Here is a 121,896-nt window from a genome sequence, read left to right on the forward strand (position 1 = left end):
TGGATCATGCAGAAAAAACCTTGTTGGCCCTATGTCAGGGTCAGGAAGCGGCAGAATTATACTGCCAGAAATTTAGAAAATGGTCTGTGCTCACTAAATGGAATGAGGATGCTCTGGCAGCAATTTTCAGAAAGGGTCTTTCTGAAGCCCTTAAAGATGTTATGGTGGGGTTCCCCACACCCGCTGGTTTGAGCGAATCTATGTCTCTAGCCATTCAGATTGATTGGCGCCTGCGCGAGTGCAAAGTTGTGCACCATATGGCAGTGTCCTCTGAGTGGAGTCCTGAGCCTATGCAATGTGATAGGATTTTGACTAGAGCAGAACGGCAGGGATTCAGACGTCAGAATAAGCTGTGTTTTTACTGTGGTGATTCTGCTCATGTTATTTCTGATTGCCCTAAGCGTACTAAGAGGGTCGCTAGGTATGTTACCATCAGTACTGTACAGCCTAAATTTCTCTTATCTGTGACCCTGATTTGCTCATTATCGTCCTTTTCTGTCATGGCATTTGTGGATTCAGGCGCTGCCCTGAACTTAATGGACTTGGAATTCGCCAGGCGCTGTGGTTTTTCCTTGCAGCCTTTGCAGAGCCCTATTCCTTTGAGGGGCATTGATGCTACACCGTTGGCCAAGAATAAACCTCAGTATTGGACTCAGCTGACCATGTCCATGGCTCCAGCACATCAGGAAGATTGCTGTTTTCTGGTGTTGCATAACTTGCATGATGTTGCTGCAGTGGCGTAGGAAGGGGGGGCGGGGGAGGCGGGCCACCCCGGGCGGCACAATGCAGGGGGCGGCACAATGCCGGGGGCGGGTCCGACCCAGAGAGGAGGAGGAAGAAAAAAAAAAGAGAGACGCGGGCCCTTTAAATCTTCGGGCGGCGCCGACCGCCGCCACGATCAGGGCCCCCCCCCCCGATACCAGCGCTGGCATTGGGCCCCCGTTCTAATACTCACCTCTCCTGGTTCCTGCAGCAGCTGCAGCATCTTCGGCGCCCTCTGACGCTGCGACGTCTCAGGGCAGAGGGTGCGATGACGTCATAACTGCGCGCTCAGCCTCTCTGTCCTGAGCGTTGCAGAGCCAGAGAGACGCTGAGTGCACCGGACCTGCGCTGGGAACGGGAGAGGTGAGGATTTTACTTTTTTTTTTTTTTTCTTTATGTCTGACTCAGACACACTGGGGGCAATGCTGGACACTGGGGCAGATTGCTAGACACACTGGGGGCAATGCTGGACACTGGGGCAGATTGCTAGACACACTGGGGGCAATGCTGGACACTGGGGCAGATTGCTAGACACACTGGGGGCAATGCTGGACACTGGGGCAGATTGCTAGACACACTGGGGGCAATGCTAGACACTGGGGCAGATTGCTGGACACACTGGAGGCAATGCTGGACACTGGGGCAGATTGCTGGACACACTGGGGGCAATGCTGGACACTGGGGCAGATTGCTGGACACGCTGGGGGCAATGCTGGACACTGGGGCAGATTTCTGGACAAACTGGGCAATGCTGAACACTGGGGCAGATTGCTGGACACACTGGGGGCAATGCTGGACACTGGGGCAGATTGCTGGACACACTGGGGGCAATGCTGGACACTGGGGCAGATTGCTGGACACACTGGGGGCAATGCTGGACACTGGGGCAGATTGCTGGACACACTGGGGGCAATGCTGGACACTGGGGCAGATTGCTGGACACACTGGGGCAATGCTGAACACTGGGGCAGATTGCTGGACACACTGGGGCAATGCTGAACACTGCGCCTGTGCGGCCGCCCGGCTTGTGAATCCCAGCCCCGCACTCTGCATAATGCATAACACACTGCGGGGCTGGGATTACCAAGGTGGGTGGCCGCACAGGCACAGTCTGCAAGCCTGGCTGTGACGTCAGACGGCCAGAGCACTCTGCGCCTGCACCAAACAGCAATACACAGCGCAGGCGCCGGATTTCATGGGTAAACAGCGCTGAGGGGGCGGCGCCCTGCGTTGAGTGACAGCAATGGGGGGGGCGCCAAACTCGGGAACAGCCCCGGGTGGCAAAAGCTCTAGCTACGCCAGTGTGTTGTTGTACTGGGTTTTCCATGGTTACAGGAACATAATCCGGTGCTGGATTGGAAATCTATGTCTGTGACTAGTTGGGGTTGTCAAGGGGTACATTGTGACGTTCTTTTGATGTCAATTTCCTCTTCCCCCTCTTCTGAAGTCCCTGAGTTTTTGTCAGATTTCCAGGATGTATTTGATGAGCCCAAGTCCAGTTCCCTTCCTCCACATAGGGACTGTGATTGTGCTATTAACTTGATTCCTGGCTGTAAGTTCCTAAGGGCCAACTTTTCAATCTGTCTGTGCCAGAGCATACCGCCATGCGGAGTTATGTCAAGGAGTCTTTGGAAAAGGGGCATATTCGGCTGTCTTCATCACCATTGGGAGCGGGATTCTTTTTTGTTGCCAAGAAGGATGGCTCCTTGAGACCCTGTATTGATTATCGCCTTCTTAATAAGATCATGGTCAAATTCCAATACCCTTTACCTTTGCTTTCTGATTTGTTTGCTCGGATTAAGGGGGCTAGTTGGTTTACTAAGATTGACCTTCGAGGGGCATATAATCTTGTTCGTATTAAACAGGGTGACGAATGGAAAACTGCATTTAATACGCCCGAAGGCCATTTTGAATACCTTGTGATGCCTTTCGGGCTTTCTAATGCTCCTTCTGTATTTCAGTCCTTCATGCATGATATTTTCCGCAATTATCTTGACAAATTCATGATTGTGTATTTGGATGATATTTTGATTTTTTCCGATGATTGGGAGTCTCATGTGAAGCAGGTCAGGATGGTACTCCAGATCCTTCGTGATAATGCTTTGTTTGTGAAGGGGTCTAAGTGCCTATTTGGAGTTCAGAAGGTCTCTTTTTTGGGTTTTATTTTTTCTCCCTCATCTATAGAAATGCATCCTGTTAAGGTCCAAGCCATTCATGACTGGATTCAACCCACATCGGTGAAGAGCCTTCAGAAATATTTGGGCTTTGCTAATTTTTATTGCCGTTTCATTGCCAACTTTTCCAGTGTCGTTAAGCCCCTGACCGATTTGACGAAGAAAGGCGCTGATGTGACGAATTGGTCCTCTGCGGCTGTTTCTGCCTTTCAGGAGCTTAAACGCCGATTTACTTCGGCCCCTGTGTTGCGTCAGCCGGATGTTTCTCTTCCTTTTCAGGTTGAGGTTGACGCTTCTGAGATTGGGGCAGGGGCCGTTTTGTCTCAGAGGAATTCTGATGGTTCTTTGATGAAACCGTGTGCCTTTTTTTCCAGAAAGTTTTCGCCTGCGGAGCGCAATTATGACGTTGGCAATCGGGAGTTGTTGGCTATGAAGTGGGCATTTGAGGAGTGGCGACATTGGCTTGAGGGAGCCAAGCACCGCGTTGTGGTCTTGACCGATCATAAGAATCTGATTTACCTCGAGTCGGCCAAGCGGCTGAACCCTAGACAGGCTCGATGGTCCCTGTTTTTCTCCCGTTTTGATTTTGTGGTCTCGTATCTTCCGGGATCTAAGAATGTTAAGGCTGATGCCCTCTCTAGGAGTTTTTTGCCTGATTCTCCTGGAGTCCTTGAGCCGGTTGGCATTCTTAAGGAAGGGGTGATTCTTTCTGCCATCTCCCCTGATTTGCGGCGGGTGCTTCAGAATTTCAGGCTGATAAACCTGACCGCTGTCCAGTGGGGAAGCTGTTTGTTCCTGATAGATGGACTAGTAAGGTAATTTCTGAGGTTCATTCTTCAGTGTTGGCTGGTCATCCTGGGATTTTTGGTACCAGAGATTTGGTTGCTAGGTCCTTTTGGTGGCCTTCCTTGTCGCGGGATGTGCGTTCTTTTGTGCAGTCCTGTGGGACTTGTGCCCGGGCCAAGCCTTGCTGTTCCCGCGCTAGTGGGTTGCTTTTGCCTTTGCCGGTCCCTGAGAGGCCCTGGACGCATATTTCCATGGATTTTATTTCGGATCTTCCTGTTTCCCAGAAGATGTCTGTTATCTGGGTGGTTTGTGACCGGTTCTCTCAAATGGTCCATTTGGTACCTTTGCCTAAACTGCCTTCCTCCTCTGATTTGGTTCCATTGTTTTTTCAGCATGTGGTTCGTTTGCATGGCATTCCGGAGAATATTGTGTCTGACAGAGGTTCCCAGTTTGTTTCTAGGTTTTGGCGGGCCTTTTGTGCTAGGATGGGCATTGATTTGTCTTTTTCTTTGGCGTTCCATCCTCAGACAAATGGCCAAACTGAGCGAACTAATCAGACCTTGGAAACCTATTTGAGATGCTTTGTGTCTGCTGATCAGGATGATTGGGTGGCTTTCTTGCCGTTGGCCGAGTTTGCCCTTAATAATCGGGCTAGTTCGGCTACTTTGGTTTCGCCTTTCTTTTGTAATTTTGGTTTTCATCCTCGTTTTTCTTCGGGGCAGGTTGAGCCTTCTGATTGTCCTGGTGTGGATTCTGTGGTGGACAGGTTACAGCAGATTTGGACTCAAGTGGTAGACAATTTGACGTTGTCTCAGGAAAAGGCTCAACGTTTTGCTAACCGCCGTCGGTGTGTTAGTCCCCGGCTTCGGGTGGGGGATTTAGTCTGGTTATCTTCTAGTCATGTTCCTATGAAGGTTTCTTCCCCTAAGTTCAAGCCTCGGTTTATTGGTCCTTATAAGATTTCTGAGATTATCAATCCGGTGTCTTTTCGTTTGGCCCTTCCAGCCTCTTTTGCCATCCATAATGTTTTCCATAGATTTTTGTTGCGGAGATATGTGGTGCCCATTGTTCCCTCGGTTGATCCTCCTGCCCCGGTATTGGTTGAGGGGGAGTTGGAATATGTGGTGGAGAAAATTTTGGATTCTCGTTTTTCGAGGTGGAGGCTTCAGTATCTTGTCAAGTGGAAGGGTTATGGCCAGGAGGATAATTCTTGGGTTGTTGCCTCCGATGTCCATGCCGCCGATTTGGTTCGTGCCTTTCACTTGGCTCGCCCTGATCGGCCTGGGGGCTCTGGTGAGGGTTCGGTGACCCCTCCTCAAGGGGGGGTACTGTTGTGAATTCCGCTCTTGGGCTCCCTCCGATGGTTGTAAGTGGCACTTTTGTGAGTTTTGCTCTTGGGCTCCCTCCGGTGGTTTTGAGTGGAACTGCTGCTCCTTGGATTTAGCAGTCAGCAGCTGCTTCCACTGATCGTCTTTCTGGCTCGGCTATTTATCCTGGCTCTATCCTTCAGCCTGGGCCAGTTGTCAATGGTTCCTGGTTGGATTCACATCTCTGCTTGGATTTCCCTGATATTCTGACCAGTTCAGCAAAGATAAGTCCTTGCTTGTTCTTTTGCTGTCCACATATTGTGGACTTAATCGTTCAGCTCTTTCTATGTTTTTTCTTGTCCAGCTTGTCAATATGGATTATTTCAGTTAAGCTGGAAGCTCTGGGAAGCAGATTTACCCTCCACACCTTTAGTCAGGTGTGGAGATTTTTGTAAACTCTGTGGTGGATTTTCCTAGTTTTTTTTTATACTGACTGCACAGTATTCTGTCCTGTTCTATCTATCTAGCTAGACTGGCCTCCTTTGCTACATTCTGATTTCATTCTGTGTATGTCATTTCCCTCTCCACTCACAGTCAATATTTGTGGGGGGCTGCCTTTCCTTTGGGGATTTTCTCTGAGGCAAGATAGCTTTCCTGTTTCCATCTTTAGGGGTCGTTAGTCCTCCGGCTGTGACGAGGTGTCTAGGAAGTGACAGGAACATCCCACGGCTACTTCTAGTGTTGTGATAAGCTCAGGAACTGCGGTTAGTACAGATACCACCTCCTCCAGAGCTCGTCCCATGTTGCTCCTAAACCACCAGTTCATAACAGATACCCATCTGTCCCAGGTACAAGCAGTGCTGGAGTCTCTTAGAGCCGCAGGGTTAACAGCAAACCCAAAGAAATGCGCAATAGGTTTCACGGAAGCCCGGTACTTAGGATATGTGATCGGCCGAGGGGTGATGAAACCTCAAGTGAACAAAATTGAGGCCATTCAAAACTGGCCCAAGCCCTTAAGTACCAAACAAGTGAGGGCATTCCTTGGCATCATTGGGTATTACCGTCGATTTATACCCAATTTTGCTGGTAAATCTGCTTCCCTAATGGACCTGTTAAAAGGGAAGAAAACGGTGATGGTCAAGTGGAATCCTCAAGCAGAGGAAGCTTTCCAGTCTCTGAAGTCGGCGTTGTGTGGACAGCCGGTCCTCATCAGCCCCGACTTCAAGAAAACCTTTATTGTGCAAACCGATGCCTCAGAGGTAGGCTTAGGAGCGGTGCTGTCGCAAGAGGTGAATGGGGATGAGCATCCAGTCACCTATTTAAGCAGGAAACTGACCCCGGCAGAGAAAAATTATAGCGTAGTGGAGGAGTGCTTGGCGATTAAATGGGCCTTGGAGTCCCTATGCTACTATTTGCTCGGGCGTCAGTTTCGGTTGGTAACAGACCATTCACCCCTTGTCTGGATGAGAAATGCAAAAGAGAGGAATGCCAGAGTCACCAGATGGTTCTTGTCCCTACAAAACTTCAGCTTCTCTGTGGAACTTTGGGCTGGGAAATCACAGGGAAATGCGGATGCCCTGTCACGGGCACCATGTATGCTGACAAATGTACAACCCCACAAGTCTGAACAGAGGGGGGGTATGTAAGGCAGTGACTGGTGTCATATGCGAGGGTCGCTATGTATCCCCCAGGATGTGCTTAGAAGCATATTAGATCCGCTGGAGTGCCCTGTGCTCACAGCAGGTTTGCCTGTGAGACACAGGGAAGAATAAAAGTGAGTGTGAACTGGATCAAGTTATTTGACCCAGAAATTATTCAGGAAAACCTGGTATGGGCTTTTATTTTTGAAACGGACTGCAGGAAGGTAGTGGGGCCGGTCCGTTTCCTCCAGCCCAGATCTTATAGTGGCCCATGGCCATAGAATCTGGAGGTAAAAAAAAACCCTGCAAGAGAGTTTGGGTGTGTCAGTATTGGTCTGAGAGTCAGACCTAGCAGGAGCTTGATGAGGAGCTCTGTCCGTGTGGTGCAACACGGGCCAGGCAAAGCCTAAAAAGCCTGACACCCCAGCTTACACGGTGGTGTAATACGTTCACGGCAACGGATTGTGGACTGTTGTTACTTTTTCCCGGCTGCATACCGAAGGACTTGTTTGCTTACTTTTTCCAGTTTGTGAGTATGCTGTGAAATAAACAAGACTTTATTTGAACTTTATATGGGTCACTGCCTATTCACTGCACAGCAAGGACATCGCTACATCACAGTATGCATATAGCAGCCACATAGTATATAGCACAGGCCACGTACTGTTTGTCTGCTATATACTACATGGCTCCTATATACTACATGGCCTGTGCTATATACTATGTGGCTACATACATACATATTCTAGAATACCCAATGCGTTAGAATCGGGCCACCATCTAGTATATATATATATATATATATATATATATATATATATACTGTACAAAAAAAATAAAGGGAACACTAAAAACACTAAAATCCCACATCCTAGATATCACTGAATGAAATATTCCAGCTGTAAGGGTACCGTCACACAGTACCATTTACATCGCTACGACGGCACGATTCGTGACGTCGCAGCGTCGTATGATTATCGCTCCAGCGTCGTAGACTGCGGTCACACGTTGCAATCACGGCGCTGGAGCGATGCCGAAGTCCCCAGGTAACCAGGGTAAACATCGGGTTACTAAGCGCAGGGCCGCGCTTAGTAACCCGATGTTTACCGTGGTTACCAGCGTAAAAGTAAAAAAAAACAAACAGTACATACTCACCATCTGATGTCTGTCAGGTCCCTTGCCGTCTGCTTCCTGCTCTGACTGAGATCCGGCCGTACAGTGAGAGCAGAGCGCAGCGGCGACGTCACCGCTGTGATCTGCTCTCACTTTCCGGCCGGCAGACAGTCAGAGCGGAAAGCAGACTGCAAGGGACCTGACGGACATCAGATGGTGTATGTACTGTTTGTTTGTTTTTTACTTTTACGCTGGTAACCACGGTAAACATCGGGTTACTAAGCGCGGCCCTGCGCTTAGTTACCCGATGTTTACCCTGGTTACCAGCGAACGCATCGCTGGATCGCTGTCACACACAACTATCCAGCGATGACAGCGGGAGATCCAGCGACGAAAGAAAGTTTCAAACGATGTGCTACGACGTACGATTCTCAGCTGGGTGCCTGATCGCAGTAGCGTGTCAGACACTGCGAGATCGTAACGATATCGCTAGAACGTCACGAATCGTGCCGTCGTAGCGATAAAAATGCCACTGTGTGACGGTACCCTAAGTCTTTATTCATTACATAGTGGAATGTGTTGAGAACAATAAAACTTTATCAACGTAAATCACAACTAATATGTATGACCTCCCTACAACCCCTGGGCATGCTCCTGATGAGGCGGCGGATGGTCTCCTGAGGGATCTCCTCCCAGACCTGGACTAAAGCATCCGCCAACTCCTGGACAGTCTGTGGTGCAACGTGACGCTGGTGGATGGTGCGAGACATGATGTCCCAGATGTGTTCAATTGGATTCAAGTCTGGGGAACAGCCGGGCCAGTCCATAGCTTCAATGCCTTCATCTTGTGCAGGAACTGCTGACACACTTCAGCCACATAAGGTCTGGCATTGTCCTGCATTAGGAGAAACCCAGGGCCAACCGCACCAGCATATGGTCTCACAAGGGGTCTGAGGATCTCATCTCGGTACCTATTGGCAGTCAGGCTACCTCTGACGAGCACATGGAGGGCTGTGCGGCCCTCCAAAGAAATGCCACCCCACACCATTACTGACCCACTGCCAAACCGGTCATGCTGAAGGATGTTGCAGGCAGCAGATCGCTCTCCATGGCGTCTCCAGACTCTGTCACGTCACATGTGCTCAGTATGAATCTGCTTTCATCTGTGAAGCGCACAGGGCGCCAGTGGCGAATTTGACAATCCTGGTGTTCTGTGGCAAATGCCAAGCGTCCTGCACGGTGTTGGGCTGTGAGCACAACCCCCATCTGTGGACGTCGGGCACTCAGACCATCCTCATGGAGTCAGTTTCTAACCGTTTGTGCAGACACATTCACATTTGTGGCCTGCTGGAGGTCATTTTGCAGGGCTCTGGCAGTGCTCCTCCTTCTCCTTGCACAAAGGCTGAGGTAGCGGTCCTGCTGCTGGGTTATTGCCCTCCTACGGCCCTCTCCACATCTTCTGGTGTACTTGCCTGTCTCCTGGTAGTGCCTCCAGCCTCTGGACACTACGCTAACAGACACAGCAAACCTTCTTGCCACAGCTCGCATTGATGTGCCATCCTGGATGAGCTGCACTACCTGAGCCACTTGTTTGGGTTGTAGAGTCCATCTCATGCTACCACGAGTGTGAAAGCACAACCAACATTCATTTGAAAGTGACCAGAACATCAGCCAGAAAGCATTGGTACTGAGATGTGGTCTGTGGTCCCCACCTGCAGAACCACTCCTTTATTGGGTGTGTCTTGATAATTGCCAACAATTTCCATCTGCTATCTATTCCATTTGCATAACAGCATGTGAAATTGATGGTCAAACAGTGTTGCTTCCTAAGTGGACAGATTGATTTCACAGAAGTTTGATTTACTTGGAGTTACATTCTGTTTGAGCAGTATATATATATATATATATATATATATATATATATATATATATATATATATATATTATCTTGCAGAGGGGCTGTGTATGTGTGTATATGTGTTTCACTGAGGGGCAGTGTGTGTATATATACACTATATAAATAAGAGAAAAACTGGAGTAACCAATAAATAAGTAAGAAAGTACAAAATTTATTTCAAAAAATCAAAGAAAAACACATATAATAAAATTGTCAATCAGGACAAGGACACGGAAGTACATACAGTAGTGAGGTGCACATGGGAGTTCAGAGGTAGTACATCTATCTGATTTACATTTGAATGCTTGTCCATGTGCTAGGTAATTAGAGCCAAAAAATAAGGCACAATAAATAAAGCCCAAGTATTGTATAACAATGCGGGGATCCACAGAAGCAGCGGGAGCTCTATAGCAAGGTTTAAAGCCAAAAGTAAAGGTGCCTTCACACTAAACAACTTTCCAACGAGAACGACAACGATCCGTGACGTTGCAGCGTCCTGGATAGCGATCTCGTTGTGTTTGACACGCAGCAGCGATCTGGATCCCGCTGTGATATCGCTGGTCGGAGCTAGAAGTCTGGAACTTTATTTGGTCGCTAGATCGGCGTGTATCGTCATGTTTGACAGCAAAAGCAACGATGTCAGCAATGTTTTTACATGGAGCGTGAACGATAAGTGAGTCGCCGTTACGTCACTGGATCGCTCCTGCATCGTTCTGGAGCTGCTGTGTTTGACGTCTCTACAGCGACCTAACAGCAACGCTCCAGCGATCTAGTTTAGGTCGGATCGTTGTCTATATCGCTGGAGCGTCGCTTAGTGTAAAGGCCCCGTCTCACATAGCGAGATCGCTAGCGAGATCGCTGCTGAGTCACAAGTTTTGTGACGCAACAGCGATCTCAGTAGCGATCTCGCTATGTGTGACACGTACCAGCGATCAGGCCCCTGCTGTGAGATCGCTGGTCGTGTCGGAATGGCCTGGACCTTTTTTTGGTCGTTGAGGCCCCGCTGACATCGCTGAATCGGTGTGTGTGACACCGATCCAGCGATGTCTTCACTGGTAGCCAGGGTAAACATCGGGTTACTAAGCGCAGGGCCGCGCTTAGTAACCCGATGTTTACCCTGGTTACCAAAAAAACAAACAGTACATACTCGCCTTTCGGTGTCCAGGTCCCTTGCCGTCCGCTTCCTGCTCTGACTGCCGGCCGGAAAGTGAGAGCAGATCACAGCAGTGACGTCACCGCTGCGCTCTGCTCTCAGTGTACAGCGGCACTGTCAGAGCAGGAAGCAGACGGCAAGGGACCTGGACACCGAAAGGCGAGTATGTACTGTTTGTTTTTTTTGGTAACCAGGGTAAACATCGGGTTACTAAGCGCGGCCCTGCGCTTAGTAACCCGATGTTTACCCTGGTTACCGGGTGCTGCAGGGGGACTTCGGCATCGTTGATGACAGTTTCAACGATGCCGAAGTCGTTCCCCTGATCGTTGGTCGCTGGAGAGAGCTGTCTGTGTGACAGCTCCCCAGCGACCACACAGCGACAAAACAGCGACGCTGCAGCGATCAGCATCGTTGTCTGTATCGCTGCAGCGTCGCTGTGTGAGACGGGGCCTTAACGGTACCTTAAGGCAAAAAAAAAAAAAAAAGGGTCAGGGTAAATCAACATAGATCAAGCCCAGCTGGAGATCCGCAGAGTAAAGGGACTGTATCATAAATTAAGGGCAAAACTTACCAAGCCCAGTGCACAACACTACTCAGATGGTAATGAGCCCCAAATGATGGCGGGTGACCCCGACGTACGTTTCGTGTCTATACCAGACACTTCCTCAGGGGGTGTGATGTAAGTGTGAATAGAAGGACCTTATATTGCCATGACAATGGGTCACAGGGTGTATCACATGGTTGTGATCACCCAATGAAAAGCGGCGCTGTCGGCGCGTGTGCAGTGCATCCCCGCAGGTCCTAGCATCCAGACAGAGCGTCAGGCATCACTGCGCATGAGCCGGTGAAAAATTCACCTAGGTCACACACAGGAGGCTGATAAAGATGCCCGACTGAATGCCGGAAGCGGGGGACAACAGCGCGCACGCGCACGGCCGCATATACACAAAGGGGAGGTATCTGAACTTACAAGATGTGCCAGAATATCAAATCATGTTGGTACACATAAATGCATACATATTATCAATATAATAAGGTGGCATACAAATTCTGATATAAAGAGAGGACAGTATACTATATAAATATAATAAAATGATGGCACAATATATTTCTCCGCTTGTTTTTCAGTGATGGGTTGCACGGCAGAATGTTCATAATAGGGTCCAAAACAGAGACGAATAACCACATAAAAATATAACTAAAAATAAAGAGAATACATAGAAAGAGTTAAAACAATAATAATAAAACCACACACAAAAAAACCATAAATGGGTGAATATATGAGCATAAATCAGGAAAAGAAGAGAGACTAATTATTCATAGAAATGAAGCAAAGCTCAAAGACTCATTAAGGCCCTTGGGGGCCACAGTATCCAGCTTAACAATCCACTTTGCCTCGCTTTGGGCCAGGATTTTCTTGTAGTTACCCCCTCTAATACCTAGATGAATAATGTCTATCCCCCTAATTTTCAATGTTTAGGCATCACAATTGTGATATGCCCTAAAGTGGCGGGGGATAGTTTTTAATTGGAGGGGGTCGACCACTGTCTTGGCCGCGCAAATGTCCCGCACGTGCTCACGTACGCGGATGCGTAATTCTCTGGAGGTCAAACCTATATATATTTTAGAACATCCGCAAGTAGCGTAGTATATAACATTACTGCTACCGCAGGATATTCGTTGTCTTATCTGAAATTGTTGTGACCCATCTGAAGATTGAAAAGAAGAGCAGCGCAGGACATTTGCGCAGGCAAGACAGTGGCCACAGGGAAAGCAGCCCGGAATAGGGCCCTTAGTACCAAAAGGATTAGCCATTTTAGGTACATAATGGCTATTAACGAGGAGATCATTCAAATTTTTAGATCTCCTTGATGTCATCAGTGGGAAGTCGCCAATGGCGGGACCCAGGGAGGACTCAGCCCCAAGAATGGCCCAATGTTTGGCTAGAATGTCTCTCATTTTATACCATTCGTGGTTAAATGTAGAGATAAAACGAATTTTCTGACAGTCACTGCCGGTTAATGTTTCCTTTTTACGTGGATATAACAAATCACCTCGGGGGGTCTTCCTTGCTCTGTCGTATCCTTTCTTTATACACCTGTTACTGTACCCTCTATCTTGAAAGCGAGTTTTCAGGTCGAGGGCTTGTTTCTCAAATCGGTCATTGGTGGAGCAGTGTTGTGAATTAGACTTTTTGGCTCCCTCTTGTGGTTACTAGTGATATGGCTCTGGGATTTTCTTCCCTCAGTTTGCACCCACCTGGGTCGTTAGTCCAGGGGTGTTGCTATATAAACTCCCTGGATCCTTAGTCCAGTGCCTGGCATCGTTGTAATCAGATCCTTTCTGTTTGCTCCTATCTGCTGGTCCTGGTTCGTGCAAAATTAAGCTAAGTCTTGTTTCTTTGTTTTTTGGGTTATTGGCTTGCTCTCATTTTTGTCCAGCTTGTACTAAATGTGATTCCTGACCTTGCTGGAAGCTCTAGGGGGCTGGTGTTCTCCCCCCGGGCCGTTAGACGGTTCGGGGGTTCTTGAATTTCCAGCGTGGATATTTTTGATAGGGTTTTTGCTGACCATATAAGTTATCTTACTATATTCTGCTATTAGCTAGTGGGCCTCTCTTTGCTAAATACCTAGCTCATTCTTACGTTTGTCTTTTCCTCTTACCTCACCGTTATTATTTGTTGGGGGCTTGTATCCAACTTTTGGGGTCTTTTCTCTGGAGGCAAGAAAGGTCTTTCTTTTCCCTTCTAGGGTTAGTTAGTTCTCCGGCTGGCGCGAGACGTCTAGAATCAACGTAGGCACGTTCCCCGGCTGCTGTTATTTGTGGTGCTAGGTTTAGATATATGGTCAGCCCAGTTACCACTGCCCTATGAGCTGGTTTTTGTGTTTGCAGACTTAGTAATTATTTCTGAGACCCTCTGCCATTGGGGTCATAACAGTATGCCAGGCCAACATTGAATGTTTAATGCATTGCAGAAGTGGGATAATAAGAAAGGAAATTCTGAGTTTTTTTTTTTTCCTCTCTTTCTCCCCTTTACCTTTGAGTGGCTTGTGCTTGCTGCAGACATGAATGTCCAGACCTTGATTACAAGTGTAGACCAGCTGGCTGCTCATGTGCAGGGCATACAAGATTTTGTTACCAGCAGTCCTATGTCTGAACCTAAAATACCTATTCCTGAACTGTTTTCTGGAGACCGATTTAGGTTTAGGAATTTCAAGAATAATTGTAAATTGTTTCTTTCTCTGAGACCCCGTTCATCTGGAGATTCAGCTCAGCAAGTTAAAATTGTTATTTCTTTTTTACGGGGCGACCCTCAGGATTGGGCTTTCTCGCTAGCGCCAGGAGATCCGGCATTGGCAAATATTGATGCGTTTTTTCTGGCGCTCGGATTGCTTTACGAGGAACCCAATCTTGAAGTTCAGGCAGAAAAAGCCTTGCTGGCTATTTCTCAGGGCCAGGATGAAGCTGAAGTGTATTGCCAAAAATTTCGGAAATGGTCCGTGCTTACTCAGTGGAATGAGTGTGCTCTGGCCGCAAATTTCAGAAATGGCCTTTCTGAAGCCATTAAGAATGTGATGGTGGGTTTCCCCATTCCTACAAGTCTGAATGATTCCATGGCGCTGGCTATTCAAATTGACCGGCGTTTGCGGGAGCGCAAAACCGCTAATCCTCTGGTGGTGTTGTCTGAACAAACACCTGATTTAATGCAATGTGATAGAATTCAGACTAGAAATGAGCGGAAAAATCATAGACGTCAGAATGGATTGTGTTTTTACTGTGGTGATTCTACACATGTTATATCAGCATGCTCTAAACGCCTAACAAGGGTTGTTAGTCCTGTCGCCATTGGTAATTTACAACCTAAATTTATTTTGTCTGTGACTTTAATTTGCTCATTGTCTTCTTACCCTGTTATGGCGTTTGTGGATTCAGGTGCTGCCCTGAGTCTTATGGATCTGTCATTTGCCAAGCGCTGTGGTTTTGTTCTTGAACCGTTGGTAAATCCTATTCCTCTTAGAGGTATTGATGCTACGCCATTGGCGGAAAATAAACCGCAGTTTTGGACGCAGGTAACCATGTGCATGACTCCTGAACATCGGGAGGTGATTCGTTTTCTTGTTCTGCATAAAATGCATGATTTGGTCGTTTTGGGTCTGCCATGGTTACAGACCCACAATCCAGTCTTGGATTGGAAGGCTATGTCTGTGTCAAGTTGGGGCTGTCAGGGAATTCATGCTGATTCCCCGCCGGTGTCTATTGCTTCCTCTACTCCTTCGGAAGTTCCTGAGTATTTGTCTGATTATCAGGATGTGTTCAGCGAGTCCAGATCCGGTGCTCTGCCTCCTCATAGGGACTGTGACTGCGCCATAGATTTGATTCCAGGTAGTAAATTTCCTAAGGGAAGATTATTTAATCTGTCGGTACCTGAGCATGCCGCAATGCGTTCGTATATCAAGGAGTCTCTGGAGAAGGGGCATATCCGTCCATCCTCTTCCCCTCTTGGTGCGGGATTCTTTTTTGTGGCCAAGAAGGACGGATCTTTGAGACCTTGTATTGACTATCGGCTTCTGAATAAAATCACTGTTAAATTTCAGTATCCTTTGCCTCTGTTGTCGGACTTGTTTGCCCGGATTAAAGGTGCCAAGTGGTTCACCAAGATAGATCTTCGTGGTGCGTACAACCTTGTGCGCATTAAGCAAGGAGATGAATGGAAGACTGCGTTTAATACGCCCGAAGGTCATTTTGAGTACTTGGTGTTGCCTTTCGGGCTCTCTAATGCTCCCTCAGTGTTTCAGTCCTTTATGCATGATATTTTCCGGAAGTATCTGGATAAATTTATGATTGTTTATCTGGATGATATTCTGGTTTTTTCTGAAGATTGGGACTCACATGTGGAGCAGGTCAGGATGGTGTTTCAGGTTTTGCGTGAGAATGCTTTGTTTGTTAAGGGCTCAAAGTGTCTCTTTGGAGTACAGAAGGTTCCCTTTTTGGGGTTTATTTTTTCCCCTTCTGCTGTGGAGATGGACCCAGTCAAGGTCCGAGCTATTCATGAGTGGACTCAACCCACGTCAGTTAAGAGTCTTCAGAAGTTCTTGGGTTTTGCTAACTTCTACCGTTGTTTTATCGCTAATTTTTCTAGCGTTGTTAAACCTTTGACGGATATGACCAAGAAAGGTTCTGATGTTGCTAACTGGGCTCCTGCAGCCGTGGAGGCGTTCCAGGAGTTGAAACGCCGGTTTACTTCGGCGCCTGTTTTGTGCCAGCCTGATGTCTCACTTCCCTTTCAGGTCGAAGTGGATGCTTCTGAGATTGGGGTAGGGGCCGTTTTGTCACAGAGAGGCCCTGGTTGTTCGGTAATGAGACCATGTGCTTTCTTCTCTAGGAAGTTTTCGCCTGCTGAGCGGAATTATGATGTTGGCAATCGGGAGTTGCTGGCCATGAAGTGGGCATTTGAGGAGTGGCGTCATTGGCTCGAGGGTGCTAAGCATCATGTGGTGGTCTTGACTGATCACAAAAATTTGATGTATCTCGAGTCTGCTAAACGCCTGAATCCTAGACAGGCCCGCTGGTCATTGTTTTTCTCCCGTTTTGACTTTGTGGTCTCGTATTTACCAGGTTCAAAGAATGTGAAGGCTGATGCTCTTTCAAGGAGCTTTGTGCCTGACTCTCCTGGAGTCGCAGAACCAGTTGGTATTCTTAAAGAGGGAGTTATCTTGTCAGCCATTTCTCCTGATTTGCGATGCGTGTTGCAGAGATTTCAGGCTGGTAGACCTGACTCTTGTCCACCTGACAGACTGTTTGTTCCTGATAAGTGGACCAGCAGAGTCATTTCCGAGGTTCATTCCTCGGTGTTGGCAGGTCATCCGGGAATTTTTGGCACCAGAGATCTGGTGGCTAGGTCCTTTTGGTGGCCTTCCTTGTCACGGGATGTGCGGTCATTTGTGCAGTCCTGTGGGACTTGTGCTCGAGCTTGCTGTTCTCGTGCCAGCGGGTTGCTCTTGCCCTTGCCTGTCCCGAAGAGGCCTTGGACACACATTTCCATGGATTTCATTTCTGATCTCCCGGAGTCTCAGGGTATGTCTGTCATCTGGGTGGTATGTGATCGCTTTTCGAAAATGGTCCATTTGGTGCCTTTGCCTAAGTTGCCTTCCTCTTCCGATCTGGTTCCTGTGTTCTTTCAGAATGTGGTTCGTTTGCACGGCATTCCTGAGAATATTGTGTCTGACAGAGGATCCCAGTTTGTTTCCAGGTTCTGGCGATCCTTTTGTGCTAGGATGGGCATTGATTTATCGTTCTCGTCTGCCTTTCATCCTCAGACTAATGGACAAACGGAGCGAACTAATCAGACTCTGGAGGCTTATTTGAGGTGTTTTGTTTCGGTAGATCAGGATGATTGGGTGACCTTCTTGCCGTTGGCTGAGTTTGCCCTTAATAATCGGGCTAGTTCCGCTACTTTGGTTTCACCATTTTCTGCAACTCTGGTTTCCATCCTCGTTTTTCCTCGGGACATGTGGAGCCTTCTGACTGTCCTGGGGTAGATTCTGTGGTGGATAGGTTGCAGCAGATCTGGAATCATGTGGTGGACAACTTAAAATTGTCACAGGAGAAGGCTCAGCGTTTTGCCAACCGCCGCCGCGGTGTGGGTCCCCGACTTCGTGTTGGGGATTTGGTGTGGCTGTCTTCTCGATTTGTTCCTATGAAGGTCTCCTCTCCTAAATTTAAGCCTCGCTTCATCGGTCCTTACAAGATATTGGAAATCCTTAATCCAGTCCAATCCTTTCGCTTGGATCTTCCGGTGTCGTTTGCCATTCACAACGTGTTCCATAGGTCTTTGTTGCGACGCTACGTTGTGCCTGTGGTTCCTTCTGCTGAGCCTCCTGCTCCGGTGTTGGTTGAGGGCGAGTTGGAGTACGTGGTGGAGAAGATCTTGGATTCTCGTCTCTCCAGACGGAGGCTTCAGTATCTGGTCAAGTGGAAGGGCTATGGTCAGGAGGATAATTCCTGGGTGGTTGCCTCTGATGTGCATGCGGCCGATTTAGTTCGTGCCTTTCACGCTGCTCATCCTGATCGCCCTGGTGGTCTTGGTGAGGGTTCGGTGACCCCTCCTTAAGGGGGGGGGTACTGTTGTGAATTAGACTTTTTGGCTCCCTCTTGTGGTTACTAGTGATATGACTCTGGGATTTTCTTCCCTCAGTTTGCACCCACCTGGGTCGTTAGTCCAGGGGTGTTGCTATATAAACTCCCTGGATCCTTAGTCCAGTGCCTGGCATCGTTGTAATCAGATCCTTTCTGTTTGCTCCTATCTGCTGGTCCTGGTTCGTGCAAAATTAAGCTAAGTCTTGCTTCTTTGTTTTTTGGGTTATTTGCTTGCTCTCATTTTTGTCCAGCTTGTACTAAATGTGATTCCTGACCTTGCTGGAAGCTCTAGGGGGCTGGTGTTCTCCCCCCGGGCCGTTAGACGGTTCGGGGGTTCTTGAATTTCCAGCGTGGATATTTTTGATAGGGTTTTTGCTGACCATATAAGTTATCTTACTATATTCTGCTATTAGCTAGTGGGCCTCCCTTTGCTAAATACCTAGCTCATTCTTACGTTTGTCTTTTCCTCTTACCTCACCGTTATTATTTGTTGGGGGCTTGTATCCAACTTTTGGGGTCTTTTCTCTGGAGGCAAGAAAGGTCTTTCTTTTCCCTTCTAGGGTTAGTTAGTTCTCCGGCTGGCGCGAGACGTCTAGAATCAACGTAGGCACGTTCCCCGGCTGCTGTTATTTGTGGTGCTAGGTTTAGATATATGGTCAGCCCAGTTACCACTGCCCTATGAGCTGGTTTTTGTGTTTGCAGACTTAGTAATTATTTCTGAGACCCTCTGCCATTGGGGTCATAACAGAGCAGATCCGCCTCATCCTCAGAAACTGTCCGACCGGGACAGCCCGAATAGTAACAGGGTTATGTGATGAGTCGGCATGTATAAGAGAGTTTACTGATGTTGGCTTTCTGTAGACATCTGTCTGAACCGATCGATTAGTATCGATCAGTAGAGAGATGTCCAGAAAGTCAATAGTAGCCGAACTATATTTATAACTTAATTTAATATTTTAATTAAGTGTATTGTTGTTCAAAGATGTCATATATTCCTCGAGCTGATCCACCGTCCCGTCCCACAACAACAGTACATCATCTATAAATCGTAGCCAGCACAGCACATGGGAGGCGGCCTGTGCGCCTTCGCCGCCAAATAAAGATCTCTCCCAGGCTCCCAGGAAGAGATTAGCATACGAAGGCGCACAGGCCGCGCCCATGGCCGTGCCACGCCTCTGTAGATAGTAGTTGTCCTTAAATACGAAGAAGTTGTGGGTTAGGACAAAGTGCATCAGCTCGATGATCAAGTTGCACATCGGGCCGTCCAGGTCGGAGGTCCCGAGGAAAAGGCGGACCGCATCCAGACCGTGCTTATGATCAATACAGGTGTACAAGGACTCGACGTCTGCAGTGACTAGAAGAACATTATCGTCCACAAGGACGCCGTCAACCCGTGCCAGGACGTCCGTTGTGTCACGGATATATGATGGTAAGGACTCAACTAATGGTTTCAGGTAGAAGTCAATAAACTTACAGATTGGATCACAGAGACCCTCTATTCCGGACACAATGGGACGTCCGGGTGGGTTGATGGCGTCCTTGTGGACTTTCGGCAAAAGATAGAAGGTAGGTATTTTTGGTGATCTGACTGTTAAACCCTCAAGAACTTCCTTTGTAATTACGTCGTTTTCTAAGGCAGAAATTAATATACGTTGTAGTTCACACGAGAAGGAGGTAACAGGGTTATAAGATAATTTTGAATATGTGAGAGGATCTCTCAATTGGCGAAAGGCCTCACGTTCATATAAAGTGGTAGGCCAGACGACAATGTTCCCTCCCTTGTCCGCCCGTTTGAATACCACATCAGATAACTATTGTAATTCGGCAATAGCCCGACGCTGTACAGCTGTTAAATTATCAAATCTGCGTCTTGTAGACAATTTCTTGAAATCCTCAGCAACAAGTTTAGTGAAAATTTCAATAGCTGGGCTAATGGACAAGGGAGGGAACCTTGTCGATCTGGGTAGAATAGCACGTGGAAACCAACCTTGACACGAAGAGGCCTGTTTGTCAAGGAGGCTCTCTAGATTGTGAAGTACCTCCCTCTCGGTGTCATCCAACGGTTCGGTTGACTGATTTTTGTTGTGAAGTTTTCTTAATAGGAGCTTACGGGAAAATAAATGAAGATCTCTTAAGGCTGAAAAATAATCAAAGGAGTTAGTGGGGGAAAACGTCAGACCCTTTTCCAAAACCTGCAGTTGTATGTCAGAAAGAACGTGTGTTGACAAGTTAAGTACCTGAAGTCCTCCCCGGGAGCCGCCAGCGGCAGACCCCCCGCCAATGCCTTTGTTCTTATTTTTAGTAGATTGTCGTGTGATTATCCTCTTATTTGACAGGTCAGGAGGAAGAGAATTGTTTGGTTGAGGGGTTTGAGGTGGAATTTCCTCGTCATATGAAAAATTTGACTTAGTTGAGGCTGACCTTGATCTGGACCGCGAGTAGTTCCTTTGTTGTTGGCGAGAACGATTGTTCGGATTACGCCACCTATATACTTTACATGATATTTTATCTTGAACATCTCTCTTGAATTTTTTTGTTTTCGTTGTTTGAATTTCATTAGCTAATTTCTGCAGTTCAGCATCAACCTCCTCGTTAAGTTTTTTCAAAGTGTCACCGGTCATATCTTTTTGGAGTGCAGTCTGGAGGGCTTCAATTTCCACTTCTAATGAGTCTAATGAGCATTGATTCATATTCTTAAGGAGATCTAAAAATCCTTTAGAGCAGGTATTTGCCAGTTCCTCCCATTTGTCTTTAAAGACGTCATCTTGTATGGGAAAGGCTGGGAAAACCTGAATACGCAATACAAGGGGAATCAGCTCCTTCTGAATATATTTGTCTAGGAAAGCATGATTCCACCAGATACGAGTTCTCTTTTTAAGTAAATCTTTTAACTGATATATGCTCTCTTCTAAATCCTTATTACACCCATTGGTACCCGTGCCAAAGCTGTCCTGAAAGGCATCATTTTTCTGGGTACGCCAGGTATGATCGCGCGCCCTGAAATCCATGTATGGACTGGGGTAAACTGTAAAAAATACAGAATAGTTAAATAGACACAGAAGAAAAAACCCCATTGCATATTTAATATGCCAAAAGTGGGGATACTAAGTAGTATCAACCCACATTCCATTGAATGAGGGTTGATACTACTTAGTATCCCCACTTTTGGCATATTAAATATGCAATGGGGTTTTTTTCTTCTGTGTGTATATATACTGTATATACACTCACTGGCCACTTTATTAGGTACACCTGTCCAACTTCTTGTTAACACTTAATTTCTAATCAGCCAATCACATGGCGGCAACTCAGTGCATTTAGGCATGTAGACATGGTCAAGACAATCTCCTGCAGTTCAAACCGAGCATCAGTATGGGGAAGAAAGGTGATTTGAGTGCCTTTGAACGTGGCATGGTTGTTGGTGCCAGAAGGGCTGGTCTGAGTATTTCAGAAACTGCTGATCTACTGGGATTTTCACGCACAACCATCTCTAGGGTTTACAGAGAATGGTCCGAAAAAGAAAAAAAATCCAGTGAGCGGCAGTTCTGTGGGCGGAAATGCCTTGTTGATGCCAGAGGTCAGAGGAGAATGGGCAGACTGGTTCGAGCTGATAGAAAGGCAACAGTGACTCAAATCGCCACCCGTTACAACCAAGGTAGGCCTAAGAGCATCTCTGAACGCACAGTGCGTCGAACTTTGAGGCAGATGGGCTACAGCAGCAGAAGACCACACCGGGTACCACTCCTTTCAGCTAAGAACAGGAAACTGAGGCTACAATTTGTACAAGCTCATCGAAATTGGACAGTAGAAGATTGGAAAAACGTTGCTTGGTCTGATGAGTCTCGATTTCTGCTGCGACATTCGGATGGTAGGGTCAGAATTTGGCGTAAACAACATGAAAGCATGGATCCATCCTGCCTTGTATGGAGCATCTTTGGGATGTGCAGCCGACAAATCTGCGGCAACTGTGTGATGCCATCATGTCAATATGGACCAAAATCTCTGAGGAATGCTTCCAGCACCTTGTTGAATCTATGCCACGAAGAATTGAGGCAGTTCTGAAGGCAAAAGGGGGTCCAACCCGTTACTAGCATGGTGTACCTAATAAAGTGGCCGGTGAGTGTATATATATATATATATATATATATATATATTTTTGCAGATGGGCTGTGTGTGTATGTGTGTGTGTTTATATTTTGCAGAGGGCAGTATGTGTTTGTATATATAATATTTGTGTATATAATATTTTGCTGTGTGTGTATTTTGCAAAGGGGCAGTGTGTGTATAATTAGCAGAGGGACAGTGTGTGTGCGTGTATATTTTGCAGAGGGGCAGTGTGTGTGTTTTACTGAGGGAAAGTGTGTATATATATATTTTTTTGCAAAGGGGCTGTGTGTGTATATATATTTTGCAGAGGGCAGTATGTGTTTGTGTATATAATATTTTGCAGATGGGCTGTGTGAGTATTTTGCAAAGGGGCAGTGTATGTATATTTTGCAGAGGGGCAGTGTGTGTGTGTGTGTGTGTGTGTGTGTGTGTGTGTGTGTGTGTGTGTTTTACTGAGAGGCAGTGTGTGCAAATATATATTTTTGCAGAGGGGCTGTGTTGTGTGTGTATTTTGCAGAGGGGCAGTGTGAGTATGTATATTGTGGTGCAGCGATCCCTGTTACAGGTAGGGGGCACTGTATGGTCTCCACAGAATATGCATGGAGGCTTATTGAGGCCATAGGAATGCATGGCAGTCACAGGCATAACTGTGGTGATAAGACAAAGTCTGGGGTTATTGTGAATGGCCGGTATGTGTGTCGCAGAGGAAGACACTCTGAACTGTCAGCCTGAAGTAAGGATGTTCTGGGACTTGTAGTCCTACAAGTAAATTGTGTTGCTTAACAAGGGAGGATGACAGGGCTAGTTATGAGAGATGGGCGGGTCAAACTAGCCACACACACACAACTCCCACAAATGGGAGTGGTTACAAGTATGTAATGTGACCAGGGTGTGGGTCACATGGTTGAGTGTTTGGACCTGAATGGTCTGTGCTGTAGGTCCTGGAAAGGCCTATGTGTTGGGAGTGCCGTCTCCCTGAATAGCACGTGGTGGGGCTTTGGACCTGGTGGCCTGGGTGTTGGACGAGTGTCCTGAATAGCACCTGAACAGGCCACATATCTGAATAGAGCCTGGGATGGCCCTACGCTGAAAAGACACCGTTGAGGACCTTGGACTGACGAGGAGTCAGCCTTTGGAGCAGGAGCTCCTGGAAGGTAACCCTGGACAAGGGGATTGTAATATGCCTAAGTGAAGTTTATCCGCTACATGAACAGACTGGGGTCATGACATGTTCATGGATGTATTGAAATGAACTTTATGTTATGTGGTTTATGATGGTTAATAAACCTAAGAGACTGATTTATATGAGGAAACCGTGCCTGAGGGCTTGAATCCTGTGCCAAGCGAGTGTCCCCCAAGACACGTAGGCGAAACGCTACAATATGTTTTACAGAGGGACAGTGTGTGTAAGGCTATGTGCACACATTGCAGATTTGTTGCGGATCCGCAGTGCTTTTTCTGTTCAGAATTGCACCATATCCGCAAATGATTGCTCAAGCAATGTTAATCAATGGGAATCCAGAATTGGTGTGCACATGCTGTGTAAAATTGTGTCCTGATTCTCAGCGTTTTATTTTCCGCAGTATGTCAGTTCTTTTTGTGGATCTGCAGCGTTTCTGCACACATTGAGCCAGTCAAATCCGCAGGCAAACCGCAGGTGTAAAAAGGTTTGCGGATTTGCTGCGGATTTTCATGCCAAAAACATTGCAGAAAGGAAATTATGTCAGAAGGAGGAAGAGTGTGTGGGCAGATAATCTGTGTGGTTTGAGAATGTGTATGGGCGGAGAATACGTGTTGGCGGAGAATACGTGTTGGCGGAGAATTCGTGCATGTCTGTGTGTCTGTGGGTGTGTGTGTCTGCGGGTGTCTATATGTGTGTGTGTGTGTGTGTGTACCAAGGCATCGTCTGATGGGACTACTACTCCCATCCGGCTACATCTGCTGTCACATATAACAGTGACAGCATGAGCCGATGATGGGACAGTAGTGCCATCATCAGGCGATTGAGTTCAATTGTAAAAAAAATAAAAACATTTTTTACATAATTACATACAATGTATAACAAAACCAGAACACATATTTGAAAGCGAGGGGCTGTCAACACTAAATAGTGAGGAGAGACCCAAAGCCTGAAACAAAGGCAACCCACTCCATATTTGAGAGTAATACAAAGAGAAAAAGGAGTAAATTGGGTTAAAAGGATAATATTTTATTTGAGTACACAAGACATTAGTACATAATATAATAAATACAAAAGTTCAAAAGATGTAAGGTGCAAAAAGGATGATTAAAAGACAGGTATCCCCAGGTGTGCAAACAGCCCTATCTATAAGCAAATTAGAGAACATGAGGCTGCTAGTGCACAGTAGTTCATAATGGCAGCTGCTGCAAACTACCAACAATCCTAAGTAGGATGTTAGAAAATATATATTAGGCAGTGCTTACCAATTGAAAGACGGGCAGCAACACAAACTGGGCTGGAACCGTGGCAATAAGAAACCCCCGACGCGCGTTTCGCTTCCAAAATATGTGCTTTCTCAAGGGGAAGTGCAGGTAAAGTGCCGAAAAGGACCTTCATATACAGTTGGTGGAAATACATGTGACCGGTCACGTGGTGTGTGCAGGCCAATGAAAACCCGGCAAAAAGCGGTGCATGCGCCGATGGATCCGCAGGTCCTGCATCGGAAGCCGGCGTCACGCATAATTACATACAATATACATGAAAGGCCCGAACCAGTCTGGGCGCATGGACGTCCGAAGCTGGAACCCACATTCTCTCCTCAGGACCGTACCCCTTTAAATGCACCATGTATTGAAGTGACTGATGAACAAGACGAGAGTCTAAGACCTTTGCTATCTGGAACTCCAGATTACCATCGCTAACGACAGGAGAAAGTGGCAGGGGTGAAGGTCCTGCAGATGCCACGCACTTCTTGAGAAGTGAACGGTGAAAAACATTATGGATTTTAAAAGTAGGTGGCAGAGCAAGGCTGATTGACGACGGCTAAGATCTTATAAGGACCAATAAACCTGGGACCCAATTTCCAAGATGGAACCTTTAGCTTAATGTTCCTTGAGGACAGCCATACCAAGTCACCAACACACAGGTCCGGACCCACCAAACATCTCCGATCAGTCACATTCTTATATTTGGAACCCATCTTTCGCAAATTATTAATCACCCCCTGCCATATAGTAGAAAGAAAAAGAGAACCATTCCTCCCCCGGTAAACCAGAAGGGCGATCACCATTGAACAAACTAAACTGCGGATGGAATCCATATGCCCCGAAAAATGGGGACTTATCGGATGATTCATGACAGCAATTATTAACTGCAAATTCAACGGTAAGTAGCTCACACAGTCCTCCTGATTCTCAGACACAAAACATCTAAGATATGTCTCTAAATTCTGATTAACCCATTCAGCCTGCCCGTTAGACTGTGGGTGAAAAGCCGAAGAAAAAGACAAATGGATCCCCAGATGGATGCAAAACGCCCTTCAGAATTTGGAGATAAACTGCACCCCCCTGATCCAAAACAATACAGGTAGGAATCCCATGCAGTCTGATTATTTCCCTGATGAAGATTTGTGCCAGAGTTTTGGCGTTAGGCAAAGCAATAAAATGAGACATTTTACTGAACCTGTCCACCACCACCAGGATTACAGTGTTCCCTGCAGACAAAGGTAGATTCATAATAAAATCGACCGACAAATGAGTCCAAGGTCTGCTGGGAATCTCCAATGGTTGGAGAGCCCCTGATGAACGAGTGAGGTCTTGAACGCGCACAAATATTGCAGGCGGCCACATACTCCCGAACATCCTTATAAGCACCTGGCCACCAAAAACGCCAAGTAAGTTGATCCGCGGTGGCCTTATTCCTCGGATGTCCAGCCAGCACCGTATCATGATGTTCACTGGGGATTCTAAGGCGGAGATTCACCTGTACAAACTTGTTTACCAAGTGGACAGGTAGCAGGGGCATCCCCCTGAGTGTCAGCAACCTCTTTTTCAAGATTGGAGCATATAGATGCCATCACTACCCCTTTTTGTAAAATAGATACCGGTTTGCACTTATCGCCTCCCCCAGGAAAGCAACGGGACAAAGAATCTGCCTGAACATTTTTGCTCCCTGGCCTAAAAGTAAAAAAGAAGTTGAACCTGGTAAAGAATAATGCCCATCTTGCCTGACGAGGTGTAAGACGTTTTGCCGACTCCAAGTAAACCAGATTCTTATGGTCAGTGATCATCATCAATGTGTGAACTGCTCCCTCCAAAAAATGACGCCACTCCTCAAATGCCCATTTGATAGCTAAGGCTGGTTTCACATTTGCGGTTGTGTACGCAGCGTTTCTACCTCATATATCCGCATGCATTGTGTATTCCTATATTTAACATTAGTGATGCATGCGTTTTTAATTTTTCGCGTTTTGCAGCGTTTGACGACGCATGCGTCGTTTCGTCGTTTGCGGCTTGGCGCGGAAATGCAACATGTAGTAATTTTTAGAGGTGTAAATTTGCCGCCTGGAAACGCATGCGGTTGATTGCGCAAGGACTGCAGCAAAAAAACGCATTGCTGTCTATATGAACGCATGCGTTTGCTTGCGTTCGTGAACGCATGCGTTTCAATAGAGAAAAACATGTCTAGACACTGATAAGCCACCCCCCACATACAAGGTGATAAAGGGAGGGAGTGGACATTTGCAGGTCACTACTCAGCAGACACTGAAGCAGACGAGACACAGGCTACATCTTGGAGGAAAACAAGACCCTGAACAATGTGAGTATATCCTAGCCAATGCCTTTATTTTCTATTTTCTGTCTCTACATGTCCTAATTTCTTGCATTTCTTTCTTTCTGCATGCATCAGAATGTCTTCTGCTTGACACTGAGGAGTTTCGTCCTGGGCAGTCGGAAGTCGAGCATGTCAGTGAGGTGAGTACTTGCCTCGTCAGATTGGTAAGTATTCACTGTCACATCTACACATGTGACAATTTGAATTTATAATTTTTTTAGAGCTCTTCTTCAACTGCGGTACAAACTGGGCAGGAGCAACGGACTCAAGGTCGGGTGGAAAGATGGCAGCGGGTATGTATACAAGGCTGACTGTTTACTGTATCCTCAGTCTAATATTCTTGAATCTTCTTTTCTTTCCATTCCTATTTCTTAACTTTTTTCTTCTGGAATCCTTTTGTATGTTGACTATCCTATTCATGCCATTTCTCAGCATCTTTTTTTTTCCTTATGTTAATTCACTAAACTTTAATGACTTTATTTAATTTTTAGGTTCCACAACGGGAGGATGACCTAATTGAAAATGACCTCCTCATCTCCCTGGTCCAGGAGCGAGTCCTGTTGTGGGTCACCCGGGATCCACTGCACTCAAACAACGTCACGATCCGGCGCCTATGGAATGAGGTGGCCAAAGAGATGTGGGATGGCTGGGACAACGCCCCGACTCGGGTCAGAAATGCATTTGGTAAGTATTGCACTGCCGTGTGAAGCAGCAGAGACCTTGGCCGTGCTCACACAACTGTGTGTGATGAGAGAAACTCTCAGGAGTTTCTCTCATCACACACAGTTGTGTGAGCATGGCCAAAAGTCCATTTTCTGACCATTTTTTTTTTTTTAACAGTGGCCAAAGTCAAAACACGTTAGCGTTCGATGAAGGACCGCTTCAACAAGGACCTGCGTCAAGAGAGCCGTGTTCCCAGTGGTTCAGGAGCAAGGATCAGAAGATACAAATACCATTGCGTTCTGGCATTTTTAAGACCGGTCCTTGCCCAGAGAGCGTAAGTATTTTTCCCTTGCATTAGGTTGTATTGTATTGCCATAATCTGTATATTTCTATTCCACAGGATTTTGCATCTGGTTAATTTTTGGTATTAATTTTCTTTTTCCTTTTTTCACAGCACAAGCAGCACAACAGTTGGCCCAGGTTCTGGAGCGGTCCTTCATCCGACAGTCACGGACCCGTCCCAGCCATCCAGCAGCGCTGCAGCAAGTGGGCCTTCCACACTAACTGGAGACCAGGGAGCTGGTCCATCAGGTCTTCCCCTTTCGCAGTCCTCTTCCACTGCCCCTTTTTTTTTTGGGCTCCTCCCGGCAGCGGCAGAGGGTATTGGACAGGTCACTCATGCCCGAGTTTTTGCACTTGAGCTCGGTTTTACACGACCCAATCAAGGCTTTGAGTGACCGAATGGATATTTCACATAACCTCTTGAATGCACGTATCCAGGAGGTCACCAAAAGCCTTGACCAAGTGAAAGCCGACCTCCAGAGGCAAGCACATCATTTTTTTAACCAAATTGAGCAGGGCATATCGGAACACCTTACTCCTGATCTCCAGCTGAGTGTGTCATACAGGCCTGCAATGCTGCTTACGTGCAGGCTATGCAGCAGAGTCGGTATTTCCAGCAGACAGTGTCGGCATATCCACCTGTGCCTTCACTGTCACGATTAACCTCAATGCCGACCTCTGCTGCATACGGGTGCACGCCCACCTCAATTCTTAGAGCACCACCACCATGCCGAGTGCAGTTGGACATCCCACCACCACCACCATGACAACCGCTGCTCCTGCTTGGACCTCCTCCACTGACACCACGATGCAGCAGGACCCTGGCCTTCCGTACCGCCACCACCACGATGCAGCAGGACCCTGGCATGGCCTTCCATACCGCCACCACCACGATGCAGCAGGACCCTGGCCTGGCCTTCCGTACCACCACCACCACAATGCAGCGGGACCCTGGCATGGCCTTCCGTACCGCCACCACCACGATGCAGCAGGACCCTGGCATGGCCTTCCGTACCGCCACCACCATGATGCAGCAGGACCCTGGCATGGCCTTCCGTACCGCCACCACCACGATGCAGCAGGACCCTGGCATGGCCTTACGCTCTACAAGCGCTATGGACTCTGGCATGGCTGCAAGTTCTACGAGCACTATGGACTCTGGCATTGCTTTACGCTCTACGAGCACTATGGACTCTGGCATGGCTGCAAGTTCTACGAGCACTATGGACTCTGGCATGGCCTTAAGCTCTACGAGCACTATGGACTCTGGCATGGCTGCATGCTCTACGAGCACTTTGGACTCTGGCATGGCTGCACGCTCTGCGAGCACTGTGGCATGGTGCAGCCGGACCCAGACAGGTCACCCACTACTACGCCACGCCATATGAGCCCACCAAGGCTTCCCAGAACCCGGCAAACCCCCCCAAAAAAAACAAAAAACCAGAGGACTCTTAGTATTCCTCCCTCTTCACCTCCCAATGTGTCTGTAATGTCAGGTTTGTCTCACCCTTCCAGTGCGTCTCAAGCCTCTCATGTGTCAAGCCCCATCCCCGAACTTCCAGACCCTACTAGTTTCATTGCCCCTTCTCCTGCCACCTCTGCTTTGTCCACTGTTAGCCAGGCCTCAGTGCTTCACACCCCCCGTTTACATCACTCTATCCCAAGCCGGCGCAGTTAAAGGGCCACTGTCACCCCCTCCAGCCGTTATAAACTAAAAGAGCCACCTTGTGCAGCAGTAATGCTGCAGTCTAACAAGGTGGCTCTTTTAGTTTTTGATTAAGTTATTACCTCAATAAAGCGATTTGAAAATTGTCCACAAAGACCAGCTATTGTACCGGGAGGCGGTCCGAAGCGTCCTGTATGAATCTCCCAACGGCCGTCACTCTTCTCTTCAGGGGCGCTGGTTTCCGCCCCCTGAGCGCTGTTATCTTCTGAAATCCGGCGCTTGCGCTGTTCTTTCCTGCCTGGGGCCTGCGCAGTGTTTACTGTGAGTCACAGCACAGACGCAGGGTGCCTGACTGCGCCTGTGCCGGCAGTGCGGCCGCCCTGTTACTGAATCCCCGCCCCGCACTGTGTTATTCATTATGCACAGTGCGGGGCGGGGATTCAGTAACAGGGCGGCCGCACTGCCGGCACAGGTGCAGTCAGGCACCCTGCGTCTGTGCTATGACTCACAGTAAACACTGCGCAGGCCCCAGGCAGGAAAGAACAGCGCAAGCGCCGGATTTCAGAAGATAACAGCGCTCAGGGGGCGGAAACCAGCGCCCCTGAAGAGAAGAGTGACGGCCGTTGGGGGATTCATACAGGACGCTTCGGACCGCCTCCCGGTACAATAGCTGGTCTTTGTGGACAATTTTCAAATCGCTTTATTGAGGTAATAACTTAATCAAAAACTAAAAGAGCCACCTTGTTAGACTGCAGCATTACTGCTGCACAAGGTGGCTCTTTTAGTTTATAACGGCTGGAGGGGGTGACAGTGGCCCTTTAAATAAATTTTTTTGTTGTTAAAAAATAAAAAAATTTGATTTGCTACAATTATGTTTGGTTTATTGTGTCTTCCGCCGCCGGCAACACACACCGTGCGCCAAATAAGAAACTTCGCCACACACTTTATTTTTTGGCCACATATCTCCAGTAGTTATAAAAAAAAAAGACTGCAGCTTTGTGTGTCTTTAGTATAGAGATATGAGGTGGGCCCAAAAATATTAGATGTATTATCTCCATAATCTCTTCTTTCTGCTTAGTCTGTGACTAGTGTTGCAGTCAAAAGAGAAAATGGCGGACATACAGTGCAGTACTCTACTGAACAGGTCAGGTGTCAAAAAACTCATTAGTTAGGACACCTGACCTGGTGAGTAGAGAACTGCCTTGTATAACCTCCATTTTCTCTTCTGTGTACATAATCTATTACACACAAATTGAAGTGACGATGGTGATCACACACGGCATATCTATGCTCACCTGCACAGGTGTCAGAAATAGTGAATTCATGAAGCTGTTATATGTGCATCATGAATTTATTATTTCTGACACCTGACTTGATGAGTATAGATCTCTTTAGTGTGACAGTCATTGTCTCTTCAGTCTGTGTCCAATGGATACAGCAGACCAGAATCAGGACGCAATGACGTCAACAAGCTTACCAATAAAGCAACATGGCTGCCATAACACTAGCAGTATGTGGCCAGTGTTTTATATCAGTATTTGTTAGCCAAAACAAGGAGTGGAAAAATTAGAAGTAAATTATGATATTAACATAATAACTAGCACCTCTGCCTTTATCACCCACTCCTGGTTTTGGATTACAAATACTGATATTAAATACAGATCAAATACTGCTAATTTTAGGACAGCCTTGGTTTGTAGAGGAAATACATAGGAGACACGGTCAACACAACCAAAAATAAAGCTTATTAATGAGAAATATTATTATCATTGCAGAAAATTACTGGTACAGATCGAATTACAACAGGACATTTACACAACATTGTCCTGCCATGACACACGTCCAATATCTGAATCAAAAAAGGCAGCAAATTGGTCTCGCATGTGACCAACTACTGTAGTTGACCGCAGCGGGTGATGCTGGAAATCGGGCAGTAGGTGTGCAACTGGTTCATCCAGTTCAATGTTGGGTTGCTCCTTAGCCATTATATAATTGTGTAGAACCACACAGGCTTTGACCACCTCGTCGACTGTTTCCACTTTTAGATTTATGGCTGATGCAAGAATGCGCCATTTAGAGACCAGAATGCCAAAGGTACACTCTACTGTTCTTTGGGCCCTGGTCAGTCTGTAGTTAAAGATCCTTCTAGTGTGGTTCAAGTCCCGACTGGAATAGGGCTTCAGTAGGTTTTCACACATCTGAAAGGCCTCATCCCCAACCATAACAAATGGCATCGGTGGACCTTGAGTGTTGGGGAGAGGTTGTGGCGGGGGAAAATTGAAATTTTTGCCATACACACGGCGGCCCATATCCGAGTTCTTTAAAGTCTGGGAATCGTTGCCACGGCCAAAAGCTCCAATGTCCACAGCGATGAAGTGACAGTTCGCATCAGCTATTGCCATGAGCACAACAGAAAAATACTTTTTATAGTTGAAATACTCCGATCCTGTTCTGGCAGGTTTGATAATGTGGATGTGCTTTCCATCCACCGCTCCTAAACAGTTGGGGAAATCACACACACTCCAGAATTTTTCTGAAATTTCAAGCCACATGTCGACGGTGGGTAGGGGTATAAACTCATCCCGGAGTACATTCCACAAAGCCCGGCAGGTGTCTGCAACTATTCCGGACAGGGTGGATATTCCAAGCCGGTATTGGAAGTGGAGGGATGATAAACTCTCTCCGGTTGCCAGAAATCTGTAAGAAAAAGAAACCCCCAAAAAATTACAAACTATCCTATTTATGGTGTGGTTACGCTAAAGAAAGAAAGGAAAATACCCAAAATATACATGTCAGAAAACACAAAATCTGGACTGTCATTACATAGTTACATAGTTACATAGTTATTGAGGTTGAAGGAAGACTGTAAGTCCATCTAGTTCAACCCATAGCCTAACCTAACATGCCCTAACATGTTGATCCAGAGGAAGGCAAAAAAACCCCATGTGGCAAGGAGTAACTCCACCATGGGGAAAAAATTCCTTCCCGACTCCACATACGGCAATCAGACTAGTTCCCTGGATCAACGCCTTATCAAGGAATCTAGTGTATATACCCTGTAATATTATACTTTTCCAGAAAGGTATCCAGTCCCCTCTTAAATTTAATTAATGAATCACTCATTACAACATCATACGGCAGAGAGTTCCATAGTCTCACTGCTCTTACAGTAAAGAATCCGCGTCTGTTATTATGCTTAAACCTTCTTTCCTCCAGACGTAGAGGATGCCCCCTTGTCCCTGTCTCAGGTCTATGATTAAAAAGATCATCAGAAAGGTCTTTGTACTGTCCCCTCATATATTTATACATTAAAATAAGATCACCCCTTAGTCTTCGTTTTTCCAAACTAAATAGCCCCAAGTGTAATAACCTATCTTGGTTTTGCTGACCCCCCAGTCCTCTAATAACCTTGGTCGCTCTTCTCTGCACCCGCTCTAGTTCAGCTATGTCTTTCTTATACACCGGAGACCAGAACTGTGCACAGTATTCTAAGTGTGGTCGAACTAGTGACTTGTATAGAGGTAAAATTATGTTCTCCTCATGAGCATCTATGCCTCTTTTAATACATCCCATTATTTTATTTGCCTTTGTAGCAGCTGCCTGACACTGGCCACTGAATATGAGTCTGTCATCCACCCATACACCCAGGTCTTTTTCATTGATGGTTTTGCCCAGAGTTTTAGAATTAAGCACATAGTTATACATCTTATTACTTCTACCCAAGTGCATGACCTTACATTTATCCCCATTAAAACTCATTTGCCATTTATCAGCCCAAGCTTCTAGTTTACATAAATCATCCTGTAATATAAAATTGTCCTCCCCTGTATTGATTACCCTACAGAGTTTAGTGTCATCTGCAAATATTGAAATTCTACTCTGAATGCCCCCTACAAGGTCATTAATAAATATGTTAAAAAGAAGAGGGCCCAATACTGACCCCTGTGGTACCCCACTGCTAACCGCGACCCAGTCCGAGTGTGCTCCATTAATAACCACCCTTTGTTTCCTATCCCTGAGCCAGCTCTCAACCCACTTACACATATTTTCCCCTATCCCCATTACTCTCATTTTATGTATCAACCTTTTGTGTGGCACCGTATCAAAAGCTTTGGAAAAGTCCATATACACTACGTCCACTGGGTTCCCTTGGTCCAGTCCGGAACTTACCTCTTCATAGAAGCTGATCAAATTAGTCTGACATGAGCGGTCCCTAGTAAACCCGTGCTGATACTGGGTCATGAGGTTATTCCTCTTCAGATACTCCAGTATAGCATCCCTTAGAATGCCCTCCAGGATTTTACCCACAGTAGAGGTTAAACTTACTGGCCTATAATTACCGAGTTCAGTTTTTGCCCCTTTTTTGAATATTGGCACCACATTTGCTATACGCCACTCCTGTGGTACAGACCCTGTTATTATGGACTCTTTAAAGATTAAAAATAATGGTCTATCAATGACTGTACTTAGTTCCTGCAGTACTCGGGGGTGTATCCCATCCGGGCCCGGAGATTTGTCAATTTTAGTTATTTTTAGACGCCGCTGTACTTCCTGCTGGGTTAAGCAGGTGACATTTAATGGGGAATTTTTATCACTAGTCATATTGGCTGCCATGGGATTTTCTTTTGTAAATACTGATGAAAAAAAGTCATTTAGCAGATTGGCTTTTTCCTCATCCTCATCCACCATTTCACCCAGACTATTTTTAAGGGGGCCAACACTGTCATTTTTTAGTTTCTTACTATTTATATAGTTAAAGAATATTTTGGGATTATTTTTACTCTCTCTGGCAATGAGTCTCTCTGTCTCAATCTTTGCTGCCTTGATTTGCTTTTTACAGAATTTATTTAATTTTCTGTATTTATTTAATGCCTCATCACTACCTACTTCCTTTAATTCTCTAAATGCTTTCTTTTTGTTCCTTATTGCGCCCCTAACAGCTCTATTTAGCCATATTGGTTTCCTCCTATTTCTAGTATGTTTATTCCCATACGGTATATACTGTGCACAGGTCCTATCCAGGATGCTAATAAACGTCTCCCATTTTCTTTGTGTATTTTTGTGTCTCAGGATATCGTCCCAGTTAATTGCACCAAGATCCTCTCTCATCCGTTGGAAATTTGCCCTCCTGAAGTTTAGTGTCCTTGTCACCCCCCTACTACCCATCTTATTAAAGGTTACATGAAAACTTATTATTTTATGATCACTAGTCCCCAAGTGACCCCCAACCCTTATATTTGATATGCGGTCTGGCCTGTTGGTTAATATTAGGTCTAGCAGTGCCCCCCTCCTTGTTGGGTCCTGAACCAGCTGTGAAAGGTAATTGTCTCTCATAGTTGTCAAAAACCGATTACCTTTGCTGGAACTGCAGGTTTCTGTTCCCCAATCTATTTCAGGGTAGTTGAAGTCCCCCATAATAATGACTTCTCCTTGAGTCGCAGCTTCATCTATTTGCTTTACGAGGATATTCTCCATTGCTTCCATTATTTTTGGAGATTTATAACAAACCCCTATCAGTAATTTATTATTTTTTCCCCCTCCTCTTATCTCCACCCACAGGGACTCCACATTTTCATTAAATTCACCTATATTATCACGCAGGATGGGTTTTAAGGAAGATTTTACATATAGACACACCCCTCCCCCTCGCTTATCTGTACGGTCATTTCTGAACAGGCTATAGCCCTGCAAGTTAACAGCCCAGTCATGGCTCTCATCCAGCCACGTCTCAGATATCCTCACCATGTCATAATTATGCTCCAACAACATTAGTTCTAATTCGTCCATTTTGTTGGCGAGGCTTCTGGCATTAGTATACATGCACTTGATGTTACTCTCTGTACCTCTATTCTTTCTTAAATTATTAACTGTTCTAACCCCACCCCCCATGCCACCGCCACCCCCAACTTCCTTATTTGTGCCCAGCTCTCTATCTGCACTATCTTCCCCTCCTATAAAATGAATACCCTCCCCCCCAATCCCTAGTTTAAACACTCCTCCAACCTTCTAACCATTTTCTCCCCCAGCACAGCTGCCCCTTCCCCATTGAGGTGCAGCCCGTCCCTAGCGTAGAGCCTGTAGCCCACTGAGAAGTCGGCCCAGTTCTGCAGGAACCCAAACCCCTCCTTCCTACACCAATTCTTGAGCCACTTATTAACCTCCCTAATCTCCCGTTGCCTCTCTGGCGTGGCACGTGGTACAGGCAGTATTTCGGAAAATACCACGTTGGAGGTCCTTGCTTTCAGCTTGCAGCCTAATTCCCTGAAATCATCTTTAAGGACCTTCCACCTACCTCTAACTTTGTCATTTGTGCCAATGTGCACCATGACTGCTGGGTCCTCACCAGCCCCTCCCAGTAATCTGTCCACCCGATCAGCGATGTGTCGGACTCGAGCGCCAGGTAGGCAGCACACCATCCGACGATCCCTGTCTTTGTGACAGATTGCCCTATCTGTTCCCCTAATAATTGAGTCCCCCACTACCAGCACCTGTCTGGCCTGCCCTGCTCTCCTATTTCCCTCCTTACTGGAGCAGTCACTCCTCCGGCTTTCAGAGGACATGCCTGGCTGCAGCAGTGCTACCCCTGTACTGGCACCCCCCTCATCTGCCAACTTAGCAAACTTATTGGGGTGTGCCAGATCAGGACTAGCCTCCCTGGCACTCTTCCCTCTACCCCGCCTTCTATCTGTCACCCAGCTAACTGCCACACTGTCCTGCAGCTCCATCCTACCATCCCCCTCCTCATCTATCCCATTGAGCGTCTGCTCTGTGAGCAGAAGACTCCTCTCCATATTGTCTATGGATCTCAGTGTTGCCAGCTGCACATTTAGATCCAAAATCTGGGCTTCCAAATGCACAATGTGCTCACATCTCGCACAGCAGTATGCACCCTCGACCGGCTGGTCAAGGACTGCATACATGTGGCAAGATGTACACTGGATGGCATTAACAATTGTGGAGCACATTTCCTAATGGGGATTGCACCACACAGAAACTTTAATTAAAAATAAATACAAAGTATTAATTTAAAAAAAAAACAAAAAAAAAACAGAAGCAATTCCTCCCTTGGAAACTCCCTGATTCCAAAGTCACTGAATCACAAGTCACACACTTACCGCCGTTCACACTTACGCTCAGGTCACACTCAGCTCGCTCACACTCGCTGTGCTGAAGATTTATAGATTTTTTTTTTTCTCTCTATCTCCCCTCAACAGCAATCCACCTTGCTGTTCAGATGCACTTCCAAAAAGGGCTTGAGCCCCAAACAGCTGCCCCTTATAAACCCTTGATTATGACCGCCCACCCTAAGTTAACACCTTGTGAATATAGCTACTCCCAATTCAGCAATTCACACAAATTCACACAGGTATTTGTTAAAGGCCTTCCAAATACCTCTTCACTGAATCACAAGTCACACACTTACCGCCGTTCACACTTACGCTCAGGTCACACTCAGCTCGCTCACACTCGCTGTGCTGAAGATTTATAGATTTTTTTTTTTCTCTCTATCTCCCCTCAACAGCAATCCACCTTGCTGTTCAGATGCACTTCCAAAAAGGGCTTGAGCCCCAAACAGCTGCCCCTTATAAACCCTTGATTATGACCGCCCACCCTAAGTTAACACCTTGTGAATATAGCTACTCCCAATTCAGCAATTCACACAAATTCACACAGGTATTTGTTAAAGGCCTTCCAAATACCTCTTCACTGAATCACAAGTCACACACTTACCGCCGTTCACACTTACGCTCAGGTCACACTCAGCTCGCTCACACTCGCTGTGCTGAAGATTTATAGATTTTTTTTTTTTCTCTCTATCTCCCCTCAACAGCAATCCACCTTGCTGTTCAGATGCACTTCCAAAAAGGGCTTGAGCCCCAAACAGCTGCCCCTTATAAACCCTTGATTATGACCGCCCACCCTAAGTTAACACCTTGTGAATATAGCTACTCCCAATTCAGCAATTCACACAAATTCACACAGGTATTTGTTAAAGGCCTTCCAAATACCTCTTCACTGAATCACAAGTCACACACTTACCGCCGTTCACACTTACGCTCAGGTCACACTCAGCTCGCTCACACTCGCTGTGCTGAAGATTTATAGATTTTTTTTTTTTCTCTCTATCTCCCCTCAACAGCAATCCACCTTGCTGTTCAGATGCACTTCCAAAAAGGGCTTGAGCCCCAAACAGCTGCCCCTTATAAACCCTTGATTATGACCGCCCACCCTAAGTTAACACCTTGTGAATATAGCTACTCCCAATTCAGCAATTCACACAAATTCACACAGGTATTTGTTAAAGGCCTTCCAAATACCTCTTCACTGAATCACAAGTCACACACTTACCGCCGTTCACACTTACGCTCAGGTCACACTCAGCTCGCTCACACTCGCTGTGCTGAAGATTTATAGATTTTTTTTTTTCTCTCTATCTCCCCTCAACAGCAATCCACCTTGCTGTTCAGATGCACTTCCAAAAAATTGTTTTAGATTTGGAACGTACCTTAATGTAACCAGCAGACGTTCCTCCGGTGGAATCGCTCTATGGAGCTGAGTGTCCTGTCTCCGTATGGCTCCTTGGACACGAGCAAGCAAATCCCGGAACAAGTCTTGCGACATCCTTGTATATTCCTGGAATTTCTCTGGGTTGGCATTAAGCTCACCATACAGCGTGTGATAGGCTCCACGGCTCTCACGTAGTTCGATAATGGGGTGTCTCCAAAAACGCCTACGTTGTCTCCTTCTCCATCTTTCGCGATTTCTGTCTTGCTCCCAAGCTAAAGCACAGGCAAGAAACAGCTTGATGCTAAAATCCAAGTTGAAATAAAAGCTCTCCATGCGAAGATCCATCATGACACAGGATGCAGGAGCAAAATCTGAAGATTACAGCTGTTCAGGGGTCTATATAAAGAAATCCCATAATACACGCCCTCTGTAGTCCCATTGGCGGTGTCTGGTTATCTTGATTTTTCTCTTGTGAAATTTCTCATCATGCGCACCAAAAACGCAAACGCAGGAAAAAACGCATATAAACTCGTACAAACGCGGCGTTTTTTTAACCGCATGCGGTAACGCATGCGTCTAAATAACACCGCGTTTGTACGCGTTTATATGCGTTTTTTTCCACCACTTGCGTATGCGGATTAAATGCTGCGGATTTAAACGCTAATGTGAAACTAGCCTAAGAGTTCACTATTACCAATATCATAGTTTCTCTCAGCTGAGGAAAGTTTTTTAGAAAAGTATGCACATAGTTGCCATTTACCAGGAGGCGCACCCTGCGACAATACAGCCCCCGCTCCCTCCTCGGATGCATCCACCTCCACAATGAAAGGCTGAGTGACATCAGGCTCAATAAGAATCGGAGCAGAAGCAAAACACCTTTTCAATGTATCAAATGCCTCCCTGGCAGGACTGGACCACCTGGAGAACTCTGTCCCCTTCTTAGTCATATCAGTGAGTGGTTTGGCTACTACCGAAAAGTTTTTTTTATGAACTTACGGTAGTAATTGGCGAAACCCAAAAACCTTTGCAAGGCCTTCAAATCCTCAGGACGATCCCACTCCAATACCGCCTGGACTTTCGCCGGATCCATGCGAAAACTGGTGGCAGATAATACTTATCCAAGGAAAGGAATCTCCTCCACCGAGAACATACACTTCTCGGGTTTGACATACAATTTATTGTCACGTAATATGTGTAGTGGGACGCCCCGCCAGGGCTGTGGGGTACTCGGTACCGGGTCAGGTACTTAAAGGGGATGTCACGGTGGCGGCGACCCGGTCCGTGGCCCTGGGCGCCCAAATAAAAAGAAAAGTATTAAAAAGGGGTTTGGTGAATAAAGTTTGTGTTCATGAAGCCACCTGTGGTATTAAGTCAGGGATAACCGACGCTGCTTAAAGGGGTCCTCTGGGGTGATGTTGTGGCAGCAGGGATGGTATAGCTTCCCACAGGTGAAGCTGGGTCCCCAGGGCAACCGGTGTGTAGATGGAGATGGTGGATAGTGTAGAAAGAGACGGAAGACACAGCTTTGCAGTCTCTTTACCTGATTTACTGAAGACTTCAGGCAGCCACAGTCCAGGGCACCAGAACACAGGAACAGACAGGGTCCGGTCGCCTTGGAAACGAGTTCAGAGTCCCCTTTACCAGATGGAGTTAGAAGCTTTCCTACTAGCGCGGTGGTGTAGTCCCTTGCTGCCTGAGGATTCTGTCAAGGTCCTCACAGTTCTCTCTGTCCTCCTTAAAGGGTAGGACACTAACCTGTATGACAGGTGGCTCGACCCTTTTTACAGGATCTCTATCACGACCCGGGCTCTATGCACCACTGTGTCTTCAGGTGTTAGGGCTGACAGGTGACCTGCAATCAGCGGTCCTGCCGGTTTCTGCTGTGCCACTTGGAGTCCCTTACAACCTCGGTCTTCCGGCTACCGGCATCTTCACTTTTTGTGTTTGTGTGTGAATGAAAGAAAGAAGAAATAAAAAGGAATGTAACACATTGGTTATAGACACTTGAAATGCATTTTCAATATTATTGTATTTATTATTATATGCATGTTTGTATTTCTGTGAATTCAATCATTTGAATATGATAGGATTTATCACATTAGCACTTTTGATGAATTTGTCATATGGATGATACGAATGATTTTTAAATATTCCGCATTAGCAAACGTCATTTTTTATAAGACTCCTAAAGAGGGCGCCTATGTGCGCAGGCACATTAGTTCATTTACCTTATTAATTAAGGGAATATGGCATCCTTTTTAGGACCTCTTAAAGATGGCGCTGATATGCACATGCGCACTTGTTTGCCTTTGTTTTCACTTCGACGAAGGTCGAAATATATATATTTTTCGTAATAATTTTTGTAGTACGCTGGGACTTTTGTTAATATTAGAATGTAATCACTAGGATATGATAAGTTTTATATTTTCGAATATGTATTTAGCACATTGGCACTTTTTGATATATTTTGATATATGGATGATGTGAATACTCCCGAAATATTCCGCATTAGGAAATATGTCACCTTCCATAGGACTCCTTAAAGATGGTGCCTATGTGCGCAGGCGCACTTACTCACTTACCATTGCCTTATTGACTAAGGAAATATGGTATCCTCCGTAGGACTTCTTAAAGATGGCGCTGGTATACACATGCGCACTTGCTCACCCTTTGCTCCTGCATCGACGAAGGTCTCTACGAACTTCCGGTGTGCATCAAATGACGTCAAGGAGGTATTTCCTCTGACGTACACCGGGAGTGCCGGACTCGATGCACCTGTGAGTATGGTGGAGCATCTCCGCATGCGAAGCATCTTACCGGCCAATCTGAAATCACAAGGGATATTTAATGAGGTAAGGTTGGGGTAAGGAATACACTCCCCTTGAGAAAGCACGTGGGCGAAATCCACGTCGGGGCGTTCCTTGCAGTGGCACTCTAACTTAGAATGGGTAAGCATTGATTTATTTTTAACATTTTCACAAAGATGTCCCTATTGTTAAGTTCTCATCATCCGGGTAATAACAATATATCAAATGGTGACCTTAAAGGATGTTCTGTGAGCCTCATATGGGATAAGTATATATATATATATATATATATATATATATATATATATATAAACTTACTATGCTATGTGATAGGTGCTGATAAGTTACCACTGCTATATATGGAATTCTGACTCAGTCTTTTTGAGATCCTCACATGGTATGATATGTGTTTTAGATGAATTTTCAATAAACTTTATTGATTTTATATTGTCAGTGTCATAGTGGTCTTTTGGTGGTATAGTATATTTGTCCACTATTTTTTGATTTCTTCAATATTATTGATGGAGAAGTAGGCATAGCAATGCTTCTGGCTGAGAGTATCTATGCTTTTTGAATCTGTATTTTGATGCTCACTACAATGTATTCTTCTCTCTGTATTCTCTCTCTCCAGGAGTTGCAGCACCCTCTTGGCTGCATGGCCCCTTCAGTCCTTCCGACACTCACTGTCTGACTGCTCTCTCCTCTGTCTCTCTGACAGACCATCTACCTTTCCCTCCAGACCAGACTATATATATATATATATATATATATATATATATATATATATATATATATATATACACTCACCGGCCACTTTATTAGGTACACCATGCTAGTAACGGGTTGGATCCCCTTTTGCCTTCAGAACTGCCTCAATTCTTCGTGGCATAGATTCAACAAGGTGCTGGAAGCATTCCTCAGAGATTTTGGTCCATATTGACATGATGGCATCACACAGTTGCCGCAGATTTGTCGGCTGCACATCCCAAAGATGCTCCATACAAGGCAGGATGGATCCATGCTTTCATGTTGTTTACGCCAAATTCTGACCCTACCATCTGAATGTCGCAGCAGAAATCGAGACTCATCAGACCAAGCAACGTTTTTCCAATCTTCTACTGTCCAATTTCGATGAGCTTGTACAAATTGTAGCCTCAGTTTCCTGTTCTTAGCTGAAAGGAGTGGTACCCGGTGTGGTCTTCTGCTGCTGTAGCCCATCTGCCTCAAAGTTCGACGCACTGTGCGTTCAGAGATGCTCTTAGGCAAACCTTGGTTGTAACGGGTGGCGATTTGAGTCACTGTTGCCTTTCTATCAGCTCGAACCAGTCTGCCCATTCTCCTCTGACCTCTGGCATCAACAAGGCATTTCCGCCCACAGAACTGCCGCTCACTGGATTTTTTTTCTTTTTCGGACCATTCTCTGTAAACCCTAGAGATGGTTGTGCGTGAAAATCCCAGTAGATCAGCAGTTTCTGAAATACTCAGACCAGCCCTTCTGGCACCAACAACCATGCCACGTTCAAAGGCACTCAAATCACCTTTCTTCCCCATACTGATGCTCGGTTTGAACTGCAGGAGATTGTCTTGACCATGTCTACATGCCTAAATGCACTGAGTTGCCGCCATGTGATTGGCTGATTAGAAATTAAGTGTTAACAAGAAGTTGGACAGGTGTACCTAATAAAGTGGCCAGTGAGTGTATATATATATATAATATTCCCCTGAAACGGGGTTTAGAGCTCCCCCTTCAGGCCTGGAGTGTGAACATGTTGTATGCTTGTGGTTACCGGATAAAGAAGATCTTCCTTCGCTTCCAAGCGTGACATCACTCTCCCCGTGAGGAAAGCAATGCCACTGTAACAACCAGGACCCCAGGGTGTTACATGTAGGACTTGTCTAACATGTCGCTGGTGTGACTTAAGGTTCAGGTGAATAAACAAGAATATCATCCAGGCAGATAACAACAAACCTGCCTACTACGTGACTAAAGATGTCATTAATAAAGTGCTGGAAGATGTCGGGCGCGTTCGTCAACCCAAAAGGCATCACCAGATTCTCGTAGTGTCCTTCTAGCTTATTGAACGCAGTCTTCCACTTATCTCCCTCCTTAATGTGGATGAGGTTGTACGCCCCCGATGTCCATCTAGAGAAACATTTTGCCCCAATTTGATTAAAGAGGTCAGGGATCAGCGGTAACGGATACGGATCACGGACAGTGATCGAATTATGTTCCCAGAAAGCTAGGCAAGGACGTAACCCCCATCCTTCTTCTTGACAAAAAAGGGGAGAAGAGGATGGTCGGATATGACCCTTAGCCAGACTTTACGTAATATAGTCCTTCATGGCCTGCCTTTCTGAACCTGAGATGCTATAGAGTCTGTTCTTGGGCAACTTCCTTCAAACTTAATAACTATGTAACTATGTAACTTGGCACCAGGATCCAAATTAATGGCACAATCATAAGGACGATGAGGGGGAAGCTCTTGGCAACCCTGCTCAGAAAACACATCCTCGAAGTCTGACAGGTAATGGGGCACAGACTTGAGTATCCACCCTTGCCAACTGGGTACCCAAACAGTGACATTATGTACTCCACTTTACCACTTCCTGTGTCTGCCAATCAATTACCGGATTGTGCAGAGCGAGGTAAGGAAGTCCCAGTTCGACAGGTGAGGCCAGTTTAACACCTCAGAGTGTATGGCCCCCACCTGTAGCCGCAAGTCACGGACCACCTGCGTGAAGTGCCCCTGTTTTAGAGGGCTGGAATTGATAGCTATAATGGTTTAAACAAGGTATGTGGGACAGGCCTTGGTCCCGGACGAACCTAGCGTGAAAAAATAAATTAAACCCCGCCCCACTGTCCAAGAAGGCGGAAACGTCCACCTTGTTTTTACCTACGTATAAACTTACTGGAAAGAAAAAACGAGTCTTTCCCACCGAGGTTATGAGTACACCTGAGTTGCCAACCTCCCTGCAACCCGGGCCCTCTAGTTTTCAGGCGGTTGTTTAACCCCTTCATGACCCAGCCTATTTTGGCCTTAATGACCTTGCCGTTTTTTGCAATTCTGACCAGTGTCCCTTTATGAGGTAATAACTCAGGAACGCTTCAACGGATCCTAGCGATTCTGAGATTGTTTTTTCGTGACATATTGGGCTTCATGTTAGTGGTAAATTTAGGTCGATAATTTTTTAGTTTATTTGTGAAAAAAACGGAAATGTGGCAAAAAATTTGAAAATTTCGCAATTTTCACATTTTGAATTTTTATTCTGTTAAACCAGAGAGTTATGTGACACAAAATAGTTAATAAATAACGTTTCCCACATGTCTACTTTACATCAGCACAATTTTGGAAACAATTTTTTTTTTTGCTAGGAAGTTATAAGGGTTAAAATTTGACCAGTGATTTCTCATTTTTACAACAAAATTTACAAAACCATTTTTTTTAGGGACCACCTCACATTTGAAGTCATTTTGAGGGTTCTATATGGCTGAAAATACCCAAAAGTGACACCATTCTAAAAACTGCACCCCTCAAGGTGCTCAAAACCACATTCAAGAAGTTTATTAACCCTTCAGGTGTTTCACAGCAGCAGAAGCAACATGGAAGTAAAAAATGAACATTTAACTTTTTAGTCACAAAAATGATCTTTTAGCAACAATTTTTTTATTTTCCCAAGGGTAAAAGGAGAAACTGGACCAGGGACGTTGTTGTCCAATTTGTCCTGAGTACGCTGATACCTCATATGTGGGGGTAAACCACTGTTTGGGCGCACGGCAGGGCTCGGAAGGGAAGGAGCGCCATTTGACTTTTTTAATGAAAAATTGGCTCCAATCTTTAGCGGACACCATGTCGCGTTTGGAGAGCCCCCGTGTGCCTAAACATTGGAGCTCCCCCACAAGTGACCACATTTTGGAAACTAGACCCCCCAAGGAACTTATCTAGAAGCATAGTGAGCACTTTAAACCCCCAGGTGCTTCACAAATTGATCCGTAAAAATGAAAAAGTACTTTTTTTTCACAAAAAAATTATTTTAGCCTCAATTTTTTCATTTTCACATGGGCAACAGGATAAAATGGATCCTAAATTTTGTTGGGCAATTTCTCCTGAGTACACCAATACCTCACATGTGGGGGTAAACCACTGTTTGGGCACATGGTAAGGCTCGGAAGGGAAGGAGCGCCATTTGACTTTTTGAATGGAAAATTATCTCCATCGTTAGCGGACACCATGTCGCGTTTGGAAAGCTCCTGTGTGCCTAAACATTGGAGCTCCTCCACAAGTGACCCCATTTTGGAAACTAGACCCCCCAAGGAACTCATCCAGAGGCATAGTGAGCACTTTAAACCCCCAGGTGCTTCACAAATTGATCCGCAAAAATGAAAAAGTACTTTTTTTTCACACAAAATTTCTTTTAGCCTCAATTCTTTCATTTTCACATGGGCAACAGGATAAAATGGATCCTAAAATTTGTTGGGCAATTTCTCCTGAGTATGCCGATACCTCATATGTGGGGGTAAACCACTGTTTGGGTGCACGGCAAGGCTCGGAAGGGGAGGCGTGCCATTTGACTTTTTGAATGGAAAATTAGCTCCAATCGTTAGCGGACACCATGTCGCGTTTGGAGAGCCCCTGTGTGCCTAAACATTGGAGCTCCCCTACAAGTGACCCCATTTTGGAAACTAGACCCCCCAAGAAACTTATCTAGATGCATAGTGAGCACTTATAACCCCCAGGTGCTTCACAGAAGTTTATAACGCAGAGCCGTGAAAATAAAAAAATAATTTTTCTTTCCTCAAAAATGATTTTTAGCCCAGAATTTTTTATTTTCCTAAGGGTAATAGGAGAAATTGGACCCCAAATGTTTTTGTCCAGTTTGTTCTGAGTACGATGATACCCCATATGTGGGGGTAAACCACTGTTTGGGCGCACGGCAGGGCTCGGAAGGGAAGGCACGCCATTTGGCTTTTTGAATGGAAAATTAGCTCCAATCATTAGCGGACACCATGTCGCGTTTGGAGAGCCCCTGTGTGCCTAAACATTGGAGCTCCCGCACAAGTGACCCCATTTTGGAAACTAGACCTCCCAAGGAACTAATCTAGATGTGTGGTGAGCACTTTGAACCCCCAAGTGCTTCACAGAAGTTTATAACGCAGAGCCATGAAAATAAAAAATAATTTTTCTTTTCTCAAAAATGATTTTTTAGCCCACAATTTTTTATTTTCCCAAGGGTAACAGGAGAAATTGGACCCCAAAAGTTGTTGTCCAGTTTCTCCTGAGTACGCTGATACCCCATATGTGGGGGTAAACCACTGTTTTGGCACACGTCAGGGTTCGGAAGGGAAGTAGTGACGTTTTGAAATGCAGACTTTGATGGAATGCTCTGCGGGCGTCAGGTTGCGTTTGCAGAGCCCCTGATATGCCTAAACAGTAGAAACCCCCCACAAGTGACCCCATTTTGGAAACTAGACCCCCCAAGGAACTTATCTAGATGTGTGGTGAGCACGTTCAACCCCCAAGTGCTTCACAGAAGTTTACAACGCAGAGCCGTGAAAATAAAAAATCATTTTTCTTTCCTCAAAAAAGATGTTTTAGCAAGCAATTTTTTATTTTCACAAGGGTAACAGGAGAATTTGGACCCCAATATTTGTTGCCCAGTTTGTTGTGAGTACGCTGATACCCCATATGTGGGGGTAAACCACTGTTTTGGCACACGTCGGGGTTCGGAAGGGAAGTAGTGACGTTTTGAAATGCAGACTTTGATGGAATGCTCTGCGGGCGTCAGGTTGCGTTTGCAGAGCCCCTGATATGCCTAAACAGTAGAAACCCCCCACAAGTGACCCCATTTTGGAAACTAGACCCCCCAAGGAACTTATCTAGATGTGTGGTGAGCACGTTCAACCCCCAAGTGCTTCACAGAAGTTTACAACGCAGAGCCGTGAAAATAAAAAATCATTTTTCTTTCCTCAAAAAAGATGTTTTAGCAAGCAATTTTTTATTTTCACAAGGGTAACAGGAGAATTTGGACCCCAATATTTGTTGCCCAGTTTGTTGTGAGTACGCTGATACCCCATATGTGGGGGTAAACCACTGTTTTGGCACACGTCGGGGTTCGGAAGGGAAGTAGTGACGTTTTGAAATGCAGACTTTGATGGAATGCTCTGCGGGCGTCAGGTTGCGTTTGCAGAGCCCCTGATATGCCTAAACAGTAGAAACCCCCCACAAGTGACCCCATTTTGGAAACTAGACCCCCCAAGGAACTTATCTAGATGTGTGGTGAGCACGTTCAACCCCCAAGTGCTTCACAGAAGTTTACAACGCAGAGCCGTGAAAATAAAAAATAATTTTTCTTTCCTCAAAAAAGATGTTTTAGCAAGCAATTTTTTATTTTCACAAGGGTAACAGGAGAATTTGGACCCCAATATTTGTTGCCCAGTTTGTTGTGAGTACGCTGATACCCCATATGTGGGGGTAAACCACTGTTTGGGCACACGTCAGGGCTCGGAAGGGAAGTAGTGACATTTGAAATGCAGACTTTGATGGAATGGTCTGCGGGCGTCACATTGCATTTGCAGAGCCCCTGATGTAGCTAAACAGTAGAAACACCCCACAAGTGACCCCATTTTGGAAACTAGACCCCCGAAGGAACTTATCTATATGTGTGGTGAGCACTTTCAACCCCCAAGTGCTTCACAGAAGTTTATAACGCAGAGCCGTCAAAATAAAAAATAATTGTTCTTTCCTCAAAAATTATGTTTTAGCAAGTAATTTTTTATTTTTGCAAGGGTAACAGGAGAAATTAGACCCCAGCAGTTGTTGCCCAGTTTGTCCTGAGTACGCTGGTACCCCAAATGTGGGGGTAAACCACTGTTTGGGCGCACGTCGGGGCTTGGAAGGGCGGGAGCACCATTTGACTTTTTGAACGCAAGATTGGCTGGAATCAATGGTGGCGCCATGTTGCGTTTGGAGACCCCTGATGTGCCTAAACAGTGGAAACCCCTCAATTCTAACTTCAACACTAACCCCAACACACCCCTAATCCTAATCCCAACTGTAGCCATAACCCTAATCACAACCTTAACCCCAACACACCCCTAACCACAACCCTAACCGCAACACACCCGTAACCCTAATTCCAACCCTAATCCTAACCCTAATCCCAACCGTAACCCTAATCCCAACCCTAACCACAACTGTAACCCCAACACACCCCTAACCCTATCCGTAACCCTAACCACAAGCCTAATCTTAACCCTATTTCAAACCCTAGCCCTAATTCCAACCCTAACCCTAAGGCTATGTGCCCACGTTGCGGATTCGTGTGAGATTTTTCCTCATGATTTTTGAAAAATCTGCAGGTAAAAGGCACTGCGTTTTACCTGCGGATTTACAGCAGATTTCCAGTGTTTTTTTGTGCAGATTTCACCTGCGGATTCCTATTGAGGAACAGGTGTAAAACGCTGCGGAATCCGCACAAAGAATTGACATGCTGCGGAACATACAACGCAGCGTTTCTGCACGGAATTTTCCGCACCATGGGCACAGCGGATTTGGTTTTCCTTAGGTGTACATGGTACTGTAAACCTGATGGAAAACTGCTTCGAATTCGCAGCGGCCAATCCGCTGCGGATCCGCGGCCAATCCGCTGCCAATCCGCTGCGGATCCGCGGCCAATCCGCTGCGGATCCGCGGCCGATCCGCTGCCAATCCGCTGCGGATCCGCGGCCAATCCGCTGCGGATCCGCTGCCGATCCGCGGCCGATCCGCTGCGGATCCGCTGCCGATCCGCGGCCGATCCGCTGCCGATCCGCTGCGGATCCGCTGCCAATCCGCTGCGGATCCGCTGCCAATCCGCTGCGGATCCGCGGCGGATCCGCTGCGGATCCGCGGCCGATCCGCTGCCGATCCGCGGCCGATCCGCGGCGGATCCGCTGCCGATCCGCTGCCGATCCGCTCTGTGTGCACATGCCATAACCCTACCCCTAACCCTAACCCTACCCGTAACCCTAACCCTACCCCTAACCCTACCCCTAACCCTACCCCTAGTTCTAACCCTAGTTCTAACCCTAACCCTAGTGGAAAAAGAAAAAAAAATATTTTCTTTATTTTATTATTGTCCCTACCTATGGGGGTGATAAAGGGGGGGGTTTATTTATTATTTTTTTATTTTGATCGCTGTGATAGAACCTACCACAGCGATCAAAATGTACCTCTAATGAATCTGCCGGCCGGCGGGCGCACTGAGCATGCGCCCGCCATTTTGGAAGATGGCGGCGCCCATGATGGAGGCGGACGGGGACCGGGAGCCTCGGTAAGTATAAGGGGGGGGAGATCGGGGCACGGGGGGGGCGTCGGAGCACGGGGGGGTGACATAGGAGCAGGGGGGGAGCGGGCAGGAGGACGGGGGAGCGGACAGCAGGACGGGGGAGCCGGCAGGCGGACGGAGGGGACCGGACCCTATAACGGAGCACTGGGGGGGCGATCGGTGGGGTGGGGGGGGGTCACATTAGTGTTTCCAGCCATGGCCGATGATATTGCAGCATCGGCCATGGCTGGATTGTAATATTTCACCAGTTTTTTAGGTGAAATATTACAAATCGCTCTGATTGGCAGTTTCACTTTCAACAGCCAATCAGAGCGATCGTAGCCACGGGGGGGTGAAGCCACCCCCCCTGGGCTGAAGTACCACTCCCCCTCTCCCTGCAGATCGGGTAAAATAGGAGTTAACCCCTTCACCCGATCTGCAGGGACGCGATCATTCCATGACGCCACATAGGCGTCATGGGTCGGATTGGCACGGGTTTTCATGACGCCTATGTGGCGTCATGGGTCGGGAAGGGGTTAAACAAGTGACAGGTAGGACATGTGCTCACAAAATGACCCTTTTTGCCACAACAGAAACATACTTCCCCCCTTACGCGGGATTAATGCAAGTTTGCTAGGTTGGGTTGCCACACCCACCTGCATGGGTTCCACAGTAGAATCAGTACTGACCACGCTCAAACTTTGACCTCCTGCCCCCAGAGGTGACTCACTATGTCTCTGGCGAAGATGGCGATCAACCTGGATTGTCAGAGACATGGCCTCCTCGAGGAAGTCAGGAGTCTCATAGAGAGCTAACGCATCCCTTACTCTCACAGAGAGACCCTCGCAGAACTGACTACGGAGGGCCGGGTCATTCCACCTAGTGTCGGTGTCCCACCGCCGGAACTCGTAGAAGTATTCCTCCGCCAGACGGTCTCCTTGCTGAAGTTGGCGCAGAGATGACTCAGCCAAGGCGACGTGAACAGGGTCATCATACACCAGGCCCAAAGCCTGTAAGAATCCCTCTACTGTCTGGAGTAGCGAGATAACAATCCCCACCTGTTGCTCCTCTGTACCTGAGGATACTGGACGCAGACGGAAATATAGTTTACAGTGCTCACGGAACACAACAAACTTGTCCCACCTGCCAGAGAACCTGTCTGGCAGCGTGACCTTGGGCTCCACAATGGTTTGCCTGGAAGGCAAGATCCCCACACCAGATATAACAGGGTGCTGTGAAACCACCGTGCGTAAATCTGCCACCTCCAAACTGAGCTGCTGCAACTGCCCTGTCAGCGCTGTGATAGGATCCATAATGAATCAGGAAAAGGCTTTCGGTCAGCGTTAATATCACAATAGGACTGGTGTGTAAACTGGGACCAGGGGCATCTTTCCTGGCCCTAGCACTAGGGGGCGCCCTAGCTCACCCTGTTCCCCGGGATACCTCAGATGGCGAGGATGCCATGGCCTCCACCCTTGCCCTGTTTCCTAGCTGCAGCCCTGCGTCTGTCCTCCTCCCCCACCCGGGGAAGAGAGGCGCTACTGTGTACCGTAGTACACCAACCCAACAGACAGGGGAAAAAAGACAAGAGTAAAAGAAAATTCCACTCACACAAAATATAATCTCACAAATAACAGAGGTATTCACCAGGGTGTGAAGGATGGCGGAAGAAAATAAGGCAGGTAAGGATGAGGAATTTTCAAGCAAACAAACCAAGCAACAGTCACACAATAAACTCCTCCAGCGCTCCTTATCCACACCAGCTCCTCTCACTCCAGATCTATGTAGCAAGTGCTAACTCAGACAAGGACCTGGCCAGAAGGCCTAGCTTTTATAGGAGAGAGGAGTGGCTAACCGAGCACAGCTGAATGCAGGGATTTCCACATGGCCGATTAACCCGTCCTGCTGAAAGAAAACAAGCACATTTAATACACCGGAGAAGTGCTTCTTCTCAGCGGCGAAGCAGGAGCTATCAGACACTGGGGTCTTCTGGCACTGCTCCCACAGTAACTCCGTGACAGTGATACACCCACTCACGGGAGTTACCACATGGGTGCTCTGAACCTCTTTCTGGAATTCTTTCCCCTAGCGGGGGTCACCGGGTTTTCCTGCTAGGCCGCAAGTCTCTCTGACATAGTCTATGCACTTTGAACATCCCACCCCCAAGCCGTCGTCTTAACCCTGGTCAACTATGGCACCATATGTTGAGGCTGGAAGTGATGGCCCTGCTCACTCGTGCCACCTTACTGTGGTTGCAGCCATGCCTCCTGTGGGTTAGCCTTCTCACGGGTGCTCATGGTTGACCATTGGCGAGTTTCTGCTGGGCCCAGAGCGGAGAGGCCTGGGACTTGGTTCTTGACTGGAGAAGTCCAGCCTCCGGGTGTCTTCGGATGTGATCTGTACCTTAACAGGTGGGGTCCAGCACTCCGCTGCCATAAGCTTCCCGCTGAGACCTATCACTCTATCCTCTACGCCATTCCGGCACCTTCTTCTTTGCTGCTTTTGGCGCCAAATCCCTCCGAGGTTGGGTGCGCAAGGTTTTTCTATCCCAGGGCTTCACCCCGTGAGTCACCTGACCAGGATCAGTACATGAAGCTGCCTCCGGGAAACCCTGCCAGTACAAATTGGTTCCACCTGCCTGCACCCATCCAGTAGATGGCGGTCCTACGTCTATACGATCGCATCCTGTAAGGATTCCCCAAGGTTATCACCACTTCCTATTACACTGCTGCATCCGGGAAGGTTGGGAGCTCAGCCATCACTGTCCGCTCTTTACCTACGGCCAGCCTGGAACCGCAGGGTGGCCGGTAACCTAGGCAACAAGCTGTACATTATCCTATTAAAAATCCCTATGCTCTTGAGAATGGAGAGGCTTTTTAAGACGAGAGAAGTTGCTCATTTTTATAAGCATTCTACATTTTTACCCATTTGTGAACTTGAGACAGTCCCTGAAAACTCTTAAAGGAGCGCTGTTGTTGCACTAAAAAGGGCACAATGTAACTGGCAACATTCCCTGGCCACTGTGGTTGACAAAACAACAATAGGCCTGATTCCCCATCCACATACATTACTGGCTACAAAGCTTGAAGACATTCCCCCCGGTGCTGAGCTACCTGACGTCCTGTGAGGATTTCTGCAGCCTGTAATTAGTCACAGCCCATAGCATAGCATTGCTCTCCGCACACCACGCACTACCCTCAGAACACACTAGAGGGCAGCAGCTGAATTTGGCGGAAGTCTACGTGAGCGCTACTTTGTGATTGTGGTCATGTGACTTGCTAGCACCGCCCACTGTCGGCTCGTAGCTTGTTGCTAGGTGGAGTGACGTCACAGGCTCTCTGTGACAGCCTCTCGCTGGGGTTCTTTTCCGGAACGGACCGGGGTCAGTGTAATCCGCTGTAATCCACCGTCACCGAGCGGACGGGGAGGCCGTGAGTGACGGGGACACCGAGCGAAGCCCCTGCCCTGTCACTGCAGCTTTGTTCTGGGCGACTCCGCAGCCGATGGCCACCGGGAACTGATGGTGAAAAGTGCTCCGGGGGTCAGAGGCTGATCGCGGGTCTGAGCGGAGTCATGGAGCTGAGAGTCGGGAACCGGTACCGGCTGGGCCGGAAGATTGGCAGCGGCTCATTCGGAGACATTTATTTAGGTAAGGAGGAGATCGGAGGCGGATGAGCGATAAGGGAGGGGTTGTTGTCGGGCCCCACTGGGAATACCGGGGGCTGTCGTCGGGGGTGCTGCGGGGTAGTGTGGGCCTGGGCTGTCAGCCAGCACCGGGGTCTCCTCCTCCCCTCCTGTCATCACTGCCAGGGTCTCCTCCATTGTGGGCTCAGCTGCCCCATCAGCTCCACTGTGGGGGCACGTTGGGCTTTGTGATCTTCACATGGGGGTAACACTGTGGATCAGGGAGGAATGAGGAAAGCGGGGCACATCAGGCCGGCCCACACCCTGTTTGCTCCAGAGTTGTGGAAGTCCACAGTCCTCAGCCGTGTCGTCTGGTCCAGGAAATGGCCGACGTATAGGGGCCATCACCTTGTGGTGGTCCGTTTCCAGAGGAAGGGTCCTGTAGTGTGTTAATGAGGTCTTCTTGGAGCTTGGTGGGCATTTGTCACTGATGCCCAATATTTACCAGGCCTCAAAGCTAGACTGGCACCTGTGGCGCCCTGATTGGCTATCGACGGTGCCCGTATTTTGGCCCATTTACTAGTGATGTGGGAACATCCATGATTAGGGAACGAGTTGCCACTCTTCAGGAGGTGGCAGAAAATTTCGGTGCCTGGTTTTATGTGGGAAGAACTCCCGCGCTTCCTGTAGGGGAACGCTAGCCCTCGTAATGGCCCACACTGCCCGGCCGGTGGGGAGGCCTGCTCACTTCACATTATAGGGCTTGCATTAACATTTGGGCCACATGCATGTAATGTTCTCACGTTCCGAAATGACGATGCCCCTGCCACCCCACCGCCTCTCCTCTGCCCCCCACTTGTCTTTGTTTACAAGGCCAATCACTGCGCTCAGTAGCCTACATTCCCAGTGACTGGCCGCAGCGCTTCCGTCTATTACACAGGTTGTCATTGCTTATCATTAGGTTATCATCTTAAAGGGGCTGTCCGGCAAAATTATAATTTATTGCTCAGTATGTTAACAAAAAAAACAAACAAATGAAGCAAAACTTGCCTACAGGCACTTACCGGGGTCCAGCGTTGGCCATTCCGTGGTCGGCGATCACACTAGCACTTGTGATTGGCTGTCCCAGTCAGGTGCCTTCAGCAGCGCAACATTGGGGGTGTCAGTGATGAGGCGCTGCTGAAATGGCCCAGTTGTGCCAGTCGGTCTCGGGTCCCAGTGGTCCTGCTGCTGGTACTTTAATGTTTCGAGTACAGACTCGCCACGAAGCGTTCAGCAGTAGGTCAGTATCCTTTCACTTGTGGGTTTTTTTTTTTTTTCTTTCTTAAAAGATTTTTTTTCTCAGATTTTACAAATGTGGCCATAAGGTAAGGCCTCATTCAGATGCCCTTGTATCGCCATCCGTGAGTCTCCAGAGACCCACAGCCAGGTCAGTGATGGGAGGCCTGGGAATATCCTTACCTCCCAGCATTCCCAAGTCTTCCTGTGATTACCTGGGCTGACACAACCTCATGTGATGCACACAATGGTGGAGGTTAAGAAACTTGCAGGCCTTCCGTCCGGCGGTGACAGATTACTGACTAAACCCGATGGAAGAGAGTCCTGCAAATCCATTTCTCCACCCAGTGTTCAGTGGTTTCCCCAGTGTAATAAGCAGTGATGACCCATCGGTCACCAGATTGCTGCAACCAGTCCCTGCCCTCGGTTTCTGTGCATGTACGGCATGTGACTGCTGAGGCTACTGATTAGTTGCAGTGGTCAGGGGACTTATGGAATGTTCTTACTTCAGTACTGGCGATGAGCAGCAGTGGGGGATTTAAAGGTCAGTTTTGCATAATTTTGCATTCTGTGTAAGCCCCTGTTTATGGCCTCTTTGTTAGATATGCTGGAAAAGCTCTAGGAGGCCTGCATCATATACAGTGGGGTACATTGCCGATTGTATATGTTGGCTTCCCCCCCCCCCCCGTATATCGTTTATTGGGGAGTAAAGTAGACTTTGCCACCATAGTGGTCAGGTAGGTCAGACATTCCACATCTGTACCGATGCTGCCAGCATAATTGTCAAATCAAGACATGGGATTTATTACGGCCCCTCTACTAATTTTCTACCTAGTTGGCAATGATGGTGCCCACCATATTTCCGCCACAGTTGGTACCTCTCAAAGCCATCATTGGCTGCACCCTTTTCTAACCAGTTTCTTACCACTCGTCGGCCTACTGAAATTAGGGAAGTGGTAATGATTCATGCTTGGGATAGAAGGCGGCGTGTGTAGCCTGCCCTGGGGGTTGTGTGCCCTAGCATTGACACATGGACTGTTGGGCGTATCTAGTGTCGTCACAACCTGGAGATCAGATCCTGTTTGAGTAATGATGTCCTTTATGTTTCAGGCACTGACATTGCCGCAGCCGAGGAAGTTGCCATCAAATTGGAATGTGTGAAGACAAAGCACCCCCAGCTCCATATTGAGAGCAAGATCTATAAGATGATGCAGGGCGGAGGTGAGTGGGGGATTATACTAGGGTAGCTAGACTGAGGCAGCCAACAGCACACCAGAGGGGTCCACACCTAGGTAGACTTACATGCTGCTTACAGGGGGTTGCCTGGTGGCTAGGGAATCCCCACATGTACTTATGCTGGCTAACAGATGTAAATCATTCAGCTGCGGCAAGAAAAACTAAATCTCCGAGCATTAAAAAAATACCCAGGGGACCCCCGAGCATGCTCGAGAAATCTGGAGTAACGAGTATATTCACTCATCACTAATATCTATATCATATTATTAATTTAACCAAATCAATTAAAAAAGATACTTTCCAGTGTATTTTGCACGATTACAGGTGTTTTTGTGAGACAACCCCTTTAATCTCCTTGTTTGTTGTCCAGTGGGAATCCCAACTATAAAGTGGTGTGGTGCCGAAGGTGACTACAATGTCATGGTCATGGAGTTGTTGGGACCAAGCCTTGAAGATCTCTTCAATTTTTGCTCCAGAAAATTTAGCTTGAAAACCGTGCTGCTACTTGCTGACCAGATGGTAAGTCGACCAGTGCCTAGCGGTCATCGGTGTGCATGGAGTGATGGCAGCATTTCTGACTTGTTACCTAAATGATGCATTTTCTTCCTCTGCAGGATCCATTCTTTAAGGCTGGGGCTACACGGCGACTTGAGCCTCAACATAGATTGTTCCACTGCAGCGTGATGTAGATGAATTGGGTCGCATTGTGACCCACAAGATATTGCATCAAGAAAGTCAGATAACGTACTTGTGGTCTGACTCCTTGCTGTGGTACCCTGCAAGTCTCAGTGTGACCCCATTCACCTATACTGTAACCGTGTAACACAGCGATATCTGGCCACAACAAAGTGTCACCGCCAAAGTTGCATTTTAGCCTCAGCCTAATTTTGGTGTTTTTTATTTTTTTCTCCCTGAGCTCCACTCCAGAAGGGGTCGCACACCACCTACCATATTGTCCTTTTGTACTCTGCACTTAACCCTTTCACACAATACTGTGCCTGCTTCTCAATACTGAGACACATACATGGACAGCCCAACAAATAGGATCTCCATGTTTGTATTGTGCCTGTCACACAGCCGCGACACATGCAGCTGCGGCGCCGGACAGCTGATCAGCCGGCGCGCTCCATGTATCCGGGTTCCCTCTGCAGCTTATTTGGCAAGCGCTATAGCTTCCCGAATAAGCCCTGACACGGTCAAATTCGCTCAACTCTACTCGTGAGAGCTGGCGGTTTCTCCACTAGTCCCACAGAATCACAAGCATATATTTGAACCCTGGCGTTATGATTGGCATTCTTATCGGAGGTCGCTGGATCCTTAGCTGGTATGTCCTGTCCGAGCATACATTGGATATACCCTATCTGATGCCATTACCCCTGCAAAACAAAAAAAGGAATGGCTAATGCACAATTACAGTAGATGATCAAATAGTCCTAACTTGAAGGCCATGATTGTGTAAGAGGTCCTGCACCGCCTTCTACGTCGAATTCCGGCGTGTCCTAAATTGCCAAGGAATATTAGTGAACATAAAAGGTGTAGGCGCATTTGTCATTAATATTGCTCATTGCTTTGATATACTTTGTATTTGGCCGGTGGTGTGCACTGTGCATTCAGTTACACTTATTCGACAGAACAGGAATTTCAGCAGAGTAAAATAATAAATGACTGGTTCCTGGGGAAGCAAATATCAGAGCAGCTTCAAAGCCAGGCTAGAATTTCTTCCGCATGCTGCACCCATACAGCAGAATGGCACAGCTGCCAAGTATAGAGACGGCCGTGATTTCATGGGATTCTGATGGGGGATTGCCTTAAAGAGAAACCAACCAGGGGTTGCTAGGGGGTCAAAGATGGCCCTCTGGCTAGATTCACATGGTTTAATACAGGTGTACATATGGATCTCTATTATGGTTGGTCTATAGATCCAAACTTGTTTGCTTGTAATACCCACATCTGAAAGCAAGCGAGGTCGGTGAGAAAGCCCTCACGTATCATACAGTTTTCAGAATGTGCCTCTCCTGGTATGTTATTCCACACCCTGACACCAATTCTCTTTGAAAACGAATTAGTTGTTACCATTATATAACATGACTGTATCTTACTAAGAGATGCCACTACTTTATGCATGTTGACAGCCACCAACTCTAAGGCTATGTGCCCATGTTCAGGAATGTATGCAGAATTTTCCTGAGCAAATCTGAGCAAAATTTTTTGCGCTTTTTTTTTTTTGTTTGGCTTTTTTGCTAGGTTCACTAAATGCTAAAACTGACCTGATATTATGATAATCCAGGACATTACGAGTTCATAAACACCTAATATGTCTAGGTTATTTTTTATCTAAGTGGTGAAAAAAAATTCAAAACGTTGCTGAAAAAAAAAAAAATAAATAAATAAAATTTTAAAAAAGAGCCAGTTTCTGATACCCGTAGCGTCTCCATTTTTCATGAACTGGGGTCGGGTGAGGGCTTATTTTTTGCGTGCCGAGCTGACGTTTTTAATGATACCATTTTTGTGCATATAAGTTCTTTTGATCGCCCCTCATTTCATTTTAATGCAATGTCGCGGCGACCAAAAAAACGTAATTCTGGTGTTTCAAATTTTTTTCTTGCTACGCTGTTTAGCGATCAGGTTAATGCTTTTTTTTATTGATAGATCGGGCGATTCTGAACGCGGCGATACCAAATATGTGTAGGTTTGATATTTTTTTTTATTGTTTTATTTTGGATGAAAGGGGGGTGATTTAAACTTTTATATTTAAAAAAAAAAAATTTCATATTTTTAAAAACACTTTTTTTAAAACTTTTGCCATGCTTCAATAGCCTCCATGGGAGGCTCTGCTACATAGCAGCGATCATCAGATCGCTGCTATGTAGCTGAAATGCAGGCTTGCTATGAGCGCCGACCACAGGGGGGCGCTCTCAGCAGGCCGGCATCAGTAACAATAGATGCTTCAAGGACCTCTATGGTCCTACGATCATGTGACGGGGGTCGGCGATGCGCTCATTTCTGGCCGCCCGGCCGGAAGCGGTAGTTAAATGCCGCTGTCAGCGTTTGACAGCGGCATTTAACAGGTTTATAGTGGTGGGTGAATCGCGATTTCACCCACCGCTATTGCGCGCACATGTCAGCTGTACAAAACAGCTGACATGTCTCGACTTTGTTTTGGGCTCACCGCCGGAGCCCTGCATCAAAGGGGGAGACACGACATGCGCAGTAATAGTACTGTTAGGATCAGGGGGGTCTAAAAGGGGCGTCAGTTCAGTATCTCCTTCAGTTTTTATTTTTTTTAGTATGAGCCTCATCATCACAAATACTCTTCTTTACACACCTTGTTATGATAGTAATAGTTGTCTGAGGAATGTTATGCCACCCTGAATACATTTGGGCAAGTAAATCATCACCGTGCTCAATATGAGACAAGTCTGGAGATCTTGCAGGCCATGTTAGCACTTTTAAGCCACACAGGCTGCTCCCAGTCACCAGCAACATGTGACCTGGCACGATCATGTTGAAAAACAGGTTTTTGGACACTTTAGAGAAATGGCCGTACCACTAGTTCCACGGCCAAATAAATGTGACGCCGAGCTTTTAGTGCATATGGAATGAAGATTACAGGGTTCCAGCTACCATACATCATACAACCCAACACGATAATCCTAGGAGAAGGACTTGTGCAACGTTTCCTTATGAAGACCTCTCTCTGGCATTGCCGATGTAGTCTCCAGATGCAGACTGGAGAGCCTGGGATGAAGGTCTATCTGCTTTAGCAAAGAGTTGCGCTTTTGTTTGGGAATCGATAATAGCCAGAGATTGGTCCGGAGAACACATGGGCAGTGCCATTATAAGGTGTCCACAAGGGACATCACACCAGTCCTACTCTTGGGATTTTGATGTTGGGTGGCATAATGTAAGATATCTGGATCCCTCTAGTCTTCAAGAGCAGCCTGCGTAGCCTGAATGTTTTACCATGGCTTGCAGCGTCTCCGGACTTGTCCCCCGTCGACCACATCTGGGGCTTTATTTGATGGCAATTGCTAAGGGAGATACCAGTAGTGTTTTTTGATCATTCATGTGCTCAAGTGTATTTACCGTGCCAGAACATTCCTTAGACAACCTTTAATAACCTCATTGATAGCAACCAAGGCGTGTAAGTGTGGAGATTTCTGTATGTGGCTTCCATACTCCATATTAACTAAATTGAGATGTCTTGTCATTTTTGGTTCTATTTTTTTCACCATTTGCATATCCATAGCATATTTTATCATCCTGTGATTTACATAATTCTGTGACATTTTCCTCTTGGTGTTAGACCTTCACTGTTGGCGTTTATATACAGCGAGTGAAATAAGTATTGAACACGTCACCAATTTCTAAGTACATGTATTTCTAAAGCTCCTATTGACATGAAATTCTCACTAGATGTTGGTAACAATCCATCCAATCCACACAGGCAAAGAAATCAAACTGTAGATGTCCATAAATTAAGTTGTGTAATAATGAGAAATTATACATGGAAAAAGTATTGAGCACATGTAGAAAGTACAAAGGCTCAAAGTTATGACACCAGCTGAAATCTATCAGCAATTAACCCCTTCACCCCCGGAGCTTTTTCCGTTTTTTCATTTTCGTTTTTTGCTCCCCTCCTTCCCAGAGCCATAACTTTTTTATTTTTCTGTCAATTTGGCCATGTGAGGGCTTATTTTTTGCAGGACGAGTTGTACTTTTGAACGACATCATTGGTTTTACCATGTCGTGTACTAGAAAACGGGAAAAAAATTCCAAGTGCAGTGAAATTGCAAAAAAAGTGCAATCCCACACTTGTTTTTTGCTTTGCTATTTTGCTAGGTTCACTAAATGCTAAAACTGACCTGCCATTATGATTCTCCAGGTCAGTACGAGTTCATAGACACCTAACATGACTAGGTTATTTTTCACCTAAGTGGTGAAAAAAAATTCCAAACTTTGCAAAAAAAAAAAAAAATTGCACCATTTTCCGATACTCGTAGCGTCTTTATTTTTCGTGATCTGGGGTCAGGTGAGGGCTTATTTTTTGCGTGCCGAGCTGGCGTTTTTAATGATAGCATTTTGGTGCAGATACGTTCTTTTGATCGCCCGTTATTGCATTTTAATGCAATATCGCGGCGACCAAAAAAAAGTAATTCTGGCGTTTCGATTTTTTTTCTCATTACGCCATTTAGCGATCAGGTTAATGCTTTTTTTTTATTGATAGATCGGGCGATTCTGAACGCGGCGATACCAAATATGTGTAGGTTTGATATTTTTTTTTTTATTGATTTATTTTGATTGGGGCGAAAGGGGGGTGATTTAAACTTGTATATTTTTTTTATTTTTTCACATTTTTTTCACTTTTGCCATGCTTCTATAGCCTCCATGGGAGGCTAGAAGCAGGCACAACCCGATCGGCTCTGCTATGTAGCAGCGATCATAGGATCGCTGCTACACAGCAGAATTACAGGTGTGCTGTGAGCGCCGACCACAGGGGGACGCTCACAGCTGCCGAGGATCAGTAACCATAGAGGTCTCAAGGACCTCTATGGTTACCATTTAGAAGCATCGCCGACCTCCGATCATGTGACGGGGGTCGGCGATGCGCTCATATCCGGCCGCCCGGCCGGATGCGGTAGTTAAATGCCGCTGTCTGCGTTTGACAGCGGCACTTAACTAGTTAATGGGCGCGGGCGGATCGCGATTCCGCTCGCGCTCATTGCGCGCACATGTCAGCTGTACAAAACAGCTGACATGTCGCGGCTTTAAGGTGGGCTCGCCGCCGGAGCCCACCTTAAAGCGGGGGTTCTGCCAGCTGACGTACTATTCCGTCAGCTGGCAGAAAGGGGTTAAAAAGCAATCCTGACCTTAAGTGAAAAATAGCTGGCTCAACTGATGGCTCATTACCAAAGTGCCCCAAGAAACATCTCATGATTGGTAAAGCCAGTGAGCTGCCTCAATACCTTCGCAACATTATTGTTGCAAAACATACTGATGGGTTTGGTTACAGAAGAATTTCCAAACTACTGACGGTAGTGAGCACTGTTGGGGCCATAATCTGGAAGTGGAAAGAACCTCATTGGACCATAAACAAACCACAACCTTGTGCTCCCATCAAGATTTCAGACAAAGGAGTTAAAATAAAAGAAAGGGACAAATAAAAGGAGGATTCCCTGCGTAGATTGTGGTTACGCCTTGACTGGAGGAACCAGAGTTTGAATGCTGCGGTTCACTAGCAGGCCATGAAAAGAACGGGAACAGTTAAATTGAAATATCAAGGAAAAAACTTGAAAGTGGGCTACTGTGAACATGCTGGAGAGCAAAATGCAGAGTCTTTACTGAAGGGAACCTTGTGTAGTACCCTGAATCTCTTCAGAGCGATGCAGGCTCTGTTTCATAAACAAATGGCTCAGGAAAAAAAAAAAGAAACGTCTGGAGGGACAACCCCTTGCCTGTCGAAGTAGGTAGAACGTAGACTACCGTGGACGACTCTGCAGACTCAGATCAATCAGGAAGCTAAGCTCAAGCATACCGGCATGAGGATGGTCATAAGGGACTGTGGAAATAGTTGTCTAGATGGGCATTGAAAGGCACAATAGTAAATGAGCTGTCGAACCCGAACAGAGATATGGATACCGCCCTACTCCAAACAGGGAGAAATTAGGAGGAAAAGTCCCTGAAGAAGTGCCTGCGACGGGCGGGTGAAAAACCTGCTCGAAAAAGATGGGAAGGAGGGAAGCGGTGCTAACTGCTGCGAGTAGGCCGCACTGAGCAGGGGCCTAAATTGGTAAAAGAGGCTGGCGAGACTGGGGGGGGGGGGGTTGGTTGCGGAGCCTAAAAATTCCGCAAAAAAGCCCTGTGCCCACCGGTCCTGCTCTGGGACCCTGCTACAAGAAAACCCCACCAAGTGGTTTAAGACTGAAAAGTCTATTCTAAGGCTTGGGGTCACACTATCGTAGAATACGGACAAGTTCTATGTTTGAAAGCATTGCATAGCATTCGGACCAGTGTTAATGTATGGGGCGGCTCACATCATCGTATTTTTTTTTCTCAGGCGTATTCGACGTGCGTGTAAAATCGCAGCATGCTGCGATTGTACGCATATATCGCCCGAGACTCGCCAATGGGTGCGAGAAAAAATTGGTCTGTATGGTGTCCGTTCGTCTAGCTTGCGACAAATACACACATTTTCTTCATTTCAGGCTATTGAGCCATTAAATTCAATGGGGAATATCAGTAAGAAATGTAAAGCCATACGCGTGTCATACGGATACAGAGGTGCGAGAAAATCGCATTGCAAACGCATTAAACACGGATGACCATACGGAGAACACTTGTGCGACTCTCGGCAGGGAGACTCGGACCGATTTGGTCATGCGTTAAGGGTGACCCGAGCCTAACCCTCAGACTCTGTGAAGAGAAGACAGAGGGGGAGATGGAAACCTTAACTTCTTTCCAGGAGGTGCTGAGAAGATGGAAAAGGAAGTACCTCTACGTAGTCAGGAACATCCTTAGATGTCCGGGCCTCCTGGGGGTGTGGGACATCCATGCCTCCTGAAACCTGACAGGCTCTGGTGGGCAGGAGACTGAGGGCCCGGACTGATATTCGGATCACCTAAGCACTCATGTGTTAGGGGTTGAGGTCCTGCCATCTAGACATATGAGGATACGGGGTGGCAGTACACACCGTACTCAGTCACACTGTGCCCCCACGTAGAGACTGTTCACACTGTATCCCTCCAGAGGTAAGAAGATCCATCTGAAAAGAAAAGAGGGAAAAACTACAAAAACAGGTAGATATGGGTCTAGTTTAAGACCCGTGTCCACCTCCTACTGACACTAAACTAAACTGACCAGCTTGGCCCCGGTCGGTGGGGTGTACACTGTGGAGGAGCTAACTTTTATTTGCGTAGTGACAGCAGCATACACCCATGGTTTCCTGTGTCCCCCAATGAAGCGATAGAGAAAATTGTTTTATAGAAAACAATAAGTAGTGCACTCAACCTCCATGGTCTGTATGCACTCTCGCCAAAACTCCAGTGCTGAAAAAAAAGCATGTTCAAGCACGTTTACTGTATGCTAAACAATATTTAGACAAGCATGTGAAATACTGGTAGAATATAGTCTAGTCAGGTAATACCAAAAGACACTGCATATCACCCCAAAAATATCATACCAACAGTGAAGTTTGTAGGTGGGAACATCATGGTGTGGGGCTGTTTTTTTTTGTTTGTTTGTTTTTGTTTTTTTCCCCGCATGTGGCACTAATAAACTTGATGTATGATTTGAAAGGAGAATGATTGGACAAATGTACCAAAACGTTCTTGATAAAAATCTGCTGCCATCTACCAGGATGTTGAAGATGAAGCAGGTGTGGACATTTTAGTAAGACAATGATTCCAAACAAACGGCGAAGGAAAGTTTTGTCTTCAGAGAAAGAAATAAAGCTGCTAGAATGGCCTAACCAATTACCTGACCGGAATCCAATAGAAAATTTATGGAAAGAACTAAAGCTGAGTTCACAGGAGGAGCCCACAGAAGCTTCAGCATTTGAATAGTGTTTTATATGGAAGAATGGGACAAAATCACACCCGAGCAATGCATGTGACTAGTTTCTCTACACAGGAAGTATCTTGAAGCTGTCATTACCAAAAAAAAGGATTTTGTACAAAGTATTAAATATCAGTAAGCATTTTCAATACTTTTCCTCTTCATCATTTCGGATATGAATGTGTAATAATGAGAAAGTGTTATCACTCATGAAATTGTTCCAGAAAATGAAGTATTTATCCCAAAAAATTATTGCATTTACACATGCTTTGTTATGCACATATTTCCATTGTGTGTATTGGAACAACACAAAAAAAACCAGAAAAAAAGGCAAATTGGGCATAATTTCACACACAACCCCACAACATTTTTGGCCCCTCTCCAAAATTGTGCGTAAACTAGTTTGTTTCAAGCATGTGATGTTTGTTCAAACTCGCCTGTGGCAAGTAACCGGTGTGGGCAATATGAAAATCACACCTGAAAAAAGTTAAAAAGGGGAGAAGTTGACTCAATCTTTGCATTGTCTGTGTGCCACACAAAGCATGGGAACCAAAATAGTTGAAAAATATCAACAATCTCAAGGTTACAAGTCCATCTCCAGAGATTTTGATGTTCTTTTGTCCACGGTGCGCAACATAATAAAGAAGTTTACAACCCATGGCACTGTAGCTAATCTCCATGGATGTGAACAGCGGAGAAAAATTGATGAAAGGTTGCAATGCAGAAAAGTTTGAATGGGGCTGCTTATACACCAATCAAGTTCCAAAGAAATTTGTGCTGTCCTGTAGGCTGTGTGAATCGGTGTCGGCGCGAACTATCTGACTTTTGAATGAAATGAAACCATATGCCTGGAGACCCAGAAGGACTCAACTGCTGACAGAAACATAAAAAGGTTAGACTGCACGCTGCCAAAATGTATATGAGTAAGCCTAAATTCTTCTGGGAAAGCATCTTGTGGGCAGATGAGACCATGATGGAGCTTTTTGGTAAATTACATCATTCTACTGTTTATACCAAAAACGGAACGAGGCCTACGAAGAAAAGAACACCGTACCTACAGTCACATATGGTGGAGGTTCAAAGATATTTTGGGGTTGTTCTGCTGCCTCTGGCACGGAGTGCCTTGACTGTGTGCAAGGCATCACAAAATCTGAAGATTATCAAAGGATTTTGGTGTGCAATGTAGTGCCCAGTGTCAGAAAGCTGGGTTTGCATCCTAGATCATGGGTCTTCCAGCAGGACAATGACCCCAAACATACATGAAGCCTCTAGAAATGGATGAAAATAAAGTGCAAGAGAGAGCTGAAGTGGCCAGTAATAAGTCCGCATATAAATCCCCTTGGACACCTGTTGAGAGATCTTAAAAAAAAAAAAAAAAAAAAAAAAATCTGAAACAATTTCAAGAGTGCCAACACTTTCACCATGTCTGTAACTTAATTTATAGACTTATATGATTTGATTTCTTTGTGTGTGGATTGGATGGGTTTTTACCAAAGTCAGGTGAGAATTTGATGCCAATAGTGCCTATATAAATATATGTACCGTATATACTCGAGTATGAGCCGAGATTTTCAGCCCAAAAAAATGGGCTGAAAGTGCCCCTCTCTGCTTTTACTCGAGTCATGGTCGGCGGGTGAGCGGGAGCCACCTGCTCCTGGCGCGATCCCTGCATGTCCCATGGTCTCCGGCGCCGGCAGCTTCTTCCCCTGTTCAGCGGTCACGTGGTACCGCTCATTAAAGTAATCAATATGGACTCCACTCCCATAGGGGTGGAGCTGCATATTCATTCCTGTAATGAGCGGTGCCACGTGACCGCTGAACAGGGGAAGAAGCTGCCGGCGCCAGAGACCATCTGTCCGGGAGAAGCTGCCAGGGACCGCGCCGGGAGCAGGTGAGTATTTCATATTCACCTTTCCTCTTTCCACTGCCGCCTCATCTTCCGCGTCCTCTGCAGTGACTGTTCAGGTCAGAGGGCGCGATGACGTATTAATTTGTGCGCCGCCCTCTGCATGAACAGTTACTGCGGAGAGACGGGACGTTGAGGAGCAGCGGGCAGCGACGAGAGGTGAGCATGTCATTTTTTTTTTTTTTTTTCAGCAGCATTATATGTGGCACATTGTTATATGGAGCATCTTATGGGGCCATAAAGAACTGTATGGAGCATTATATGGGGCACATTGTTATATGGAGCATCTATGGGGCCATAAAGAACTGTATGGAGCATTATATGGGGCACATTGTTATATGGAGCATCTATGGGGCCATAATGAACTGTATGGAGCATTATATGGGGCACATTGTTATATGGAGCATCTATGGGGCCATAATGAACTGTATGGAGCATTATATGGGGCACATTGTTATATGGAGCACCTTATGGGGCCATAATGAACTGTATGGAGCATTACATGTGGCACATTGTTATATGGAGCACCTTATGGGGCCATAATGAACTGTATGGAGCATCTTATGGGGCCCATCATGACCTGTATGGAGCATTATATGGGGTTCCTGACTCAATATGGATATTCAAAAATGCTTAACCTACTGATGTCTCAATTAATTTTACTTTTATTGGTGTCTATTTTTATTTTTGACATTTACCGGTAGCTGCTGCATTTTCCACCCTAGGCTTATACTTGAGTCATTACGTTTTCTCAGTTTTTTGTTACAAAATTAGGGGTCTCGGCTTATACTCAGGTCGGCTTATACTCTAGTATATACGGTACTTAGAAAATTGGTGAAGTGTTAAAGGGCCACTGTCACCCCCCTCCAGCCGTTATAAACTAAAAGAGCCACCTTGTGCAGCAGTAATGCTGCATTCTAACAAGGTGGCTCTTTTAGTTTTAGGTTCAAGTATACCCAAAATAAAGCGTTTTGATACTTAGCCACAATACCTGTCTCTAGCCTGGGAGGCGGCTCCTCACTCCCCAGCTTGAACCGCTACTCTGCCGTCACTCCAATCTTCATGGGCTTTTGGCGCCGCCCCCTCAGCGCTGTTTACGTTTCAAAACCGGCGCCTGCGCTGTGTACTACTGTGCTGCGCAGGCGCAGTAAGCTCTGGCCGACTGACGTCCCAGCCAGGCTTGCAGACTGCGCCTTCGCCGCACAGTAGTACACAGCGCAGGCGCCGGTTTTGAAACGTAAACAGCGCTGAGGGGGCGGCGCCAAAAGCCCATGAAGATTGGAGTGACGGCAGAGTAGCGGTTCAAGCTGGGGAGTGAGGAGCCGCCTCCCAGGCTAGAGACAGGTATTGTGGCTAAGTATCAAAACGCTTTATTTTGGGTATACTTGAACCTAAAACTAAAAGAGCCACCTTGTTAGAATGCAGCATTACTGCTGCACAAGGTGGCTCTTTTAGTTTATAACGGCTGGAGGGGGGTGACAGTGGCCCTTTAAGTATTCTTCACCCACTGTGTAATTGAGTGGTGTTGTTCCAGACAATGATCCATGCTTGCTCTGCTATAGTTTATGTAGGCTCTATCTGTTGTTGACAGTGACTTCACCTATAAATCCTGCATTATGGAAATTACAGGTTTTTTTAGTTACATTAAAATAATGAACACTACATATTCATTTTTTTTTTTAAGTGTCTCCATGGGTGTTCTCTCTTGTTTGCTGTATTCGATGCTGAGCTACAAGGTTCTGTTGAGGGGGGACAAGCTAGTGGCCAAAATGGAGCTACGTTTACCAGCGTTGCATACTTTATGTAGTAAGCTCTGGTCTGTCTGACAATTCTTCGAGGACACAGTAAGGTCACTGATGCCAGGTCATAGTCCACATTTTAGAACCAAGCATGTCTTGGCGCAGTGTGCCTGCTATATGGAGAATGGTGCGAAGAGATGGAGTGACAAACTTCCTCCTCTATGAGAACTAATGATTGACATCTGCAGCTTCCTGTCCCAGAAACAAAGGGCCTGGATTTATTAAGGCTAGTGTTTCGCACGTGAGTCATAATGAAGGCACCTGTGGAGTAAGGTACACCTAATTAATTCAAACTGCATGATGTTTAATGATTAATGAATTCAGCGCATTCTGCAAGATCCGTGTGCCATCGTCAGAAATGTTACTTCGGTAAAGGACTAGGATGCATTTCTGGTGTACATTTTGATGAATAAGGCACCAGTTTGGCGCAGCCTGGCAAAACTGACATAAACGCGGAGCCACTAACATGTTGTGACATTTCAAGGTGTCTCTTACACCAGAAAGCTGTTAAATGCCTTAATGAATCGTGTCCAATGTCTGGCATAGAAACTTAGAGGTATTCCCATCTCCAAAATCCTATCCCAACATGTAGTAGGTGTAATAATATTAGCAAATACCTCCAATTAGAAATGTAATATAGTTTTTCTGATTTGCTCATGGTCAGGCATTGCAGAACCTTAGGTATCCATAGTCACGACCACTGATATAGTGACAGTTTAGCTAGAGGCTAGTGGTCGTAACCATGGATACCTAAGGTCCTGCAATGCCAGCACATGAGCAATATTAGCAAATACCTCCAAATAGAAATGTAATATAGTTTCTCCTACGCCTCATTGGGGGACACAGACCGTGGTGTATGCTGCTGCCACTAGGAGGCTGACACTAAGTGATACAAAGAAAGTTAGCTCCTCCTCTGCAGTATTCACCCTCCTGCTGGCCCTCAGCTAACCAGTTCTTGCTTAGTGTCTGTAGGAGGCACTTGGGCCTGTTTTCAGACCCCAACTTTCTTATTTTAATTTTTATTTTTCTGTAAATTTTTATTTTTTATTCAACGGAGTGAAGGGGGCGATGGATCCTTTTTTATAGGACCCACTCTCCCCCGAACCAGCAACAGGCGAGCACGGCGAGTATACCTCCCCGTCCCTCTCCTGCGACGCTGGAGCACGCCAATTTTTACTGGGGCGACGGGTTTCCATCCTTGGTCCCGATCTCCCTTCCCCCTGCAAGACGGCGAGCACATAGAGCCTGCTCTAATGTACCTCTCCGGGGGCCCGACATACAAGGCCCACATTACATGGCGTTGCATACTTGCGGCAGAGCCCAAAGGGATTACAGAAGAGGATGAGGATGGAGCGCGCAGGGACAGGGGGACCTGCATTACCGGACTGTGAGTACATCAGGAATTCCCCTCCTGCGCTCCGGATCGCTTTGCGGCCGCACCGCCGGGCAGGCCGGAAATTTAGTCCCCGGCTTTTCAGCCGGAGTAGGCCGCAGTGGCCTCTATGGGGTAGGCGCCGGCGGTACTTGCGGCAGAGCCCCTGGGGAGAGGCGCCGGCGGTCAGGGAACTGCGGCGGTTAGCGTCGCTCCGTTGCGGCCGCCGCGCATCGCCAGGCAGGCCGGAAATTTAGTCCCCGGCTTTTCAGCTGGAGTAGGCCGCAGTGGGCAGATTCCTCCCACGGCCGTAACCCCGCCCCCTATATCGGCGCTTCTCGTCTGGGACGAGAGGCGCCCTGCAGATCTCGGGGGCCATTCTTCCTCTCGCTGCCTGCGTGGAAGATGCGGTCCTGGGGGTGCCACTGGCCGGTACGCCAGCGGCAATCATTCGGCGCGCGGCGCGCCGACGCGCTCCACCGGCAGGCTCCATAAATTTAGTCCCCGGCTTTTTCAGCCGGACTAGGCCGCAGTTGAAATCCCCTTCAGGGGCGAAGGTGCTTTCATGGTCCCGATGGGCTGAACTTCGTGGATGTACAGAAGCCCCTCTCCATGGTCCGGGCAGCCCCCACTGTCCCACCACTGTGAAAGCGGATGGTTCCTCTCCACCTCCCTAACAAGAGGGATGATGGATTGAGGTTTATTCCTCTATTCCTGCACCGTCCACGCTGCAATACCCGACATCCGCGGCGGCTCCATGCCGGGACGCGCACCGTTGGTGAGTGGATCCTGCCAGCGATGGGCTTCTGCAGCGGGATATTCACAGGCAGTCTCAGGCTTCCCTGTGGCCCACCTCCCTGAGGTAACGCTCCAGCCGGCTACAAAATTTAGCTCCTGGCTTCGGCCGATGTGTAGGCCACACCACCAGAAGCGCACTGTGGCGCCTTAAGGCGGCTCTGCCTTTTTTCCTGGCGTTTTTCGCCTGGCACGGAAGCGCTCAATTTTCTCGAGCAACGGGTGACCACCCCTAACTTCTACGCTGGCGCCGGCTGCAGAAATATACGCCCCGGCTTGGGCCTATTCAGGGAAGTCTCGAGGCTGCGCCCACGTCGTGCCTGTGGCTCCGCCCCCTAAATTGGCGCTTCTTGCTCGCTGCGAGATTTTACCTAAACCCGCATGACCAGTATTCCTGGTCTTAAAGTCACACGACCAGTATTCTCTGGTCTTAAGGGCACGTGACCAGTATCCCTTGGTCTTAAAGGCACGTGACCAGTATCCCCTGGTCTTAAGGGCACGTGACCAGTATCCCCTGGTCTTAAGGGCACGTGACCAGTATCCCCTGGTCTTAAGGGCACGTGACCAGTATTCCCTGGTCTTAAGGGCACGTGACCAGTATTCCCTGGTCTTAAGGGCACGTGACCAGTATTCCCTGGTCTTAAGGGCACGTGACCAGTATTCCCTGGTCTTAAGGGCACGTGACCAGTATTCCCTGGTCTTAAGGGCACGTGACCAGTATTCCCTGGTCTTAAGGGCACGTGACCAGTATTCCCTGGTCTTAAGGGCACGTGACCAGTATTCCCTGGTCTTAAGGGCACGTGACCAGTATTCCCTGGTCTTAAGGGCACGTGACCAGTATTCCCTGGTCTTAAGGGCACGTGACCAGTATTCCCTGGTCTTAAGGGCACGTGACCAGTATTCCCTGGTCTTAAGGGCACGTGACCAGTATTCCCTGGTCTTAAGGGCACGTGACCAGTATTCCCTGGTCTTAAGGGCACGTGACCAGTATTCCCTGGTCTTAAGGGCACGTGACCAGTATTCCCTGGTCTTAAGGGCACGTGACCAGTATTCCCTGGTCTTAAGGGCACGTGACCAGTATTCCCTGGTCTTAAGGGCGCGTGACCAGTATTCCCTGGTCTTAAGGGCGCGTGACCAGTATTCCCTGGTCTTAAGGGCGCGTGACCAGTATTCCCTGGTCTTAAGGGCGCGTGACCAGTATTCCCTGGTCTTAAGGGCGCGTGACCAGTATTCCCTGGTCTTAAGGGCGCGTGACCAGTATTCCCTGGTCTTAAGGGCGCGTGACCAGTATTCCCTGGTCTTAAGGGCGCGTGACCAGTATTCCCTGGTCTTAAGGGCGCGTGACCAGTATTCCCTGGTCTTAAGGGCGCGTGACCAGTATTCCCTGGTCTTAAGGGCGCGTGACCAGTATTCCCTGGTCTTAAGGGCGCGTGACCAGTATTCCCTGGTCTTAAGGGCGCGTGACCAGTATTCCCTGGTCTTAAGGGCGCGTGACCAGTATTCCCTGGTCTTAAGGGCGCGTGACCAGTATTCCCTGGTCTTAAGGGCGCGTGACCAGTATTCCCTGTTTTTAAAGGCGCGTGACCAGAATTCCCTGGTCTTAAAGGCACGGGACCAGTAAGTATCCCCTGGTCTTAAAGGCACATGACCAATCCGAAACTGGTCATAAATGAGGAGCTCTCTGCCGCTGATCCCAGTTTATCCCAGTGTAACTAGTTCCCTCAGTCTAAACTCCCTCGTAGAGCTTTTGCCATCCAGTCCGGATATGCGATTCACTGGATAGAAGCCTCTACGTGGGATGCTATGCCTGGTCTGATTTTTAAGGGCGACAGGCACTTTAAAGGGCGCCGGTCTCCCCACACCATCAACAGACGGGCACATGAAGGTTGCTTCCAGGTATCCTTTTTCTGCATCCAGGTCTAACGCCAGACAACCTGTCCTGTCCACCCGGAGACCTGAACTCTGTGGATGTACAGAGGCACCCTTTTTCGGGCGTCTGAGCACCCCCCTCTGCATCACCACTATTTAACAGAAGATGCAAGAAGGCGAATGTTCCCTCTCCACTTCCCTGTTAAGAGGATGGTGGATCGAGGCTCCTAATTTTTAACTCTGCAATGACCTGCTGGAAGCAGCGGCGCATTCTGCCACTCGGCAGATTAACCGGGTACAATCTCCTGTGGTTTACCTACCAGTATCCCTGCCCGATATGTCCTCAATTAAAAATGCCACGATCTGTCAAATAGCAAATCTGGTTTGTTCCGTTTTGCGGCTACGGGTCCAGCCCTCTACCCTCCCTAGCCGCCGCATGGATTGCTAGAGCAACGGTCTCCTGCCTGGAGACCTTAACTACCTTGATTCACATCAGTACCCCTTTCCTGAGACAGTTCAGCTGGTCAATCAAATTTTTGAGCGGGAGACTAACCAAGGATCGTACGTTCCTACAGCCCCGACCAACAGTGAAAGAGTTGTCCAGGACAGTCTAGATCTAAGGGATCTTGGTTCCCAAAAAAGGGAACGAGAAGTAGGACCGATCCCGGACCTCAAACTTCTAACAACTTTTTCACAAGGTTCTTCTTCTTCGAATGGAGTTCCTCCGCTCAGCCATTACTTCAACAAAAAAGGTGCAGTCTCTGGCATCCATCGACATTCGGGATGCCTAACCTCTTCAAAAATCCCTTTGCTTTTCCATTCGTGAACAGCATTTAAGTCACGACCTTGTCCTTTGGCCTTGCTACCGCACCCAGAGTGTTCGCAAGGGTCATGGCGGCTGTCATCTTGCACCTAGAGGCGTGGCCGTCCTGCCCTGTTTGGCCGACTGTTTACCCTCCCTTGCAGGACTACGCTGAGTCGTCTATATCACTTGTGATACCCTCTCACCTGGGCTGGTGGCTAGACTTAGACAACTTCTCATTTCCAGCCCAGCAGATATCCTTTTTTGAGGATGATCCGGTATTCTTCCAGAAGGGTGGTAAATTTCCCTCCAGACAAGGTCATGGTTTTTCAACAGGGAGCTTGCGCTCTTGCTCACTCATCCCCTCATTTCATTCGATTTGCTGGGAGGTTTCTAAAAAAAAAAAAAAAAAAAACTGAGACGACAATGGAAGCAGTTTCCTTCGCTCCGTTAGTTTTTCAGCAAGTCAAGCAGCCTTTCAGACGATAGTCTCTGAGCTCCTTCTTCATCCAGGGTTTTTTCTCCCGGTTCCATGGTTACTAGTAACTTCCAATGCCAGTCCTCTTCTCCCGATCATTGCTCTGGAGATCTCAAAGGTAGTCCTATAGTAGGTCCACTACCTTATGGCGGGTCAACCCAGCCGATTTCAATTGGACAGCGCCACGGCTGTGTCATACGTCAATCATCTAGCGAGTACCCACGTTCAAGCACCATGGCCAAGGTACCTCACATGGGCCGAGATCTATCACTCGGTGATCTTGGCAGTACATGTCCCAGGAGTAGAACTCTGGGCTGCGAACATATTTAGCTGTCAGGGTTTCACCTCAAGTGAGTGGGAACTTTCCCTGGAAGTCTTCCATCTGACCCGCCTTCACTGGAGCTCTACAGTTGTAGTTCGGAACTAAAACTAAAGCAATACAGCAAGGACCAAATACCAAAGAATAAAAATCAAAGCATAGGATTATTAAAATATGCCTTTATTTTATGAAAGTGGCAATGGTTACAATAAAAAGGGTTTTTTTATAAAATTGATATATAACTAATTAAACAAACTTGCGCGGTACCAGGTATAATTATCGTTCCTTAATTATCCCCCTATTATTATATAAGGATATATTAAAACGTGCTGTACAAAAATAGATCTCCCTTGTGTAAGAAGAGCATAAAACTCATATTCATTGTGAAAGATAAAAAATAAAATATAAAAAATATTTTAAAAATATAAAAATTATAGAAAAATCCTCATAATCACAATTATATAATTATAAAGTGTGCAAATATACCACACTGACGAAGGATAATTAACTCCGAAACGCGCGTCGGGCGAGGCGCAGGCACAGGTTCTGGACCCCTAAGGTATATATAATCATATAGTGGCTGTACAAAAAGTCTTTTTTCTATGCACGTGATTCCAGCATATGCTGGCACCTGTGAACCTAGTGATAGGTTCCTACACACCCTCTAGGTTTTTTTGTTGGTGGTTGGAAATAATTAAAATTTCACACTGAAGCACTTGGTCACTTTATATTGTGGTATATTTGCACACTTAATAATTATATAATTGTGATTATGAGGATTTTTCTATAATTTTTATATTTTTAAAATATTTTTTATATTTTATTTTTTATCTTTCACAATGAATATGAGTTTTATGCTCTTCTTACACAAGGGAGATCTATTTTTGTACAGCACGTTTTAATATATCCTTATATAATAATAGGGGGATAATTAAGGAACGATAATTATACCTGGTACCGCGCAAGTTTGTTTAATTAGTTATATATCAATTTTATAAAAAAACCCTTTTTATTGTAACCATTGCCACTTTCATAAAATAAAGGCATATTTTAATAATCCTATGCTTTGATTTTTATTCTTTGGTATTTGGTCCTTGCTGTATTGCTTTAGTTTTAGTTCGGTTCTTCACTGTGGATTCCACAGTACTTGTCACACAGCGCACCCTGGTGGTCTATCTAAGAATATATCTTTCACTATAATCTCTATAAATATACAATACAAGATAAAGTGTAATCTTGACCCACCATACGTGAACTGTGATATTTATTAGTTGTAGTTCGGATGGCGTCCTGACTGATCGCCTGTGTACTCGAGTTTGTTGTTCGGCCTCGAGATCCAAGAGCCATCGCACTGCATGCTCTGGTTATTCCGTGGTACCAGTTTCCACTTCCGAGAGTTTTTCAGAAGCAGAAAGGGCCCCAGTGATCCTCGGAAATCCGCACTGACCACGTCAGTTCGCTTGCGGAGCTGATAGCTTTCTGTCTTTCTGCAACAAAACTGCAAGTAAGGGACCACCTCGCAGGATGTTTTCACATGTAGTTCTTCCCTATTGCATACCGTTAGATCATTGGGATCTATTCTATTAGGGAAGGTCGCCCCCCTTTTTTCTCGGCGATATGCTCATCCTGACGAGTCTTCGGTGCTAACGGGTCTTTTCAGACCTTTTTCCCTTATTTCCTTCAAGGCAAGGTTGTCCTCAGGCCTTCCCCGTCCCTAGTTACCAAGGTGGTATTGTATCACTACTGTCATGAGGGCATAGTTCTTCCCTCATCTCTTTTGGCACCAGTCCACAAAATGGAATGAGTTCCCCATATTCCGAACGAAGCGAGTGCTTTGAGTAGGTACGTCTTGAGGACGGCGTCCTTCCCAAGGTTGGACACTGTATCTTGGGTTTCCTAACGGTAAGAGGAAGGCTTCCTGACGTTTACAGGAAGGGTTTGGCCGTCTTCATCGGCCATTTAGCCTGGTGTATTCGTTTCTCCATCCAGGAGTCCTTCCGTGTTAGATGACAGCCTATCTCCCTGTCTATCGTGGGTTCTAGGCACCAGGCGTCGACAAGACACGCCTGCAAGCTTGCAGATTCGTCCAGTCCGCATGCATTCTTCAAGCATTATAATTCCCAGACTTCCACAGATGTGGCTCTGGGCAGGCGGACTCTGCAGGCCGCGGTGGCGCACTTGTAAGTAGCAGTTACACAGGGCCTGATCTGACGTTGTCCCCACCCAGGGACTGCTTTGGTACGTCCCACGGTCTGTGTCCCCCAATGAGGCGTAGGAGAAAGAGGGATTTTTGTGTACTCACCGTAAAATCCTTTTCTCCGAGCCAATCATTGGGGGACACAGCTCCCACCCTGGTATTGGCTTATGCTTGTTTTTTTTTATAATCCGATATGCTATACTCTCATATATAATATGACATGCTGTAAGCTAATATGTTGTTACTGATCTCCTACTGCTTTTTACACCGAACTGGTTAGCTGAGGGCCAGCAGGAGGGTGTATACTGCAGGGGAGGAGCTAACTTTCTTTGTATCACTTAGTGTCCTCCTAGTGGCAAGCAGCATAACACCCACGGTCTGTGTCCCCCAATGATTGGCTCGGAGAAAAGGATTTTACGGTGAGTACACAAAAATCCCTCTTTTTCTGATTTGCTCATGGTCAGGCATTGCAGAACCTTAGGTATCCATAGTCACGACCACTGATATAGTGACAGTTTAGCTAGAGGCTAGTGGTCGTAACCATGGATACCTAAGGTCCTGCAATGCCAGCACATGAGCAAATCAGAAAAATTATACTACATTTCTAGTAGGAGGTGTTTGCTATTATTATTATTATTATTATTATTATATGTACTACATATTGGGATGTGATCCTGGAGATGGGAATACCTCTTTAAAGGGAATCTGTCACCCAAAAATCGTATATGAGATAAGGCCACCGGCATCAGGGGCTTATCTACAGCATTCTTCATACAATGACGTCCTCGTCTTGTCTTCACACTGCGGCTCCGGCACAGGCGTACTTTATCTGTCCTGTTGAGGGCAGAGCAAAGTACTGCAGTGCGCAGGCGCTGGGCCTCTCTGACCTTTCCCGACGCCTGCGCACTGCAGTACTTTGCTCTGCCCTCAACAGGACAGATAAAGTACGCCTGCGCCGGAGCCGCGGCAGGAAGACAAGAAGAGGACGTCATCGTATGAAGATGGGAGGCGCCGGACCGCGACGCCCATCGGACCGGAACTGGACCGCCCCTGGGTGAGTATAATATAACATGTTTTTCTTACCTTTCAGGTTACATCCGGGGGCTTATCTACAGCATTGTAGAATGCTGTAGATAAGCCCCTGATGCTGGTGGGCTTAGCTCATATACAATTTTTGGGGTGACATAGATTCCCTTTTAATGTAAGCATGGAGGAGTATGTACTGTACCATTGGACTGCTCTATAAAGACAGTCTGTGGTAAGAGAATTGTTTGCTGCCATTTTTGTTCTGTGACACGAGGTTTATGCTTGCTCTCTTTTATTTTTTGTTGCCAGATTAGTCGCATTGAATACATCCATTCCAAAAACTTCATCCATCGTGATGTGAAGCCAGACAACTTCCTCATGGGCCTTGGTAAGAAAGGAAACTTGGTCTACATTATTGATTTTGGACTTGCAAAGAAGTACCGTGATGCCAGAACACATCAGCATATCCCCTACCGCGAAAACAAGAACCTGACTGGAACTGCCCGCTATGCATCCATAAACACTCACCTGGGAATAGGTAAACCTTTTTTTTTTTTTTGTGCTTTTGCTTATTCTTCCTCACCTTCCAGGATCATTACTAATGATGAGCGAGTGTACTCGTTGCCCGGGTTTTCCCAAGCACGTTCTGGTGTCCTCCGAGTATTTAGTTTTCATTGAGGCAGCTGAATGATTTACAGCTACTAGCCAGCTTGATTACATGTGAGGATTCCCTAGCAACCAGGCAACCCCCACATGTACTCAGCCTGGCTACTAGCTGTAAATCATTCAGCTGAGGCGATGAAAACTAAATCTCCGAACAGTAATAAATACTCGGAGGTCACCTGAGCGTGCTACGAGCGACGAGTACACTCGCTAATCACTATTCATTACTTGTTTGTTCATCCATGGACCGCCATATGAAGGTTGCTTTTTGTGAGATAAGGTTTTGTTTTGAATAAGATTATTCATGTTATCGTACATTTGAAATGGTGGGAAAAGAAAAAAGAAATTTTTTTTTTTTTTTCTACAGAATTCATTTTGCGGTAAAAATGATGAGAAAAATTGTAACTGCAGAATACAAAAAATGTCGCCATTTTTTAAGATACCATTTCTCTTCTGTGTGAAGGCTCGTTTTATTTTAATTTTTTTATTACTGTTTTGGATACAAACGAGGTTTTGTTGTTGCTTCTTATTACTACTTTTTTAGTGGTAGCAGGTGGTGAGAGTTGTCTCAATGGGTTTTTATTCATTTATTTTTTTTATAACACAGCCTGCACCAATAGCATGCATCCATCATACAACATACTAGTGAATCCTGTGTCAGCAATGGGTTAAATGATATGTCTAACAGCCAGGTACCCAACCTTAGGGTCCTTAAACATACAATCAGCAAGCAAGTATTCCTTTGGAGACTAAAGGCCTGTTTACATGCTGCATTTGTTATGCATTTTTTTCTCCTGTGCATTTGTTCACGTGGAAGAAACACCGCATTTTACAGTTACAACAAATGAGATTTCTGAAATATTATTCACCCAGTACTTTTTTTTTTTCTTTGCTTTTTTTTTAAAAAAAAAAATACGCTAAGGTTATGTTAAAACTATCAGGATTTTTAGCTTTTTTTTTTTTTTTTTTACTTTTTTTTCTGCCGTTTTCCACGGAAAAAACCGCTTACATATGCATCCCATCATATTTAATGCATTCCGCATTTTTTGTGCACATGCTGTGTTTTTTTTTCTGCATTGGAAACGCATTCCGGAAAAAAACGCAGCATGTTCATTCTTTGTGCGGAATCGCGGCGATTCCGCACACATAGGAATGCACTGATCCGCTTAATTTCCGCATGGGGCTATGCCCAACATGCTCAAAGTAAGCTGATCATGTGCGGATGGTACCCAGGTGTGGAGGAGAGGAGACTCCCCTCCAGGCCCTCAGAACCATATCCTATGTAAAAAAATAAATAAATAAATATAAAAAAAGAATTAAAATAAAAAAGTTATATATTCTCCTTCTAGCGGCCCCCAGATCCAGCCCAGGTCTTAGCGATGCTCCCGCCAGCTCCCGTTCCCAGGAATGCATTGCGCAAATCAACTGGATGACGTAGCTGTCTCACGAGATGCTACGTCATCTGGGGTTATTGCCGCGAGGCATCACTGGGAATGGGAGTTGCCGGGAGCATCGCGAGGATCGGGAAGGCTGCGGGGGCCGCCGGAAGGTGAGAATATCACGATTTTTTTTTTATTTTTTGTATTTTTAACATATCTTTTTACTATTGATGCTGCATAGGCAGCATCAATAGTAAAAAGTTGGTCACGCTTGTCAAACACTATACAACTCCCTGCCAGGGGTAAAACGCATGTGGAATTGGCATGCGTATGCCCGCTAAACACTAGCGTTTTGCAAGCGTAATTAGCTTGCAGAATGCTAACGTTTTCCAAGCGATCTGTAGCATCGCTTGGAAAACTGATTGACAGGTTGGTCACACTTGTCAAGCATAGTGTTTGACAAGTGTGACCAACTTTTTACTATTGATGCAGCCTATGCAGCATCAATAGTAAAAAGATGTAATGTTAAAAATAATTATAAAAAAAATTAAAAATCGTGATATTCTCACCTTCCGGCGTGGGTGACCTGGTGGGAGCCGGTCACTTCTATAGTAACTGACAGTCGGAGAGGAGAGGAACAATGAAGTTATAAGTAAATGTTTCCGTATGCCGTGTCAGGGTAGTGGGCAACACCTAGTTATCAATTTATCCATTAATGTTTAGTCAGATGTAATAATAGAGAGAAACCAGTGTGCAGAACAATATAGGACCTGTTTTTTCTTGTGAGCATGCATGACCATTGCTCTTCACTGCCTATGGGAGCCCATGTGCACTAACACTTTATTCTCAATGCACTTTGGGACTCCTTTTCTTTGGGTCTGGCCACTTGAGACCCCACTGATCCAGTCATTATGTGAATATATGACAATTGTTCGTGTAATAACAGATTTAAAAGATTATCTACTTGAACAACCCCTTTTTAAAGTACCACTCCAGCACGTTGGGTTTTTTATTTCACCACTTGTTACCATATGTATTGGATGCCCAGTGTGTGCATTAAAATACTTACAAGTCACTGTCGTCTGCCGTTTCCAGCACGGCTCCGATTCCTCTGCAGCATGATGTGACCAGCTGGCTTACACAGCGTTTTGTGTGTGGATAAAAAGTCACTTTCTCAATGTAAGTCTACGAGACTAAGACTCTTAACTAACATTATGATTAGAAATAATGGTCCACAAAACTGCTGCAACGTGATGGTGGAGAAGGGAGCATAGTGCAGTGCTGGAAACGGCAGAGGACGCCGACCAGTAAGTATTTTATTGTGCACACTGTACGTTCATTACTTGAAGCTAACAAAGGAGGCAATAAAAACCATAGAAATGGGAAGCCCAGTGTTCAAATAAGGAACATGTACTCTACTCCTGCACCAGCGTCGGCACTCGCACAACATGGTCACATCGGCTCTGAAGCCAATGACATGCCAGGAGATCTGCACTTGGTACCATGCAGCAGTTTTTTAGTATTCTAAATGTTTATCTGTCCCTACAGAGCAATCTCGCCGGGATGATCTGGAGTCATTGGGCTACGTACTGATGTATTTCAATCTGGGTTCTCTGCCATGGCAAGGACTGAAAGCGGCCACCAAACGACAAAAGTACGAGCGCATAAGTGAGAAGAAGATGTCTACACCCATAGAGCTCCTGTGTAAAAGCTACCCATGTAAGTAACCAGGCTCCGTGCACTAGTCAGGGATTAATAATGGAAAATCTCAGCTCCTGTAGTTGGCCTTTATGGTTGTGATATAACAGGACCACCCTTTTAATCTTGCCACTTTAAGAGGGTCTAAAGTAGGCCATGTTCACCTGACGTGGATTTGTAATCAGGATTTCACACTGCTAATCTGCAGCAGTTTTCCAGTGCAATACAAGTAAATGAGATTTTCAAAATCGGTAAAAAATCTGCATAAAAATAAAACACTGGTGCTGATTTCACATCTACCATTCTTTCCTCTATGTAATTCTCTGTTACCCATGATGGCTGCTCATAAACATGTATTAGGTATTCTTAAAAAGTGCCAAACATCAGCCTGTTAAAAGGATAATCCAAGATGGCCAGTATGACCTGGCAATCCCCGGTGTTCCTCCAGCCTTGATGTCCTGCTTGTTACTTATTGTAGTGAATCTTCAGAACCTTTGCAGTTACGGCACATTTCCATCTCCGATCTTGGATCTATCCCATCTTTGCAGGCACCTTGAATTTTTAGCTAAATTATATGTACAGTCAACCGTGGAAAATGTGGCTCAGTTCTCCTCTTTACTGTATCATAGTAATGTCAGGATGCTGTTCTCCTAGTTTCAAAAAAATGTTAATTTTTTTTTCCCCCTTTTAGCGGAGTTTGCCACCTACCTGAACTTCTGTCGGTCTCTACGCTTTGATGATAAGCCGGACTACTCGTACTTACGGCAGCTATTCAGGAATCTCTTCCACCGTCAAGGGTTTTCCTACGACTATGTGTTTGATTGGAACATGCTGAAGTTTGTGAGTAAAGCTCTATAAGACACCTTCTGCTTCTCTTCTCTCCATCGCCACAAGGAATTGAAAATGACTAGTAAACCCTTCTTTTTTTAATTCCGACAACCCTCTCTCACTTTGTTTCATTTCTTCTATATTTTTGTTTTTGATCGTACCTTAACCCCTGAAAGGGGTTATTCAGGAGCGCACTGCTGCCGGCTTCCTGCTTTGCTGAGAGCAGTGCACCCTTAAAGATTGACTGTTCAGGCCAAAAGCATGGTCGCTCCTCTGAACTAACTGAGTTCTCCCAATCTACCAGCAGAGGCTGCTTTGCCTCTACAGCATGTGAGAAGTGGCTGGATCCAGACCAGGCTGGGTGGCCGGTAACCAAGACAACAAGCTGTAAGCTCTAAAATTTAAAAATCATGGCTATCGTGCGGGCACAGGAGCTGCGCCTGCACAATTGCTGCTGGGAGTTTGGCTTACATGACAGCAGAGACCCGACTCAGCCACGGAGTTGCCCTTAGAGCCCTCAGTTGTTTAATCCCCTAAATACCACAATCGATCTCAACATTTGGGAGAGGGAGGGGGCTCGATCGTGATGATGAAAATTATCATTGCAAGGGCCCGATCATTGTTTTGATATCCTGAGGTCGTCATGACGACCCCTGCGTCACCCAACTACAGAAAGCCTGATAGACCCTGCTCAGAGGATGGTCTTAGAGGCTTGCATCAGTGCAGCACTGACGGGTATAAAGCTGGTGCATTGTACTGCATTGTACCAGCAATCAGAGAGTGATAAGAGTTTAAGTGCCACAGAAGACCGAGTAAAAAAAAAATAAAAAAAAAATCACAAAGTAAAAATTTTATACCCATACATACATATTATGCAAAAAAGAAAATAAACAAAAAAAAAAGTACATATTTGGGGTCTCCGCATCCTGAATGACCCTACCTATAAAACTGTCACACTAGTTAACCTCATCAGTGAACACAGTGAAAAAAATAAATAAGGCCAAAAAAGATACTTTTTCGTCATACTGCCTAACAAAAAGTGGAATAAAACGTTATCCTAAAGACGAATGTGAATACAAATGGTCGCGCTGAAAACTTCTTCTTGTCCCGCCAAAAACAAGTCGCCATCAGCAGAGAAATAAAAAAGCCATAGCTCTCAGAATATAGCAAAAACTATTTTCTCCGTAAAATAGATTTTATTGTGTAAAAGGGCCAAAACATAAAAAAAGGTTATAAATGTGGTATCACTGTAATCGTATTGACCCCAAGAATAAAGCTGCGGAATGGCATAAAAAAAATTCCTGAATTGCTGGTTTTTATTCATTCTGCCTCCCAAAAATCTGAAAAGAAAGTGATTAAAAAATGTTACATGACCAGAAATGGTACCAATAAAAAAAGTCAACTCGTACCTCTAAAACAAAATGGCTGTTGGCAACAACATGGAAAAATTGTAGCTCTCAAATATGGCAATGCTAAAACCTTGTTTTTGCACAAGAAAAAAAAAAAAAAACAATTTGCCTTTTTAGTGTGTGACAGCAGCCAAACAGAAAAAGCGATATAAATCTGCTGTCGCTGTAATCACTTTATGCGACTGCTTGATGACTTGTTCAATACCATGCAATACCAATGTATTCCAGTATATGGTAGCAGGTTTTCTCACAAACTACTCTTTATTCCAGGGCTGTGGTTCGGTAACCAAACCTCCAACTCCTCAGTAGTCCTGAATCCTGATTCATGACCACAGCACTGACTCCGCCAAAATGGCCACTGACTTCATGACTCAGACTCCACAACCCTGCATTATTCAATAGATTTTGGATTAACAAGTTAAATTTGATGTGTTTATAAAAATGTTCCTGTGCTGAGATAATCTTATAAATGTGTCCCTGCTGTGTACTGTGTAATGGCCGTGTCTGACTGTGCAGGAACATGGTCTGATCATACCACAGCTCCTGGGCAGGGGGGAAGGAAGAGACTATACAGACATTACAGCATGGGCTCACAGCGGATTTTTTTTTTTTTTTTTGGAGGTAAAATATTATTTAAAAACAAGCAGGGAAATGTTTTACCTCACAGAAAGTATCAGCTGTGCTGTGCTGTCCTGTCTGTATATTCTCTTCTGCATCCTCCCCTGCCCAGGAGCTGTGGTATGATCAGACCATGTCCCTGCACTGTCAGACACAGCCATTACACAGTACACAGCAGGGACACATTTATAAGATTATCTCAGCCCAGGAACATTGTATTTAACACATCCAATGGTGGAACTTATTATTCCAAGATCTATTGATTAACCCCTTCCCGACCCATGACGCCTATGTGGCGTCATGGAATGATCGCATCCCTGCAGATCGGGTGAAAGGGTTAACTCCTATTTTACCCGATCTGCAGGGAGAGGGGGAGTTGTACTTCAGCCTAGGGGGGGTGGCTTTGCCCCCACGTGGCTACGATCGCTCTGATTGGCTGTTGAAAGTGCAACAGCCAATCAGAGCAATTTGCAATATTTCACCTATGAAAATGGTGAAATATTGCAATCCAGCCATGGCCGATGCTGCAATAGCATCTGCCATGGCTGGAAATCATGTTCTGGCCCCCCCCCACCGCCCCCGATCTCCTCCCCAGTCCTCCGTTCTGTCCGGTACCCCCCTCCGTCCCCCTGTTCGCCCCCCCTGTGCTCCGATCCACCCCCCCACCACCCCCTCATACTTACCGAGCCTCCCGAAGTCGGTCCGTCTTCTCCCTGGGCGCCGCCATCTTCCAAGATGGCGGGCGCATGCTCAGTGCGCCCGCCGAATCTGCCGGCTGGCAGATTCGTTACAAGTACATTTTGATCGCTGTGGTAGGTTCTATCACAGCGATCAAAATAAAAAAATAATAAATAACCCCCCCCCTTTATATCACCCCCATAGGTAGGGACAATAATAAAATAAAGAAAATATTTTTTTTTTCTTTTTCCACTAGGGTTAGGGTTAGAACTAGGGTTAGAACTAGGGGTAGGGTTAGGGTTATGGCATGTGCACACAGTGCGGATTTGGCTGCGGATCCGCAGCGGATTGGCCGCGGATCCGCAGCGGATTGGCCGCGGATCCGCAGCGGATTGGCCGCTGCGAATTCGTAGCAGTTTTACATCAGGTTTACAGTACCATGTACACCTATGGAAAACCAAATCCGCTGTGCCCATGGTGCGGAAAATTCCGTGCAGAAACGCTGCGTTGTATTTTCCGCAGCATGTCAATTCTTTGTGCAGATTCCGCAGCGTTTTACACCTGTTCCTCAATAGGAATCCGCAGGTGAAATCCGCACAAAAAAAACACTGGAAATCTGCTGTAAATCCGCAGGTAAAACGCAGTGCCTTTTACCTGCAGATTTTTCAAAAATCGTGCGGAAAAATCTCACACGAATCCGCAACGTGGGCACATAGCCTTAGAGTTAGGGTTGGAATTAGAGTTAGGGTTGGAATTAGGGCTAGGGTTAGAAATAGGGTTAAGATTAGGCTTGTGGTTAGGGTTACGGATAGGGTTAGGGGTGTGTTGGGGTTACAGTTGTGGTTAGGGTTGGGATTAGGGTTAGGGTTGGGATTAGGGTTAGGATTGGAATTAGGGTTACGGGTGTGTTGGGGTTAGGGTTGTGGTTAGGGGTGTGTTGGGGTTAGGGTTGTGATTAGGGTTATGGCTACAGTTGGGATTAGGATTAGGGGTGTGTTGGGGTTAGTGTTGAAGTTAGAATTGAGGGGTTTCCACTGTTTAGGCACATCAGGGGTCTCCAAACGCAACATGGCGCCACCATTGATTCCAGCCAATCTTGCTTTCAAAAAGTCAAATGGTGCTCCCTCCCTTCCAAGCCCCGACGTGCGCCCAAACAGTGGTTTACCCCCACATATGGGGTATCAGCGTACTCACAACAAACTGGGCAACAAATATTGGGGTCCAATTTCTCCTGTTACCCTTGTGAAAATAAAAAATTGCTTGCTAAAACATCTTTTCTGAGGAAAGAAAAATGATTTTTTATTTTCACGGCTCTGCATTGTAAACGTCTGTGAAGCACTTGGGGGTTGAACGTGCTCACCACACATCTAGATAAGTTCCTTGGGGGGTCTAGTTTCCAAAATGGGGTCACTTGTGGGGGGTTTCTACTGTTTAGGCATATCAGGGGCTCTGCAAACGTAACATGATGCCCGCAGACCATTCCATCAAAGTCTGCATTTCAAAACGTCACTATTTCCCTTCCGAGCCCCGGCATGTGCCCAAACAGTGGTTTACCCCCACATATGGGGTATCATCGTACTCATGACAAACTGGACAACAACATTTGGGGTCCAATTTCTCCTATTACCCTTGGGAAAATAAAAAATTCTGGGCTAAAAATCATTTTTGAGGAAAGAAAAATTATTTTTTATTTTCACGGCTCTGCGTTATAAACTTCTGTAAAGCACCTGGGGGTTATAAGTGCTCACTATGCATCTAGATAAGTTCCTTGGGGGGTCTAGTTTCCAAAATGGGGTCACTTGTGCGGGAGCTCCAATGTTTAGGCACACAGGGGCTCTCCAAACGCGACATGGCGTCCGCTAATGATTGGAGCTAATTTTCCATTCAAAAAGTCAAATGGCGTGCCTTCCCTTCCGAGCCCTGCCGTGCGCCCAAACAGTGGTTTACCCCCACATATGAGGTATCGGCGTACTCAGGAGAAATTGCCCAACAAATTTTAGGATCCATTTTATCCTGTTGCCCATGTGAAAATGAAAAAATTGAGGCTAAAAGAAATTTTGTGTGAAAAAAAAGTACTTTTTCATTTTTACGGATCAATTTGTGAAGCACCTGAGAGTTTAAAGTGCTCACTATGCTTCTAGATAAGTTCCTTGGGGGGTCTAGTTTCCAAAATGGGGTCACTTGTGGGGGAGCTCCAATGTTTAGGCACACAGGGGCTCTCCAAACGTGACATGGTGTCTGCTAGCGATGGAGATAATTTTTCATTGAAAAAGTCAAATGGCGCTCCTTCCCTTCCGAGCCCTGCCGTGCGCCCAAACAGTGGTTTACCCCCACATATGAGGTATCGGGGTACTCAGAACAAATTGGACAACAACGTTCGTGGTCCAGTTTCTCCTTTTACCCTTGGGAAAATAAAAAAAAATTCGCTAAAAGATCATTTTTGTGACTAAAAAGTTAAATGTTAATTTTTTACTTCCATGTTGCTTCTGCTGCTGTGAAACACCTGAAGGGTTAATAAACTTCTAGAATGTGGTTTTGAGCACCTTGAGGGGTGCAGTTTTTAGAATGGTGTCACTTTGGGGTATTTTCAGCCATATAGAACCCTCAAACTGACTTCAAATGTGAGGTGGTCCCTAAAAAAATGGTTTTGTAAATTTTGTTGTAAAAATGAGAAATCACTGGTCAAATTTTAACCCTTATAACTTCCTAGCAAAAAAAAAATTTGTTTCCAAAATTGTGCTGATGTAAAATAGACATGTGGGAAATGTTATTTATTAACTATTTTGTGTCACATAACTCTCTAGTTTAACAGAATAAAAATTCAAAATGTGAAAATTGCAAAATTTTCAAAATTTTTGCCAAATTTCCATTTTTTTCACAAATAAACTCAGAAATTATTGACCTAAATTTACCACTAACATGAAGCCCAATAAGTCATGAAAAAACAATCTCAGAATCGCTAGGATCCGTTGAAGCGTTCCTGAGTTATTACCTCATAAAGGGACACTGGTCAGAATTGCAAAAAACGGCAAGGTCATGAAGGGGTTAAAATGTAACATTGTTCACCCTTTTAAGATGGAAGTGATCAAGATGTCTGAAGGCACCAAGCTGCAATAGCAGGCCATCTGTACGCCAAGATTGTGTTGTGAGGGGAACTATGAGCATTCGGAACAGATTCCCCAGCAGGATCACTGAGCTAACCTCGTGACCAATATGTATTTTTTACTGACCTGGGATGTAAGAGAATGACATCCCCTGATGAGTGACCATACAGCAGCAGTCATGATCCGTGATCACCAACCATAGATTTTCAACCCTTTTAGATACTGCTGTCAACAGTGATAACTGCATCTATATGCTTAAAGGGCCACTGTCACCCCCTCAGGCGTTTGTAACTAAAAGCCAACTTGTGCAGCAGTAATACTGCATTCTGACAAGGTGGCTCTTTTAGTTCTGGTCCCTGCCAACGCTGCAATAATCACTTATATAATGTGCCCCTCATACCTCGAATTTGTCAGGGGGACAGGTCTTCTCCCCCCCCCCCCCCCCCCCCCCCCAACACAGACGCACCACAGCCGTCACTCAGGGCCTGTGCGCGCCGGGTGCCGCCGCCTCTTCCTTCATTAGCGTTCTCGGTACCTGCGCTGTAAGGTTTTTTTTCGGCATGCGCAGTTGCGCTGCCCTTCGAATTTACAGCACAGGCGCTGGGGACGATAATGAAGGAAGAGGAGGCGGGCACCCAGAGTGACAGCTGAGGTGTGTGTGTCAGGGGGGAAAGACCTGCCCCCCTGACAAATTCGAGGTATGAGGGGCACATTCTAAAAGCGATTAGTGCAGCGTTGGCAGGGACAGAACTAAAAGAGCCACCTTGACAGAATGCAGCATTACTGCTGCACAAGGTGGCTTTTAGTTACAAACGCCTGAGGGGGGTAACAGGTTCCCTTTAAAAAAGTATGGTGGCTCCCTCTTTACCCCCATTAACTCCCTTAGATTGTGATTGTGTGGTCTTGATGTTGCCATGACATGAGTCCAAGGCCGAGTAATGGCCTTACAGTCTGCCAGCTATGGAGGCCTGTTCAGATGTCAGCAACATTTAGGTGGTAAAAACCAATTTATTTTGTCATTGCACTTTGCGTTCATTCCTGAAAAGCACCTGAAAAGTTAATAATAATAAAAAAAAACCTGACAGCAGTTGTGAATATGTTGAGCGGTGTTTTCTTTAAAATGGCATCACTCAAAACTAAAGGTCCCTTGAAAAACATTTTTTCAAAATTTCCTTGAAAAAAATGAAGAATTGGTGCTAAATCTGTCATGGAGGTTTAAAGGGGTTTATCGATTTTTGGAAAACCTGTCCTAGGTGCAGTTTTTTTTTATTTAAGAGCAAAAATGTTTTAGTTGCTCTCCCTGGGTCCAGCGCTATGTTGTCTGCAGAGTTGTCAACTCCGGGAGCAGAGGCTCGGCACTGTACCCAGGGAGGGTATGTAAAGTTTTGGGGGGTTTCTTTTTAAGACTACCTACACCTTGGGAAAAGATGTTTTTTTTAAATTGGAAAACACACATTTGGGGGAAGATTTTTTTTGTTGCGTAGATGCATGGAGCTAAAAATCATTTTTTGGGTTTCATGAAAAATGTTGAGGCATTCAGCATATACTATTTTTGTTTCCCTACATATCTAACTTTGAGGTGGTCTTTGGCCATAAATCAGCCCAGAAAAGCTGAAAAAAGAGTAACGGCCTCCGTTATAAAGAGCTCCCTGATGGATTCTTAATTAACTCATTCTGCAGCCAACAGTTAACAGGCCAACATAGAGGCTATAGAAGGAAAACGTGCAAAATATTCAGTGACATCTTCTACTTGCATGGTTTTAAGCACCAAATACGTGCATTTAAGTAAAAAAAAAGTGTACATTTTTAAATAGTGAAAACAAAGGAAATGAGCTATAAGGTGGTATACTTGCAAAGTGTAATTGCATGTTCACACAGGGGCCATTTCACAGACAGATCCCCAAAAAAACCAAATGATCAAATACTTCACAGCAAGTTAAGGTCATGTAAATAACATGGGGTACTTGATTAATGCTATTTTGATTAAAAAAAATAAATCATAAAATCCATTCCCACCGAGACAAGGTGTTCCCATCTGGGTATGGTGCTAACCTGTCGCAGCGGGACGGCTTTTATGGTTTTTTTTGTGTTTTGGGTTTTTTTTTAATGAAAATGGCGTTAAGTATGTGCACGATTTTATTTAATTGCGGTAAGGTATATTCTTTTTTTTTTTTTTCTTGGGTTTTGTCTGATTAAATAGTAATTATTACCCCTGTTATTTTAGACTTTCAGCAGCTATTTGTAAAAAGAAAACTAAGGGTGTAAAATATGGCAGCGCGTAAAGGTTCAGGGTGGGGGCAGCGGTCTGGTGCCACGTGTACCTGCCAAGGTAACGGTACGACGTGCTTGTATAGAAGCATGTAGCACAATACTCGGCAGACCCTTTTCCTCTTTGCGCCCAGTTTGTACGGGATTATATTGCTATTGACATGACTGCAGTTATTTTATTTCACCACTAGGGTGCAAGTCGCGCTGCTGAGGATGCCGAGCGCGAGAGAAGAGAGCGAGAAGAGCGCCTCAGACACACCAGGAATCCTGCAGCCCGTGGCTTGCCCTCTACTGCCTCCGGAAGACTAAGGGGGACTCAGGAAGTAACGCCACCCACTCCACTCACGCCAACCTCCCACACAGGTACGACTAGGCATATGTGGGTGGGAAGATTCCGTTTTTAGTGATTGGAAGAATTTTTCTTTTCCTAAGATTAAGACCGCCATGAATTTCCAACGAGATCTCCTTTGCAAATGTGGAGCCGTGAAGACTGTGTTTTTCTCCTTCTGACTTTCTCAGTGGCCTTCTTGGTTGTGGGACTGACCACCTGTTACTGCCAGGGAATGAATAAGACGTTTCTCCCCATAGACATACAACTGTGGTTCGGGATGGTTGTCATAGGCCAGTTTTATACAAGCATCAAGTGGCCATATTTAGAGGTTGCAATAGCACCTTGTAGACCTCTAACTACCCATGAGCATCTAATATTTGGGAGGCAGAATAAAGAGGGCTGAAATGTCAGCTAAGGCCCCCTGAAGTGTCAAGGGGCTGGCAGGCCATGATCTGTAACCATCCAGCAATCCTCTGCGGCCCGATCACGGCTAGTATCCATCTAGTAGCCAGCAGGCACCAGATCACGATTACCTCTGGTCTGCTCACAGTGGATTGTTGGGGGGGACTGCATAATCATGTCATTTCAGCTTCCTCTACATTCAGGACAAAAAAATTGGGATAAAAAAATTAAAAACCCTAATAAAAATGTTAATATCCGTCCAGAAATACCCAACATGATATGTAGTCAATTTCTGGAATCCGACTGGCCAAGTTTATAGTCAATGAAGTCCATCGGGCACCACTGCTGTGTATGGTGAAACGGACCTGGTACTGCCCTCATTGCAGATGTGAGCAGGTCGTCTTCAGTATAAACCCTAGTGTTTCACTTGGTTATGAGGGGTCTGCAAGTTTTCACTGCATTCACTGTAATTATTGGGGCAGTCAAAGGTCTGTCATTATTAGGATTGGGGGTTCAGAGGGTCCAAGCATGGAGAACGGATGGAAGAGAGCATCCATAGGTGTGGTGAATGCGTCTCTACATGTGGGGCGTGTATGGAAGTGCATCCAAGTGTGTGGTCAGAAGACACATGTGCGACCCTTTTATCTAGTGGGTACTCTCTCTGTATAGGGCATCTGTGGCTGGCGTTATGAAACGGACATTGAGGCTACAATATGTCTAATTCCAGGGGTTGGGGGATTCTGTGGCCAGGCCCCCACTGATGAGAGCATGTTGGCATAGCCTACTGAGATGTCTAGTAGAACATCCCCCAGAGCGTCATGTAATGGACCTGATGCCCATGGTTGTTGTCAGTAGTAGGGTTGAGTGACTTTTATTTTTATAGGATCGGGTCGGGTTTCACGAAACCCGACTTTCTCAAAAGTCGGGTCGAGTGAAATCGGCCGATCCTATAAAAAAGTCGGGGTCGGCCGAAACACAAAACCCAATGCAGTGCAATGGGATACTATGGTTCCCAGGGTCTGAAGGAGAGGAAACTCTCCTTCAGGCCCTGGGATCCATATTAATGTGTAAAATAAAGAATTAAAATAAAAAATATTGATATACTCACCTGTCCGGAGGCCCCTGGACATCACCGCTGGTAACCGGCAGCCTTCTTTGCTTAAAATGAGCGCGTTCAGGGCCTTCCATGACGTCACGGCTTCTGATTGGTCGCGTGCCGCTCATGTGACCGCCACGCGACCAATCACAAGCCGTGACGTAATTCTCAGGTCCTAAATTCCTAGAATTAGGAAGAGAATTACGTCACGGCTTGTGATTGGTCGCGTGGCGGTCACATGAGCGGCACGTGACCAATCAGAAGCCGTGACGTCATGGAAGGCCGTAAACGCGCTCATTTTAAGCAAAGAAGGCTGCCGGTTACCAGCGGCGATGTCCAGGGGCCTCCGGAGAGGTGAGTATATCAATATTTTTTATTTTAATTCTTTATTTTACACTTAAATGTGGATTCTGATACCGATTTCCGATATCGCAAACATATCGGAACTCGGTATCGGAATTCCGATACCAGATTCAGAAGATCGCCGACCTCATGGCCGACCCCACACAGGGGTCGGGTCGTGTTTCATGAAACCCGACTTTGCCAAAAGTCGGCGACTTCTGAAAATGGCCGACCCGTTTCGCTCAACCCTAGTCAGTAGTACTAGCTTGTATACAGCGCTGGCGGGGACAGACATCACCATGAATATAGGCTCACACTGGAGTCCATTCTATCCTTTCTAATAATTTATCTAATAGGATGGATCCCTATATTGTGTTTTTATTTATTTTTTTAGAATGACCTTCATTCTCTACACCTTGTAGTCCTAAGATACAGTAATGTGTTCATGCATAACTGACGAGCTCTTAAGATTGCATATCCTTTACTATGGCAAATTTCCGAGATTGCAAATTATGTTATAATCCTCCTTCTGGTTCTGCACATCGCCCCCTATAGATTCGGATGTGCAATACACAGCCGCTCTGCAGTTGGCACATTTGGGAACAGCTAATTGGCGGGTGTACTGGGTGTCGCATACCCACCGATCAGATATTGATGATGTAGCCGAAGGGTAGTCCATCAATATAGAAGTCCCGGACAATCCCTTTCAAGAATAAGTTTATTATTATTATTATTATTATTATTATTATTATTTCATCGATAGTATTCATATTACAAAGTTTCTTGTTTTTAGATCTCATCAGAGTTCCCGCCAGAGTCGCCATCAGACTGTGGTGCCACTAATATCTAACATCTCTGCCTCGTGATGTGCCCCCCATTACAGGGTCTCTGAAATGTGTAGAGACATATGATGGGCAGGGGGGCTATAGTACATCACTATCTACTGTCCATTGTATTACCGCACTATTAACAATGGCACTGTGCGCCTAAACATCCTCTTGTCTATTATCTGTCCCCATATGAGGTGGGGACTTTAGGCACGTAGTATTTTAGTAATCCATATTATCAAATATTGGGCATATTATCAACAAATCCCATTGTCCATATAGTATTACAACAGCGCCTAATATTGGATAAGAACTTAACCCTGCTGTGGAACCATGGGGTCATATAGACCCCAGCGCTGAATAAACTAAAATATTTCTAAAACTGGTCAATCGCAGACATTGACCTTCGAAGTATTTTCAAGTAACATATTTCTGCTTATGTTGATGATATTTTGAATTTGTTTTTTCAATTTTTTTGTTTCAAAGTTATTTTCAATTTTCTGTATTGGAACTCTCCTGACCCCATAGTACCTTTATTGTCTGACATTTTTTTTTTTAAATATTTTCTGTTTATTCACAGGTTTTGTAATATAATTGTAAATAAGCAATGGCTAGATGAACTGTGATGACTCCTGATGAAATATTGGTAGCTTTGGATGCTTCTAGTGATGTCGATACTGATAATGCAATGACTGCAAGGAGTTAATTTGTGAAGAACATGGCACTATGACGTGCAGTGAATGCAAGGGCTACATTTATTGCCAGATCATTCGTTGTCATTATGTTTTTACTAAAATCCACACAGTTGCAGTTATTGTGCTTTTTTTTTTTTTTATTGAATTTGAATACTTTGTTATTAGTAAAGCAGTTTGGTATAAATTTCAGTTTGTGTTTGATGACAAATAAATCACTTCAAAGTTATGTTTGATAACTGTGTTCTGAAATGATGACAGAATAAAACTTGATTATTCTGAACAGCCAGCATGTTCATTTAAATGAAATATGACAATTTTGAGCCTGGGGTCATATAGACCCCATGGTACCAAAGCAGTGATTTTTTTCATGGTTCCACAGCAGGGTTAAATACATACCAACAACCTTTTTGGAATCTGGGTGGTCTGTATTGGGGCTGCAGTATATAAGGTTCCCCAGCAACATGATGCATTCCTAGTACTCGGGACCATCTAGAGGACAATTCGATATTCTATTAGAATTATTTGCTAGGTATTATTTGCTAAGCTTATAAGCACCAACCGTCATCTCCTGTTTCAGTAACGGAGACCTCTGTCTTCACTGAATGCATATTTTCGCCATGAACGCTCACTCCAGGAAGTGGAAGAAGCAGATTTCTCTGATAAGATACATGACAAAGTTGCTTATTTTCATGTGTATGATTGATTTTATTAAATAATACAGCGTTATCCTGATTTTAATTTTTTCTCTTGAAAACATTGGTATTCTACCAGCTTGAACTAGTAAGGAAGAGACCTGCCTTGTAAGGTTGCACCCTTGGTGTCCTCACTTCCTTCCGTGTAGATACTGCTCTCTACTGTGCTATTTCTCTTTGGATTTTATTTTTCCCCAGGGGTGTACTGACTTTTTCAGCAGCTGAAATCCTTGGTGCGGTTCATCCATTTATTCCACAACAAAAGCCTTACTATATACTCTTGATTTTCACAGCCAACACCTCCCCCAGACCTGTGTCCGGGATGGAACGTGAACGGAAAGTGAGTATGAGACTGCATCGTGGTGCTCCTGTTAATGTCTCTTCATCTGACCTAACTGGTCGACAAGATACCTCTCGCATGTCAACTTCACAGGTATGAGTTAAACTGCTAAGGCTCATGGGTATAAAGGAACACAAGTGGCTTTTGCTTCTGAGCTTGCTAGCTGTCAAGGGTGTGATTCATACCTCCATCTCCGCAATGCTGTCTGTCCGAATTGCTAAGCATTAAGGGAAATCTCTCCGGTTTGGGGGCTTCCCTTAATTTGGGCAATGCTTGCATTCACAGCTTGTTTTGCTTCCATTACTATGATGTTGCTTCTGTGGGTTCTTGATGCTTTCAGTTGTATGCACCAGCAGGACAAACCAGTCCAGGAAGCCACAGCGCCATCATTGTAGAACGTTCCATTACCATTGTGGTGAATCGGCTTTCCATTAGGGCACTGCCACCCATTACCGTTGTACATCATCCATCTGATCAGACACGATGTAGTGTTACTGCTGTAATGTGACCGTTAGACAATGTGCCGGGGCAGTCTTCTTAATTAGTTTTAACCTTTTAGTTTCCTTTCCCATAGTAGATTTTTCTGCATGATAGACAGTTTCTATTTTTTTACATATTCGGTCATTTAAATCTTAGAACGTCTCCTGACCTAAAGGTCTCCAGCACCAGGATAGCGCTCATTGAAATTTGATTGTGACCTATTAAACCTCTGGGACCCCTATTGTTGCCAGACTAAGGGACTTCTGTCCTATTTGAATGGAAAGTCATTGAGCATGTGTATTACAGCTCCATCTTTTTTTTTTTTTCCTTTATGGGGTACCCAAGGATGGCACTCTATCGCCAATAGTCCCATAGAGAATGGAGCAGCAGTGTACATACTCGATTGCCCCTCCATGCAATCTGAGGACTGAATCCCCTATTCTTGCATATAGTGGGGTCTCTGCAGTCAGACCACCAATGGTCCAGTAACTGTTAACTATCTTGCCTGAATAACTTATTAAACCACTAGCTTACCTTCATAACGGCATTGTGAACATGCCCAAAGTGCCAACCAGGGGCGGCGCAGACTATATGCTAAGTAATGAGTAGTTGCTGGTTAGTCTCCACCTTACCTATAGATGTATCTGTATGGCAGGTGCCCTTCATGTTTTCCTAATTCTCCCCCCTACAGCCATCTCTTACGATTAGGGTGCTGGGCTGTTCTTTTCCTTCTCTTGTCTAAGATCAGTAGTATGTAAGCAAAAAAACGAAACCTTCAAACTATTCTCTTGTTATGATCTTACCGTGTAAAGAGGGCACTGAGTAGCATAAGAAATTTCCCAGGCTACAAAAGTTACCTTCTCCAAACATTTAGTTGTTTGCAGTGGAAATTTACCAAAACGTCTAGATTCTCAGATTGGATCCAAAAGCCGATGATCTAATCTGATTGGTTCTGTAAACATTTTGACCGACCATTGTGCACCTGAAAAGCTCAGCTCCTATGCATGTATATGGTGTGATCACTATGGATGCAGAAATGCCAATGTCTAGACATTTCTCAAAGTGGCTTCTAGACAAGTAGTGATGCTATTCGGGGGCGATGACACTAGAAAAGGTGGCACTGATGTGTTTACTACATGCATCCCTAGTGACCGCTCATAAGCGGATTATGCAGACTAAGGACAGGTTCTAATGTAGTTGTAGGGCAGATTGTCAGTCTCTTTAACCATGCATGCATAAGCTGATTTGGGGGCATTAGTAAATGTAAGCGTCTCTTGAGAAATTCCATTTATGGAGACTAAATGGAGTTTCCGCAGAGATCCTCACTTTCTTAGCCACTGCTTCACCCTTCCTTCTGGCTGGCGCTTTATGGGTGTATGCTTAAAGCAAATGTACATCTTAAGCACAGTAAATTGCTGGGTTGTTGGACAGTGACAAGCAGCTGTCTTTTCCCCACCTCAGAATAGCATTCCATTCGAACATCATGGCAAGTAGCTGCTCGCCCCAATCTCGGTTGAAGGCAGCACTGGGTGAGTGTTGTTAAGAAATCATCCCTATGAATTTAATTGCAGCCGATCAGCTACATGTGTGTAAAAAGTCAGCTGTGGCATTTCCTTAGTGGGGCAGTGTATTGTATTTTTTAAAAGAGTTTGTCTATGGGCCTATTGTCTAAAAAGTACCTATTAATAGTTTGGGCGTTCCTTTTTTTATTTCAGATAATAATTGGGCAACCTCAGACTGGTGAATAACCCCTACTATCTAAAGAGGTTCCAAGTGTCACTCATGTGTCCCTAACGGACCTGAAATTATAATATTTAGCAAGTCAGGCCTGAACGTCCGGTTTGTGAGATCCCAGTATGCCGCGCTGTTCCCAAATGGTAACCTGCTCTTATGATGTTACCAATTGGTAACGGTTTGGTAAAGGACACGACTGTGCTGGGTTAATGCAAATGGCAAGATCATGCTCTGCCCCTGGACCCCGCTTTGCCTGCCAGGTGTAGAAGTTTGACAGCTCATAATAGTGGTTTTGTGGCTAGGCATTGCACAAGTAACGGTTTGGTAGGTGACTTTGCAATTAAGGCAATAGAATCTGAACTTACACCCAGGGTGTGGAATCGGTAAGCCAAATCTCCAACGCCTAAATTTCCCTGACTCCGCAGCATGGCCTCACTACTGAACATGTAGAGCAGCAGAGATTCATTTCATCTCAACTAAAAGCCTACATCTTCAGATCAGGAACAGAACAGACATTTATAGTACGTTTCATAAACTTTCTCAAATTCGTATAAAAACATTTACAGCACATCCTGCATTGAACTAGTGTACCCAGTTTATTTTACGAGTCTGTCCGTTTTATACTTGCTCCACCAAAATGAACCCCGACTATCCAACTCCACAGCTCTGCTTAAACCAGACCCTTGAGTTTTATCCATGGAGTGGCTGCTAGCCAGTGTGGCAAACTAGCAGAATAGTTGGGCTGCTGGGTCAAATTAAGGATGTCAAACTCTGGGCCAAAATCGAGAACTAGTTGAATTGTCAAAATACAAGCCAAGGTCAGGACCTAAAAACTTGAAAGTTCTAAGAGGCAGCAGCTAAAATAAGCAGTAAACCATGGTAAGTACAATTTCTAACAGTTGACACGTGCAAGCTGCAGGAGGTATAAATACTGTGTGGCCCCATCCAAGGCTCACGTCAAGGAGCTAATTGGATTAACAATACTAAGTTATTATCCCACAAGTTCCCTGTCTGGATGTCTCAAATCCCATAAATCATTTACTGTACACACTCGTGTATAAGTCAACCCAAGTATAAGCCAAGGCACCTAATGTTACTACAAAAAAACTGGGAAAACTTATTGACTCTAGTATAGGCCGGGTATACATTGTCCCCTCATCCCCATCCTGATATGCATGGTACACTCATTCCCATCCTTGTCTGCATGGCCCCCTCATCCCCATCCTTGTCTGCATGGCTTCTCATCCCCATCCTTGTCTGCATGGCTCCTCATCCCAATCCTTGTCTGCATGGCTCCTCATCCCCATCCTGGTGTGCATGGCTCCTCATCCCCATCCTGGTGTGCATGGCTCCTCATCCCCATCCTGGTGTGCATGGCTCCTCATCCCCATCCTGGTGTGCATGGCTCCTCATCCCCATCCTGGTGTGCATGGCTCCTCATCCCCATCCTGGTGTGCATGGCTCCTCATCCCCATCCTGGTGTGCATGGCTCCTCATCCCCATCCTGGTGTGCATGGCTCCTCATCCCCATCCTGGTGTGCATGGCTCCTCATCCCCATCCTGGTGTGCATGGCTCCTCATGAGAAAAAAACACCATAAGAGGCAGAGATGCTTGCCATCTTTATTTGGGTCCGCTGCACATTGGTTAGTGCAATTGTTGGAGGCCTTGGACAGGTAAGCATCTCTGCCTGTATGCTGGTGTTTTTTGTCTAGAATAGTGGGTTTTTCCTCTTGCGGTGTTTTTTTGTTAGATTAGGACCGGCAATATGTAAGGACCCTTGACGTGGGTTGCCGGCTTAAGTATTGTGGCCATAATATCAACCAATACCTTGCATACATTGTTATGTTTTTTGTGCACTTTTTATCTTTTCAGGGTGCGGCTGGGCCCTAGATGGCTCTGTAAACTGTGGCCTCTGTTCACACAGGATGCATTACAGTCAGCAATGGTTAGCCCGCTAAATGGCGTTACTAATAGGCTTTGAGCCATATGCTCTGCATTTCTGTGTGAACACGCCACATACAGATTATTTGTTTGCACAGGTGCACCAAGCGGCCAATTCCTGATTGTAGGGTGGCTGCCTTATCAGTATTATTGCACCTGTGCATTTGCCATCTTTATTTGGGTCCGCTGCACCTTGGTTAGTGCAATTGCTTGGAGGCCCTGGACAGGTAAGCATCTCTGCCTGTGTACTGGTGTTTTTTTTCTCCTCATGAGAAAAGCATTAAAAAACCAAACATCCTACTTGCCTTCCCTGCGAGCCCTATGTGCGTCTTGTTCCGGTGCCCGCAGCTCCAGCAGCCAGGCAATCACATGTTCCCAATCATTAAGGTAATGAATATTCACTCCACGCCTATGGGAGTGGAGAGAGGTGAATATTCATAACTCTTAGGCAGCGCGCACCCGTGATTGTCCGGCAGCTGCAGGAGCCGGCTGCTGCAGCTGACACTGTGCACGCTCTGAGAAATGAATATTCACTGCCGCAGCAGCCGGCTCCTGCCTCCTGTGAACAGCCGTTCCCCCTCCATCTTCTGGTAGAATGAGTCCAGTATAAGCCAAGGGTGCGTTTTCAGCACAAAAAAACGTGCTGGAAAACTCTGCTTATACGCGAGTATATACGGTAATTAAATTGCTCTTGTTACCCCCTTATTGTTCACATTGAAAGTTTAGCAAATGACAAATACAGAAGCAGTAGGATGCAACATAGGTATTCTACAACCTGGAGGATTAGATCCGACACTTGGGACATCTTTTGTTAATAGGTCTTACTTAGAGAATTCACCAGTTTGAGGCTGGCCACACTTTTCTTAAAGGGAACCGCTCAGCTGTTCTAGCCCCCCTAAACCGTCACTATGGATGTATAGCAACATTTACCTGCATTATAACAAGCCACTTTATGTGGTTTATCGATTACTAAATTAATATAAAAATAACAGTGATAAAGTCTGGGGCTTACAGATTCTTCTCACAAAATTAGAATATCATCAAAAAGATAATTTATTTCAGTTCTTCAATATAAAAAGTGAAACTCATATAGTCATTACAAACAGAGTGATCTATTTCAAGTGTTTATTTCTGCTAATGTTGATGATTCTGGCTTACAGCCAATGAAAACCTAAAAGTCATTACCTCAGTAAATTAGAATAATTAACAAAAAACACCTGCAAAGGCTTCCTAAGCGTTTAAAAAGGTCCTTTAGTCTGTTTCAGTAGGCTCCACAATCATGGGGAAGACTGCTGACTTGACAGATGTCCAGAAGGCAGTCATTGACGCACTCCACAAGGAGGGTAAGCCACAAAAGGTCATTGCTAAAGAAGCTGGCTGTTCACAGAGTGCTGTATCCAAGCATATTAATGGAAAGTTGAGTGGAAGAAAAAAGTGTGGTAGAAAAAGGTGCACAAGCAATCGGGATAATTGCAGCCTTGAAATGATTTTTATGGAAAGGCCATTCAAACATTTTGGGGAGATTTACAAGGAGTGGACTGCTTGGGAGTCATTGCTTCAAGAGCCACCACACACAGACATATCTAGGACATGGACCACAAGTGTTGCATTTCTTATGTCATGCCACTCATGACCAATAGACAATGCCAGAAGCGTCTTACCTGGGCCAAAGAGAAAAAGTGGACTGTTGCTCAGTGGTCCAATGTGTTGTTTTCAGATGAAAGTAAATTTTGCATTTCATTTGGAAATCAAGGTCACTGAGTCTGGAGGAAGAGTGGAGATGCACACAATCCAAGCTGCTTGAGGTCTAGTGTGAAGTTTCCACAATCGGTGATGGTTTGGGGAGCCATGTCATCTGCTGGTGTAGGTCCACTGAGTTTTATCAAGACCAAAGTCAGCGCAGCCGTCTACCAGAAAACTTTAGACCACTGCATGCTTCCCTCTGCCGACAAGCTTTTTGGAGTTGGAAATTTCATTCTCCAGCAGGACCTGGCACCTCTCCACACTGCCCAAAGAACAATACCTGGTTTAAAAACAACAGTATCACTGTGCTTGATTGGCCAGCAAACTCGCCTGACCTTAACCCAATAGAGAATCTATGGAGTATTGTCAAGAGGAAGATGAGACACACCAGACCCAACAATGCAGACGAGCTGAAGGCTGCTATCAAAGCAACCTGGGCTTCCATAACACCTCAGCAGTGCCACAGGATGATCACCTCCATGCCACGCCGCATTGATGCAGTAATTGATGCAAAAGGAGCTCCGACCAAGTATTGAGTGCATTTACTAAACATACATTTCAGTAGGTGAACATTTCGGATTTTAATATCATTTTTCAAGCTAAAGTTATAAAGTATTCTAATTTACTGAGATAATGACTTTTGAGTTTTCATTGGCTGTAAGCCATAATCATCAACATTAACAGAAATAAACACTTGAAATAGATCACTCTGTTTGTAATGACTCTATATAATATGAGTTTCACTTTTTTGTATTGAAGAACTGAAATTAACTTTTTGATGATATTCTAATTTAGTGCACCTGTACATTCTGCATTCTCAGGGAGGGAGAGCATGGTGCGCAAGCTTGGTGACATCACTCTGGCAAATCATATTGCTCATACACAGGGGTGTGCTTACACGAGCTGAAGGAGGATAAGTCCAGGGAAATCAATGTTCCACCCTCCCCCAACTAGTCAATTATTAATTTACATAGCTTGAGCGCGGCTTCAAAGTTAATTTTATATTGATTCAGCAGTAGAAAAGCCATATAAAGGGGCTTCTTAGAATGCAGGAAAAAGTAGCTACGGTATTCATAACTGATGGTGGTTCAGGGGGGGTACAGGGCAGCTGACGGGTTCCCTTAAAATTGGGCCGTCTGAAACTTGTTCTACAGCTTTTGTTGTTTTCATGTTTTTTCTACTCAAGGCCTACTAGCATTTTCCTATTAATACCAGGATCTTGCCAGCAAATGGATACTACCCTGCTGTGCCTATCTTACCTACAGAAACACCAAAAACCATGGTGCAGGACCACATACCTCCCCAATAGCTGCACGTACTACAGTGCAGGATGACTAGCTGCACCCTTGCCTTTCATTCCACCGCTCCTCCACTGGCAGCATTGTTCTCCCATTGGCGGAGCTTCGCTCCCCTCCTACCCATCTCACCCACTTCTATACCAACAGCAGCTTTCTCCCCCTTCCTACTGGTAGCAGCAGTTTGCCGCAGGGGAAGGAGACTGAATGATACAGGAGGATGGAGAGAGAGTGTCAGCAGAGCTCTCTGGGCCCTCCATACATCTTCTATCTACAATCTCCAGACTGCCACCTTAATACTGGATACAGGCCATGAGATCGAATGATCATTTGATGTCAGCATTTGACCCTACCTAAGCACGGAATATGCACTGTTCTGTACAGGTTCTGCTTTAAAATGCCTGTTTTTTTTTTGCTGAAGCCCAGCATTAGTCGGACCTGGCACCTCATCAGTTAATGAGCCTTATACTTTAAGCAGCAGTGCATTTCGGCAGTCATCTCCTCACCATCATAGGTAGGATAACAAGGAGTTACACCTGTATATAGGTAACACTGGATTCACAATAAGCAATGACCCAGCTCACCTCCTTTCCATCCTGCACCATGACCTTTGCGCAGCTCGCATGCATGCCTAGAAAATTCTACTATAGAAATGGAGTCCTCTCCTGTCTATTGTTTCTTATGGTTGCTGTAAAGCTTATCTCTGTTTGCGGTTAACCAAAACCTAAGGCAGATGGCCGCTCCCAAAATCATATACAGAAAATAGGTTTAAAAGGAACCGCAACCTCACTGGCTGCCTCATCTGGAGTGCTCTGAGGAAGACTACACATCAGTGTGCTTGCTCCGAAAGACGTAGCGATGCTCTTCCTCAGATGACACGGTCAGTGGGCATGACGTCGCATGCCTAGTGATTATAGCATCTTGCCTGAGTGAAACAACCCCCTCCTTCACGGGGCTTTTCCTATGTAAACATTCGGGATATGAAAGGTTTTATTATCCTCTTACTGACATGACGTAATGGAGCATCATATGTCAGCTCCCTAAATTTGATGCAGGAGCTGAGCCCACAACTTTCCCGGAAGGTGATGACTGATATTCAGCCATCATCTGCCTCGAACAGCCACAAGTGGAATGGAGCTCCGCCAACGACTAGGTTGTCTTCTTCAGCAGACCCCCTGCCTGTCATGATGGTGCTTCTATGACAGCTTGTTGCTGGCATTCATAGAACGCTGTAATTTTAGCTGTACATGGCAAAACTGGCATTGCTGTGTATATTGCAAGGTATCAGACTGTCACAGGTTCAGTTTCCTTAACTGGACTACAAAACAAATTGTACAAAGGAGCTGGAGACTTGGGTGGTTTAGATCCAAATCCCACTATCCCTGAAAACTAATCATAGCCCTCCAAACATTTGTTGCAAAAGAAATAAATTGGTTTAAAGGATCATTGCTGTAAAAGTAGGGGAAGCTTTGCACAGCAGACATATGATTTACTGAATATACTTGATTTTTATTGTACATGTCTCTTAAATGATTATATGGCGCAATCCTCACCATTTTGCACTCTGGTTCAGGCTGTCATGATGGTCAAACTTGGTATTGTGATAGCATCTATGAAAAACAGACGACACACAACTGCTTCATGTGACAACAGCAGATCTGCTTTAAGGCCCCAGAAGACAGGTTTTTTTTAAAGGAGTTGTCTCCTCCTCTTTCTTCAGGAGCGCACTTCTCCCGTGTCTCCTTACTGCAGGCTGTGTGCTTCTGAGCATAAATAGTCGTGCCACTGCTCCGAACTGTGCTTTCTCCCATGCTGGAAGCAGAGGCAGCTTTCCAGATGAATAGCAAGCGCACACACCTTGCCTAGGGAACTGACTTCCTCTGAGATTGCACAGGTAATCTAGGCAATGAGCAGTGCAATTTAAAAAAATAAATAATTTTGTAATAGGTCAGTTGCAAATTTGCTTGCTTTTACAAGCACTTTACCATTTTACCTATTAACAAAATGAGGCAAGCCCCTTTAAGGAGTTATCATTTTCTTTTGGCTCCTTCTTCAAGTAATATGCTGGTTTATAAAGACTAAAAATAATCTGCAAATCAGATTATTTTTGCAACCTCTGATTTATAAAATCCCACTTGACCAAGATCAGAGAACTTACCCTGACCTCCAGCTTTGATGCAGAGGAGACTTGGCTTTAGGTTTACTGGACAGGGCTCTTCTCAATTCCTAGAAAAGTTGTTACAACTGGTGGACACAGGCAGGAAAGGGCCCGTGTGCGAGAACAGTATATGGGCCCTTTACAGTGTAATCAGTCCTAATAACACCCAATTACACCTGCTTTGGAGGTAGATGTGGCCCCCTTACCTGTTGGGCCTTGGTGTATCGGCACCTATGGTATGTCTGCCCCTGGTTATTAACATTCCAAAAAAGAATAATATGATCATAATCTGCATAAGTGAAAATCAATTGCAGATTTCTGTGTGAAATTCGCATGATTTAAAAAAAAAAAAAAAAAAAAAAAAAATCTTTTCACCCATGCACATTTGGCAAAAGCTGGTTCTCCACTAATCTGCGTGCCGTTCCTTCAGGGGTTTTCACAGTTTTTCTGTGCAGGAACATATGGTGGCACAAATAAATGACACCTACAAGTTGGCCATAAGTGGTTGAAGTAGCATTTAGTAGAAATAGACATTTGGGAGCAACATTGAGAGAGAAGTTTGGGTGTCAGCTCCTCATGGCCAATCTGCATCTCTTAGTCTTGCCCATAATGTCAGCTGGTGACACTTGGCCTTTCTTCACAATTCTCTGCCAAATGTCGTCTCAAGGTAGATTTCAGGTGCGACATACAGGCTGTCAATTCGAAAGCCTGAATTCTATAAAGTGGGAGCTCTACACACCTGCTAGATCTGCACGTTCTAGTCCTCTGTGATCCTCTTCCCTCTGTGGTTCAGGAAGAATAAATCTGAGGACAGATTCCTTTTAATGATAAGTATAGACTCTAGAACAGGTATGTGCCCAATAAATCAACTTGTTTCTGTGACATACTGACCTGCAATACAGAATACAGGGGCTTCTTAATATTCAGTCTTAATTAAAGGGGTTGTAAAGAATATATTGGCCAAGGTGCTGGGCATTTGAGATCTCTGCTCTGCCGCTCACTGGGTGCCCCAATGGTCCTCTGTTTACTGCAGTTTGTCCTCGAAGGGTACCTGACACCAGTGTTTCCCCTATCTAAACTATCGACCACCCTTGTGCAGTTTTAATAGTACTCCTGGAACCCCTGGATAAGATCACAGCTTGACCACATACCTAGAAAATGCCTTTTATAATTGCTCCTCTCTGTGATAATTGCCACCGATGGTTCCAAGGGGCATCTCCAGACCGTTCTTGGCACCTCTGTCCCCGCAATGCCATCATTCCAGCCTTGGTTGATGTGTCTAACGTCATCCACACAGCTCGGTGAAATTGCACAGTGTTGTTGCCTACTGCACAGAAGTGAGAGCTGAACAGTCTGACGTTTCCTACATCATTCACACAATCAAGGCTGGGGAAATGGCAATTGTGGGGACACTTAGCCATATGGAGAAGAACAATTATAAAATACTTTTTCTTACCTATGCAGGGGAGCTGGGATGTTAAGTAGGGGTTGCAGGAGTACTTCTAAAGATCACACAAGGGTGACTGGCTCCTTTTTATGTCTTGATTGGCCATCAGCATGGCTCATATGTAACTGCATTCTGCAGAAACTGGGGCAATCGGGTTCCCGGGTAGCAGCCAAATAAAAATGGTGGTTACTTAAAAATGGAAAATGAGTTCAGAAGTACAAGTATTTTCAATATTTTCGGTATATTTTTACAAAAACCTTGTCTACAAGTTCACAGCTAAGTCCTCTGTAAATTGAAACATGCGACTGAATCTGGACCTTTATTTTAATAGTACTTAAAATGGTGGTCTCCAGCCTATGGCTTCATGGTTGTTCTGAAATCATAACTTCCCGTATGCTTTGGATGCTCAAACATGTTGGGATTGTAGAACATTGGGGGGAGGCTCCTGCTGCGACCAATTCTCTCCCAACCATACACGTGACACTGAGGAAGAGGTGCATGCCTGAGTTTCTGAATGGCACACAAGATTTCGTTATAAATTCGTTTTATAGGGAATCTGTCACCGATTTTGAGTTAATATGGGCATACAGGTTGCTAAAACTACCGTAGTCATACCTGTATGCCTCCTGGATGATGGCTTGTCCAGTAACAAATCCTCTTTTATACCTCTGATCTTCTGGGCAGCCTGCACCCCATAGCCTGGAAGATCAGTTGTATAAAAGATGATTTGTTACTGAACAAGCCATCATCCAGAAGGCATACAGGTATGAATAGTTTCAGCTTTATACAACCTGTATGCCCATAGTATTAACTCAAAAATGTTAAAAAGGTGACGGATTCCCTTTAATAGATCACAAAGCAGGATTAAATGATGAAAATTAATGTAGAACCTGCTAGGATGTTCTTTTCTGTGCTTTTGATGTATTTTGTTCCTTGTGGAACAGGTGACAATATTCATTTTGTGAGGGGGAAAAATGTCGTAAAATGTGTGTAACGTTGGCCTTCGGTATTTGATACCTTTCACATTAGTGATTTTTGTACTTTAGGTTTTCTGTAATCAAAAATGGTGTAATTCTCTTTTCAACTAATTGATATTGGCTATTTCTTATATTTCTCACTATTCTGTTCATTAAAGGTGATATTCTTGGGGATGGGTGTGCTACTGCTGTATTCGAATAAAAAAACAGTTAGTGGTAAAAGCGATCTGGGAATTTTTACTACTCCTTGTTTAGCAGGCACTATGGTAGCATAATCATGAATATAACAATTACAGACTGATACAGAGGGGCGAGGACCCTCCCCTTGCGGGCTTACATTCTATCTACAGGGACATCTCATACTGGAGATACCAGCGATTCTGAGGTAAGAGGCCATTCACAGTGCTATCCACCTTGTCTTTCTGATCTAATGTTAGCGATGCCAGGTGTGCTGAGGTAAGATTAGAAAGACTGGGTGGACAGCAGCGTGAGTGGCCTCTTCTTATTTCCGCCCCATGGATATTTCCAGTATAAGATCAGAAAGACAACGTGAGCCGCCCTTACCTCAGCAGCCTTGCGATCTCCAATAAAGGACCAAAAAGACAATGTGGTGATTAGCCGCCTCTTACCTCAGCATCTTTCTTATCTGCAGTAGTAGAATCAGCAAAGGCCCCGTCTCACTTAGCGACGCTAAAGCGATCCCGACAACGATACGACCTGTCAGGGATCGTTGCTGCGTCGCTATGTGGTCGCTGGTGAGATGTCAAACAGTGAGATCTTCCAACGATCGCTGCTGCGATCTCACTGTTTGACATCTCACCAGCGACCTGTACAACGATGTCACATGGGAGCTATTATGACGATTCAGTGTCTGAGTCGTCAACGAGGTCGTTGGTAAGGTGTCAAACACAGCGATGTGTGCTACCCAGCGGGACCTCAACGATCAAAAAAAGGTCCAGGCCATTCCGACACGACCAGCGATCTCACAGCATTGGGCCTGGTCGCTGCTATGTGTCACACATAGCGAGATCGCTACTGAGGTCGCTGTTGCGTCACAAAACTTGTGACTCAGCAGCGATCTCGCTAGCGATCTCGCTTAGTGAGACGGGGGCTCAAGTCATGGTGGACAGCAGCGTGAGTGGCCTCTTCTTAACACTGCAGCCCTGGTATCTCCAGCATTAGATCAGAAAGACAGGGGAGACAGCAGTGTTAAGCATCCTCTTCTTTCCTCAGCACCCCTGGTATCTCCAGTATTAGATCAGAAAGACAGGGGAGACAGCCGTGTTAGGCATCCTCTTATTACCTCAGTACCCCTGGTATCTCCAGTATTAGATCAGAAAGACAGGGGAGACAGCAGTGTTGGGCATCCTCTTCTTACCTCAGCACCCCTGGTATCTTCAGTATTAGATCAGAAAGACAGGGGAGACAGCATTGTTAAGCGTCCTCTTCTTGCCTCAGCACCCCTGGTATCTCCAGTATTAGATCAGAAAGACAGGGGAGACAGCAGTGTTAAGCATCCTCTTCTTTCCTCAGCACCCCTGGTATCTCCAGTATTAGATCAGAAAGACAGGGGAGACAGCAGTGTTAAGCATCCTCTTATTACCTCAGCACCCCTGGTATCTCCAGTATTAGATCAGAAAGACAGGGGAGACAGCAGTGTTAAGCATCCTCTTATTACCTCAGCACCCCTGGTATCTCCAGTATTAGATCAGAAAGACAGGGGAGACAGCAGTGTTGGGCATCCTCTTCTTACCTCAGCACCCCTGGTATCTCCAGTATTAGATCAGAAAGACAGGGGAGACAGCATTGTTAGGCATCCTCTTCTTGCCTCAGCACCCCTGGTATCTCCAGTATTAGATCAGAAAGACAGGGGAGACAGCAGTGTTTAGCGTCCTCTTCTTGCCTCAGCACCCCTGGTATCTCCAGTATTAGATCAGAAAGACAGGGGAGACAGCAGTGTTAAGCATCCTCTTCTTTCCTCAGCACCCCTGGTATCTCCAGTATTAGATCAGAAAGACAGGGGAGACAGCAGTGTTAGGCATCCTCTTCTTACCTCAGCACCCCTGGTATCTCCAGTATTAGATCAGAAAGACAGGGGAGACAGCAGTGTTAAGCATCCTCTTCTTACCTCAGCACCCCTGGTATCTCCAGTATTAGATCAGAAAGACAGGGGAGACAGCAGTGTTAAGCATCCTCTTATTACCTCAGCACCCCTGGTATCTCCAGTATTAGATCAGAAAGACAGGGGAGACAGCAGTGTTAAGCATCCTCTTCTTACCTCAGCACCCCTGGTATCTCCAGTATTAGATCAGAAAGACAGGGGAGACAGCAGTGTTAAGCGTCCTCTTCTTGCCTCAGCACCCCTGGTATCTCCAGTATTAGATCAGAAAGACAGGGGAGACAGCAGTGTTAAGCATCCTCTTCTTTCCTCAGCACCCCTGGTATCTCCAGTATTAGATCAGAAAGACAGGGGAGACAGCAGTGTTAGGCATCCTCTTCTTACCTCAGCACCCCTGGTATCTCCAGTATTAGATCAGAAAGACAGGGGAGACAGCAGTGTTAAGCATCCTCTTCTTACCTCAGCACCCCTGGTATCTCCAGTATTAGATCAGAAAGACAGGGGAGACAGCAGTGTTAAGCATCCTCTTATTACCTCAGCACCCCTGGTATCTCCAGTATTAGATCAGAAAGACAGGGGAGACAGCAGTGTTAGGCATCCTCTTCTTACCTCAGCACCCCTGGTATCTCCAGTATTAGATCAGAAAGACAGGGGAGACAGCAGTGTTAGGCGTCCTCTTCTTGCCTCAGCACCCCTGGTATCTCCAGTATTAGATCAGAAAGACAGGGGAGACAGCAGTGTTAAGCGTCCTCTTCTTGCCTCAGCACCCCTGGTATCTCCAGTATTAGATCAGAAAGACAGGGGAGACAGCAGTGTTAGGCAGCCTCTTCTTTCCTCAGCACCCCTGGTATCTCCAGTGTTAGATCAGAAAGACAGGGGAGACAGCAGTGTTAGGCAGCCTCTTCTTTCCTCAGCACCCCTGGTATCTCCAGTATTAGATCAGAAAGACAGGGGAGACAGCAGTGTTAAGCATCCTCTTCTTGCCTCAGCACCCCTGGTATCTCCAGTATTAGATCAGAAAGACAGGGGAGACAGCAGTGTTAAGCATCCTCTTCTTACCTCAGCACCCCTGGTATCTCCAGTATTAGATCAGAAAGACAGGGGAGACAGCAGTGTTAAGCATCCTCTTCTTACCTCAGCACCCCTGGTATCTCCAGTATTAGATCAGAAAGACAGGGGAGACAGCAGTGTTAAGCATCCTCTTCTTACCTCAGCACCCCTGGTATCTCCAGTATTAGATCAGAAAGACAGGGGAGACAGCAGTGTTAGGCAGCCTCTTCTTTCCTCAGCACCCCTGGTATCTCCAGTATTAGATCAGAAAGACAGGGGAGACAGCAGTGTTAGGCAGCCTCTTCTTTCCTCAGCACCCCTGGTATCTCCAGTATTAGATCAGAAAGACAGGGGAGACAGCAGTGTTAAGCATCCTCTTCTTGCCTCAGCACCCCTGGTATCTCCAGTATTAGATCAGAAAGACAGGGGAGACAGCAGTGTTAAGCATCCTCTTCTTACCTCAGCACCCCTGGTATCTCCAGTATTAGATCAGAAAGACAGGGGAGACAGCAGTGTTAGGCATCCTCTTCTTTCCTCAGCACCCCTGGTATCTCCAGTATTAGATCAGAAAGACAGGGGAGACAGCAGTGTTAGGCATCCTCTTCTTACCTCAGCACCCCTGGTATCTCCAGTATTAGATCAGAAAGACAGGGGAGACAGCAGTGTTAGGCGTCCTCTTCTTGCCTCAGCACCCCTGGTATCTCCAGTATTAGATCAGAAAGACAGGGGAGACAGCAGTGTTAAGCGTCCTCTTCTTGCCTCAGCACCCCTGGTATCTCCAGTATTAGATCAGAAAGACAGGGGAGACAGCAGTGTTAGGCAGCCTCTTCTTTCCTCAGCACCCCTGGTATCTCCAGTGTTAGATCAGAAAGACAGGGGAGACAGCAGTGTTAGGCAGCCTCTTCTTTCCTCAGCACCCCTGGTATCTCCAGTATTAGATCAGAAAGACAGGGGAGACAGCAGTGTTAAGCATCCTCTTCTTGCCTCAGCACCCCTGGTATCTCCAGTATTAGATCAGAAAGACAGGGGAGACAGCAGTGTTAAGCATCCTCTTCTTACCTCAGCACCCCTGGTATCTCCAGTATTAGATCAGAAAGACAGGGGAGACAGCAGTGTTAAGCATCCTCTTCTTACCTCAGCACCCCTGGTATCTCCAGTATTAGATCAGAAAGACAGGGGAGACAGCAGTGTTAAGCATCCTCTTCTTACCTCAGCACCCCTGGTATCTCCAGTATTAGATCAGAAAGACAGGGGAGACAGCAGTGTTAGGCAGCCTCTTCTTTCCTCAGCACCCCTGGTATCTCCAGTATTAGATCAGAAAGACAGGGGAGACAGCAGTGTTAGGCAGCCTCTTCTTTCCTCAGCACCCCTGGTATCTCCAGTATTAGATCAGAAAGACAGGGGAGACAGCAGTGTTAAGCATCCTCTTCTTGCCTCAGCACCCCTGGTATCTCCAGTATTAGATCAGAAAGACAGGGGAGACAGCAGTGTTAAGCATCCTCTTCTTACCTCAGCACCCCTGGTATCTCCAGTATTAGATCAGAAAGACAGGGGAGACAGCAGTGTTAGGCATCCTCTTCTTTCCTCAGCACCCCTGGTATCTCCAGTATTAGATCAGAAAGACAGGGGAGACAGCAGTGTTAGGCAGCCTCTTCTTTCCTCAGCACCCCTGGTATCTCCAGTATTAGATCAGAAAGACAGGGGAGACAGCAGTGTTAAGCGTCCTCTTCTTGCCTCAGCACCCCTGGTATCTCCAGTATTAGATCAGAAAGACAGGGGAGACAGCAGTGTTAGGCAGCCTCTTCTTTCCTCAGCACCCCTGGTATCTCCAGTGTTAGATCAGAAAGACAGGGGAGACAGCAGTGTTAGGCAGCCTCTTCTTTCCTCAGCACCCCTGGTATCTCCAGTATTAGATCAGAAAGACAGGGGAGACAGCAGTGTTAAGCATCCTCTTCTTGCCTCAGCACCCCTGGTATCTCCAGTATTAGATCAGAAAGACAGGGGAGACAGCAGTGTTAAGCATCCTCTTCTTACCTCAGCACCCCTGGTATCTCCAGTATTAGATCAGAAAGACAGGGGAGACAGCAGTGTTAGGCATCCTCTTCTTTCCTCAGCACCCCTGGTATCTCCAGTATTAGATCAGAAAGACAGGGGAGACAGCAGTGTTAAGCATCCTCTTCTTGCCTCAGCACCACTGGTATCTCCAGTATTAGATCAGAAAGACAGGGGAGACTGCAGTGTTAAGCATCCTCTTCCTACCTCAGCACCCCTGGTATCTCCAGTATTAGATCAGAAAGACAGGGGAGACAGCAGTGTTAAGCATCCTCTTCTTTCCTCAGCACCCCTGGTATCTCCAGTATTAGATCAGAAAGACAGGGGAGACAGCAGTGTTAAGCATCCTCTTATTACCTCAGCACCCCTGGTATCTCCAGTATTAGATCAGAAAGACAGGGGAGACAGCAGTGTTGGGCATCCTCTTCTTACCTCAGCACCCCTCGTATCTCCAGTATTAGATCAGAAAGACAGGGGAGACAGCATTGTTAGGCATCCTCTTCTTGCCTCAGCACCCCTGGTATCTCCAGTATTAGATCAGAAAGACAGGGGAGACAGCAGTGTTTAGCGTCCTCTTCTTGCCTCAGCACCCCTGGTATCTCCAGTATTAGATCAGAAAGACAGGGGAGACAGCAGTGTTAGGCATCCTCTTCTTACCTCAGCACCCCTGGTATCTCCAGTATTAGATCAGAAAGACAGGGGAGACAGCAGTGTTAAGCATCCTCTTCTTACCTCAGCACCCCTGGTATCTCCAGTATTAGATCAGAAAGACAGGGGAGACAGCAGTGTTAAGCATCCTCTTATTACCTCAGCACCCCTGGTATCTCCAGTATTAGATCAGAAAGACAGGGGAGACAGCAGTGTTAAGCATCCTCTTCTTACCTCAGCACCCCTGGTATCTCCAGTATTAGATCAGAAAGACAGGGGAGACAGCAGTGTTAAGCGTCCTCTTCTTGCCTCAGCACCCCTGGTATCTCCAGTATTAGATCAGAAAGACAGGGGAGACAGCAGTGTTAAGCATCCTCTTCTTTCCTCAGCACCCCTGGTATCTCCAGTATTAGATCAGAAAGACAGGGGAGACAGCAGTGTTAGGCATCCTCTTCTTACCTCAGCACCCCTGGTATCTCCAGTATTAGATCAGAAAGACAGGGGAGACAGCAGTGTTAAGCATCCTCTTCTTTCCTCAGCACCCCTGGTATCTCCAGTATTAGATCAGAAAGACTGGGGAGACAGCAGTGTTAAGCATCCTCTTATTACCTCAGCACCCCTGGTATCTCCAGTATTAGATCAGAAAGACAGGGGAGACAGCAGTGTTAGGCGTCCTCTTCTTGCCTCAGCACCCCTGGTATCTCCAGTATTAGATCAGAAAGACAGGGGAGACAGCAGTGTTAAGCGTCCTCTTCTTGCCTCAGCACCCCTGGTATCTCCAGTATTAGATCAGAAAGACAGGGGAGACAGCAGTGTTAGGCAGCCTCTTCTTTCCTCAGCACCCCTGGTATCTCCAGTATTAGATCAGAAAGACAGGGGAGACAGCAGTGTTAGGCAGCCTCTTCTTTCCTCAGCACCCCTGGTATCTCCAGTATTAGATCAGAAAGACAGGGGAGACAGCAGTGTTAAGCATCCTCTTCTTGCCTCAGCACCCCTGGTATCTCCAGTATTAGATCAGAAAGACAGGGGAGACAGCAGTGTTAAGCATCCTCTTCTTACCTCAGCACCCCTGGTATCTCCAGTATTAGATCAGAAAGACAGGGGAGACAGCAGTGTTAAGCATCCTCTTCTTACCTCAGCACCCCTGGTATCTCCAGTATTAGATCAGAAAGACAGGGGAGACAGCAGTGTTAAGCATCCTCTTCTTACCTCAGCACCCCTGGTATCTCCAGTATTAGATCAGAAAGACAGGGGAGACAGCAGTGTTAGGCAGCCTCTTCTTTCCTCAGCACCCCTGGTATCTCCAGTATTAGATCAGAAAGACAGGGGAGACAGCAGTGTTAGGCGTCCTCTTCTTGCCTCAGCACCCCTGGTATCTCCAGTATTAGATCAGAAAGACAGGGGAGACAGCAGTGTTAAGCGTCCTCTTCTTGCCTCAGCACCCCTGGTATCTCCAGTATTAGATCAGAAAGACAGGGGAGACAGCAGTGTTAAGCATCCTCTTCTTACCTCAGCACCCCTGGTATCTCCAGTATTAGATCAGAAAGACAGGGGAGACAGCAGTGTTAAGCATCCTCTTCTTACCTCAGCACCCCTGGTATCTCCAGTATTAGATCAGAAAGACAGGGGAGACAGCAGTGTTAGGCAGCCTCTTCTTTCCTCAGCACCCCTGGTATCTCCAGTATTAGATCAGAAAGACAGGGGAGACAGCAGTGTTAGGCAGCCTCTTCTTTCCTCAGCACCCCTGGTATCTCCAGTATTAGATCAGAAAGACAGGGGAGACAGCAGTGTTAAGCATCCTCTTCTTACCTCAGCACCCCTGGTATCTCCAGTATTAGATCAGAAAGACAGGGGAGACAGCAGTGTTAGGCAGCCTCTTCTTTCCTCAGCACCCCTGGTATCTCCAGTATTAGATCAGAAAGACAGGGGAGACAGCAGTGTTAAGCATCCTCTTCTTGCCTCAGCACCACTGGTATCTCCAGTATTAGATCAGAAAGACAGGGGAGACTGCAGTGTTAGGCAGCCTCTTCTTGCCTCAGCACCACTGGTATCTCCAGTATTAGATCAGAAAGACAGGGGAGACTGCAGTGTTAAGCATCCTCTTCCTACCTCAGCACCCCTGGTATCTCCAGTATTAGATCAGAAAGACAGGGGAGACAGCAGTGTTAAGCATCCTCTTCTTTCCTCAGCACCCCTGGTATCTCCAGTATTAGATCAGAAAGACAGGGGAGACAGCAGTGTTAGGCATCCTCTTCTTACCTCAGCACCCCTGGTATCTCCAGTATTAGATCAGAAAGACAGGGGAGACAGCAGTGTTAAGCATCCTCTTCTTACCTCAGCACCCCTGGTATCTCCAGTATTAGATCAGAAAGACTGGGGAGACAGCAGTGTTAAGCATCCTCTTATTACCTCAGCACCCCTGGTATCTCCAGTATTAGATCAGAAAGACAGGGGAGACAGCAGTGTTAGGCGTCCTCTTCTTGCCTCAGCACCCCTGGTATCTCCAGTATTAGATCAGAAAGACAGGGGAGACAGCAGTGTTAAGCGTCCTCTTCTTGCCTCAGCACCCCTGGTATCTCCAGTATTAGATCAGAAAGACAGGGGAGACAGCAGTGTTAGGCAGCCTCTTCCTTCCTCAGCACCCCTGGTATCTCCAGTATTAGATCAGAAAGACAGGGGAGACAGCAGTGTTAGGCAGCCTCTTCTTTCCTCAGCACCCCTGGTATCTCCAGTATTAGATCAGAAAGACAGGGGAGACAGCAGTGTTAAGCATCCTCTTCTTGCCTCAGCACCCCTGGTATCTCCAGTATTAGATCAGAAAGACAGGGGAGACAGCAGTGTTAAGCATCCTCTTCTTACCTCAGCACCCCTGGTATCTCCAGTATTAGATCAGAAAGACAGGGGAGACAGCAGTGTTAAGCATCCTCTTCTTACCTCAGCACCCCTGGTATCTCCAGTATTAGATCAGAAAGACAGGGGAGACAGCAGTGTTAAGCATCCTCTTCTTACCTCAGCACCCCTGGTATCTCCAGTATTAGATCAGAAAGACAGGGGAGACAGCAGTGTTAGGCAGCCTCTTCTTTCCTCAGCACCCCTGGTATCTCCAGTATTAGATCAGAAAGACAGGGGAGACAGCAGTGTTAGGCGTCCTCTTCTTGCCTCAGCACCCCTGGTATCTCCAGTATTAGATCAGAAAGACAGGGGAGACAGCAGTGTTAAGCGTCCTCTTCTTGCCTCAGCACCCCTGGTATCTCCAGTATTAGATCAGAAAGACAGGGGAGACAGCAGTGTTAGGCAGCCTCTTCTTTCCTCAGCACCCCTGGTATCTCCAGTATTAGATCAGAAAGACAGGGGAGACAGCAGTGTTAGGCAGCCTCTTCTTTCCTCAGCACCCCTGGTATCTCCAGTATTAGATCAGAAAGACAGGGGAGACAGCAGTGTTAAGCATCCTCTTCTTGCCTCAGCACCCCTGGTATCTCCAGTATTAGATCAGAAAGACAGGGGAGACAGCAGTGTTAAGCATCCTCTTCTTACCTCAGCACCCCTGGTATCTCCAGTATTAGATCAGAAAGACAGGGGAGACAGCAGTGTTAAGCATCCTCTTCTTACCTCAGCACCCCTGGTATCTCCAGTATTAGATCAGAAAGACAGGGGAGACAGCAGTGTTAAGCATCCTCTTCTTACCTCAGCACCCCTGGTATCTCCAGTATTAGATCAGAAAGACAGGGGAGACAGCAGTGTTAGGCAGCCTCTTCTTTCCTCAGCACCCCTGGTATCTCCAGTATTAGATCAGAAAGACAGGGGAGACAGCAGTGTTAGGCAGCCTCTTCTTTCCTCAGCACCCCTGGTATCTCCAGTATTAGATCAGAAAGACAGGGGAGACAGCAGTGTTAAGCATCCTCTTCTTGCCTCAGCACCCCTGGTATCTCCAGTATTAGATCAGAAAGACAGGGGAGACAGCAGTGTTAAGCATCCTCTTCTTACCTCAGCACCCCTGGTATCTCCAGTATTAGATCAGAAAGACAGGGGAGACAGCAGTGTTAGGCAGCCTCTTCTTTCCTCAGCACCCCTGGTATCTCCAGTATTAGATCAGAAAGACAGGGGAGACAGCAGTGTTAAGCATCCTCTTCTTGCCTCAGCACCACTGGTATCTCCAGTATTAGATCAGAAAGACAGGGGAGACAGCAGTGTTAAGCATCCTCTTCTTGCCTCAGCACCACTGGTATCTCCAGTATTAGATCAGAAAGACAGGGGAGACTGCAGTGTTAAGCATCCTCTTCCTACCTCAGCACCCCTGGTATCTCCAGTATTAGATCAGAAAGACAGGGGAGACAGCAGTGTTAAGCATCCTCTTCTTTCCTCAGCACCCCTGGTATCTCCAGTATTAGATCAGAAAGACAGTGGAGATAGCAGTGTTAGGCAGCCTCTTCTTTCCTCAGCACCCCTGGTATCTCCAGTATTAGATCAGAAAGACAGGGGAGACAGCAGTGTTAAGCATCCTCTTCTTACCTCAGCACCCTCTTCTTACCTCAGCACCCCTGGTATCTTTGGTTTTAGATTGTAATATCCACTGGATGTACTGAGCTGAGTTTTGTATTTTTCCAAGGGATATCATCAGATTGGGGCACATTTGAAAATGAAAGTGTATTAAAAAGTTCTATATCTTATTATTTTAAATGTATTAACAGTTTTTGGGGGCTTGAATATATACGTGTTAAAGGGTATCTGTAGAGATGAGATTCCAGTGATGTATCAATTACTGGGCAACTTATTGTAGTTTTGATACCCTCTTGCTGATAAGACAATGATTTTGTCACCAGATTACTAGTGATGAGCAAGTATACTCGTTGCTCGGGTTTTCCTGAGAACGCTCGGGTGACTCCGAGTGTTTGTTAGCGTTCGGAGATTTAGTTTTCATTACGGCAGCGAATGATTTACAGCTACTACCCAGCCAGAGTACATGTGGGGGTTGCCTGGTTGCTAGGGAATCCCCACATGTACTCAGGCTGGGTAGTAGCTGTAAATCATGCTGCTGAGGCAAGGAAAACTAAATCTCCGAGCACTAAAATACTCGGAGGTCACCCGAGCATGCTCAGGAAAACCCGAGCAACGAGTACACTCGCTCATCACTACAGACTACTAGTAAACCTGCTGCTAGGTAGTCCTCCATATTCATGTGCTCTGAACAACCATGCCTCCACCATTGCTTGGCAGCTTTCTGCCTATGCGCAGTGTACACAGGTTATCAATCAGTGGTGTGGGCAGGAAAATACAGAGCTCAACATTCAGAGAACTTTCAGATGTGAAGCAGAGGAAACTCAGATATCAAAGTTGCACCAAGAAGCCTGGCAAATGCTATATCATTGGTATTCAGTATTCTGCCCCTACGTCATGCTGGGCAGTCTTCCAGTATCGTGCTTTAGTAGCCCTCCTCCAGGTGGTCCTGCTGAATCTTTCATATGTCATCCTTTGCAGTGTACTGACTATCACGTTATTTATAATCCATTGACCATGATTGTCGCCTTCTTCTTCCTTTGCAGATTCCCAGCCGAGTGGCTTCCAGCGGTTTTCCTTCAACTGTTCACCGATGAACACATTCCCCCATGGAGGGGCGGATAAGTGCATGGCTAATCTTTCAATGGTTTCACTAGCAAAAAATAAAAAAAAAAAAATGAAAAAAGGCACAACCACAGCAACAAGACCCAGAAATAAAAGCAACCAAATCCAAAATGGAGCTTTACATGCTTTTTTACAAAGATGGCGTTGTGAACAAAAAATGACCAGCTCGCGGAGGTTTGGGGAGAAAAATGTATTGTCCTTTCGGACTTTTGACCACCAGTGCAGATGTAGACTTTTAAGCGCCAAATACAGAAATGCCATTTTTATTTTAGGTTTTGTGTTTTTCTTTAAGGGGCCCTTTTTATTCTTCTGTACTTGGCTTTGTATCCGTTTTTGTTACCAACGCTCCATGAATAAATGTGCCAGATTTGTCTGTCTGTCTTTCTTCTACAATGACAGTGATGTAGCAGGAGCTAGATCTGAGGTTCGCTGGCCAAGATTTTACTGGAATGGAGACATACTAGTACATTTGGGCTTCATGTACAATTTTTTTTTTTTATGTTGTTTATTTAATTCTTTTGTCTTTTATTTGATTTTAGTTTTTCACACTTTTCTTCTGTTTTTACTGGGGGTTAATAAAGCATTCCTATGCATACCTAGATAAAGGGGTTTTGTAGAAGTAATGTTCTTTGAAGCACTGGCGATCATTTGTATTATTGAAAATCTTTTTCTCTGAAATCCCTTTCATTGCTTTGTGATGGGGTTTTTAGTTTTTGGGGTTTTTTTTTTTAATCTCTCGCCTCCATTTTTCATCTCCCTCACCCCCTCTGTTGTTAATTTTAGGACATATCACTCTGATGCCTTTTGACTTCATACAAAAAAAAAAGAGGAGAGAAAAAACCCATCTCACACACACACATTTTGTAGCGTTGCCGTATAGAAGTGCGGCATTAGAGCATTTAGGCATCACCGTTTAAGCCTCAAGTTCTCACTGTAGCAAGTAAAAGGTGGAAGCCACTAAGTGTACGTACAGTTGACTCTTGAAGTTGTTACTCTTTGTCCTTCATATATTCGGCAGCACAGGCCCTTGGTAGAGGTGTTATTTCCTACCACTGGCTACCCATACATGGGTTGTGCAACATTGACGAATGTCTAAATTTCGTGAGGGTCAGGGGGAGGGTGCTAAGGGGGGTGCGGCGGGGCGGTAGGGCGGGTTTCCAATGTTTGATGTGGTCTTCAGCTGTGTTTTTAAAGGTTAAATTTCCTCTTCATTCAGTAGGCTTCACTTTTTATGGTACAGGATGCAGTCTGTTAGATGGATATTTCCAGTAGGTAAGGCTTTATGTTCTTAATGTAAGAATGTTTTATTACCGAGTATTTCTAAAGTGTGCGGATCGTCATGGAAGGAGTCGTCTGTGTATGCTAGTTAACATGTAATATTTCCGCATGTCCCATGTGCTCTGTCCAATTTTCACAATGTGCTTCTCTCTGTAAATATCTGTGAATGTCCTGTCGACTAACCAACTTTTTTAACCACTGTACACAAGGTCTTTACATACTGTTGAAAGCATCGTAAATTACAACAGAGGGGAGCGCCCATTCCCTCATTTGCCATAATGACAGAATGTTTTCCTGGGATCTTAAGAAATCCTGTACATTGATACTTATTGCTGAGAAAACAATTTGTATCACTACTGTATTTGTGTACTTTACAAAGTGTGTAAATAAATTCGTAACTTCTACAACTCTGTCTTCATATTTAATTTTTTGGGATGCGGGGGGGTTAAAGAAGACCTTTTACGGGATTTTTTTTTATTATTATTAAATGCAGTCGCTCCTCCAATTGCCACTGATTCTGGATCAGTTTCTGAATTTTTTTTTTTCTGTTTCAACTTATATCAATGAAGAGAAAAAGCAAATGCCCACAGGAAAACTGCGTGGTGTTCACCATGTTAACACGCTTCATGACCATGCGTTTTTGTGCTTTCATCTTTTCCTCCTCGTCTTCCATAACTCTTTTTTTTTCCATCAATATTGCCGTATGAGGGCTTGTTTTTTTGCAGGACAAGATGTAGGTTTGAATGACACCGCATTGTGAATTTGCAAAACAAAAATGCAAAACCACAATTTTTTTTAGTTACCATATTAACTGTATGATAACACTGATGCGTCAATATGATTCCCCAAGTCAGTACGCGTACGCAGATACCAAACATGTATAGGTGGGAGATTTAAAAAAATCTCCCACCTATACATGTTTGGTATCTGCGTGTTTTTTTCCCACACTTAAAGTGTGGGGAAAAAAATTCTGAAATTTGTACATCAAAAAATATTGAGCTTATGTCACCATTTTCCGAGACCGGTAGCATTTTCATTTTTAAGGCTATGGGGCTGGGTGATGGGTTATTTTTTTTTTTTAACCCTGAGCTGACGTATTTATTTATACTATTTTGGGGTAGATAAAATGTTTTGATCACCTCATTTTATTGCAATGCAGTGGCGGCCAAAGAAAGAAGTGGTTCTGGCATTTTGATTCTTGTTTTTCTCGTTCTGCCTTTTACCGATCGGATTAATTTCTTTTTATATTTTGATAGATCGGACATTTCTGAGCTCGGCGATAACAAATGTGTTTTTTTTGTTGTTGTTTTTTTTAATCTTTATTTTCAGTGGGGTTCATAGGGGGTGATTTGAACTTTTTTATATATATATATAATATTTTTTTAAAGCTTTTTTTTTTCGGATTTCAATAGTCCCTTTGGAAGATTTGAAGCTGGGATCATCCGATCGCTAGTGCTACACATAACAAGACTTCGGCACTTCTATGTGTAGCAGAAATGATGATTGCCGGCCACAAGCTGGTGTTCACAGGAGATTCGCAATAACCGGTGCAGGGGTGTTTTACAGACCCTGGCTGTTGTGACCACTCATCATGTGATCGCAGGATGAATTAGCAATGCGTTTCTGGCCTCTGCGTGTAAAATCTCGCTGTCTGTGATTGACACCGCTCCACCTGTGGTTGCTAAAGGCGTGCAAGCCCACATCAATGGCAGGACGCAACTTGTGACATAATTTACGTCAAAGGTCATGAAGGGGTTAAACTGAAAATTAGCATTTTTATTACTAGGGGGTATAACTTTGAAATGGATTGACACTTAAAAAAAAAAACACTTCTGGAATTAGTGGAACTACTGCAAATGAAGAAGATGCTCAGTTTAACTTGAAGGGAATGTGTCACCAGCTTTTCCTATTCTGAGTGCAGCAGGATGTAGGCTGCTTACTGCGGTTTGGATAAAAATCACTGTTCTATCTGCTGCAGAAGTAGCAGTTCTCTAAATAATGAGCTCTGTATAAATCATCGGTAGTGACTGGGATAAGCATCTATATACTTCTACCACATAATGCTGAAGTCCTCGTGTATGTCAACATGCATTTTTTTCCAAGCTCCACAACGAAGTCAATAGAGAACAAAAGTGCCAAAACCACACAGTTCAGCATCGCCTTTAGATGCACAATGGGGAGGAGTTGCCATGATATCACATCCAGTTTGCTTGGACAGTGAAAACCCGCAAAAAAATTTGCTATTCCACTGTACAGTGTTGGTGCATTTTTTTTTTTCTCTAAAAACGTCTGTGGACCCTGAAAAAACTTTTTTGACACTGCATTTGGCGCGGCATGTCTGGAGTCGCAGGGCCGACGGATGCGTGTTACCACTCATAGTGGAGACGGGATTTCATAAAATCCCCTCCACTATGCTGGAACATCTGGACGCTGCATGCTTGACGCTGCGGCCCCACGCAGCGTCAAACGCAGCGTTTCCTGAACGTGGACACGTACCCTGAAAGTCGGTACATTGTCCTCACCTCCAAGGACAGCGGGATAGCTAACCAATATCCAGACTGTCCCACTTAATCCAGGACACTTGAGAGCTATGTAACCAGACACTTAGTAGTGCCTAGTGTTTTTATGGACGTTAAAACCTCATTCAGACTTCTGTGATTTTTCCGAGTGTCATCGGTGTTTTTGAATCAAATTTTCATCAGCATTTGGTTCATGTGTTAGCTTTTACCATCAGAATTTAAGAGCTTTTCACATATGAAAAAATGAAATTGCAAAACTTCTCCTACTCATTACGATGTTAATCACAGACAGCCAAGCACTTGTGCGGTCTGGGATTTGTAGGTAATTTTCATCCGAGACCGAAATAAAAAACGGTCATGACGCCATGATTTTGTTCGCAAAAAAACACAGGTATGAACAGCTCATAGTTAGTGGTTTCATTTTCTCTCTGTGAAAACCACTGAAAAACTGGTACGTGATTCACAGATGTCTGAAGGAGGCCTTAGTCACATAGTACACAAGGGTGGAGTTTTTCTGCAGTCTCGTGGCCGAAATATTTACATAAAATAAGGGGAAAGCATTGTAATGTTTATAGATACCAATGGTGTAAATGCGTTCTAGTCTGTACGTGTAATATCTGTATGACCACCACTGCTACCAAAGCTGAATTAGTCATCTGATACAGATATATTTCAAAAGAAGAATGGAAAGCCTTCCAATCAATGTAAATGATATGTACTGACAATGGGGGAGTGGTTTTTAGTTTCCGTTTTCATTTATTGGTATTCACAGCTTGGCAGCCCTGAAACATACTACTGTATTGTGCTGTAAGACAGCAGAATTATACAATAAATGCCTTACATAAATAGTTACTATTCAATAAAATAACAAAAAAGTTTGCTTTGTAGCAAAGTTACATATTTCCTGAAAAAAATTTCTTCATTGGATCAACTTTTAAAATAACTAAAAAAGGCTGGTTTTAAACAAGTGAGATACCGAGTTTCTTGTGCCCATATTATGGCAACAAAGTAGAGCCCAAGTATGCATCTAATGATTTGTACTAACAATGT

General features: G+C 45.7%; 1 protein-coding gene across 3 annotated transcripts; it reads left to right on the forward strand.

The window, feature by feature from the left end:
• Positions 1-52,246: 52,246 nt before the first annotated feature.
• On the forward strand, positions 52,247-117,877 carry CSNK1D (casein kinase 1 delta). Of its 3 annotated transcripts, XM_077251370.1 has the most exons (10): positions 52,247-52,810; positions 55,174-55,284; positions 55,670-55,818; positions 76,725-76,953; positions 80,006-80,176; positions 80,847-80,995; positions 89,252-89,423; positions 93,739-93,878; positions 95,727-95,794; positions 116,971-117,877. In XM_077251370.1, the coding sequence occupies exons 1-9, from the start codon at positions 52,735-52,737 to the stop codon at positions 95,757-95,759; spliced, it is 1,230 nt and encodes a 409-aa protein (XP_077107485.1). In that variant the 5' UTR covers positions 52,247-52,734; the 3' UTR covers positions 95,760-95,794; positions 116,971-117,877. The 3 variants fall into 3 exon arrangements, with proteins under 3 accessions (XP_077107485.1, XP_077107484.1, XP_077107487.1); XM_077251369.1 differs by lacking the exon at positions 95,727-95,794; XM_077251372.1 differs by lacking the exon at positions 95,727-95,794 and having other exon boundaries at positions 93,739-93,785.
• Positions 117,878-121,896: the final 4,019 nt, after the last annotated feature.

The sequence above is a fragment of the Ranitomeya variabilis genome, chromosome 4 (genome assembly GCF_051348905.1).
Source record: "Ranitomeya variabilis isolate aRanVar5 chromosome 4, aRanVar5.hap1, whole genome shotgun sequence".
Taxonomy (NCBI): domain Eukaryota; kingdom Metazoa; phylum Chordata; class Amphibia; order Anura; family Dendrobatidae; genus Ranitomeya; species Ranitomeya variabilis.

Coding starts and splice junctions, on each gene's coding strand:
- CSNK1D (XM_077251369.1), top strand. CDS start 52,735: ATGGAGCTGAGAGTCGGGAACCGGTACCGGCTGGGCCGGAAGATTGGC. Junction 55,819..76,724: donor TGCTACTTGCTGACCAGATG/GTAAGTCGACCA, acceptor TTTTGTTGCCAG/ATTAGTCGCATTGAATACAT. Junction 93,879..116,970: donor CTCGCATGTCAACTTCACAG/GTATGAGTTAAA, acceptor CTTCCTTTGCAG/ATTCCCAGCCGAGTGGCTTC.